Source organism: Calonectris borealis, chromosome 5 (genome assembly GCF_964195595.1).
Source record: "Calonectris borealis chromosome 5, bCalBor7.hap1.2, whole genome shotgun sequence".
NCBI lineage: Eukaryota > Metazoa > Chordata > Aves > Procellariiformes > Procellariidae > Calonectris > Calonectris borealis.
In genome coordinates this window covers 20,591,501-20,729,745 of record NC_134316.1, presented here as the reverse complement: position 1 = coordinate 20,729,745, position 138,245 = coordinate 20,591,501, and the positions used below count along the sequence as shown (strand labels likewise).

Below are 138,245 nucleotides of genomic sequence, written 5' to 3'. Positions count from 1 at the left end.
CTAGGGTACCAAATGAAACCATGTTTTAGAAATTCAGCCATGAATCAGACTGTGGGAATACCAGTATAAGTTAATTATGCATGAGCTAAATTCACTGGCAAAAACCCCATTAATCCATTGAATACCTAATTAAGGAATCAATAATGCTTTTTTAATACATAAGTATGAAATCTACATCTAGAGTCTTAAAAATAGAAGTAAATATCCACATTTCAGAACTTGAGTTACAATAGCACTAACTAATAATGACATGACTCCATCATCCCCTTCTCCTACGGACTTGTTCCCCACTGTCTTTTCATTAGTCTCATTTCAACAGACCACATGAAGAAATTTCTATCATTAAGGTGGCTAATCTATAATCAGCTTTCATTGTTGAGAAATTTTCTTGATATTCTCAGATATGAGAGGCAACAAGGAAAGTATTAAATGTATTTATTTGCTTGGAAATGTTTTCATAGATATGCAAGCAACAAGGTACTCAAAGGATTAGATGAGCTATACCTAATTAAAAGTTCTCTGAGCTGTTGACCATGGAGCTTGATGCAAGATCCACAAAAAATCTTTCCTGCTCCCTCAGGAGTTAGCGTGTCGTTGCTTGCTTATCCTCTAAGTACAGCTTGCCAAGGAAGCACAGCTACAAGGACAGCCAGGCTGCTGTGGGATGGACACGTGGACAGCACTGCACACGCAGCTGAAAAATTTCCTAGGGTGAGTAGTGAGGACATTCACAGGAAGCTTTGGAAAGGCTTAATAGCTGCCATTTCTGAGGGTTCTTCATCTGTTGACACATCAGTGACATCTGCCACTGACCTGTTCTGCTTCCACACTGTGACTTCAGATAGCGGGTTGTGACAGCACTTCTCTGAGCCGTGACAAAACTTGTCCTTTGATGACAGGAGAGAACATGGGTAGCAAAGATGGAAGACGTGTTGGCTCTAGCTCTAGATCCCATTGCTGGTACTGAATACTCAGCCTACAGTTTTTGTCAGAGGGTCTCAGAGCACCACCAGAAACACACAGAAATTTCCAGAATTGGTTTGTATGCGTGTAGTCTGTTACCACGCTTATCTAAAGCTTTCTTTAATTAAAGTTACCAAAGTCTTCTGATAATAAAAAAACTTGAAACTCATTATTTCCCTTAGCCAGTACAATAAACAAGAGAAAGAGGAGGCAATCATCCAGTTATAACCCCTAGTTCAGTACCCCACACATTTGTGTATCCTCAGATTGTTTTAATGCATCTGCTCCTTGGGGGTATTTGTATTTTCTGTAAAGCGTGCCATTGCTTTAAAAATGCACACATTATTTTGGTTTATTCTTTTGTCATTCCTACCCGCAGACTAAACCCGTTTTCACGTTATCAGATAAAGTAAGGAAATCAAGAATTAAAACAAGGAAATGGCGGCGTTTTGAGTTCTTCTATTTATACTTCCCTTTCAAGAACCTTGAAAAATGTCCTTCATCCTTCCCTTTTGCAGTCGAGGAATAATAATTTGTGCCAGAGCTGAACGCAGGGAGGATGCATGCTCTCGCCTCAATTAGTATTGACATTGTCGTGGTCTGTAGTTGTGAACAATGCCAACAACGCTTATCAGCATCAAAAATAGAACTAATCAATAACGGGCCAGGAGGACTAGCAATACGTTCAGCTTCTGGGAATATAAATCCTTGGCAAGAAAACACGATTTCAGCTTCAGACTCTGTAACTGCAAGACTCTTTGAAGTGTTGGAACCAGGTTTAGTTTTTAATCTCAGAATATATTATGGTAATGTGCTCAATAGCTCCCACCACGGCAATTATTAATATTATTGTTGTTGTTATTATCATTATCATTTCCCACTAACACAATCTTTTTTTCAAGAACAAGTGGTTGTATAATTAACCAAAAGAAAAACAGACATCCCAATCATTTTCACTCTATGCCATTCAAGACAGAATGAGAAAATATGTGCCAGAAAGTTTTGTCGATAAGGAAGGTATCTGAAATTCCTGATCTTGTGGGATCATGATCAAATGAAACAGATACTAAAGGAGCGTACAGGCCTGATCCTGTGCCGAACTGTTGGTTTATGTAATTAGTATTAGCAGTAGCTGTACTTGCCATTCATACTAAGCCACATACAGGACTTTTGATTAAGGTAGAGGCTTATCTGCTAGGCCAGAGTCACTATGCCCACACTCTCCCCTCTCCTATCATGCTGTCATTCTGGGATGTTGTTTTGCTCTTTTCTTGTATTGGGCATCTCTTCTCCTTGAGGACGCACTGCACGCGGTCAGCAGAGGAGCAGCATGCGTGCAGGTATACATGCGCAGGCACCTAAGACTGCTGGAAAGTGGCTTTGCAGAGAATCACCATAGCCAAGAAAATTCCCTTTCTTGAATTACGGGAAACCATGACAAGATAGATCCTGTATCGCGTGGCCACCCCTACCTAACTGGTATTATGTCATCTTAAATACAGGTCACCAGCACAGTCTCTATTTTCTAATGAATATAAAAACATAGATTTTAATGGCCATTCTTTCCCAAATACCCATTTTTCTTCTATATTCATTGTTGGCGAACTGCTGCTGCCAATAGCATTTGCACTACCAGTGTCTGCACCAGACGGTAAAAAAAGGCTACGGCTGTGCTGGTCGGTCACCACATGTGGATATAAACCTTCTACAGCAAAGATATAAATAAGATCAGAGTCTGAATACAGTGCAGCAAGTAGTCCAATTATATACGTGTTATATATGTCATGCTAATATCAAGTATTATAGAAAACTGATGCCAAGCAGACAATACAGAGCTCTGAAAATAACCTCTTTGTCCTGAGATAATTGTATTTCTTCCTTGCTATCAGCCATTTGTGGAAAAGTATTAAGTTTAGGATGAGGTGCTAAACCACGAAGATTCTTATAAAGAAGGTATTGAAGAAGTCTTCATCTGAGCACAGAAGGGGAGAACCCCATTGTCTTCAACCTAGCTTTCATTTTTCTATTTAGGGCACTTGAGAATTCACATTAAAAGTTGCAGCTATTAGAAATTATGTGTGTGTAGTGACCTTTAACTATAGCGTGCACCAACTCAATAAATTAATTCAGCTAAGTGTAAAAATAAAATTGTGTTTCCCCTGGGTATGGCAACCGTGCTTGCCTTGCAGGGATTCATCTATCTGTAATAACGCTCTGTTCAAAGCTGCATATGAATGTATTATCTTTTAAAAAAAAACAACAGCACATTCTTATTCTAAAAAGGCCTTAACTCCCTTAGTGATGGCTGTATCTTGTGAACAAATAGCAGGGTGCCCGATCAAGCCAATTGAAGACATAAATTATTGGATGAGAGGAAATCAATATTTTATTAGACGCACAAGGCTTACTATGATGAACCTTGCAGACATGTGCCTTTCTGTTTATAGGTAAATCATTAGATTTCCTAAAATAGACAAGGCTGCTAGACAGCTGATTTCTTCAGCTTAGGGTGATGGGGATTATAATATAGACATAAAGGAAGAAGGTACAGAATGGGAAATGCAGCTATAAAAATCCTCTTGAAGGGAAAGGAGAAGGAGGGAGGTACAAATTGTGACTATACAACCAACATGCATCTGCCTCTTGTTTTCAGAGCTTCTCTTGAACCTTTTACTACCGTTGGCAGTGTGCAAAGTTATTAAATATAGCCTATTTTACAATGCTATTTTTCATTACAAGCTGATTCTGAGTGGTTCTGAGCATCTGAGACTCCAGTTGAAGTCCGTTTGCCAAGATCCTGAGAGGTCCTCGAAATCCTGTTAAGTCATTAATTATAGCTTATTCAGAAGCTTTCAAGAGCAGGATCCAAGGCACCATGGTGCTAACGGGAACGGAGGCTGCTGAGCTCCCGGCAGACGCTTGAGACCTCGCAGAAGCGGGCTCTTGCTGCCTGCACTGAGGAAGCGCAACATGTGAGCTCCTTCTGTGCACGTTAGGGAGAGAGCTGTCAAACGTCCACAAGCCCTGTGCCAAACTTAGGCCTTTTAAATCATAGCGTACCCTTGGGCCCCAACGCAGGCTTCTGCGGACATCCTTTGGGCGCAGGTATCTTTTTGGCATATTTCAAATATATTTCTCTCTTCCCTCAAGCTGTCTCTTTGCCGGTAAATGTGGTGGTGAAGAAGTAACCTCACAGGGTTCCAGAAGGCTGTCGAAATGACCGTTCACATATTTGTTCTGCCAAACCCCACTATTGATTAAAATATACTTGATGAATTCTGATCGTTCCCACCTCCAGATCAAATGAACTACAAGAAAATGTAGTTCCAAGTGGAAAGACTCAGTTAAGTGGGCTTGCTGGAAACTTACACCATTACCCAGAACTGAATTTTGTCTGACACCCCCTGCAGAGGGTACATCGGGAATATTCCCTTCTCAAACCCAGACTTAGTGCAATTTGTCAATTGAACAGAAATCAGGTTAGAGAAATGATTAATGATAACTGTGGTAAGGTATATTACTTATTTCTCTTTCTCATCATCTTGTCTCAGCTTGTAAATGTTTTTTTTCATGGAGCAACTTCCTTCCTGAAATCAGTATCAGTGCACAAAAGGCGTAAGCTAGCTCCTGTCAGACTGCGAGGAAAGATTCCTAGTGACTTTGGTCTAGGCTGATCTGGGCTACATCCAATTTCACAGAATGAGTAGCCCTTGTGATATTATTAATGGCAAGTTCAAATTTTAAATAAAAAGTAGTATTTAATCAGTGTGATTCACTTTTCCAAAACAGTGTCATTGCTAAAGGTTTCATTTGGTTAGGCTGCTTTCTTGGAGTATCTCAAGTATTACTACATTGTTTTGAAAACACTGTACTGCAAATCTAACCTTCATCTTTAGCACTACCAAGAGCTGCCTTCTTCATGCAAATTCTGGCATTCCTGTACTAATCACCTTTTCAGTCAATGATATGGTACAGTAGATTCTGCCGTCAATGTGCTCGTCACCTCACTGTCACTGCAGAATGATGTTTTTGACTAGTAACTGTGGGCATCTGGGAAGCCCTATCAGTCAATCCAAAATAAACCTAGACACCAACAGCAGTCATACCTGAACACGTTATGTAGTTTGTCACTCTGGCATACTATCCTGGAAGTAAAATACTGCCCTTGGCTATTCCTGTGCAGCTGCGCTGCCAGTGCTCAGGCCAGGATACGCGGCGCTGTGAGCACGCCTGCCTTCTCAGCTGAATTATTTTGGTAATCGCCGGTGATTGCTCATGCCACATTGCAGGCTGTTCCTGCTGGCAAGAAATTAGTCCCACTGCTCTGCCCCAGTGTAAACCAGTATGTGCGACATGAACCACACCCAGATCCATCTGCTCGGATCCATCTTTTTCCATCTGCCACCATGCTCTATACTATCCGTAGGACACTGCCTCAGAATTATGAATCATCCTCTCTAGGCTCTCGATATCCTACTGTAACAGATGGCCATAACATATATTCCATAATAACCATTCTGGACATAGCTGCCCTTTGTTATATTAATGAATTAATAAGAAAAGAGCCAACTAGCTGACATTACTAAATTACTGACCTTTCAGGTAAAAAAGGCTAAAGTCTAAGTCTGCATTAGTAACGCAGGAGAAGGCATACCTGTGAAATAATGCATTTCCTCTTGGTTTGACTGGAAATCAATACGTGAGGTATAATCCAAATCTTTGTTAGTACCACTAACTATGGCAGAGTAATTCCTAGAGAGAGCAAGTCTAAGGAGCAACGCTAAGGCTAAGTAAATGGGATGTTCAACAGCTATGACATTTTGGCAATACACCAGTGAACAGAGAGATTTTGATTTATTAGTAGCGAAGCACAGATGAGCCCACAATAGGAGAGAAGCATCTCTCTGCTGCTTGTAATGTATGATAAGATCTTAACTGCGTGTCAAGTTTTAAAAGATGTGAATTGCTTTCTGCTGCACAGTCTAAATTTCACAAAAATTATCCAGGGGCTAGAAAACCATATTGCATGTCACAAGGATTCAATATATTTGATTACCCAAAAAGAAAGCTGAGGAGTAATTTGATCACTTCCTTATGCATTTAGACATTGAAAACATGTGTGTGACAGGAGGCAGCTTCTCTGCCTGGCTAGCCAGAAAGGCATCGCAGGACCGAGTGGCTTAGAAGGTGCAGTTTGACAGTCACCTATGAAAAAGGCCAAGTCTCCTTGTGACAGAGGTGTTTAAACATTGGTAAGTCCCTAGGCAGCAGCACCGTCACTTGAAGTCTCTAAAATGATGCAAGGTGGTTTCAAAAAATCTATAATCCTTTTCTTCCAATAAATATTCTGCGTACAAAGCTGCAAACTAGATAAGCAGGATAGGCTGTGCTGGCCCCTGAGTTGGTGAATCCTTGCCACTTATCCTGAATGCAAGCAGAGATTTTGTAGGGTAGCTGTAGGAGCTAAAGCTGTCCCTTCTCCTGCACAGCTAGCACTGGAGTGTGTTTTATCTGCTCTGTGCAACGTGAAGGGGAGAATGGGCTGTGCCTTGGAGAAGTTTCATTCCTGCTGCTCCCTCAGTATCGCAGCCACGGCCACTACTGCTGAAATTCAGTAACTCAATACCAAGGACAGGAAAAAAAAGAAAAAAGAACATGAGGCTCAGTATGTGCAATGAGTGATCTATAACTACCGCTACTTATAATAGGAGATAGCAGGAAAAACAGATTATTTTAGAGCTACAGGGTATTTTTTGTAATACGTTATAGGCTAACATCCAGGGGGGCTGAGGCATTTCAGAATCAAAGAGCACAGGGGGTCTCCAGGCCTCTCACTCATTCTCTGAGTTTCCATTTGTCTGGCAGTACTGGCAGCTGCTGGTTCCACTTGGACTATCAGGTTTTCTCTTAGACTGGTGGTTTCCACTGGATGTGAGGAGTGGGATGTATGCTGGTATCCAGATAGGTGCCCTGAATGTGGCAAATAGTTTCCAGTTCTGTTGAGGATAAACATTTCTTCATTGGTGATGGGATTTTTCCCATCAACACTCCACAACTTTCAAAGGAACGAGTTACCATATATTTACGTGGTAGTGTATATAACACTTTAGTGCTGAAAGTGGCAAAGCCAGTCTGCATTTTACATAAGCAAATGATTTTTGAAGACACTTGCCCATCTAACTTCAGAGGACATAGGACATTGCCAAACCCACAGCTTCCTTGCCTTATATATATTGATGGCATCTCCATAAGAATCTACATTCTTAGGTCCTTGCTTCCATGCAAATACAAAGCCAACTTCTCTGAATATTGAAAACCAGGACTAAAATGTGCTTTTGTACGATGGCTGTGATAAGACCTAAAGTCAATTAATTTATTATTCTTGATAAGTGACAGAATTCATTCTCATAATTTAACAGATTTTATCTAAACCTTTTATTTTGTTTTCTGTAATCTCTTATTTGCTTTCAATTCCAGAGTGGCTAATTAAGATTTATAAGCAAATCCAGAAATCAGACAAATTCAGCAGAATTAACTGATATAACAATCATAATGCATATTTTTATAATTCAGCTTTCTAGTTATGAATATCCCTTAGACTGTAATTCCAGGCTACAAAAAAAGCGCTTGCCCTACATTTATTTAAGATTTGTACTAATGGCTCTAAGCACTGTATCATAATTAATGGCAATAATAATTAGATCCATGATAATAAAGGAATCACTTCTGCAGCAGTTTATGCTGTTCCTTCACCTGTAAAGATCTTTTCTTCTTTTACAATGCTGAAGGGAGGGCTCTGAATCTCCCCATGCTTTGCCATTGCTGGCAATTAGCAGCGCTTGCTGATTAAGCAAACCCAAGACACAGCTTTTGGCTGAGCTGTCAGAGAAAGTCTGCCTTGTGGCAGGAACCTAGCTAGTAAGGGACTTTCTTTGTTTTGAGATTGCTCTTGATGGCACACTGGCACAGAGAAAGACCTACCTTTTGTAAAGATACTTCGACATCATATTAGCAAAGGGACATATGCTGGCAAGACAACATCTCTCCTTGTATTCAAAGCACTTTCTCCTCATAATTCATCTATTAGAACACAGAAAGAAGCAGCAGATTACTATGACTGATATACTGAAGGAGAAGAAAAAACTGTCTTTGCCACTATTTCCATTACATGCAGTCTCCATTCTTTAAACATATTGCACATGTGCAGGTGGTAGGAGATAATTGATCTTCATTGAGTTTCTAGGTAATAGCTTTCAAAGTTTCCCTGGAGACAGCACTATCATGATGGATTCATTCACTGAACAACCATGAGACACCCAACATGTTTCAATTAAAAAAAATTCCTCCCTCAACCTGCAGTTCTTCATTCCTCTTGAAAAATCCAATGCAATAGCTTTTCACAGAAATAATGTAGTTTCATACACATACACCTGTATGCACACATCCATCCAACACTTGATTCAAGACCACTATTAGTTAAACTATGCTGGACATTAAAGAAGTATAAGAGCCAGTTTCAGACTTGCTGTAATGAGATGTAAATTCAGATCCTGTTTATTCATGCTCTGAATTTGTCTTGAGTACTTCAAGGTTTAGTACTAGTTATTTGTAGGACTAATTTGGAGACATCCCACTAATGGAAAAGTGTGTTAATGATTGTTATATCTTACTATATTTAGGTTTATAGAAGGAAAAAATATAGTTGATATTAACCTTAAAATGTCCAAAGGGACAGAGTTGTTTTAAAGTTGTGATGTGGAGGCCAAAAAAGTATTAGCACAGAAATATGTAATTCTAAGGGAGCTGAGGACAAAGGCACCCCAGCAGCATGTGTGAAATTCAGCTGCAGTTTGAAGACAACACTCATAGCAACAAACATTACAAGACACTGTTACAAGTTTAAAAAGGAACTTCAGTCTGACAAGAAATGATGTTACTATTTCCGTACATCCAGATTGACAGACACGAGCCATGTTCAGCTTTTTTTGCCCTATAGACTCCAACATGAATGGATCAAAATACTTTATGAAAAACAATTAAACTGTCACTTCCATGAAGTAGATCTTATCCACTATAGACAGACAGATTAAGATTTCAGAACTGGAAAGACTGGGAACCAGAGCCATTTGGGGTACCTTGTTCATTATCCACATTCAGAAATTCGGTCCGTGACTCAGATAGATAGACTCGCCCGGATGCTCTCAGGCAGTGGCAGAGCATGGAGACCCCCCTCCAGGCTCAACGCTGCTGTAACCTCCACAGTTGCAGAGCTGTCTCCCTATACCCTCGAAGAGGCAGTGAATTGGTTACGGGTCTGTTGCAAAGTTTGTACAAAATCTGTAAACAAAATCAAAGCTGACTATTCTGAAAAGGGAATAATTGCCAGATTGAATTGGAAAGCAGATTGTTATAATTAATTCACTTGGATGACACTTCAGACTCTATGAGCATGACACAATGACTCTTCATTCAGGAACATGGATGAGACTGTGTCTTCCAATTCTTTATCTATTCCACCATAATTGAGCATGAATTATATGCACTGAAAGCAAATGTCACCCAAACTAATGCCATTAAGAATGAACGAACATCTATCTGTGTAGCTGAACTGTTGCTGAACCTGCAGACTTATGCAATTCTTGTCACTAAGAAGCCCATCAGCAGTGTATAATGACATGCAAATGAGTAAGAATTGTTCTGAATGAGAAATAGTAGACAAAAAAAGCACTACGTATCAAAATATATGTCTAGAAAGCTCTTCTATTTCTGGTGGGCGTTCTCAGCCAGATCGTTATGCAAGTCACTTCACGTACCTGTGCCTCTCTCCTTACTCCCTTCTTTTTCGGTTTAGGCAAATAATTCTCACCTCTAACTTAACAAAATACATATACTTAGCTTATGTTCTGGTAATTATTAGATAATAATGCCTACTGAGGTGAACAAGACTAACTTAAAAATGATAGATTGGTCAAAATGAATCTTTACATTTTTATATCAATGGAAGAAAACAATAGCAGCTAGCAAGACTCCCTGTTCTGCCTGTCCCTCCTTGCCTGGAACAAATATTTAAAGACCTCAAAATGCTGCACAGAATGAATTCATCATTTCCATTTTGAAGAAGGAGAAACTTAGGACACACTAAACAATTCATGTAAAGTCATATGGTCAATCATATATTTCAATAATTTTGTTCAAGCATCATATGCTTTTTAATTTCTAACTCTCAGCCCTGTACACAGCCCCATGGATTATATTGCCATTTAATCCACAATGATGCTTGTACACACTCCCTTTTGTATCCACTCATATCCATACACAAAAGTATATTTATACTTCATTTTCTTCCTCTGCCATGTGTGCATACAGATAATACTTAGGATTGGCCAGAAAACTACAATTTCATCATGTGAAACATTTTGAACTTTTGACTATATAGACAGAAAAATATTCATAACCCTAAAAGCTCCTGACTATTTTTAATTAAATATTGAAATGTGGAGTTACAGTAATGTTACTATATAACCTAGCCAACAAAAACAACTATGAAAAATCCTTCCAAACCCTTTTAAACCTTTACTACTTATCCTCCTTATCAATAGATGTTGATTATTAATTTTAACTAAAAAAGTGAAAGGGAAAGTGCAGAGCCAAGGCAGCCTGCTATCAGCCTCTTTACATTAATGGCTTGGAAGATACTGTTAGTATGCTCATACCCCTTTGCTGAAGAATCAAATTATTTCAGCTTTCACACAGACAGCATTCAAGTAAATTACTGGAGGTGCCCTTTACCACTTGGTGCATCGCCAATTACCAAATGCTATTACTTTCAAATACAATGAAATGTTTTGGTACCACAAGGTTAAAGAGAAAACCTATTTGGAATGAATGAAAGGGCAGAAAATGTCACATTCAGAAACAGAAAGACAGATTGAATAGTTACAGCAGAAGTTGGAGGTCCAAAGCGTAGATGAGCTGGTTTCCCCATGTATTGGGTTTGCGTGGCAAGGTTTTGGGGGGGGGGGGCGGTGCAGGGGTGGCTTCTGTGAGAACCTGCTAGAAGCTTCCCCTATGTCCGATATAGCCAATGCCAGCCGGCTCCAAGACGGACCCACCGCTGGGCAAGGCTGAGCCCATCAGCGATGCTGGTGGTGCCTCTGTGATAATATATTTAAGAAGGGGAAAAAGACCTGCGCAACTGCAGCAGAAGAGAGGAGTGGGAAAATGTGAGAGAAACAACCCTGCAGACACCAAGGTCAGTGAAGAAGGAGGGGAGGAGGTGCTCCAGGCGCCAGAGCAGAGATTCCCCTGCAGCCCGTGGTGAAGACCATGGTGAGGCAGGCTGTGCCCCTGGAGGGGGAGCTCACGGAGGTCCACGGTGGAGCAGATATCCACCTGCAGCCCATGGAGGACCCCACACCGGAGCAGGTGGATGCCCGAAGGAGGCTGTGACCCCGTGGGAAGCCCGCGCTGCAGCAGGCTCCTGGCAGGACCTGTGGCCCCATGGAGAGAGGAGCCCACGCTGGAGCAGGTTGCTGGCAGGACTTGTGACCCCGTGGGGGACCCATGCTGGAGCAGTCTGTTCCTGAAGGACTGCACCCCGTGGAGAGGACCCACTCTGGAGTAGTTAGTGAAGAACAGCAGCCTGTGGGAAGGACTCATGTTGGAGAATTTCGTGCAGGACTGTCTCCCGTGGGAGGGATCCCACGTTGGAGCAGGGGAAGAGCGTGAGGAGTCCTCCCCCTGAGGAGGAAGAGCGGCAGAGACAACGTGTGATGAACTGACCACAACGCCCATTCCCCGTCCCCCTGCGCCACTGGAGGGGAGGAGGTAGAGAATTCAGGAATTCGGGAGTAAGGGAGAGGTGGGGGGAAGGTGTTTTAAGATTTGGTTTTTATTTTCTCATTATCCTACTCTGATTTGATTGGTAATAAATTAAACTAATTTCCCCAAGTCGAGCCTATTTTGCCCGTGACGGTAATTGGTGAATGATCTCCCTGTCCTTATTTCGACCTACAAGTATTTCGTTATATTTTCTCTCCCCTGTCCAGCTGAGGAGGGGAGTGATAGAGCGGCTTTGATGGGCACCTGGCGTCCAGCCAGGGCCAACCCACCACACCACAGTAAGATTTCTGGCTGTGGATTAAATGAGATATTCACCCGAGATTCAGGAGAATCTGCACAGTAAAGGATTTTGAAGTATATGCTAAATGCTTTATGCAGGATCCGGTGAAGGAGACAAAAGGTTAAGTATTTACTTTTATGTGACATTGTGTTTAAAACATGTCAGAGAAAAAAACTTTTAGTAGAAAGTGCTGTGCTTGTCAGGTCAGCCTTTCCATATCTAAATAATGCCCTTTAAATGTATGGATATTATTGGTTTGGGGATTTGGGTTTTTTTGGTGAAACAACTACGGCATGTCAGATTTACAGATTTACGTTCAAATACTGCAATCTGTAGGTAAGAATTACCTTTGAGGAGAAGTTTGCCTTCTGTTACTTCATGTTTCCTTATTATCAAAGGCATTTTGCAATCTAAACTGAAATAATTTCAGATTAAAAGCAGTAAAAAAGTCTGGAGTCCAGTTTCCATGAAAAAGCTTGAAGTATAGATGTAAGTCTGGAGCACACAACTGAATCTACTACAAAATGGCCACTGTCTTCAACAGAATGAAATTATTACCTGTATAGAAAATACTGGTGGTTATGCAGGTATACGCAATTGCATATCAAATCCAAGAAACTCCACTGACATCAGAAGAGGCTTTCCAAATATGTTCTCCATGATCCGTCCACAATTGTGAGTAACCACTAACAAAATAAAGGTAGCAAGCACGTAGGCAGAAATCAACTGTCCAAATTATTAAAAATAAGTAAACCAGGATATTTTATTTCTCTCCACCCACAAAACTTGGCTCTGTAGAACAGCTATAGATTTTATCTTTTGTTGTTGTTGTTGTCATTTTAGCTGTACTAGTGCCTATTCCCCAGCACTCCCATCCATTTGTCATTTCATTTTCCTCCAGCTAGTGATTTATGCTTTCCCTTCTGGCTAATAGTGTCTGATTTCAATTACTTCACTTCCTTGGAAGTCCAGTTCCTACAATGAATTGAGAAATTGCCGTTCTCTCCACTGGGCACTTTATTTTAACACAGCTTCCCCTATATCATGGCATCTCAGAAAGGCTTATGCCTGCTGTCTAAAATTGCCTTAGCTGTACATTTCACCATTCACATTCCCTTTTCTGTTTGTTTTCTCCTTTTCAGACTCCTGAAAACCCTTTAAAAACTCTGCTTTCAAAAACAGCTTTCTGTGACACATGAACATGTGAAAGCCTTTCCAAGACAATTAAAAAGATACTGGGACAGTAGAAATGTAAGACCAGAAGAGAACATATGAAATGACTGCACAGTGGGAGGCGCAGAAACATCCATGCAGTACCTATTCCCCCTTACTCCCACACACCATAAGACATCTCCCCAAATCCCTCTAAGAACCTTAAACCTTTAATAAAATACCCACAGGCACAACCCCAAAAAAAGATGGAGAAAGCAGGTGAACGCAAGGACGTTGTTAATGCTCCAGGTCCTTTCCTTAGCAGGGAAACTGTAAGACAAAAGAGATCCAAGGCTGTGATCCCATCCTACACAGCCATGGAGGAAACCATGAAGACGTGAAGCATAGACTGGCCAGCTACAGCCATTCTGAGCTGGAGCATTCACACCAAGCTCCAGCCACAAGAAGGGTTTTTCAATCAGTTTCTTTTTCAGGTTCACATTATATTTCTAATTGTGTGTGTGAAATGTACTAATTAGAAAACTTCATCAGCTTATGCACAGTATCATATAAAGTCTAATTACCCTGCAGGCAGTGCTGGGCATTATTTATCCCTGTCAGCGCTGAAGGTGTATTTTATTAATATACAGTTAAATAGGAGTCTCCCCCAGAATAAAATTCTATCCCTTGGCATATATCTGGAAAACCTGTGACCCATGTTGGGAAGTGCTCTGTATTCAGGCGAATTTACTTGACTGAAGTACTATGTTCAAGCAATGCCACGGTGCTACTTACCCACAATGCAAACAATTCACAAGGCTGCTTTCATTCAGAAGTAGTTCAGCTTGCAGAAATGATGAAGGTAAGCTGACTTTGCATGCTTGAAGTCCTTCACTATCCATTCCCCAGTTTCTCCCTGAATGACAGCTTTTCCACCAAGTGACACAACTGGCTCTGAAAGAGTATTTCAGCACGGAGAAACAGATAGAAATGTGGAGACATGGTAGCTGAGGGATCTGCATCAGGGGTATTCAAAGAAGAATGACGTGAGGCCAGTCCAACCCTTCTCTCTAGTTAAACATGTAATGAGGGTATATCTTATCAAGTAAATCCTGCTTACTAATACATCACTTACCACAGCAAGCTAAGAGCTTATTTTTTAAGCCTGGTACCCATGGCCGTGGCTCTCACAGCTGAAGAAGAGAGAGTCAAGGAAAGTATTCAATGGCATGAGTGAGTAAAGGAGTGGAAAAAGATTAATATATGAAAGATCTGGGATGAGTCTCAGTTTCAAACACACTAACAAGTCTGACATATGTGCCATCATCTGAGCTGACTGACAGCGCTCTCAGTGGCCAGTCTGCCAAGCTTTGAAAAAACTGAAACAAAAGTATTGCCTTGTATAAGACCACCAGATGTATAGGTAAAAAGGGTTAAAACAGGAGACAAACATTTCAAAAGGCCAATAATTTGTGCTCCTAAATCCTTTATATGCTTTTGACAATCTATCTTCCCCAAAAAACATTTCACATTTCTAGACGCCGGTTTATGTATGTCTATAGGTTTGCTAAAACTTTTAAGGGTGTAGGAGCAGCTAATGTTTTGAAAGTGGAACTGAAGGAAAATAAAATTAAAAATAAAATTATTAACATCATCCCTGCCTTTCTAGATGGAAGAAGAGAGAAAGCCAGTGCAATGCAAACTGTGCATGTCGGAATTTCTCTCTCCCCGTGTACTGTAACCAAAGCTACTTGTGCAGAAGGCTGGGCTTCATCCCTCTCATACAGAAGTCGGTGCCTATTGTGGTTAATTATCTACACACTAAAGATAGGCTCTACCTGATTAGGACTGAAGTCCAGAATCAAGCAGAAAGTGAAGACTGTCAGTGAGATGCAGAGCTGTTATTAAGGGCTCCTGAGCTGCCCGCTATACCTCTAATCCCCCGCTGCCATTACCAGCCACTCCTCCTTCCCCAGTGATGTAAATCAGGAATACTCTCCTGAAATCAGGGAAACAGCAGGAGAGTTAAGGCTGGAGTAAGGGCACGGAGAATCAGACCTGTCTTTCAAAAAGCTGTTCTGGAGAGACAGCAACCCTGAACTGCAGCAGGTAAGGTGATAAAGTACAAAACCTTCAACGACAGTAGAGGGAACAAAGGAAACCACAGACAAAGCACGTTTCTCTTTGTGTAAAATTGCCAATTTTTTAAACTTGCCCTTATATGAAAAAGATCTTTTGAAGTTTGAATTTTTTAAAAAAAAAAGTGAAAAAGAGAGCAGCATTTTTGGCTTTTACCAAAGCCAGTTATTTGCTCCAACTGGATTTTACGTTGTTTCAAAGTCTCCTCTACAAAACAATTCAAAAGGATGGGGAAAGCATCTGTAAGTGAACCAGAGCTTTGAACCAAAAATCAAAACCAGAAGATATAACAGTTTCCTTACATAGACAGCAATCATTAAAAGGAAATGAGAGTTTGATTACAGGAAGACAGCCGATTATAGTTTTACTCAGAGTTAATTTTTTCAAAGAATAAGAACTTGTCCTGTTTGCTAGATCAAAAAAGAGACATCCTGTAATACATCTTTTCTGTAGCTATTCAAAACCTGAAATCCATTGGAGCCAGTGAGAATTCAAGAAGAAAGGAGTTCAGTATAAATCTCTGAGTCTTTTCTTTCCATGCTCCCTGTTGATATTGCTGGTCATTATATATAATAATTCTCTCTAACCTTTGCATAGTTTTTAAACAATTTCAGTATTTTTAATAGGGGAGAGAAATCATTGTGCATGGGGAAACGTCTCTTTAAGTAAGCAGGAAAAAAAATGCACCTAGCTAGCTGTCGGAGAGACCATGGGTCGGAGTGGGAGTGCGTTCCCGGAGTAATGATGAATCCCAATATGGGTATGATCATTCCCCGTTTATTTCAAAATATTACACTACTTTTATAAGCCAGGTACATTAACATGCACACTTACAAATCCTCTATTGGTTACCGTCAGCAAGCATACGAATCCCAATATACACAGATTGGTCAAGAGCAGGTGTCCACGCGAACGCTTCCTGCACCTGCATTCCGTTACGTAATCTGCTGATAATTACATTCCTCAATCTGTTTTCCCTATTCTACTATCACTTCAGGGACTCGGAAACTACAATTGCTCTTTAGCTTGCCTTATACTATTACCAACAAATCTTCAGTGCTTGGAATGTTCATAGAATATCTATTATTTAATAAAAATCCTTCCACAGCTAGCCATCAGTTAGTCGATGGGAATATAATCTGTAATTGTTGCACAGAAATTCTAATAATTTCCCTTGTTTCTTTCCATCCTTTATGAGAAGAGCAGCTGAACAATCTGACAAGCCCTGAGTGTATTAACTGATGGCCTTGGAAGCCAAGGATCTAGTGGCTATGGTGCAGAAAGCTGGGACCATTAGGCCTTATTTTTGTACTGTATCACATACATAAACCTCCTATGGCCAGATCACTTCAGCTCCCTGTGCATTTATTTATACATTAATTATGGGAGCAAAATAGGAGTAAAATATCTCACAAGGGTGCATTGAAACTTAATTCATCGGTGTTTACAAAAGCATTTAAGACATGCAGATGCAAGCTTATACATTAAGTGTATAAATAGTTATTATTTTCATAACCATTTGCAAGGACTGATTTCCCACTGCCCCTTCTATTACGCTTGTATTTCAGCTGCTTTGCAAATGGTCCTCAGCAGATGCAGTCTCAGCCTGGTTGCCTGGTTCCCACGCGTGCCAGGAGAGACACTTAAATACTGGACATTTTTCCATGGCCACTAGGAGCAGTCCTTTTCTTGATGCATCATATTACTGCCATGGAGCTAGATGTTTAATGTTATTATTGTAATCTTTCTGCCAACCACTGATTGACGGCAACAAGGGTTGGGTTCAAATTTAAAGGGATCACTAATAAAATGCCAGCTGGAGCATCTGCTCGGAAACCCAGGGAAAACAAAAATCAATTTTCTGCCTTGACTTTCTCTTAGGCAAGCGAATCAATTGGCTTAACAATATTATCTTAAAGGGAGGAGAGAAAGCAAAAAAAATAAAGGAGATAAAGAGAGCAATGACATCTAATTCCTGAAGTACAACAATATCAAGCAACCCTTCCTGCCGAGGCAGACGTTTGCCCAGCCCAGTGCTTTCCCGCTGCAGCAACACTGCAACTCCAGCCAGCTATATCCACAGCTCTTTTCTTTCTGCAGCTCTCATAGGTGTGGAGAGCTCAGGGTAAAGGCATTTTTGGGCACCCACGTTAGGACTGCATTCTACTCTGCCCATCTCCCAGGGCAAGTGCAGGCTCAAGGCAGCTTTAGCTCACTACAACGGAGAGTCCACTCTCCATGTCCTACTATTTTCACAACCTTTGTGCTAAAATAGCTAATAAAAATGCCTAAATCTATTCTTACTCGGTAAAATGTCATAATTTGCAGGGTGGGGGGAGATCTTGGTATATATTTGTCTGCTAGTGAGTTGCATATCACCCCATGCCCCAGCAGTTAATACATTCAGTTAAAGAGAGAGCAAATGATGGACAGAGACAGGTATACATAATCCTTCCTCAGATTTTTTTATCTGCCTTAACTTGGTTTTGAATCTGTCCTGAGGTCATTGGCTCTTTTCTCATTCTTCCACACATTCTCATAAAATGCCACAGCAGCCAAAATAATATGATCAAGCTTATTCCATATGGTACCCCAAGAATTAGTTGGGCCTGATTCCTGGTCCATCATGGGTCAAGCTGCATTTGAACCAGTGAACTGGAAGTCAAAGGCTTGTTTTCTAGGCATTAATAGTCTTTTGAATCATCCACCTCCTGGTTTATCATGGGAAATAATTATTCATTGTCACTATAATTGTTCTGATCCATAATCAAGGAAAAGCAATCCTGGCAGATGGCTGGGACTGTCTAGGTACAGATAAACACAAGATTATGAAACTCCCTGTGCTGTAACCTTTAGTATTATAAAAGGATTATTCAAAACGGTATAATACTCCAATTAATAAGAAAATGGGACTCACCTAAGTGTTAACTGCTGCCAAAAGAATACGTTAAAGATATTGAAGAGCTCAAACATTCTGAAATTATTGAGAAATACTATGCCTTTCTGGACCAGTATTCTTCAGAATAAAAAGGCTAAGGGATCATTTCCTAACAAAGCAAAAATTCATCAAGAAAAAGACAGTGTTTGAACAAAGCCTGTCTGGTGCTAGTAGGAGCCTTTTTGGTGTTTAGAATTGTGTTTTGTACATGCGCTAACGCTTTTTAGGGGTCTTATTTGCCTTTCTAGAGAGTAGCCAGAAGACATCTAGTCAAGCTTAACTACAATAATCCGTAATTTAAGTCTGAGGCAGAAAACCACCAATAAAAATTACTGAAGACCCAGTTTCCATCAAAAGAAAAATCTCATTTGTGAGTTGTTGAAATTCCAGCCTATTTTTTCATTTCTCTACGAAGCGGCATTTGTGCTTAATATGCCTAGGTTTGGTTTGTGGTTGATCTTTAGGCATAAAAAGTCTGATTTTCACAAGTGTCCAGAACTCCAGCTGGGCTCCAACAGAGGTGCAGTATTCATCCTTCTTAGAAAACAAGCACTTACTTGAATGAATTGTGTGTCATCGCTTCTGTAATTTCTGCATTCTGAATAATCTAACCTTCGCGGTTAAACCCTGACGCCCTGAAGGTTGCACCAACATGTTATTGGAAAGGTAATTTACCCCAGATTAGGGAAAAAAGGTCTTCTATTTCACCTGTGACCCTTCCGTCACAACATGTTAGCGCCGGCTGTGCAGGGTAAGTAATTGTGCGGGGCTGGGGGCTGAGCAGGCGACTCGCAGCTGCTCCAGACCCCAGCCCGTGCTGATGGGCAGGGGCATGCCTGATTTCACATAAGCAAAAAAGCCTCGGCACATTTAGTGTTTTAGCTTTCTTCCTCCCATTGTGCTGAAAATCTGTATCCTTAATTTTCTGTTTCTGTTGAACAGTTATAAAGCAGGCGGGTGAAACAGGCAGGAAATCCGATACCCTTTTAACACACTCCATTGGAAACTCGCAGGCTGGTGTTTCAGATCTGAATTATATAATGAAATTAAATGGTAAGAACAAAATAGCAGCTTTAAACGCAGCAAAACACAAAGAAAATTATGTTTATGTGACCACTTCTTTTCTCCACAATGCTATCACTGACTGGGAGGTGGATAATATGCTCAAATATTACAGTGACAAACATGAGAGGAAACCTATACAGGATGGAAAAAATGAACCATAGTGCTCCCAAAAATATGCAGCTCCTCCCAGTGCAATAGAAGGTTTTATAGACTATGAGAGATGTGTGACGGGATCTCAGTCCACCTTCTAGGAGACCAAATATCCTCATGACAGAGCCTATGGATCATTCAGAACTATTAGGACCAAGATGAAAGAAAGAACTTTTCATTACTGCAAGTATTTCTTCTGCTTTAAGAGTAAGGCCAGTGGAAGAAAGCAGATGTCTGTGCTGTTCACCATGTTTACCAGTATCTGTGCTGCCGGTACTACCAGTAGCCGGTAGTAGAACTAGTATTAGGTCTCAGGTCTGTTGACTTCTGTGTCACCTTCCAAGAAGGCCATCTAAAAAATTTTCCGGATATAAATGCTCACACAGATCTCCTTGCTCACTTCCCAAGGGCTGAACACTTGCAGCTCTCACTGAAACCAAGCCTTCACTAGTCAATATTCCTATTTGGATGAATTTTAGCCTTAATCTAATTGTATATCACTTCCCAGTTTTGCATCTCAAAGATGTTGCACTTTGCAAAATGGAGACCTTGAGGAACTTTCAGCTGTTTTAAAAGGCACACGCTTTGGGTTGTAAGAAATATAGAATTATTGAAATAATTATAGTTACATTGATTTGACATATCTGCTTAGACCAAACAATAAAATTCACTCTTCAGTTTCACCCATGCTTAAGGACTGTTTTCACGAAAATTCAATAAACATGAAATTGATACTATTTTGCAGAAGCATTATGAAGTGGGAAGATGGAAATTTCATCCAAAAGCTACTTTCATGGTAAATGTTTCTCCCAGCTCTCCTTTCAGAAAACCAATGCATTGCTAAAAAGGTGTCTCAGGGGACCAAAGAAAGTGGTGTATTTTATTCCTCTTAAAAATAGGGGGGGGAAAAACTCTATAGAATGTTGATACTTATGCATTCAAGCATTTTTGCAGAATCATTCTTACTGCTTCTTAGCCCAGTGACTTCCCATATCCCTTACATTTATTTTCATCTTAAGCAATTTGTAAATAATAATGCTGTGGTTACTAATAATGCCATGAAAACAATTACTGGTTTGGTAATCTATAGAGGAATCTGCAAATCTGATTATCTAACAAATGAAATTCTTTAGAAAAGTCATTTGATAGGTTTTTCAGCTAGGTTTAACCTAAACCCACATCTTTTCCTCTCTTACAGAAAGAGAACTTTAAACATTTTTCTTCTTTTATTCTGAAGTGACATCTTCAGAAGGTACCTAGCTCATATCATATACCTTTAAAGTCTTGACCTCATGCCTGTTAAAGTTAATACATGTCTTACTACTGATTTCAATAACATTTACCCTCATTAATAGTCTATAATGATTGTTACTAACTAATTTTTCACCGGTTCGTTTAAAATCGTAAAGCATAAAGTGGGATGTTGCTAAAAATATCATTAAATGCAAAATAAACTTGATTTCCCTACTACTACTACTACCACCAAAATGCCCCCTGTAAACTAGCAGTCATTACACACAAATCATTCAGACATTCATCACCATTTATCACATTCATTGCCCTTGAACAGAGACAGAGAGAGGGAGAGACAAGGTGATGTCTATGATGATCTTTAGGCTTTCTGCAAATTCCCTGCTTCCAACACTTAAATAATTGAGCTCTGTGTCCCAGACCTCATGAAAATCTCCCATTAAAGTCCATTGGATATTTTGCCATGGACGTGAAATACTATCTGGAACTGTAGGTGAGGACGCTGTTGTTCATTAATCTTCGACAGAGGCGCTGACGTCGCTGGGAAATTTGCTATCAAATTCAAGTGGACAGCTTCGCCCCAATCGTTTCATAAAGCTCCTTGCAGAAGTAGGGCCTATTACAGCTTAACAAGAGTAATTTACATGCAACTAATTTGTAACCATGTGGCAAACTATATTCTAGTATATCAGACACTTCCTCCCTTAACAGGATTTTCCCCTCGATTTAAATAGAGGCAAATTGAATATTTCATTAACTTTTTTTTTTAATGACTGCTATTTTTAGGCAAAGAAAACTAAATTTTAGTCTATGGAGCCCAGACAATTGAGTCATCTGACAATTTCAGGAGAAAAAACTGCTGAAATAATGCTATGCTGCAGATTATTCAGCTGAGTGCTTATGTATTTGCAGGTGTCAGGACCACAGAATGTATAACGCAGCATTCAGATTTAAGGATTATTCTTGCCTTTAAAACATTCCTGTAAGAGGGCTTATTGTCTGTTTACTACCAGGAGTCTGCCTATGAGTAGCGCCCGTTTCCATCTTCCTTTAAACCTGTCTTGCTGGCTCCTTGTGCTGGCAGAAGGCAAACATGAATGAAGATAAGAAGGGGGCAGGAAAAACACTGATCAGTGATGGGAATTTTCATAGGAAAAAATAATTACTTGCATGTATCTACCAAAAATATATTTCTGCTCTTGCTTACGCTACTCAGTTCCCTGTCATCTGAGCTTTAAATTAAAAACATTTCAGCTTTGCCTGATGTATTTTACCATAGACAAACACTCAGTCACCATGACAACCATGTTACTTATTGTAATGCTTTTAACTTTTAGTGATGGGCAGGGAAAGCTTCGTTTGCCTTCTACAATTTATTTAATCCTTCTGCTATTCAGTTTTGCAGCCAGTGAATCAAATTGTTGGGGCCATTTTCATTTTAGTGATGGGCAGGGAAAGCTTCGTTTGCCTCCTCCAACTCCACTGCAACGACTCCGGTTCTACTAGAAATTAAATTCCATCCTTTGTTTTCAATGTGCAAGAAAAAAGCAAAAATATTACAAGGTAGGACACATACCGTAGGTGCTAGATACCTCTTTTGTTATTCTATATGAATAGCCTCGATGCTCCAGCTTTAAGCAGTACTCTGGTGCCGTGGCTGTGATTCAGAGGCAGCTCGCATGGTGAGCAGCATTGGGATGGGTCGCTGTTTGATGGAGCTCCAAGAAACACCTACACGCTGCAGGAAACAGTGAGTCAGATGTCAGCAGCTTCCCCTCTAAAATGCCACAAAACAAATGCCTTAGTATGGTGCAAGGGTGATGGATTAAAAGTTAAGTTAAAGCTGGAGCTGTTATAGCCATTGCAGCCTAAGGTTATACCCTGCCTGTACCGTAAGCTGTTATATAGCATTTGGCTCAGCAAGAGGTTACTTCTAGCTGGTGATGACTCTAAAGGCTTTTGGCCGATGGGGATCCCCGCTGGGGGTATTGTGCGGGCAGGGTGTGCTTGGGTGTCTTGGTGTGACATGGTTAGGTACTAGCCTGTGTGTCATCACCACATAGCACAGGAGGGAAACAAGACTTCAGGATTTTAAACTTGAGGTTTATGAAGCTCTGCTGGTGGTGGGCCGCACCATTCCCAATGTATAAGGTGATACTGAGGTATGAGGGCCTTGGTTTTGACCAAAGATTGTTTCACTTAACATCTCTTGCATTTTTTCACACAAACATGGCTGTACCTATGGACATGCCTGTCTCCTGCATAAGCAGAAATAACAAGCTCAATGCCTGGAGCACGCTCCGACTCTAATGACTATGTTATTCCTCGAATTCCTCCTTGCAGTCTCAAACAGTTGTCTCCTTGCTCACAGCCTAGCTGGTGTTGGGCCGTGTGGCTGTTCATCCTAACTCCAAACCATCTAAAAATGAGTCCAGCATGAAACTCAGTTGCAGGGTTTTGAGAGACCACATTTCGCAGCATCCCCTGCCATTACAGATGTGGAAGAACCATCCAGTTTGATTTCTGTCATGACCTTCATAGACTCCAAAAGCGAGGGTGGCAAGAAATAATATTCATCCATCTGAGAGAAATGGAGGCCCTGATTTCAAGGGTCTTTGACACGGAGGGTCTAGGAGGATCTGGGCCCCGTCCTTCACACGTTTCTGCTCACAGAGCATGCACACTGCAGCTGTGTTTACTGTAATGATTTTCTTGTGATCACTGAGGCAGAACATTTCCCCGCTCTACTGTAGGTAGGATGAGAGAAGGGAAAAGAAAAGATCATGTTTGAGTGTTTGCATCAAATAATCTAGCTCTGTTTTAATTTGCTGGTTTACGTATACCTTGCTGTTAACTAGAGACTTTTTGGTGATGAACACTGCTTTGGACAGGCTGCAGTCTTGACCTCTAGTAGCGTTTGTAATGTGTGAAAAGATCACTATTAGCCCAAGTATTCTTCAAGGAAATATTTCGTATATTGCTGCTTTTGCTTGCACTCTGTGGCAAGCTACACTATAAATCTCATGTTACGTACATGAGGACAGAACATGTCTCCTGTAACTAACCTCCCACACTCGGCTGCTTATTTATTGCATTACACATAAATTGCAGCCTGAGAATTATCCCGTGAGGAAACTCACGAATCTAATAATTAACAGTCCAAGACTTTGCAATCTGTCAGTCAACAATTCAGAAAAAGTGGAACTCCTCAAATTATTATTCGGTGAAAATCCTGTTCCCTCCATTGCATACAGGAACTTCTTAGCGTCACACAGCTTGAATGGAGCAGTAGCCATTTTTACTTCTGGTCCCCCCTACACAGACTCTTCTCATGCACTCGTTCATGAGATATCTCTGTAAGCCAGTCTCAAAATGGCTGCAGGGAAAATGTTTCTTCAATCTTAATGGTTTTGCTGTAAGACTGTACAAAATTAATTTGGAGGTGACAGTGGGAGGGGTAGATCAGAGCTAAAACAGAAAAAGCAACACAGAAAAAAAATATGTAAGTGCCTAATCTTTGTAGATAGAAAAGTAATTCTTTTTCTACTGGTCTCTTCCATCAAGAAAAGAGGTTTAATAAAAAGACCTATAACCAAAAGAAAAGCTTTTACAGGATCACCCAGCCACTGGCTGTGCTTTGTTTTCTGTGGTGAGAACACGCATGAACAGTTTAATGTGCCTGTCACAGACTATTTGTGTTTAATGTACCTTTGAAACATACTGCACGATTCATTCATAAAGTCAACACATTCATGTGGACTTTCTTCTGGGTCTTTTATTACCTGAATCTGGTACATCTTGTCTAAACACAAATGTTGTGTGACACTTCCATTTAGAACTGAAGGTGAAACTCCTCTTTGCTTTGCCAAACTCGCCTTGCAGTTCTGCCTTAAAATAAACATAGCTTTCAGTTCATTGCCTTCTGACTTCAGGCAAGTATACTTCCCGATTTCAAGATACTGGACTTCATGGATTCAAGACATTGGTTTTGGTTTTGCTCTCCATGGAATGCCTGCTATATCAAGTTGTGCAGTAGCAGCCAGTAAAGGGATTTCCTGCATGCTTACTGTTCTTTAATGACCTTTAATTCTCTTAAGATTAATTTCCATCAGAATACTGCCCTGCCTCATGGACCATGCCATTAGGACTGTTCATCTCAACCATTCTGTCCACAGTTCAGTCTCTGAACACCAAGAGAGCAGCAAATCTGCAAAGTATCATACAAAAAATGGAGAAAGACAAAAGCATCTCACACTCTCATTGAGGAAAAAATGAAATTATGGAAGCCACAACTCAGGTTTGGTGAAGTGAGCAAAGGGACAAACTGCTTTTTCAATATACCCATTTGTAGATCAAAAAGTATCTCAGTTTCCCTTGGATAGATTCTTGAGTTCTCCAATTGCCCAGCACCCAGGAGGTTCTTAAGTGACTACCTTTGAGCTGGCAGAAGCAGGCATGTACAGGCTGTTTCCACAGTGGTCTTCTATAAAAGAAATTCTCACAATAAGCTTCTTATTAATCAACATTTCGTTATCTCAGAAGTCATACAGAATTGTCATCATTCTAGACACCAGATGGATTACTGATGACAGGGGATGTGAGTGGGCAGGATGGGGACAAAACAGCTAGAATAAAACAGAATGAACTTTGCAAGCCAGACGTATTTGGCAACTGTACATTTGTGGTTTTAATATTTGTTAGGAACACAGTTCAGCCTTCTACTAAATGTTGGCAGTTTGGTATGTGGAGTATCATAACAGCTTTAGTCATGACCCAACTGCTTTAGTCATGCACCAAGTTTAGATTCATGACTTCTGTTGCTCATTTTGTTTTTCTTTGACAGCAATGTAAAGAAGGTATATAGCCCCAAAGATATCCTTCTCCTCTCACTGCCTCTATAGTTTCCTTTGTAAGGAAAGTCCAAGAACTGTTGTGATTCATCAGGTGTTGAGTACTTTGTGTGTGTGTGTCCTTCAAATCATTGTTACATTTACACTTGACAGGGAATTAGGTGGTATAAGGTTGGCTATTGGTTGTAGGTCCTCCTATGTTACCGGAATCCTCATCTGCTGAATCCTCTATTGACCAGCATCATTACCAGTAGTAGTTCTCTTCCTCTGTACAAGTTAGATAACAATCCATTGTCTGCCATGTATTTTTGCGCCTTAGGAAGTCATCAACGTGATTCCAGTTCTCTCTCTGAGAGTACAAGCAAGAAACCGGTTTGGTTGGGCAATCAAAGCCGGACAAGGATTCCACTAAATCAAAGATGCCACCCCTGCATGATGTTGAAAAGCAGAAACAGGTTAACTCTGATCATATTTGCCCTAATGTGCAGAAGAATTACAATAATGCAAGCAGAGAATTTCAGGACAAAGCTTACTTTTATGTCAGTATTTTAGAGAAGGAAAGTGAAAGGAAGGAAGGGAAAAGAAGGGAAGAAAAAAGAAAAATAAGAGAAAAGCTTTGGTCTTATATTATTCATCGAAAGTAGGTGAATAAATGTCTCAGTATAAAGCTGTATATTGCAAAACTGAATTATTCAAAACAAAAAACAAGCGCTTTGTGGGAACAGTTCACGGAGGGAGTGTTTGATTTTATTAAAAAGGCATTAATGATAATGACTTCAGACATCACACAGCCTTCAGACCAGAATAAAGTAGTAAAATAGTCACCTAGTAAATTAAGAGATAGCTTGATTTAATAACAAAGTATCAATACAATACATAATTGACAGTGAAGTGTGTGGACAAGATATACATTCAGCTGATTTTGAGAAAAGATGACCTTCCAAACTCAAGCCGGTCAGGAAATGTCAACAAACTCTGGGTTTCATGCCCCCCGCCCCCAGCCCCACCACCATTTTCAGACTGAATCCAGCTGTGCAAAGTGTGCTTAAAACAGTAAAGTGGCTTTTTTGGAATTTGGTTGCCCCTGCTACCAATTGTTTTGGATTCATTGTTTTTGTGGTAAACCTACAATTGAGGCAATTGTGACAATGCAAAATGCTGTATCTGCAGGGCAGGTACCTGGCATTGAGCATGACCTACCTCATCCAGAAGTTTTCTGTCTGTGTCACTGCATGCTAGAGTGGAAAAGAGGGTCCTTTCAATGGATGCTGACAGACCGTCTCCAAAACCAAAACTTTCTAGAGGAGAGACTGGACTCAGTCAAAGTTCAGGCAGCTACTCATGGATGAAAGAAATTACTTCCCAGGAAGATATCTGCCATACCTCCTAGAAGGAAAGGTGGGGTAGAAGTTGAGGAGTTGCTCACCATGGGGCCTCCTGGTTCACACAGGCCCCTGAGATGGGCCCCTCCATCACTGTGAGAGGCTGTACCCATCTGCCAGCAGTGGCTGCAGTGCAGCGGGGAGACAACCTCGGAGTGGACATCTTTGATAGCCCGTTTTATCAGGTCTGTTGGAGAGAGTCAGACAGCAACCAGCTTCATTCAAAGCAGGCAAATGAGGCATGTCCAAGTCCCAGGAAGGGCACACAGTTAGAAATGCAAGGTTGAGTGGAACAAGCAGCACTAGAATGAACGGTGGATACAGCACTTGTGCACAGCTTGCAAACTCAAGTCCAGGCACAGGCAGCATTTGCTAAGGCAGTGTAGATACAGCTTCCAACACCATCTAGAGTTCACAGAGTACCCAACCCAAGTTATTTTTATTCTACATCAATTTCATTCTACATTGGCATTACAGTTTTTCAAAGCTGCAATTTTATGATTCATCTTGATGGAATGTTGTAATAGCAAATCTTTTAAATTAGTACAGTTTGTTTGCACTAAAAAAGTGGGAACAGTCGTGTGAAGGAACCTACCAGCACAGTATGGGATTTTTCCTACATTCATGCCAATTCAAACAGATGTGTCAGTCCTGTGCTACCATTAACATTTTAAGTGACAGAAGATATCATTTGCTGACATACAGAGAATATATAATTTAACAGCTGGCTAGTAAAAGAAACAGCTCACTGAAGAACATGTTGAAAGTAAACTGCTAACAAATACATTTGGAAGCGTACAGTAGTATATTAACTCATTTACGTGATCCAGAGGGAACTATGATTTGCCATAATGAGATACCTTTGGGTTTTTTGTTTGTTTTAATTTACCTGGCACACTACTGCAATCAAATGGCATTAAGGAGGACTTCAGAATATAAATTCCTGGCCAATTAAATGATGTTTAAATCATGCACTTAACCACACATTTATCAAAGTTCTGTCTGCAGTGCCCCAGCCCTGCAAGCTGGCAAGACAAAACAGTACTCCCTCTCATATGGTTTCTGCTGGGAGACTTTGAATACAATAATTAGGGGTTGGGGGGAGGCATGGAAATTGGTGCTATAATGAAATCCACCAATTTATTTTGAGACGAGAAACGAAGATCATTCATTAAATTTTTTACACTGAGGAATAACTTCATGGAAATAGCTATTCCATTTGCAGTGTTTTGCATTAGAAAGTCAGCATTTACCCTCAGATACTTCACTACACCTAAAGGAGCTGCTGTCAGGTACTGTAAGGGCAGAGGAGCATATGATATAGGTAAGCATATTTTTATATTCTGGATAGCTGGAAAAAGTTGCTGTAGTATTTACTTCTGCAAAGTATTAAGAATGTATGCTTACATTGAAAAATTGTAAACATACAAAACCCCTCTGTTCAGCAATGTACAGATCCTTAAGTACTGTTGAAAGACTTTCATACACATTATTGCTTTCCTACTTTGAACACTACATGTGTTCTCCAGCAGTAAGCCAGGCCCCACCTTACTGAAAGAGCAAATACACCCTGTCAATACAAACCAGCTTTGGTACTGAAGAGGGAAGTCCTCAATGGACAACCAAAATTAAACATTATTTCCTGCTGCAAATGCAGAATACTCATTAAAATCATGGCTGAGTATTGCTGTAATTCACAGCCAGCCAGAGCAGAACAGCATGATGTACCTGAGGTAGCCACTGACACCAGAAACATTGATCATTTCTCGATGATCTTTCACCCAAAAATTATAAGAGTGAGCTTGTGGGCACTTCCCGTTTCCCCTATTTACATATCATGGAAACACCTGCAATTCAAATGAAAATTTTACTAATATATTTTTCCTGTGTTCAATCTATGTTTAAGAATCTGCCCATGTCAGCTGGTATTTCTAAATCTTAATGACATTTTCTAACACAGTTCCATTCATAAGGATTAACAGCAAAGTATCTTACAAGCATGTTACAGACACGAGCAGTAAGTTACCAGTTAGAGGCAGGTATTTAGAAAGAATTATAAACAACAATAAGCAATGTATTGGATTTCATAAGCTATCTCGATATGAAATGTCACTAAAATCTCCTCGATCTTTTCTCTTTTTCTGCTAGCTATAGATATTTAGGAATATTCTGCTGTCTTTCCTTCATTTCCTTCTGGTTGTCACAGAATTAAATCCTTCAAACAAAAGCAGCATGACTTGTAAAACAGTGATTATTATTCACAAGAATATTGTCCCCTCACACAGTATGTATCCATTTTTTTTATGTGTAAATGGGGAGTTTTTGAAGTTTGAACATCACTGTAGAAAGACAGGAACCTAAGTATCTCTAAATGTGCTGTCAGTGTCAAGTTGGCCCTTGCAGAAGTATATGCACACGTTCAAACCAACAGCAAACCTATAAAATCAGGCTTGCCAGTGCTCTCCAGGCAGAGCTCTGAAGGGTGAGGTAGTGAATAGCCATGCTGTACACATCTGCCATGTCATTACTGCGGCCTGCTGAAATAGCTGTCTTTTGATGGGGTTAGAACAAGCCAGAAAAGCTGAAACGTAGGAGAAAATGTCAGAAGCCTTCATTAAAAAGCTAAACACAAAGAAGACTGCATGTAAAAATGGCACTAATAAAAAATGAGATTCAAATATGTTCAGCATCAGAGGACATTTGCAATCACTGCTGTGCTACAAAATACATGGCTCAGGTTCATCTCGCTTTGAAACGCAGCTTCTCTTGTGTTTGCAAATTTTATTGCTCACACAGCAGACTCTGTTGATCTGAAGAAACCAGAAAGCATCTTGGAATAAGTGGTCATAGCAAAAGAAAGCTGTCACATGGAAGCAATCATCAAAAAAAGATTTTAAGATGCATTTTCTTTTCTCCTTTCCTGTACAGTCTCAGCTAAAGTTACAACCATGACAAGAAAGCAGGGGGAAGAGATAGCAGTATCTGTTTTCAGAAAAAGCTGCAAATCTGGAATCCTTTGTTCAGAGAAAGAGAAAATTTAGGAACAAGCTAAGCATCACTGCAGTATTTATTATCAAACCATCCATCTGAAACATGGAGCTCTGTTATAAAATACTGCAGAGAAATGGTGTTACTGAGGGAACAACAGTGACCAGACTGTCACTGTTCAGTGATGGATGGGGAATGCAGCTCAGGAAGCTGTCAAAGAGCTACCTATTGCCATAGACAACTACTTGCTTCTTTTATCTGACAGATGAATTATTTTTCAAAAGAAATTAGGGCAAAAAGGACCCTTGAAATACATACTGTGCATTTTTTTAAACTGTTAGTTTTACCTAATTCTAGAATTGTTTTTATCAACAGAACAAACTGTTGGTTTAGGATTGCAACTGAAACAGCCTGGTAAAATGTGTCTCCACAATCCACAAAGATCAATGTTAATAGGGCTGAGAAACTTCATTTTTCATCTGCTGCTTCTGGCTAGGAGAAAAGAAAAATCAGGTAAGAAACATCATAACCTTCCTTTATATCAAACTTCCATTAAAGTCACTGTTACCTGCCAGGAGATATTCAAGACTATTACACTGACATTTATCTTTAATGTTTTCTACATTTCTGACATTGTTCCAGCCCTTTTTTTGTTCATATTTTTTCAGTTGTAGTCAGATGCTCCTTCTCAGCTAGAGCTCTGAATTGAAAACTGCTGACTACATATGTGAGCAACATTAGATGAGAATGTAGTTCTAAATAAATTCATATCTCATTGTGTGCATACAAATTATAAGACACATGCCCATTTTAGGATTGATATATACAGGCACAAATAAACAGACAACCCAGTTGAGTACTACACTTTGGAGAGCGGAAGATCCTTTATTTCCAGTCTTATGGAGAGTAAGAATTCTCTGTTTCTGCTTCCAACCCAGACGAAAAAGGCAGCTCTGTGAGCTGAAGGCTGTTTAAAATTTGACTGTCTGGATTGTTTGGCAGAAAACCTGAGCTTTGGGAAAATGCAGCCCTGTATTTATCTTTTAATTTCATGGGGTTTTAAAATATTTGCCATAAGACGGTAGTATTCCTTATCGATCTTAAGGGGGCTTTTTTAGCCTCTTTAGGTGTTGACTTAGATGCATCTGAAATAGTTTCTAAAGGATAAAAATTAGCATTGCTTGTTAAACAGCCTCCGATCACTCAGACTTGTTTGAACAACCTTGCCTGCTACACTTGTGCTCAATTTGGGACCTTGATGACAGAAAGCCAGCAAGTGGCGGTGGGTGGAGAAAGAAGATAAGTAACCTTCTCCTTTACCCAGTGAAGTGGTTGTGCTGGACAGCCTATCCTTCCTGGCAACTAAATGCAAAAAATCTTAGGACAGGAAGCAACAGATCCTGTTCTCAGAAATAAAGCAATTTGTGACCTAAGCAGAGGGGATTTCACTACCCTCTGTGGTAGTTTTTAGCTGCCTCCCTCTCTGCTTCCTGGTCAGACAAAAATATCTATAGTTTCTGTAGTCCCCTTCTAAATCAACCTTGTGTCAGCACACTGATGGTCTGGAGCTGAGCTGAGATTAATGTTTCTTCTCCATTCTGCAACAATATCCCTCTCTTCCACTGGGGAGGACACACAAGCCATTTTTTCTGGGTTGTGAACAAGACAACATCATATGAGAAGTGGAGAAGAAAGGAGTTTATGTAAAGAGCAATGGGGTATGATCTCCACTTCTTTTTTTTTGGGGGGGAAAGAAATTATACAAGCAACAAAGAACAAACTTTTTGAAGAAGGGAGAAAGAATCAGCATCCTACTTCTAGAAACTTTCCTTTCAAAGGTGAGCAAAAGAGGCTTCATGGAAAAAGACGACATGTATCCATAAAAACTACACAAACATCAGAGGCAGTTTTCAAGAACTGGTGGTGTAACATCTTAAGACAGAGACTCCTTTACCATATCACCTCAAAATATAAATTTAATATGGTGCTTTTGGTAGAGCTAAAAAGCCATACATGACACAGGAGTATTAGCAAGGTCATTGCAGGAGTGTCTATACAATGCAGTTCCTGTTGGTTGAGTTAAACAAGAGTAACCTGTATTTGAGCTCTTACGTCATACCAAAACTGGCTGTACCTGTTTGCCCTAAGCTTGTACATTTATGAAAATGTCAGCCACAGTAACAAATCTGTGGCTTTGTGGGTATGCCAGGAACACGTGCTCGTAACAGGACTTTTCAAATGAATCTTTAGAATGCAGTTCAGCTGGACTTGAGCTAAGGGTAGCATATTCCCACAGTCACTCATGTCGAATTAAGTTTCCCAAGGTCATTTTAATTTAAATTTTATATGACTACAGTTTAAGTACTATGGATCCACTTCCTGGGAATTAACTACCAGCTTAGATGAATGGACAAATCATTATCTCCACAAAATAATTAATTCCCCCCAAAATCTCCTTTTCCTGGTCATTATTAAAAGCAGAATACATGCCCATCAAATAAATATAGAAATGAATCACCATTCAGGAAAGCCTTGGGGAGTGAGGTTTTTTGTTTGTTTTTTGACTGTGGTCTTTCAAGCACTTGTTTCATAAGAATTTGGTCGAAATTGTTGTTAGTTGTGCAATGTAATGATCATCTATGCAACCACTTGATGAAATTGGGGGGGAATGATACCAAGGCCTGACTTTGGACACATCTACATACACATTAATCCACAAAAATGTCATAAATTGGTTTTAATGTAATTTATTACATACATAAGAAATATTAGTTCTGCATATATCTGTTCCTGCTGGCAGCCCAATCCCTATTTGGGCCTGAGGAATAGGTTGGAAGAAGGGTGGGCAGGAGTAGGCTGCCTCCATCAAGGAAATATATTTCTGCCCACTTCCCCAAGGGCTCTTCAGATCTGGTTTGTACATCAGAAGTTTTACCGAGAGCACAGGACTAGCAATCACACCCAGACTGATGCCCTCTTAGGCTACCATGTGCTACATACAAATCTACTTGAGGAGCATCACGGGGAAGTCTACAACATATTCCACCAAACAGCACAAGCCACTTCCCAAAACCTTCAACAAAATTAAGATCTGTGGTAAAGACCAAATAAATCACAGCTATGATGTGCCACAGGAAATGAAAAGGAGACATCAATGCCACAGCTGATGCCACAGATCTCTGATTAAGTTGTTGCTGTTATGAGTCAAGCTGTGTCTTGAAGTCCCCAAGCACCAAAAGTCACAAAGCACACATGTGGTTCTCAGGTCAGAAAGTGCTCTGGGAGAAGTTCACACAAAGGAACTGACTCTAGAAAATAACAATAACTTCCATCACGTATTTTTTTCCCCATCAGTCAGATTCATCATCTATGGCACAACTTAAATGCTTTTCCTCCTTTAAACATTATTCTCCTTCCATCACCCCATCTTGTCCCTCAAAAATACTCACAACAACTTGTTCTAACCTTCTCTCTGGCTAATTAGGCTAAACAAACCAGGGTTTGCTTCAAATATCAGGTTCCCCAAATCCTCCTAGTGAGCTTACTGCATCTATGCTAATTTAAATCCCTTTTTGACAGCAATATACAGTATTCCAAATCAAAGCTTACTAAATGGTAAAAGCAGGTTCACATCAGCTAAAATTCCTTTTCAGAGGTGAACCAACTGAACATTTCTTAATCATCATGCAGTCAACCCATCCACCCAGACTTTTCTCCTATTCTTCAAATTGGCAAGTCCACGGTTCAGAGCAAAAATTGTTCTTCTTAGTGTACTAAGTGCACGATCTGGCATTTTATGCAGGTGAGCTCCAGTTAAAACTCCATCTAATTCTGCTTATACAGGAACTTGGTCCTTCTTTTGAGGCCAAAACCTCCCTACTTTGTTTCTTTCTTCCATTGACCAGCATGGTTCTAGACAAATCATATACCTATCAAAATTTATCATTCTTGGTCCACCTGTTTTTCTTTTTTAAAGTAATCATTCTGGAAGTCTAAGCATCTCTTTTATAAGAACCTTGTCCATTTGGCTCTGGAACGCCAAAGACTATTGGGATGTAGTATTTCATTCTGGGGAGATGGACTCAAGTTCAAGGCTTTCCAGGGAAAAGCAATGGGTAATGCGTTTCCGAAAGTTCGGTATTCCCTCCAAAGAGGAAGCACTGGGGGTATCTTGCCCTAGCCATGTTCTTCCCCTCAAGAAGCATTACAAGAAAGCCTAGCATGAGTCAATCCTTCTTCTCCCTACCCCTTTGTCTAACCACTGTAGTGGTTAGTCACATGTTTTTACTGTGAGTTTAGTGCAATTTTTCTTGTGCTTTGGTTTCAGTAGGCTGGCAGTTTGCATGCATTATTATGAAATAGCATTTGGTGCTCCTTAGTTGAGACTGAAGCTGGATAAATTTCATCTGCACTTCTACCCCATTAGTTCTCCAATCCAGAGAATAATGAGGCTGAACTTGCCACTGAAAGGCTCTCAGGTGAATACAGTGTAACAAACGACAATGTAAATTAGAAGTGATTCCGTAGCAGTGAGCCTGGGAGGGTCCTTAGCTTCCTGCTTCTTGCTTTTTTAACCTATTAAGATTTAAAAGTAGCGTGGAAGGGGTGTTATTTGCTTCACCTCCACCTTCCAACTGAAGGACCCTTGATGGTGGGAGAAGAAATGAAAAGCAAGGGATGGGCAAATACTTTTAGGCTTTGCAGATTAATAAAACATAGAATGGCCTCTCATTCTGCAAACTCTCCAAGGTAATGTTCAGACTTGGGAAACCCAAAAGATATTTGGTAGATCTCAGTAAATTTTTTAGTTTAATTACCAAATCTCAGTTTGGTAATTTTTAGGTGACAGGTAAAAAGAAGATATCCTTGCATTGGAAGGACTCAACATCAAAACATGAAGAAAAAACAGCTGAATTGTCCTGTCTGCCTTCCAGTAATTGAAGAAGACTTCAGGGCTATTATGAACAAATTGTTATGGGAAGACTTGTGTTGGTCTGTTTGATTTTCCTGCATCATGACATAGATTTACAGTTCTCACAACCTATGAAATTTATGTTTCCCAGCATAGACCCAGCTTGGTATAGATCAGATACCTTCTTGCCTAAACAGACTATGCCTGTAATGTGAAGAGATGCTCTGGATAGTATCAGCAGAAAAGAAAGCTCTGGGGTCTGCACTTATTCTCCACCTGCTCTACACTTTTGGCAGAAATTAGGAGTCCAGGTCACAGGCTAGTGCTTTGTGCAGCACTTATCTAGCAAAGTGCTGCTCCTAATACAAATAGTAAGTAGGAAATGCTACAGGGTACGTAGCACTGACAGACTTTTAAAAGTCTCTTTTTTGGGGGGGCTGCTTTATAAATTAAGGCTTAATAAGACTCTCAACTAAAGCTTCATCATCTTCTTTTGACCTGAGAGGAAGGGAAATGTTCACAAGCAAGAGGAAGCACTAGAAGTGAACTTTTCACCTACATGTTAGAGAGGATTCCTGAATGAGATCTGACTAGCTTAGGTAACCACAGATACAAAAATAAGCCTGAAGGTTAGAACTAGTTTGCATATCAACACTCTGATAATTTAGTTACACCCACTTATATCTGTAATGATGAAGCTCTCCATTAGTGGTCAGGTAATAAAGATGGGCCGTGCCCAGGCACAGCATTCCTGTGGCCCTGGACTCACAGTCGGTCATGCTGAGGCTCCTGCCCTTGCTACCTCTCAACTTAGCAAGCCCAACAGCTTGGGTGAAGTTCAGCACTGGTGGCCTGGACATATATTATCATTTCTCAATGTTGTAAAGCTTATAAGGATTCCAGCATGAAGGTGCTTATCTTCATATGTTAAGTGTGTACGTGATACTACCTTAAGCATTTCTTTAATGCAATATTGGTTTTACAGTGTTTCAATTTGCCATTTTCAATGATTAACATTTTCCATAAATTTCTCATAAAATCAGTTCTATGGGAAACTTGGAAGGAAAAGGGACATTGATTCCTTTCGTTTTGGTCCCCAGCTCATATCTGGGATCAGCACAGTATTTCAACTTTTACAAACAGAAGTGGGTTAATAACTGCCTGGGGACTAGGAAAAAGAAGTCAAGATCTTTAAAGCAGCTGTTTAGCAGTCATGAAACAAAAAAACCCTTGAATGTCACAGCTATGAACATGAATCTGAAACTATAGGCCCATAAATTCTGTTGGGCAGGTTATGTGAAGAAAATGGGTGATATGTAGGTAACTTCAAGCACAAAAGATTTTTTCTTAATTGGTTTAAACTACAACCAAATACAAATAGTATTTCCTTGCTTGTAATGGTCATATTCAAGCAGAAGTCATCTGCCCTCGATTGAATTTTTAAGATTGTTTCGGTACACAGATTTCCTCCATAATGGTTCCCTCTGCTAATACAGCAAGAGTTTATTGTATTTCCACAGTTCTCTTGGGAGAAGTTTGGAGGTTTTTTTCTTTTATATACAGCTGTACCTACTTCTAATAACTTGCAAAACAGCTAAACTCTAGTTACACTGGAGTCACGTGAGTTTCCCCAGATTGCATCATTGGCTCTCCTGGGAGAAGTCTCAAATAGCTCTATGCAAAATAAATTGCTGTTTACAATGAGTTTCTGTATTTCATAAAAAATGAAATCTTATTTTCTGTTTATGCAAAAATCTCACTTGCATGAAAAAGGTGGAGATTAACTGTGTTTAGCAGTCACAGGATTAACGATTTTCCTTAAAGGCATCTATATTCCTAATTGTATTTTGAAACATAAAAAATATGATGGGAGTTTTCTCTCCCAAATCCAAATATTCATCATGTTTTGAAAAGTCCATTTATTATATATTGGGAGTTTTTGCATTTCAGCCATCAGACCTGTCTAAACTCCAGTTGCAATATTATCTCCATTTTCAGAAGAGGTGCTCATGACTTTTCTCCATCACCTCCACGTCCAGGGACGATGAACATGCCAGTATTTACCATTTCAAAGAGACCAGCCTTTTATCTCTCTAGTGCCCACAGCACTAGAACTCGAATCCCTCGCAGCTTCTAATCTCGTGCGCACGGGTCATTGCAGAACACAGTTATGAAATCGCCAGCTCCTCTGGAAAAAACACGCAACCAAAAACACCCACACCTTACAGTATGAGTCCTTTGTGCTGTAATATCTTCTCAGATGTCACCTTTTCAATCACAGTATAACTGTCTTGCAGCCTTACCGGCTTTGTCCCTCCCCACTTACCCACCCTAACCCACGTACACCCTAACCCACCCTAACCTACCCTCCTTCCTGCCACCGCTGCCAGCTCACAGGTCTCTCGGATTTCCCACACCCAAATGCCCTTTCTACTCCGCACCACCCATACACAGAAAACACTTGAGGACTGTGATAAAAGGGCCCCTGAATGTTTTGAGGAGGGAAAAAAACAGTGAAAAGAGAGCAGGGAAAGAAATGTCTTTAATTCACCCAAGAGGAGCAAAGAAGCAATGAGCTGATCCTGCCCCGACCTCTTTCCTTCCCCTGGACCAGCCGGCAGCCCTGTGCACCTCCGCAGGGGCGGAAAGGAGGGCAGCTGGTGCTGTCAGAGCTAAATACTGTGTAAGCAAAGGAAGGCCTCCTCCTGCCCGCCCCAGAGGAAGCGCCAGCGCCGTGCGCTCGCAGCCGAGCAGGGAGGTGCGTGGGCTGCAGAGGAAGCGTGGCCTCAGCCTGCCCTTCCCAGCCCTGTGTCAGTGCAGCGAGCCCGGCTCCCTGAGGTCAGGCAGCCCTGCCCTCCTCCGCTGTTTGCACGTGAGAGCAACGTAGTGGGCTGGAATGGTGTGCTCAGGCCTACTGCGGCCATCCCTGGCCGCACGCTCTGGTTTTGGAGAGCACGCGGGGGAGCTGCCTGGTATGACACTTCACCATAGCTGGCGAGGGGCAGCCTGCCGAGCCAGCCTTGATGGGATGTGACTTCTCAGGCAGCGGGTCCCGATCGGGACACCTGCCTTTAGGTGTCTACTAAAGGAGTACTAAACACGTTATGGCCATTGGATACTCAGCAAGCACAAGCCACGAGCAATTCATATCACCGAGACCTAAGTAGACACCTACTGACTTCTCACCTCAGTACTCCCCGTAGCGAGGAACATGAGCTGGGTGTCTAAACTGTCACCTGATAAAGGCTTCTAATCGCAGATGTCCCAAACTTGAAATTAATCCCCCACCTCACTTCCCCATCTTACGCTTTTATACCGTCCCGCTCCTTGTAGTATCTTGCTATTCATAACACCCCGATGGAAGTCAGAGGCATGAAAAAGTAAAGTAAACAAAGTTGTGACAAGGCAAGGAATTGCACCCAGATTTACCCAGTGCCATGGTTAATGCACGGCTCTGTCATTCGGCCACTGCAAGCTTTCCAGGCTGGAGTCTGCTCAGAGCAGGCAGCTCCTTCAGAGTTTGGGCAAGACCTAACATAAACAATAAAACCAGAACTTTTAGATATTTATGACAGTCCAGAGCAATGGAGGTTGAGATTTCAAGTGCATTTTATGTTTTTGATATTATCTGGCTTTAGATGGAGTCACAAGCAGAGAGAGCATCTCACAGGGAAGACAAATTCCACAGAGCAGCGTATTTGTCTGCTCTCATCATTTGTTTCACTTCCCAAGAAACAAGCTGTACCTAACCCTGATAAAATTTTGGCTGAGGAAAAAGAAATATCTGTACTAAAATTGATCCCATAGGTCATTATAATAGAGAATAAGGGAATGTATCTTCATAGCAAGCTTGTGCAAGACACATGGAAATTTAGGCCTGCCTGAGCATGTCTACACGCACGGCTGCAGATGCGCGGCAGCAGGGATATGTACCCTGCTGCTCTCACCTTGTAGCACGGGTAACAAGAGCGGGGACAATGCAGCCACATGCACTCCCACACAGCTTTGCAAGCCAAGCAGAGGGCAGATTTCCAGGGTTGGAGTTGTTCTCCTTCTTAGCACCAATCAGCTGATATACCAATCAGTGTATATATATACACACTATATATAGTGTATATACTTAGTCTTCTGGATCTGTAACAGCCCCCTCTTTCTAGGTCTGCTCCTATTTACTTGTGCTAGCTATCGTGAAGCTCCAGGGATGCCTAGCTGTCCTGAAATTGCTTCTGCCATATTTTTTTAGCACTAAAAGGTTCACCATCACTGTGTTACCTTCCAAAGTTCCAGCTCCTGCTATTTGCGGCATCAGAGTCAAAATGTTTCTTCGTTAAATCTAGCAAGGAACTAATTTATTTTAAATTGTTTTCTATTGTATTTTACGCTTCTGCCTTGAGCCATCTGGATGATAAGTAGTAATATAAATGATTGCTTCAATTATTAACGCTGGTGACCTTTGCTAAAATGCAGCAAGGAGGAGAAAAGTATAGTCAGGCTGCTTTGCTAATAGTAATAATCAGCCAGGAGGTCTTAGTGGGAAAGAGAAAACGTGGAGCTGTATTCTCTGGTAGTTTGAACAGGGAGGTGGAGGAGAAGCAGCAAGCAGGAGGAGGAGGATTTGGTGCATGTTCCACTCCTACCTCTGTATCTCATGGTACTGTCATGTAAAATGTAACAGGGAGTTTAGTGAGACATGAAGCCGAGATAGGCACCTGGTCTGGCCCAGCACAACAATATTCTTACTTGGTATGGAGAGCTAAAGCACATTTCTAAAATGCTCTATGATCCTCAAATAGACAACTAGCTTCCCAGTAGTGTTCTGCAGTATTTCTTTTTCTTGGCTTGAACCTCTGAGGACTGCATCCCATTACTAACCACTTGGGTCTTGCCAAGCTTGTTTCAAGTGTTTGGATTTATCATGATGCCCATGCAAGGGACTGAATAGGTAAGTGATCTTCTGCCCCTGCGGACGATGGCCTTAGATTGTGCGATGTGCAGTGCTCTCTCTTTTCTTCTTTTGATTGCAAACTCCATGCTGAGTGGCAGGTGGGGGAGCTAGTGCAGAGGAGAGAACAGCAGGTTTCCCTCCCATATCCACCTACATTCACTCCACTTTGGGGGTGAATGCTGTAGCTCTGTCTTAATCTCAGTCAGAGAACAGCCTGAAAAACACCAGACAGTGAAGATTAGCAAAATAAGAGCCCATTATGGCAAGCTGCTCAGGCAGAGAAGCTGCTCAGCTCCTTGGAGAACTTTGTAATTTACCATCTAGTTGTCCTCCAGTCCTCAGTCAACTTCAGCCACGTGGTTTCCCCAGGGGCTATCACAGTGATTAATGCTGATTTTCTCAAGTGGAGACATTGCTGTAGTGTTATCACTCAGTGGATGAAGTCCCGAATGGCTGGAGCAGGAGTGGCTTGGGTGAGATCCATGCACTTGCCCTGAGCAGTACGGTGAAGGCACAGCTTTGCGTCCCTGTGCATGGAGCTCTGGAAGCTCACAGAGCAATGTGAGACTACTGGGATTTTCAACCTGTCTCCAAAGACTTTTGGTACAGAATTTAGGTGCCAGGCTAGCAGTGTACTGGCTGCAATACAGAAAAGAGGTTAATTAGTTTTTTTACTGAAGTGTGAAAAATCTCTCTTCTTCTGTTGAGATGCACTGGTTTTGTTGCTACCAGTGACATCGCTGCTGTAAATAGCTGTGCTGGAAACAGTTTAGTCCAGGGCACTTAAGCCTCTTACCAGCCACACTAGAGCCATCTCACATGCTCAGTTCCTTCCCCTGGCTCGTCCGCTTCTCTAGCGCACAGCTCTTCCTAACCCAGAGGGTGGGGAGAGCCGCTTCATGGCCACTCCCCCCTTCCTCTCCGAACTGAATGAGGAGCACCTTGACTAGACTGGAGTGTATCAGATCGACCATCCAAGATGACCCAGGCACAGTGACTTCGGGGAGAGCAAATACAACAGCACACCCCAGCTGGCGTGGATGCTCTGTGCTGCTGCAGTGGGTCTGAGACACTTGGTAGTAGTTGGATCTCCTCAGCTGAACATTGTGGGTCAGATTTCCCAGAGAGTTTTTATTAATTCAGTCTTCATAGTTTTTAGCAGGCAAAGCATGCGACTTGATTTGAAGTGCTAACCCTGCTCCCCCGGTGTTAGTTATCTTCTTTGATGGGGCAGCTTAAACTGCACCAGTCCCTTTGACTGTGGGGTAAATACTCGATAGATGCTTATCACTCGCAGGTCAGTCTGCTCTCTGAAGGACTCTACTAAATGCCTGAGAAAGACTTTCACTCCTCTCCTGGAGTAGAAAACCTTGTCAATATTGCCTTGTGATACTTAGGCTCTTCCTCTCCCATGGGCTTGTGAATTAAAGAGGTGATGACTGTCAGCAGCACAACAGGTTTTACCCATGAGGATGCCCACAAGCATGTCCTGGCAGTACTCTCCCACCTTCTAACCCCAGCAGGGTCTCTGACCACGCACGAGTCTGGTGATCAGTGACCTTCCCTGGGAGCAGGTGCCAGCTCTCCCCAGCTGCACTTTATGCAGCTCCAGGCACTGCAATTAGCTGTGATGTAATTAGGAGTGAGGAGCAGAACATACTTTGCAGAAATGGTTTGGGAGCCTGAGGCAAAAGGCTCCATCAGCTGGTGGGCTAACTAATTTAGAAATCCTTAAATAAGTGATGCTGAGCTCTAGCAAGGCTTCAGATGATCAGAGAAGGAATTTTATCTCTGTCTCATCTGAGAAAACAAATCACGAAGGGAGGTAATAAGAAGTTCCCAGTGGCTTCTTTTAAAACAAGTATATCATGAACAACATGAAATAACATCAAAAGCTTGTGTATAAAAATCCACACAATCTGACACATGTTGACTAGAGGCTTTCTTCTAATAACAGGATAATGGAAAAGCTATATTAAAAGGAGGTAAGTATTCTAAAAGGTAAGACCCAAGGAACAATGGCTTCGTTGCTGTGCTTCTGATGAGTCCAGACAGTGACTGCAGTTTTCCCCACACTGAAAAAAGAGGTGTCTTTCAGCAACTAGAAGAGCATCTCATATCCTCTCCCTCTTCATTGTGGTAGTCATGAGGACATAGCATGGAAAGGGCAGCTGGGGACGGCCTGCGGTAAGGAGGAGCTGCCACCCCAAGAAGAGGCAGAGGAGGAACACCGAGCAGGCACCACATGGCATGGCACAGCAGCCACCCAGGACCACTCTTGCCAAGGATTGGCAATAAAGCCCAGAACCACCCCAGCACATGCAAGGACATATTCATGGAAAAAAGATCATCTCATATTGGTGATTAGATTCTGCTTTCCTACCATCTGCTAGTTGTGTATTTACTGTACAGTGAAAACTGAAATGTATTAGAATACGTAAACAAAAGACCAAGCCATATGGTTTCCAATAGCGCTTTGAATTATCTGCAGGCTCATCAGGAATCACTCAACCACCTAGATGAACACTGAGACCTCAAGGAGCCAGTGACACTTCTGCAGAGACAATTTTGTCTCTCTCTTCCTTTCCTGTGGGTCCCTTGAGCTTTGAAGAAAGCCAGCATTTACTTCTTCAGCGTTGGGCAATCTCACGCTTCAGAGCCACAGCTGACCACCACTACGGAGCAGAGGGAGTATCAGGCAGCCACGTACAGCACTAAGCAATGGAGGGCGGAGCAGGTTTGTCATCTCCTTGCTCGCCTAAAACCACTTTATCACAAAGCATCCCGCAGGCACAATAGCATTGCCACAAAGGACAGCTGTCCCAGGTGGTATGCTGGAGTCCACGTTCAAATGGGAGAGCTCAGCCCTCTCTCCTGGCTTCTTACTACCTTCAGACCTCAGTTTCTGGATACTTTGGTCCCCGTGACAGACAGTCAGCACCTGCCAGGCACAGTGACAGTACATCCCTCTGGATGAAACAGCACAAGCCCTTTTTGAAGTTAATCTTCAGTAAAAATGTATGAAGTCCCAGGAGGGGGAGGGAGACAGGCAGCCTTGTGTGTCTGGTTGGAAGAGGCAGACATGAACACTTCTAAATGACATATTTGAATTTGGCTCCTTTCATTAACCAAAGGCCTTTCTTGTCTTTATACCTGTTTAGGAGACAACAGAAAGGAGGTATTGTTGTCAAGCCATTCTGCGGCAGGTAGGAATCCACATTAATCACTCCATACTGGCTGCTGACGATCTGAGGAAAAAAAGGGCACATCCCACTTTGAACTAGCGTGACAGTTAGAAGCCAGTTGTAAATTAATGCAGATAACCTCAGAACACTATGGCTGGCTAACACGAACATGGTGAATGACTTGCAAAATGAAAAAAGAAAAGAAAAACGTGATCAATAATTCAGAAGATTTCCTGAATGAGATGCAGTTTGCTCCAAACCCTCAGCTATCATCTATTCTCTTTCTGCTTACCACTTGCTGAAGCAAGTTAAACATATTTTGCTTCCCTTTGATGCATATAGAAACAGATAATCTCATTGAAATGGCATGGCATGATAACATGTATTGATGATATTGGACATGCGCAGCCCTATTTTATTTATGTATTACAATTAGCAAGGATCCTCAGAGACATATTGCCATACTGAAATGAAGTCCCCATCCTTATCCAAGACACAACACTGTATACTTATACTGGTATGTAAATCCAGCAGTGTAAGTTTGGATTTACACACCTAGGAGTACAGGAGTCTTTACACAGTACTCCTTGTACTTCTTCTTGAAAAGAAGAAAATTTGTTTCAAATATTCTATATGTAGCAAAGGCTAGCAACTGTTTTGCTTTTCCCTCAGTCCTTATCCATTAACCCCACAGGAATATTTCCTGAAACTTAATTAAAAATCCATATTTAAATTTCTCATTTTGAAATATGTGTTTTCCTATCACCATTCCTACTTCTAAACTCTTCCGTGAAATGAGTACGGTGCTGTCAGCAGAAGCAATAAGAAAGACCTGTGAATGTGGACCTTGGAGAGAGCTACCTCGTTGGTAGGATTTTTCCCCAGTGACTGCAGGACCTGTTCTAGCCCATGCTATGCAAGAATGTGCCCTCTTCCCAGTTTAAATTAATCTGACTCCTAACATAACCCTGAAACTAAGCAAAGCTGCTGTGGTTCTCCTTTGGCCTTAATACCTGTCTTCATCTCTGCATGTTTCAGTTCATTGGCAGTAAAAGGTGTTGAGTCAAAAAACACTGCAGCTGGAGAGAAAACGCACAGGTACTAGTGGTCCCAACTTCATTGCTAAATCCCTGAAGATTTGGTGAATCATTAGTCACACCAAGGACAGGAAGCATCTGAAAAATCCTGTTTCTTCAGATGTTTAGATGTCCTGCTTCGGGTCCCAGAGAGACCTCACTGCTCTAGGGGGAAATGTAGAGATGAAGATTCATCTGGAAGTAGATGCATCTGCCAATTTTTTCCCACAAAACACAAGGAGGATGGGTGTGTATTCAGGGCTTCGCTGCTTACAGAGCTAATCTCAGCTATGGGATATATCTGGAAGGAATTTTATCCCTCATCCTTCCCATTTTCCAGAAAAGAAATATCCTGTCCACTCAGTTTTCTAGAATGGGGCTCTTTCAATTGCTGTTTTTGTATAGTATAAACTAAATATTGTCTGGGTCAGCAAATGGAAGCATAACTCTCTGATCTAAGGATAAGGCCCACATGAGGCAGCAGGGAGTTACAGGTCCCCACTCCTGACCAGTCCCTGTTCCTGACAAGCGTCACACTGGCTCTGCCATGCTCAGTCGTCAGCTAAACATGAAAATGCAATGCATAAAGAGGTCTTTGCAAACACTGCTTCAGTGTCTTTGCAATTTATGGCTGTAAATCAGAAGATTTCCTGATGGGACTGAAGGCTGAATTTCCATTTCTCTGTTCCTTTTTTGCTTACAGAGGTCCACAAATCCCTACACTAAACTTAAGCAACTTATATAAGAAGTAAAATTTCAAAGAGATTTACTCCCCTGCTTCCTCCGTGTTGTTCATAAATGATTGAAATGTCCTTTGATAATACTATGCCCAAGCCATTTCCTCAGTTTGAAATTGAACCGAACATTTACTGTATAGAAATTTCTGACTGGAACATAAATCAGAACTCTTTGGCAAAGCCTTCTGTTCCATGATTAATAGTCTGCTGGATTCAGAAATAAAGGTTTTCAAAACACAGTGTGTTGGAGCTGGGCAAAAATTGAATTCTTTTTTAATTTCAAATCCTTTAAGTTACAATACCTGTAATAGACCTTGAAAAGTTATAGGGTGAGCCTTAAATTTTTCTCCTTGCAATTTTACAGGTGATGTGTGTGTCCTGGTTTCGACTGGGATAGTCCTGATTTTCTCCCTAGTAGCTGGTATAGTGCTGTGTTTTGGATTTAGTATGAGAATAACCTTGATAACACACTGATGTTTTAGTTGTTGCTAAGTAGTGTTTACATAGTCAAGGACTTTTCAGCTTCCCATGCTCTGCCAGGTGCACACGAAGCTGGGAGGGAGCACAGCCAGGACAGCTGACCCAGCTGGCCAGCGGGGTATTCCATACCATATGACGTCATGCTCAGTATATAAAAGCTGGGGGAAGAAGAAGGAAGGGGGGGACGCTCAGAGTGATGGCGTTTGTCTTCCCAAGTAATGGTTACGTGTGATGGAGCCCTGCTGTCCTGGCGATGGCTGAACGCCTGTCTGCCGATGGGAAGCAGTAAATGAATTCTTTGTTTTGCTTTGCTTGCGTGTGCAGTTTTTGTTTTACCTGTTAAACTGTCTTTATCTCAACCCATGTGTTTTCTCACTTTTACTCTTCCGATTCTCTCCCCCATCCCACCGGGAGGGAGTGAGCGAGCGGCTGGGTGGGGCTGAGTTGCCGGCTGGGGTTAAACCACAACAGTGTGACATGTTCTACCCTCTTCATTTTAGAGAACGAGATTTTTGCACCTAGAAAGGACTAAATCAATGCATAAGTGACTCGATCTCAAAAGCAGCCGATAAACATTAGGCTGATAGTGTGGTTCTGCTCTGACAAGTTGCTATATAAAACTGGTAATTGAACTTGACCACTTTGTATTCAAAGCCATAGCAAAGCAGTGCCAAAACTAAATACCTTCTGCTTCTTATTCCTGTTAGGTCAGCACAATTAATGTGGCCAAGTGAGAGGGAACTGGACTCAGTTTTTTTCTGTATTTTACTCGAACCTCACTGAGTTCAATGGAGTGGCTCAGCCATCACAGGAGTTTCAGCTCGAAGAGATAACAGCCTCTTAAGGCTAATAGAGCTTTAAAAAACAGACCTTCACTATGGCTATTGAAGTAAAGAAATAACTCTGCGTGATGCTCCAGATCAAAGACTTCAAGATCCCAGTCTGCAACAGCCATGTAAAAGCAATATTTTCTACAGGGTCACCAGAGGACGAACTGGGGCATTTTTATGGTAATTAAGAAGAAAAAAGAAAACAAGGCACACAACAAAAGCAGAACTAATCACAGCCCATAAAAGAAGAGATGCACTAAAGAAAAAACACAGATTGTCACTATATTTAGAAAGTATTGCGTACGGATAGAAGGAAATACAATGAAGTATAAACAAGTGTGGTCAAGCAGTAGATTTCCAGTTTCAAAGCAAAATGTTGCAGTACTACTTAAAGTTTTTACTGCAGATTACAGAAGTGCAAACCAAATCCAGTTCTCACTGAGATCTGTGATTGGAATTGATTTGGAAGAGAAAGATACCTTCCACAGGATCTCGATACAATTTTTTTGTTCCTTTGTAGAATGAAACAGCAGAAAAGCTATTGGGTTAAGTCCATCTGAGCTTATCAAATAACTACAGTAAAGGGAGAAAAAGAAAAGGAGACTGCTGCTCAAAGTAAAGCTATTGCCATAAGGGTGTATGGTAATAAAGGAGGTCTCTGGGAACGATGAAGATGGCTAGGTCTAGTCGATAAGAAGGGCTTTCAGGAGAGCTTTGAATATCAAGCTTAGAAGGAGGTGTACTGCCCAGAAAGTTCCAGGCATAAGTTATACTGTGTATAAAAGGACAGCATTGGAGATAAACATGAGGGTCCCCACTTCCTGCAGGATTGTTCCATAAGCATTTCCTCAGGGCAGGAGAGCAGCAGCAGAAGAAATACTGGAGTGCACTGAAAAGCCCACTCCCTGGCTCCAGAGTCACTGACCAGGTTGGCTTAGGAAGGCACTTCTCATACCCTGCTGTAAACCTTTCTTCTGCCAGAAGCTCATGTTCTTTCCCACTTGCCAGGGAACTGACCATGAGAAATCAAGGTCTTACATCAAAACCACTTTCACTCTGCATTGGTAACATCTGATATTTGCAAAGACTTAGGAGAAGAAAAAAAAAAAAGAAAGAGTACTGCAACAAATATTGCACTTGGCAGGACAAAAGAGAAACAGTGTTGGCACAAAAGAGACTGGACACTTGTATAGTATGACTCTTTGGGGAAGGGACCTATTTCAGGACCTCTCTTGCTAACTACGCAGTTGCTTCTCAGTTACTTCACTGGTTCTACGAGCCTTTGCAGGACACAAACAGGTAGTCACGAAAAGATGGAAGTGGTAACAGAGGTGGAGACAGAATGTTAAGAAATGTGAGGGCTCAGTGCATTGACCGTGTGGGAGGGAGTTCAACAGGCAGTTCCAAAACCGAGCCATCATTTCTACCTTCAACCAAAGAGTAACTCAAAATCCACGAGCAACTTGTGAAACATTTTTGGAATTTAAAAAAAAAAAAAAAGTCATGCTGCTTTCTAGTTGCAAAGCCAAAAAGAACGTTCAGCTTGAAGAGAGAGGAGCACAAACTGTGCCATTTCTGAAGCTGATCTTCATGGCTGCATGTAGATGCTCACTTTAATGTCTTTTTAGAAATCTGAAACCCCATGACTTCCTGAATATTTCAACTGGAATGTTGGCCTTTTTTTTAATGGAGCTTTTGATTAACTAGCAAACATGATGGGTTTGTGGAGCTTTTTGCATTCCATTAATAATGCACTATCTACTCAAATTTAAGATATTACACAAGGATTTAAATTGAACTGCATGCACAAAACATTTTCTGAGACATCCATGGTCGTATCTATGTATGTGTCACTTTTCATCATGCAGCTTGAAAACAAAGCAGCAGTATGCAATACAGCCAGGGCACAAAAAGGCTGGATATTCATAATACATCACCAAAAGTTCACTCTCATTCCAGGGAAATATTTGCATCGTGCTACTGTTTTTCAAGTGAGAGAGCAAAGCAATTTTTTGTAAACTCTTTATGCTGCATTTCCTTCTTACAGATGGGTTAGCATCTTCAGGCACTGATATTCCCCTTGTCCCGTTGCTCTGACATGGGTCAAAATGCTCAGACCTTTTTATCTGAAGTTCTTCTTGGAACTTGGAAAGAACTTCAGGACAAATCCAGTAACTCTCTTCGGCATCTAAAAGGTTGGTGCTATAATATCTAACATTTTTGATGCCTAACCTAAAACTAGCTTCCGTGTAGAATGAAGGAAAGGGTGAGTCTCAAATCTCATTCCTCAAGCATTTTGCTCAGAATTTCATGAAAACACTTGTGTCCTTTCAGGATGTGATATGGAGACGTTTCTCCTTCCTTCCATATGAAAAGTGCCCTGATTTAAGGAACAGAAGAAAGCTTACTCTTAAAAGCAGGAAAAGATTGTATTGGAAGTATTGCTCCTCACCCTTAAGGAAGAGAAGGAGCCACTATAAGGAGATAGAGGACTTGAGAAAATTAGAAATGGAAGAGAAAGGAACATGGCACAGTTTTCTCCAAAGTTTCAAGAGAGATGCATTTTATTTGGGCCACATGATAGTCCTAGGGATGAATCTGCACCATGCAGTAAAGAGGACTATTGTCTTCAAAATCTCTGGTGCAGAAGCTACAAGAGGTCTCCCAGTTTAGGAATTAAATGCCACGATAGAAATCTGGATTCTTTCTTTTATCTCTGCTTGGAAATGCTGAACAAGTCACACAACCAGGATTTTCTAAGGTGATCAGAATCTCTTTCATCCTCATTTTCCGGACACTTACCTCTGAGGCTGATTTGCTAAACAGCTGGATCCTTATATCCCAAAGTCTGAAGTGCTACATAACATTAGAGTAGAATCTCAGGTTCTCAACTCCTCAGACTGAACCCATAGCATTAATGGAAAGACACTCTGTGCTTCATCCTCCCCTCTGTTAAGAGTGGAGGAATATCGCTGCTCTGTAGCACCATAAAAGAGCCGTTAATTCTTGTGAATCATCCCAGATACACTAGTGATGAATGCTACCAAGAAGCCCATGAGAAACTATCAGTCTACAGCGCATGGGTGGAACAGTTTGCAGTAAATAAGACCAGGGTTTAGACAGTGAACAAGAAGCAAAAGGTAAAATACTCGATAACTGAGCACAGCACAGAACACACAGCACGAGACAGAAACCCCATGACAAGTATGTGATGACATAAATCAAAGATTGTCTCATAAAGGAGACATAAGAGGAATTAAGGTGCATGGACATTCTTAATTCTGGCATTTCCTGGTTTTGCGAGTGCCTGACTACAAATTTAACAATTAATTTAAAAAAAAAAAAAAAAGACAAGAATAGTACGTGGAATACTATCAAAGTTTAATCTAACAGTTTATTTATAGGGAAAGTTGTGCCTGCAAGAAAGTCATGGTATAATCAAGAGAGGAAGGCTGGCCTGCTACTAGAGCACATAGTAGCGAGCCAGAATTAAAACCCTGGCTCGGACACAGCTTTCTATGTAACCTCATAATTAATTTCCTATGCAGTAAAGTGGGAATAATGGTATTTCCTAGGTATTTGTGACAAGAATTAATTTTTACTTCCTGGCACATGAGATCTGGCAAGGAAGTGTTCCATTGAAAAAAATATAAAAAAACCAAAATGTAAATAAATATTAATCATCATGTCATAAACAACACTACGATTTGTCCTACACTACTTCTTTTCCCATCTTCTTAGTGTTTCATGGAAATTCTGTGACTATTAAAATAGAATGCAGTACATTAAATATGAAGCTGAAACAAGTACCTCAAGGAAAAGTACCTCTGCCCAGAGCTGAAGTGAATAATCAGGTGGAATTTACTATGCTACCAAAATAATTTAAATTATTAAGATTTCATATGTACCCTTACCTTAGCATTGGCTGCTCACATGAAGATTGGGTCATTACCTTAAACTCCTATTGGGAAAAGACTACGTTTCCCAAACATTAATTTGTCTTTTCTAGTGATTTTGTTAAATGAGAGCAGGCTTCAGAGCTGCTCAGAGATTTGGTGTACAACAGGAAAGAAGCAGCCTTCTCCTATTTGAACCATATATGCCTCCTGCTGGCTAAACCATTTGACTCTTCTCATTTGGGTTGACAAACCAAATTCAGTTGAATAATATGTTGATTTATTTAATCTGGAGGGAAAAAAAAAAAAAGAAAAAAGATGAAGTGTTTTTTCACTTTGTAAGCCAAATTTTTCTCATTTGAAGTAATAGATGGTTCCTTTAACTTTCAGGGGAAAGTTCATTTTAAATGGAAATGTGACATTTTGGTTCAGGTTGAAAAGGTATGTAATGCAAATTGAATTTGGCTGGAGTTTTTTACTGCTTTTGTATTTCACTGAGAAGATAATACTTCATCTTGGTTTGACCCCCAAATTATTTTTTTGTCTTCCAGAGATTACCTTTGAACTGAAAGATCAGTAATTCTGAGCTCCAGTTTTACCAAGACTTCACCTCTTTCCCAATCTGTTCTTAGCCCGGGGACTGAGGTTTTCCATAGTATTTTGCTAGCCTTGTGCAATTTTGCACCTAATGCTTGATCAAACCCTTGTTTAAAGTCTGATCCAAACATAGTATCCCTTAATCCAATCCACTCCCATTTTCCTTTCCTAAAATTGGAAAAAAAAAAAACACCACACCAACAACCCAAAAAAAAAACCCCCAAAAAACCTTGTTGTTTAGCAAAGTTTACCTCTCTGGAAAACTATTCCTAGCACCTCTCAAGATATAATAGAATTTTTGTTACAATGAAAAAAAACGGTAAGACTTTGGTCGTTATGGTCATTAAAATACTCAGAAACAAAGTGAGTATTTCTGCTTTCGAAATGGACCAGAGATGCCAAATGCGGCCCCCCAACACAGTAGAAGAAGAAACCCCACATCTGTCTACTCTGAACTATTTCTCATGTAATGTTGGCACTGCAGTGTCCTAACACCCGCCTGTTTCACAGCCGATAACATGTTCAAATCTTTGCCTAGCCAAGGGACACTGACGTATCCGAGTTTACTGCTTAACAGGTTGACATTTCAACCAATGTTTTCTGACCTTCTGCACTCCGGATACATATTGATTGCGACACAAGCTATTAACCATCACTTTAATGGACACGAAAACCTCCTCCAAAGAGTCTGCAGGTGCTCTCTACAAGCCTGTTTTCCTTTCCAAAGCTCACAGGGCTGTTAAACAAAGCTCTGTTTCTGGGTCCATAAGCACCTTAGGTCTCCTTGTAATTCTTAGTACAAACTGACCAGTAAACTGACTAAATAACTGAGCAACACCAGCGCACATAGAGGAAAAGACTTAACTGTTTTCTCTTATTGAGCTACATTTTTGGACGTATAACAATATATTTCTTTGAAACCTTTTTCAGCCCCTGAAGGCATCCCCAGTGTACTCATTTCCACATAATCTGGATGCTCAATGGGATTTCACTATACATGTTAATAACAGATAAGTCTGTCTAGACCAATATGCAGAGATCCACACAGTGGCTGAGGTGGTCATTGCTTAAAACAAGCAGCCTCAGGACCACGAACATGATAGTCACCATCATATTTGTAGAAAGTACCTCAGTTTTCTTGGCCTTCGCAGCTTCCTCTCACACATGGAAAAACATACATCAGCAACTACCTTGCAGAGAGCTTAGATTAAACTTACTGTAGGTGGGCCCCTCGCTAGGGGTGCTGATGAGGAGCGGACAAGCAGGAGTAGGAAACCCAGGGAGGGATGCGTGACTGATGGTGGGCAAGAGAAATTGCCAAGCACAGCCTGAACCTGTCTTGCTGTTGCATTAAATTGGCTTGTTTGGGCTGCCAAATAAGAGCTAATGAGATCAGATTGCTTCATGCAAGATAGCAAGTGGGCATGGCTAATTTATTAGTGCTCAGCCTAAGTGAGGGAGGTGCAATCTCCAGAGGGGAAACCATCTATTTTAATAGATCAGAGCAGACTTAGCAAGGCAGGAAACTTAAGTGATGAAAAGCAGAAATGAAATTATTCATTTAAAGCTCTTGTTAAGCTGTGAAAGATAAAGTAACTTCCTGCTAAAAAGGAATTCATATTTGCAGGGTGAAATAGTAAAAATTTTATTTTCCGGTTTATTTTAAGACAAGTCTAGACTTCAGGGGGATTCCTCCTTTTTTCCTTCTCATGAAAAATCTAGTGATACACCTTCCCTCAAACAGCAAGACTCTGCTATTTGTTATAAATCATTCTCAGCAGGCGGCTGTGCAGAAGGGATTCAAGGGAAAAAGGTGACAATTGCAGCCTATAAGGGGTTTTTTGTTGTTATTTTGTTTGGGTTTTTTTAACCTGGCAAGCTATGTTTAGTTTATCAAATTGAGCTACATCAGAATGAGAAATGGAAATAAAACAATATAATTGGCTTCACAGCACAGCATGCATTCCCCTCAAGGTGGACCTGCTCTCGGAAAGAGTCTGGCCTGAACAGTTGAGTAGGCTGTTGACTTTGAGACCCCCCCAGTTGGAGGATTAAACAGTTCAGTGTAAATCTGACAGCACAACTTGTATCCTTCTGCACCTAAGGCTCACTGGAAATCTTGTTATTACTCAGACGGTGCTTATTGCCCTTGTAACAAAACACACAGTCGTTGTTTATTTGTGCTTAATCCCTCAAAAGCCTGCTGCTGTATTCACACTGTGGAGGAGCATCACTTAGCCTGGCTCCAACCTCTCAACCCACTTTAACAGATGTGACAATGATTGCCAGAGCTCTTGTTTTTCCTGCTGCAACACCTTAAAGTCGTCCCCAGGTCTGTAATGTGACATCATAAAAATGACCTTGTGAGGTTCCTGTCTGTCTTTAATGACTCTGCAGAACAGCCTCAGTTTACGTGCTGTTTTGTTTCTTTTTCAATCCTTGCATTCCCAGCTTGTGCTCTGGAACATGCTGGGTACTTTCTTTCCCACAAACTCTCATAGGAAGAAGAGATTTGCAGGCCGAACTCTGTCCTTTGTGGAATTCTCTCTTTCTGCCCAGATATTCATGCAAGGGGAAGCAATTAACCTGCAGTTGTTAGATCTGTACGTAGCGCATACAAGGGATTAATAGCCAGCTGACTTTCTCCTTGTTGGATTATCTCTGAAAGGTTAATAAGAGCAAAATGCAGTGTGCATGTCTTTATTTTCATTGATGCCACCTGCAAAAGCATGAAATGCACAGAAGTGCAGATATGTTCAGTGACATAGCGGGAAAAGGTTTTGGTCTGGGGATTTTTATTGGTTTTTTGTTTTTCTTTTTTTTTCCCCAGGAATTACAATATTTGTGTTTTTCCTGCTTTCGGTTGAACATGAAAGTCAATTGACCATCTCAAGAAATATTCAGATTGCTACTAAAAAGTAGGACTATGTTGCTCATTTTACACTCTTCTTTTTTTAAAGTGATTCTCATGGTTCTAAATGAGAGAGGAGGACTGCAGTGTTGGACCCCCACCAATTAACCTATCATCTGGCACATTGCGGTTCAGTTTAATAGAGTGGACATCATAAACAAGTTCTTCATGTGCGCGACCAGGACCAACATGCGCTGCAACATAATACAGCCTTATTTTACTGCTTTACTCTTCCTAGTCATATAATAATACTTAGAAGGAAATAGTAGCACAGGTCCATTTAGCTAACAGCTTCAAGTCAAACCTATGGTGTCCATCCATCCTGTTTAGATTAGGTTCAGTAAAGACGTTTTCCCAAAAGAGAGCAGGGGGCTCTGCCCGAGAAATGGTGCCATCAGGATAGCACCACCAAGAAAAACATCAGCACCTTGTGCCAGAAGGGAAGAAAGGGATGACCCAGAGGCAGTCTCCTACAGTGGGGAAAGTCTTTAGTGTCCTCCGTGGAAATGAGCTAAAGCTGTGCCAGAAAGCAGCTTGACACCTGCCAGCCCAAGCAATGTGCTGTGAAATCTGTGTGGGATCCTCCTTCCTGCACTATTCAGTTTTAGTATGTTAGTTCCAAATTTATTATTTCTTAATGCAACTTTAATCTTTTTTCTACCATGTAACAATTTGTTTCAAAAATAGTTGGTGTTATGCAAAACAGCAGACTGTACTGAGAAAATCACGTCTCGGCAAGAATCTTGGTGCAACCCTTAGCATCCTGCATACAGATTTTAGAGCAGAAAAAAAGTATTTCACAACTTGTCACACATCCACCCTCTTGCTTGTTTTTTTTCATTGTCTTTCTCAATCACAATTACTTGGGTCAGCTAGCTCAATAAATCAGCTTGCTGTAGGACTCTCAAAACAAAGTAGCCTTCTATATATCCCAGGCAATAGGTCACAAAGTCAGAGCAGATAGCTGTAGCTAGATAAGGTCATGCCCTGGAAATGGAAATCAAGTGAACAAGCAGAATGAGAATGTGCATAAACTAGAAAATGCAAATAACCATTTTTGCAAGAAAAAACAAGAGTGATACAGAGTAGCTAAAGCAGGTCCGATTAAGAGACACATACTCATAGGAGAAGAGAGATAATTTGGAAATAGGGGGTGGGCTTTGGAGAAATATGTCTTGACTTGCACATTTAATACACAACAAGTAGCAAGAACCAGTACGGACTGTGTAGCATAAACAGCATATAAAGAGTAGCACAAAAACAGGGGAGATTTTTTTGCTTGTGGAGAAGAATTCTGGAATCGGGAGTTTCGGATAGGACTTTGGCAATGCTATAAAACCATAAACAAAAAAGGGGGAGATGTGGAGAAGAATTAAGAGGTGGCCTAATGAGTACCAGCTGATTCAAGAACAGAAACAGGTGAAGGGAATTGTGAGCAGACATGTGATCGTTGCCGGAAGGAAGATATAAGAGAGGCAACGGAGAGAGACGGGCTGCCCTGCCCTGCCCAAGGCTGTGCATGTATGCTGCAACATTTGCTCAGTCCAGAGAAGGCTTTTTTCTTTTTTTTTCCTCAAAGTCAATAGAAGGCTCAGCCATGAGGTCTCTATATACACTATACAGAAGTCGCAACCATGTTTGCAGGAATTTTTTGTCACCCCCATTTGCTGAAAAAAGGAACCATAGTTCAAGAGTTTGCACCCTCTGTGAGTGCACCATGACTGGCTTGTGTTGCAGTTTCCCAAGTTGATGGAAAAACAAGGCAGCAGGGGAAACTCAGACCTCACATAGGCGGTAGTCAACACAAAGACACCAAAAAAGCTGCAAAAAGACAAAAGAATTCACAGTAAAAGACAACCCCAACCTTGTCTGTGCTTCCCAAGCTCAAAAAGCTTCACCTCCTCCCTCCTCTCGGCATTAATAACTTCTTCCAGATATCTTGGCAAATAATTTCGATGGAAGGAGACTAGGACAGAGAGGTGGAACTTCCTTGAAGCTCTGCTTCTTCCTTCCCTTCTGACTGGTCACCAGATGCAGAAACATGGCTCAATATGAGTAGAGGTATGGCTGGAAGCTTGTGCCTCCCATTTGAAACCAGCCCAGCACCACTGCTTCCCAAATTAGAGACCCAGAAAACACTGCACTCTGGATTGTCAACCACACAGAAAAGGTAGGAGGGGCAAAAACAAGCACAAAGATCCGCAACAGTGAAATTACCAGCAATGCACTGTTTTCCACAGGGATACACAAAAGGGAAGATTAGTTACAGCTCCTCTGCTCTTGCTGGATGATAGGACAACAGAGAGAGAAAAAAACAACAGGAAAATCATTTTCATCATCCAGAAGGTCTTTGTTGCAAATTTTTTTTTCCATCTTTGTAAAACATTACATCATAAAATAAAGACAATAGCAGCAAAACTTATCAAGATGGTACAAGCACATTCTGCTCTGTACCCTGGTAATGACATTTATGAAATTGTCCCTTTTCTGAAAATGCCTTTCTAAAGCACCATAAAGTCTTACAGAGAGAGAGAATGAGGGACACATACAAGAGAGTAGATAGAACATCCTTGCGAGTGGATTAACTGATTGCTTATACTACAATTTGAAGTCGATCAGGAAAAATAGTAGATCAGCATCCCACTGAAATGCTTCCCCAAATCTTAAGAAAGTTCTTTTTCAAATGCAAGGCTGAAAATTACTAATAATGGTTTCTCAGCCCTGTCCACAAGGTCCAGATCAAATTCTGTTAGAACTTGGAAAAAATTCAGCCTAAAACTACATTGAAACACTGGCCTGAATAAATTTAAATTGTTGGGAAGCTCTGATCCAGATATAAATCCTGCCTTTTTCTAGTTATAGCTACTGCATTACTCCAGGATCTGAGAAACTGCTAAATGGTAGGCTGAAAGCTGGTATGTTTGGCTTACATCTCACAATAGGCACCGTGAGCTTTCTCTTTAAGCACCCAGCTCTCACAAGGAAAAAAGAGTGTGTGGGTGGAATATATTTGGGAAACTAAAGTATTTTCTCTCACATGCCAAATATCACCTGCCTGTGATTTGCTCTCAAGGAGTTCAGCCAAGGGAAGCAGATCCTATTTGCCTCAAAAGGCCACCTGCTAGAGAAATGTCCGCTTTCCCCCGAAAGCAGCAGCACTGGTATTTCCTGGTGATAAGACTCAGCTTAGGTGTGACCTGGAACCAGAGATGAGGGAGCACAGAAGTCCACGTCTACTTGCATGGAGGGGGGGCGCATCACCACTAAATCTGCGTGCAAGAACCGATTACATGTGCCGTGTGAAGGGTGGGCATGTGCACGTGTTCGCATGGAGGCTTTTTTCAGCCAGTCCCTGAGAACTCACCAGTGTTGTGGATAAGACCAGCCTTTAGAGTGACCTTCTCAACCCAGCATGATCCGGCTCACAGAGCATGTGCTGGCTACATCAGGACGCTCCCAAATTAGCTTTCACAACAACTTCCTCAAGGGAAAAAATACGGTCCAGCTCAGTGATGGTATTAAGGAGAGTAACTGCTACTGGTAGTAAAGGAGGTGGGGACCTCAGGAAGAATTAGACAACCTAAAAGAATTTTCAGATCTGCATTTTTTTGCCGATATATTTCAGGCAACCATTTTCATTCATTAATCTACAAGCCTTTCTTTGAGTTTCATAGATTTCTGTTGATTTGCTTTGTGTTTTCATTGATATTTAATTGCCTAGGGAACTGTTTCTGAAGCTGGGCTTATTTGTATTTAGTATTGATATAATACCATCCCAGCAAGTGTAAATGGCACTGTAGAGATGAGTTAAACCAGCAGGTCTTTGCTCTAAAAAGCTTAAAAATAACAGGCTAGCTCCACTTTACTGCACTGACCTGATGGGGGCAGATTTTGGCCTTAGATTAGACAAAACATAGTTCAAAACAAACAAATGTACAGGAAGTTCAAAAAACAAATGTACAGGAAGGACTGAAGCAGTTCCCAGTCACCTATCAAATTCCTATCTGTTGAGTAGAAGACTTCTTGTTCTAGGTTACTATGCAACATAACATAAAGCTTGGTCTTTGCCTGTTATTTATTTTTAGTGGATGATGGGAAAAGTGAGACTAGCAGACATCATGCAACCTGACAACACAAATAAGCCCCTGAGAAAACCAAAGCCCATGTACAGCATAAACACAAATTCTTCAGAAAAATGCAGGTTTTTTAAGGACAGGGTTTTTAACACTCTGAGCTCACAGACATACTTTCATTTATTGTGGGTTAGAAAATTTTGCAAAAAGTCTCTGGCGTAGCCCATTAATGGCTTTGGAAGAAGCAGACTTGTACTAGAGACATCATAAAGCCAAACAAGCAGAAGCTCAGATGATTTATAATTTCACAGCAACAACCAAAATCAGATTTCAAGAATATAAATCACTGGGGGTTTTATTTACTATTATTTCTAATAACATTTATTAGAAATAATGTTCCCTATTAAAGGATAATGGAATTCACAGACTGCAACAAGGATGAAGTTACAAATCTTTTCAAAACCACTCATGCAAAATCTGCACAAGTTCAGTGATGGTTAATGACTCAGGAGGATCCCCAAAGGAGCATGCCAGAATTCTCCTGCACAAGACAGTAGAAAGTGGGACTGCAGAGCTGAAAGCTGTAGGAAAACAGAAGCTGAGTCGTCCTCTATGTGTGAGGACTGGCGCTATAGAAAATCCATGTTTCCTTTATTCTTTCAGGTCCCAATTCCCATGTCAAGTCTTGTTGTGCTCAGGGCAGGATCTGAGAGTTAAAGTCAGTAAGTCACCCTTTTGTTTGACTTTTTATTTTCAGGCTGCTGTGGAAGGGTGTGATTTAGAGCAAGGAGTTTTGGATATGGTTCAGACTACCTTTTGCTAAAACTTTCAATAATGGTGGAACAGCCTCACTAGAAATAACATCACAAGTTTTTTGTAAGTATTATTAAATGCCAAAGGATGAGAATTTTAGCCATAAAAACACTTGATGTTTGAACTGAGATTCTCTCCCAAGCTGTTGCATATAACTAAAACCAAGGGATGGCCTTTACAAGGAGAGAAGCAATTTAAGACCTTAAAATGACATTTTAGTTGTGAGACATTTCTGTCTGGCCCCCTATGCAATACACCATTTGCACTTCCTGTATTATAATAAAAATCATGTATATTGAGGTATATAATAGGCAATCATATAGGAGAAAATATTTACTCCAGTAGCTGACTGGCAGCTTTCTCAGCAAGTTTCACAGACACAGAAATGGAGAGGAATGAAAGAGAGCGTTTTGCTTTCATGTAAAAGGTCATCAAATGCTCTGTTCAGTATCTCACTGGGAATTTATTCAGCATCATCCTTTGTCCCTGAAACTACCATATCCCAAACCAGGAGCTGCTGAAGACACAGCTGACAAAATGTCAGCCAGGGACTCCTGCATGGCACGGCCAGGCAGAAACTAGAGTGAGACACACACACCATCAGCTAGAATCTGGACAGGGGATAGCCTGAGAACTCAGAAAGTTTAGAGATTAAAAATATGCCAATATTTCATTGTCCGTCTATCCCACCAGAGCAAACAGTTCTGAATTTGGCCACCAAACTTTGCCTCCTCAGTCACTTTGTCCATGCTGACCTGTTTTCCATGATTTGCCCACTGTCCAACTCCCTGCTCACACAGACAAGTCCTACAAGACAAGACACTTGCTTTCCCTGACCCTCATGAGCAGAAATGCTCTGGCTATGACTAAGCCTTGTATTTCACATATAGGAAATGCATCTCCCATATCCTTACAGCTGCCTGTGCATCTGTGCAGGACTTTTCCATTACAGGCAAGCACTTCTTGCAAGAAGAACTCAGGAGGAACAAATAACACTGCATGCATGATGCTGGTTTTGGCATTTGGTAACCAAGGAGAATTGTTAGCACACTGTATGTATTGCATGCTTTCAGAGTCAGATGAGATGCTTTTGTGTGCCTGATCCTTCGTACAAGCAAAGCGCAGGACAGTGTAACCAGGCATTACTTTAATTCCCAGGACCCAAATCGCATGTCTGAGCACTTCTGGACCTTTTCCAGAATTCAAATGCAAATCTAAATTGTAGCTTTCGCTCCTAACTTCCCACCAGGCCACAGTAAAACCCCAGATCTGAGCAACATAAAACCTTAGTACATCCAGGTATGCTTCATCCATCCTGGCTCTACAGAATTAGCACAACAGGATTCACTGTATGTCTGAGTGAGACTTCAGAAGATTTGCTCACGTGTGGCCCTCGAGGCTGACCTTCATCCCAGACCTGCCCAAAACCAGGAGCCACAGGAGGGCTAAAGGACTCCCATGCTTGAACAGACCTGCATCTTGCTGGTGTCTGCCTGCTGGTGGCCTGAGGAGGACGGGATCTGCCGTCTGCGTCATCGTGAAGCCGAGCACAGGGCTGCGTGGCACAAAAGCCTCCAGGAGCCACAGCAGCTCCTGACTCAGATGAAACCTTCCCTGGGGACTGGGCCTACTGCCCTGCCTCCAGTAAACTAAAGCCAGAGCGCAGCCCTGCACCTTAAGAGATTCATTGGTGAACTAAGCAGAATTCAATTTGTGTTGGATCTTATTGAGTTAAAGGAATCCCAAATGACCTGAAATGTTTCAAACATTGGTTTTTCATCCTTAATTTTCAGACAGATAACGGAATTAGAAAGATGATATGGTATTTCAAGTGAAGTGAACCAGCAGACAGAACACACTAAGAACTTCTTTCCTCCTCTGCACTAGTGGAATTTGGCTCACTCCTGCAAATCATGCAGAGTCAATTAGATATGCAAATATGCATACTCAAAATTTGCATTTGCATTGCCATGCTTCTATTCATAGCCATGGCAATCATGTATTCTGGTGACCACTTAGATTTTGAGTTGGCTCATTGTGCATAAAATCTCAGAAACTATCACAGAAAATGAAGCGTGCATTTTTGTGTATGTAGACATGGGCATGCAATTCCAAAAGTCTGTGTCTGTATGACCTGCGAGTGTCTGTATGTTTGACAAGCTTGTGAGACTCAGTATGTCTCTGCCATCTACATCCATGCTTACTTTACTTATAAGCCTACCGTTTGAATTGCAGGAATATTTAGGATTTTGTGAAGGCGCAGGGAAAGCATTGCTGGTGCAATCGTGTATCTCATTTCCAGCATGCAAAATCTTCTGTCTGCGATGGCAAACACAGTAGCCCACAGGCTGAGGCTACAAAAATCTGTTTTTCAATTCCCATTAATTATTTTGCAGCCTTTTCTTGGAGTATTTACTGTGAAGTCTAGGGACATTTGTATTTCTTATATCCATATGTCCAGACACCACAAAAGATTTTTTAAAAATGCCCACAGTTTGTTACATTTCACTTTAGTCTAGAAATGCAGAGCGCTCATGTTTAGATTTTATCAAGAAAAAAGATAGCAAATGTCAAACAAAGATAGTACCTGAAAGGAAATAAAACAAATAATTCAAAATTGTTTAAAAAGTTACAAAATATGACAGCATTAATGGCACTTAAAGCTATAAGCACTTAAAAGATTACCACCATATTTTTCTCAACTTCCTTTCCTAAATTTCTTTTTTCCTTTTTTTTTCTGAGATTATGACTGCAGCTTATGCCTAAACCCAAACCCAGCAAAAGGGGCAGAGAGCCCTGAGATTCTATGGTTGCCCTGGCCCTCATTTGAATAGCGTATATGCTCTTATGTCTATTTTTAAAAATTCAGGTTCAGCTACAGAGAACAGCAGTTTGCTGACATGCAAAAGCTATAGCTTTCCTTCTGTCTTCATAGTCTTACAGCATTAAAATTGAAGGTTTTTTTTTCAGTGGTAGAAAGTGTGAATGAGAAATTCTTTTATAAAAAACGGTTGGCCCACTGTTTTATACACCTAGCCAAATATCATTAAATTAATGTTTCTCTTCTTTTAAACAACATAGCAGGAGATGTTGCATTTTCTTCATATGCACTTTCTTGCTGTGACTTTACATTGAATATTTCCTACATGAGAAAAAAAACACATTTTTTTGTCACTGGTTAAGATAAATACCCACTGAGTTTCTTTCCTTTTTTTTTTTTTAATGAAAAGAGCAATCCGACCCTTAAATATGTCTGTGTTGATTTTTCAAACCAGGACCCAGATGGTGGCTGTGTCCATGGACATTCTTTTGGAGTTTAGAAAGATAATGCATCTGATTCAAAAATGGAAAAAAAAAAAATTCTAGCTTGGATCACGTGCCAAAACGTAAACTAAGCCTTACTGAAAGTTTCTAGTTCACTCCAATCATTTCTCCTCTTTTTAATCACCAGGGGAAGGCTTTATGGATGCATATTCCATTACAAAGATACACTCTTTTTCATCCCTTTCAAAGGCTCTTCTTACATAGCTGCCCTTTGTCTAATATTATGCCATGGTAGGAGCACTCTGGTGATATTGCCATGGTTCAATCTCTTCCTTTGTGTCTTGCCCTGGTAATCTTATACAGGCTGAAATTTCCATGTGTGTAGCTTTCTGTTGCCATTCTGCAGTGCTGTGTTCCTGATTTGTTTTGGCAGAGCAAGCTTGAGTCTTTATGGCACAGTGAAATATTCTTCAATGCTATATAATTCAGACTGAATAAGGAGTCTGTATAAGGCACGTGTCTCAATATATATATGTATATAAAACCACTAACATTGTTAATTCAAGTCAAGCATCTTTTACATTTAATTTCTGTCTTCAAGTAATGCTTTGTTTTCATGTTCCCTTTCTTTGGTTTCATTGGGGATCACTCCGTTCTCCAGGTCCGAGTGCTGCTGGATGCAGTTGGTCAGGACTGCAGTGCTAGAAGAGTTCTCAGAATTACACATCTTCTCTGTCTCCTCTTCCTTTTTTTCTTCATCCAAGGAGTAGTTTCGGAAGGTCTCATAAATTTTACGCACATCCTCAGGGATGGGCTTTTTGAGGTCTTTGTTTTTCCTTTTGGTCATCTTAGCAGACGATCCAAACTTGTTAATGATGTTGTCCTCGGATGCCCCCTGCCCATGCTTGTTGAGCTGATCTGACCCTTTAAGGCGCAGGTTGTTAGGCCTGTTGTTGATGCTTTCCTGAGATGAGGCCTTGAAGCGTCCTGTTTCCAAGGCAGTAAAGACAGAGCGCTTCTCTGGAGAGAGCATGTCTAAGGAGTGGGCTCGCTGGTCCAGGCCCAGGCGCCTGCGCTCCATGCTCCGGATGGTGGCTGCCCGCTGAAGTTTGTCATGGATCTCCACGCTGAGCCTCCTCCGTGTCTCTCTGAACTCAGCCGTCACGTTCGCTTTCCACTCCGCCGCGTGGGCTTTTATTTCTCCAACCTTTACAACAACAAGAAAGAGAAATGAATAAAAAAAAAATAAAAAGCACCATGAAGTGACAGTCTTTCCTACGGAACAGCAGCACAAGCACTTTGTTCTCTGGCATAAAATCAGAGACCAGTCTCAGCTCCAGTGCATCTATCTGGACCCAAACTTCAGCAGCAAAGTGGTTATACTAGGCAAGCTCTAAATACACCAACTAGTGGCTAGCTAATGGTTTATGTGGCATACAACTTGTCTGCCTGTTTCACATTTTGCCATCCCCCACGTTTTATAGCTGTGTTACATGATGGGAGGTGTTCATGCTAATCCCTCCTTGGTTAAGAACAAAATTCCTGACTTATAATGTCAGCAGTAGATGGTCAGGAGTGGGCTAAATTAATCACATATAATTATACCAATATGCTTCAGAACAGCACAACAACCAATGTAGCAATATAGTAATATATTTTCCTGTATTACTCATGGATAGAGCTGTTCAGTCCCACGGAAGGTTCTGTTCAGCGCCACAGAGCCACAGAGCAATTAATGTTGGAAATACCTATTAGATAATTTCAAGTGGACCTCTGACTGATTCAGTCCAAGGTTCATTCTCAGGGACAAATGTAGCTGTCTTTAATGGAGGTTTCCATTGCATAACTGTCCAAATACCACCCTCTCAAGCCAGCTGGAGGAGTTTTCAACACATATTCTGTGTGGGCACCATGAGCATGTCCAAATGTCTCACTGTTTTGTTCTGTTTTACTCCTTTGCACCTGAGAGCAGAATCATGGCTAAGAATAAAGCACCTACGTGGCTGCTGTATTGAATAAATATTTCTTCCAAAATGAGAAAAAAGAAGATAAATGACCAAGCAATATCTCAGTCAACACAGGCCTTTTCCAAAGTTCAGTTAAAGGAGAACAGATTCAGGAGTACAATGTCTGCAGGAGCCCACCAAGATCAACGGTTTGCTTGGGCTGCTGTAACCAGAACTCAGTTTCTGCATTCAGTGATCCACAAGGAAGTCATCTTTGGTTCTTCAGGCCAGATGAGCACGTGTCTACTTAGAACTGTATTACTTGTGGCAGCAGGCATCTCGCATCCACCATGAGAGATCAGATTCCCACCTGTAGGTGCCTGCTGATGATCAACGTGACAGCCATGCTCTCTGTGAAACCTCCTTTATTAATGGAGATGCACAGGGGATGCACCAGGCCTCAGGTTGCGCAGATGCCTTCATAAATGACAGCACTACCCCTCTGCCAGACTTCGTCTATGCCTACTCTTTGGCTAACCCTGCCAGGTTAGCTTTGCTAGTAACGCAGGAGTAGGTTGCCTTAAAAATTGAAATTATATTATTAACGTCCTCCAGAATAGGCTTCAGCTCTAAAGTCATGGCAGTTGCCTTCTATTTTCCACCCTTATTTGAGTGAAGCATTAGCAATACTGATTTGAATCACAGAGGACATGTTCTGAGGGAATTTAATCATGTTCTCCCTGATGCTGACTACGCAGTTTCTTCAATTTTTAATAATATGGTACTCAGTAAGGGGCCTGAATCTAAACCTTTATTCAGAACCATATTCCTTGGCATAGAGACAGGTGGGAAAACTCAATATAAAACCCTGGTTTAAAGGCAGATTCCTGTTTCATAATGAAGAGAACCAACTAGTGTCTTCAAAACCCATGCATCTCCAATTTTTAAACAGAGAACACTGAAATTTTTATCACAATTTTGTAGCCAGTTTCAGAGTGAAGGCTGGCCTCTCTTATTCCATAATTGCAATCCTACTGATGTGTTCAGTGTATTTGGTAGTACTGATAGAGGTTAATAACCTAGGTTGCTTCAGTTGCTTTTTTTTCTCCCTTTGTGAAGGAGCTAAAGATCAGAGATAACTGGAAACCAAAGGCAGCCATTGGAGAAAACCATAAGGAATATTGAGCATTGGTCGTGCAGAGGAGCATCCTTCTTTAAACAAGCAGGAATCAGGCACTTAAATAACTCTTACAAAACGACAAACCACTGAGAAATTACTAGTCATACCTCTTCTTTTGTCTTCTTGGACAGGACTCTTAACCAGTCTCCAATCATACTCAGGACAGCAGCAAAATAGGCAAGGCCAACAAGGATCCAGAACCACACTAAAGGTTTATACCACTCCCGGTAATGGATGTCAGCATTTCCTCCTGAAATAAGCATATACTTTTGCATAGGAATCATGAGATGCCAAAACTATGACAAAATATTTGCAATTCTGAGAAATTCCTGAAAGTATTTCTTGACTCTTGCCAACACCACTGTAGTTCTAATTATAGACAAGAGGCCTGTCAGATGGGAGGAACACAGTCTGTTCTTAATTTAAGACTCTTCAAAATTACCTATTGTTCTGCTACTATGTGACCTGCCAGAGCATCTAGTAAACACTTTTCTTTATATTGCTCATACTCTGAAGCAAGTCTGAAATTCCTGCTTTGATAGTACTTGCAACAGCATGAACACATTTCCAAGAAAAAAGTTTAATACAGCTAGTCTTCCTTATTCTGAACTGCCTGTAGCCTGGTAGTTGAGAAACTTTACAGTTCAACCTCCTCAGGTTATAGAGTTTCCAGATTTTTTTGGTTTTAGCTACAGGATTGAGACATCTATGTGCAGGAGAAAAAAATGTAGCTTTGTCTTCCCCTCCAAATCAGGGGAAGCCAACAGGAAGGAAGGACAGGAAGCCAACCGTGCATCAGCCCTGATAATAAGGATATACTGTCTACTTGGGTATCAGTTATAGGGGTGCATTCTCTGACCAGTGACTTGAGAGGAGATACGGATCAAATGAAGCAAGAAATACCCTTCATGGTCTTCATGCAAGTCTCAGGATGAGCTGGTAAAACAAGTATGTGAGATATTTGGCAAATCTAATGGACTACGAAGAGTCTAAAATCAGTGCAGCAGCAGCCAGGCTGCTGCCTACCACAGAATAGAATAAACTTTTCCAAAAGAAAGCAACCACAACCTCACTTTTGAGACCCCCAGTCCTATCACAATGCTATGTGCACTGCAAGAATGAGAGCCAGTGAGAGGCAGGCATAGCCCTGAGCTGAAGAGAGCCAGGCGGCAAAGAGTCTGCACAGCCCCATGGGCACAGCCATATCTCCCAATGCGGGTGAACAAACACCACCTTGGTGGTACCTGTGTAAATCTCTGCCTGAAGAACAAGCCTACCAGGGGACTCGGGCAGACGATTGCATATTTCCTAGACTCCAGCCTTGGTTAGAAAAGAGCGAGACACCAACCTGTACCTCTGCATGACTACAGAGAATTTTCCCTCATTAAAATCACCAGACAACACAGTTCAGCATTTCCCTCTGAGCTTTTTGCAATCTGAGATATTCCCATGACTCTTTAATTTTATCCGGACTCAGTATGAGTGTATGTACGGTGTTCAAACATCCCCATGGAAGACCAGACATTTGAGAAATGCAGAGACCCAAATATTGGTTTTGATGTTAATCTCTCCCCATAGACTGCATGAATCACTCTCTTTTTTCCAGTCTTTAAGAGTGTGAAACAATGGGAGGTGGGGGCTGCTGTTGCTATGGTACAACGAGGCTCTTCTGATCTTACATGTCCCTGAGGAAGCTTGCTATGAAACAGATTGTCTAGGTCTACCTTACGGGGTAATCAGGCGACTGAGAAAGTATGAGACCACTTTTTTCAGCCTATCAGATATTCTATTTTTCAGGCTCCATCCACAATTGTATCTCCAACAGTAGCACAAAAACTTTCCCAGTTTGCCAAGAGCTGGGACACGTTCTAAGTGGAATAAATCAGCACAGCTCCATTGATGCTGTTTTACCCAATACGATGTAGAATTTTTGATTTGATTTTGAAGGGACAGAGATATTGAGAGATTAAAGTGACAGAAAATAAAAGTGACAGAAAATTTGTCTCAAAACCAGCAATAAAACCCAAATCTCCTGGTGATCACCTGCCTTAAACTCTTATCATGAGATAGCCTCTGAAGTTTTCTCATGCAGGATCCTCCATTTGATTTTTGAAAAATCCTGGTTGTTAGTAGCCACCCAGCTGTGGATTATATTCTCCTAATCATGTTGGATATAGAAGAATTTAATTTAATATTCAGAGCTTTTTTACTATTATATTATTAAAGAAAACAATACCAAAGTGTGATATGCTTAAGAAAAATATTGTGAATTATATTTATTTCACACTGTGATACCACAAAGACAGAATATCAGTGAGCTTCTCTTCACATTTAAGTGGTTAAAATGAACCAAACTCATACAATCACTTCTGTATGTGAATGCTCGTAAAACACTTCTTTATATCTAGTGCTCTCTTTATTCAGTGCCTTTTTTTCCTCAATAATTTATGTCTACTATACCACTATATCATAAAAAAGGAGGATTAGAGTCTTCTCTACAAAAAGACTTATCTGCAGCTCTTCAGCAAAGAAAACTTTATATATCCCTGTAGTTTCATTTGATGTTTTTAACTCATTCATATTTCACTGATTTATAGGAAGTAACAAAACAGTAGCATAATATGGCTGTTTGTAACACAGGCATCTTAATGACTTTAATTAGGACCACTAACAGGAATGAGGATTAGATGTCATGCACTAATGGGAAAAAAAATTCCACTTATTTCAACCACCTTTTCGTTAGCAAAGCAGTTGTGTGGAAAAAAAAAATCTCTCATCTCTCCAGCCAACAGTCTTGAGTCCCTCTTTGGAAATTGATAAGGATGGATATTTATAGTTCCTGCTAGTACTGTATTAATCTTGGAGAGTATCCTCCTAGCACTGAGATGCATACCCCATTAGTTCTTCTCTTCCTACATGAGTTTTCCTTAACAGGGCAACTGCAATGTCAAAATTTCTGCCACGGTTTGAGAAAAAAATGCAGTTTCTGAAATGCTGCAGCTCCTGTAGTAGCAGCCCACTACTGCATCCGACCAGAGATTTCTCCAGCCCTATGGCTCAGCCCTACTTTGTAAAAGCTTCATCCATTCATCATTTTAGCTACTTGCTTCTGCAATCAGCCTCAGATTGAGCCCTAATGGACAAATCTTGAATTCAATGGGAAAGTCATTTGACTTGTGCATAATTCATTGCACAATAAAGGGTAATCAGGACTTCCCAGGCTCCCGTTATCTACATTGCTGGAAGCTTGCAATCTGCAGATGGCAAGGCACATGGATCTTAAATCAACCTGGTGTCCTATTGCACAGTAACCCCAACAGAAAAACCTGGCATCATTTCACTGGAATATAATACATTGTGAAAATCCTCCTCTCTACACCAGAAAACAAATCCTAAGAGCCAAGGCCCTTGTGCACACCACCTAGGCTCGAAGCTGCTCACCTGCTACAAAGTCACCGAAGCCAACAGTAGTCAGAGTGACAACCACAAAGTAGATGGACTCCAAGGCTGTCCATCCCTCGATGTGTTTGAAGATAACTGCAGGAATGGTCACAAAGACAATGCAGCCTGCCAGGATGAAGAGGATGGTAGAGATCACACGGATCTTTGTTTGACTCACTTGCTTTTTCTAGAAAAAGGAAATAACAACAACAACAACAAAATTTAGTGGATTTCTGGGACTGTATACCTTGTGAACAGACGACTGATTGTGCTGGTGTCACCTGGTATGTCTCTTTCTGCCTTTTGTAAGCTTATTAGGTGGAATACAGCCCTCCCTCCCCAGAGCCCTGCCCAGGTAATACTGAACCTCTATGTCTGGCCCCAGAAAATTGTGATTCCCATTTTCCATGCATTAGGCAGTTACTAACCTACCAGAAACACAGCCTGGAAAAACAGTCCTGAGCTTCAGAAACGCTCCAGTATAGTCCAGTTCAGGTTCAATGTGTAAGAAAAAGTGCATATTCGCACCTCCATACACGTATATGTACACCCACATTGCCTCACCAGCACCAAGCATTCAACAAGCAAGTCCAAGACTGGAAACCTGAAATTTTATGTAGAAACAATTCATGCTTTGCGTTTTCTAGACTCAGGATTTCCAGCTTTCATTCACAAATATGAAGGTTAAATATCCTTTTCAAAAATAGATAGCTATATTATCGGTTTACTCCAGAAATAAAGAATTTATGTCAAATACCAAACAACCTGAGATAAAAGTACCTACGTAAATCCACACTGGAAAGCCTTTGAACAAAGAGTATGTGTGTACTGGCTGCTATAAACCGAATACAAATATGAGCAGTGTAATTGCAACATTTTACACTCCTAGAACATATAAACTCTCAATTTATTTAATATAAACTTAGATTTTGTTTCTAGTAATATTGATGCAAGCCTGGATTAACACAACTGACTCTGACAGATTTATTTCAGATTTTCTCTACTGTAAATAAATTCAAAATTCAACAGAGTTGCACGAGAAACCTGGAAATTACTAGAAATCTTACTGTGGATTAATCACAGTGGCAATGTAAATTCTGTATTTATCCTGGAAAAGGAATGTGGAGGTCACTGTAAGTCACATATTTCCAAATTAGTTTTCCAAATCAAGCATCTCCCTTAACCCAGAAATGAGATCTCATTTCAGATTAGGACATTGCTTAGACAGGAAATAAGGTCTCAGAAGTTATCTTTATAATATACGGAAGGGATATTGCCTGAACCAGTTAATTTCTAACCAGCTTATGAGCAGTACTACTGCTTCCACTAAAGCACGAACATTTCTTTTAGAGTTGCAATGTCAGACCCTCATTAGGCATTCATCTGATCTGGGATGCTCTGCATTTAGAACCCAGGTAGCAGCATAAATATGCTATGTTTCATAAATACTTTTAGTTCTGAAACTGTTTGAGATTATCCCTACACTTAATTTTTTTCTTTTTGTGTGTGCACATTGTTTTCTGTGTCTGGCTGAACAGAAATAGTTAAATAGGATTAGTAATATAATGCCGTAAATAAGATTAATCAAATACAAGACATGGAAAAAAACTGCTACTGAAGTATTGAGAAAAACAATACAAGGATATAAAATCTGACCTGAATTCTTATTTCCTCTTTTTCTGGAGATTCATTCTGAGCAATTTGCTAAAATACTAAAGGATGATCTAGCTTCTTTAAGAGGTATGGACACACATTCACAATGGCAGGATTTCAGACTTACTGTATGTGTGGTGAAGGGAAAGCAACTGATCACATGGATGTTACATGGTGTCTTAGATTGGCACACTTGCTTTTTATCGTGGAGGATGAGAATTTAACCAAGTTGTTGTTTATTTACTAGTTTGGCCAAGGTGACTTGTTCACTTCTACTAAATGCTTCAGTTTCCTGATATGTAAAAATGAAATGGCAGACACCTTGCTACAGTAGAAGTTAGGAAGCACATGCAGTGCTGTATAGTACTGGGAATCCTTGGACAAAAAGTACTTCGGAGCTGCCAAGCATTACTAGTAAAGCAAAGTTATGCATAGTAATCCTTCCTCCAGTCCCCATATAGCAACATTAAAATGCATTTCAATATGCGTCAGGATTGTCTTGTCTCATGGTAAAAACAGGAGTGGAAAGAATAGCCTGCAAATCAATACCAAATGTTCAGGACATCACTTGTTCATGAGTGATAAATTCAGCCGAAGGTGTTTTATTTTTAAAGTAAAAATGGTAGCAATGTTAATGAGAGGATCTGCAGAAAGGCCTGACTCGTGGTTATTGTGCACCTCAGTCACTCGCACAAAAGTGGAGCAGCTGAGGGTCTATTTTTTTCTTACTCTTCCACTGGTACAAATGAAGTCAGAAAGCAATGGTGAATCAAGCACAGCATTTTTAGAGCTACTGAAAAGAGTACAAAAGCAAGAGTCAGAAGTAGAATTACTTAATGGACACCACCACATGAAATTCAGGATACAGGTGAAAAGGAGGGTCTTTTTACAGTTAGACGTGTATTCAGAGGACATTCACAGTAGAGTATAACTGCTATAGATCCAAAAAATGCTAAGGCATAAATGTCATTATTCATGGAATATGTACATCGTAGTAATCACACATTACAAAAAGGTTGGTTTGCATGGGGTTTTTTGTAGATTAAGTTGGCCTTGCTATTTTACTACAAAGAACAAACATCATTTTATGCTGCCCAGCATCTCAGGAATAAGGAAACGCAGCCTTTACGTTCCAGTTTTGGCACAGTTGTATCAAGACGAGACTAGATTAGCCTAAGCCACTGCAGTATTACACCGTACCAACTCATTATCAAAAGAAATAAATATATATGTAACTCTCTCTCTATATATATAACACTAAAGATTGAGAAATCTGAAAAGGTTCATACAAACTTCTATTTTAAATAGTATTTGCCATCTGGAGCCAAACACTGGCAAATAGCTGAGCAACTCCAGCCAGGCTAACACATCCTCCGAGCCCATTTTGTGGCATAAATACAGAATTTTCTATAGGTGTCAAAATGAAACAGTAAGAGAGGCCTTTCTTCAGGAAAAGTAGTTCATCTCATAGCAGTTTAAGTAAAATGAAAACACTTCTAAAAGAGATGTTTTCTACTTCTTTTTTTTTTTAGTTTTGTTTTACCAACAAGTCCTCTCCACATTGATGAAGCAGATAATTTGTAAGACATTCATCAAATATAAATAAATTAGTGCCTGCTAATGAGAGAGACTTCAATTTAAATCCACCTAGAGCTAATTTGGAAAAGATTAAAGGAGGAATCTAAGAAGAAAAGAACAGAGAGTTTTCTGTGATATAACCACCTATGAGAGGTCACTTCCATTCTATCATCATACTAATGAAGGTGCTGATTTCACTCTTAAGGTGGCTAAGTGCTAACCAGACAACATCACTGACATCATCTTGCTCATATTAATTCAAACAACCTACTGTCAACCTGTTCTAGTGCCAAGAGGGGTGAGGACAGACATTCTCATGAAAACACCCTTATCAGTGTAATTCAGTTCTTATGCATCTTTTCCATCAACAATTGTGACCTTGCTTTTTCCTTATTTTCTATTACATACATCTTATCCGTTTTGGTCTTACCCAATAATTTCAGGAGTTAAAAGAACTCCCTTTTTTTTTTTTCTTTTCTCTCTCTCTGGTCCTACAGATCAAAGCTGATGATCTGGATTCTTTTACGGCTCCTGCCCTTTTCAGGTGAATTAACTCAGGCACAATTCTTCTGACCTGACTGTTGACAACAAAAGGACCAAACAAGGTTCTTAAGGTCCCAAGCTGGGACCACAGGGATGATACATATTCCTTCAAAAAGGGAGCAGGAGACATTAAGTATGGCATCAAAAGATGCTACAGCCATTTATCAGATTAGACTAAATGCTAAATATATGGAACATATATATTTGCATGAACAGCATATTTCAAATATGCTTATTCCAAGATTTTGTAGTGTCACCTCCCATTTCACAGAAACTCCCCCAATATACAGTACTACTCAACCAAAAATAGCACTGAAATATTTGCTGCTTCACAGTGAGCTCAGATGGTTCCTCCATCTTCCAAACATTTTCTTTTCTGAATTCCTGACAAATACCCCCAAGACTCCAAGCAAGTTGTTTACCTTTTTGGCTAGATGACCAATGTCATATTTTTAGTGCTAGTATGATGTGCCTGCATGGAACATGCCATTCTCATCTCTCCACAAGGCTCTGCATTTTGGAGCACTCCTCCAAAGAAAATACATTTCTTTAACATTTCTTTTGTCCCCTTCACCTGCTGTTAACTTTATGCCTTCTCCCATGCTGCCAACTATTCTTGGAACAGATTGTCTCTGCCCATGCACTAATTCAATAGCTTGTCTTCTAAATCACTTTCTCCAGGTCAAAATATTTTAACAAGAGGAAAGCCAGTCTTTGTACTCAAAGCATAAAACAGAATATCACATATATAAGTTCTATTTTTTTCTCTGCCACAAACATTTGTCCTTAGTCAAAACATTTTTGCTAGGTTACTGTAGACAGTGCAGATAGATAGTCATAGGTTCACACTGCTTGCCTTTCAGCTCAGTCAAATGCAAGCCAGCCCTGGTCCAGAGCCTGGCACATACCTCAGTAAGGTGCAATGCCCATCTCAACAGGCTGTATGGAAAGACTGGCACAGCACTGGGCTCAAAGAGCTCCCTGGTGATCAGCAGTATGGTCGCATCACCCTCACTGCTGCCTATACCTGTCACTGTGGATTTCTTTCTAACTTGTCCTAGCTCCTTCACATTCAAAATGAGACTGAAATGAAATGTATTTTAAATATCACTGGTTTAGAGATAACATCTAAGAACAATATAACAATCTTTTGTTCTTCTGTGTTCTCTGAACACAGCTGGTTCCAGCCAGCTCCAACAGACCCACCGCAGGACACTGCTGAGCCCCTCAGACAAGATGGTGTCACCTGTGGGAAAGCGTATTTAAGAAAGGGCAGAAGTGCTGTACAGGCAGAGGAGGAGGGAATAGAGGAGGGAATGAGGGAATAACAAGGTTAGGGGAGTGGGAGGTGCTCCATGGCAGAGCAGGTTCTTCCCTGGAGGGACTGCAGCCCATGGAAGACCAGTGAAGGACCAGATGAAAAGAGTTGAGAAAGAAGGAGCAGCAGAGAGAAACCACAGTGTCCTGACCCCAACCCCTGTGCCACTCGCTGCTGCACTGGTGATAACATGGGTGGAGGAGAGGTGTCTGGAGTGAAGTGAGCCTGGGAGTGAAGCTGAGGCTGGAAAAGGAGGAGGAAGGCATTTTGAATGTTTGTCTTTTTTTGTTTCCAAACACCCAACTCAGTAATTAAATATTTATGCTAATCGGCAATAAATTAAGTTAAATTCCACATGTCAAGTATGTTTTGCCCGTGACAGTACTTGGTAAGTGATTTTGCTGTCTTTATTTTGACCCGTGAGTTTTCTCACTCTTGTTCTTCCTATTTTCTCCACATCCCACTGCAGGGAGAGGAGTGAGCCAGAGGCTGTGTGAGTGCTTGCTGCCAGCCGGGGCCTACTTACCACATCAATGAAGAAAGCATAGCAGCAGAATTCTAAATAATATATTTTAAAATATACACAACATTTCAGACACCTCCGTGGGTTAAGAACAGTGGTTTGAACCATTCCACTAGAGATGGGCTTCCCCTACTGTCTAACCAGCTCTCTTCATGCTTCAGTGCTATTTTAATTCTCATGTTTTATAAAGAATGCTGCTATTGCTGCCCAAGAAGATGCAAAATCCATCCCCTATTTCTTAACTGTAGCAAGTACCATAGAGGAGACAGATAGAAAAAGCTGTAAGCACTCACATTTGTTACTAAGCTTGGGAGAGACAATCCTGAACACATACAGGGTACAGGTCAGAGTAAAGAAGGATTTTTTTTACATTGCTGTTTTTCCCCTTAAAACCACATTTCTGCGGGGTGTTTGTCTAGACCCAGATGGAATATGCAGCAAGATTTTCACAGAGCAGCAGCTTTCTCTAATGTTATTTTTGTAAATCTCTAGGAACGGATCTTGCTGCAGTCATAATGTGAGTACTGATACTGTGTTATGAAAACAGAGAAACACTGGCTCAGAAATTTTCTAGGCTTGATATACCCCTTTCCAGTCTTCTTCCTCTCTCTAGATAGCACACATAGGGCTTTCTGATATGCACCAACTAATTTTTGCACGTTGCTTATTATGCTATTGAAGAAACAAAAATAACAATAATGAGTCCAAACCTCTGTTCTGGCTGAACTGTACTCAGCCCAAGAAAAAATAAATGTTGAATAAGAGGGCCCCATGTGTATATATATGCTTTTCTCAGACACTGGAGCAGACAAAGGACAACAGAGGTTCATGGCACAGATTAAGCAATTTCAAAGGATGCTTGCAATTTGAATGTATTCTTCCGAATTTGGAATGTATTCTTCCTTCCTTCCTTCCTTCAACTCCCTTCTGAGTTACACTTATATACCCCTCTCCCAAGGAGTGCAAGAATGGGTTAATAATGGTTGTTCCACATCACTTCCTTGTACCTGAATGGATTTTACCTTGCTATTGCTGGCAACCCTGATTTTGATCAGTGTTGAGTCAATGCTTTCATCTTGTTCATCAGTGCAATTCAGGGGAAAAAATAAAATGCAGTTATGATGGTGCAAAGAAAAGCGCCACATAGCAGGAAGACTAGACTTATGAGTATATGTTCAGCACCTAATTAAGAAATGCACTGAGACAGAGAAAGACAATTAGTGTAGCTAGATCAATGAGAGATCTAGTTATCTATTGCATGACATGGCCACTTTCAAAGACTTAGAAAGAAAAAGAAAATTGAACTCCATGTTAGAAATATCTCCTCTTAGCAGGGTAGAGAAATTCAATATTCCTTTTTTTAGCTCTATTTGGGCTTTCATTTTTTGTTCTGTTATTTTTTTGTTTTGTTTTCTTCCTCTACAGCAGAATAAAGCATCCAGATTCCCTCATACTGTTGAGTTTTCAGAACATTTCCCTAGTGATTAGGAATGTAACATCAGCATTCGTAAGGCTAGAGTGGATACTTTGTTGGAATAGATATTGAAAGGTTAAACAGTGACCTTTTAGAACAGGGAGCAGATCTTGGCTAGACTTCTATCTGTTTCTAGACTGGAGTTTTCAGTTTCTGCTTAGTTTGGAATAACTGGCTAAGCAGCCTTCCCTTGCCCTTCTCAGGTACAATAGCATACACCATTCTCTGCAAGAAATTCTTGCAGAAGCCTCCAAATTTATTTACCATGATATTTCTTATAGATATTAACAGTATAAAGACTGCAATATTGCAGTCTTTCTAGAGAAAAACACTATTTGTGACTAGCCAAGTAACCAAAGAGCGTTCTCTCAGGTAACTAGACCACAGGGAGTGAATTTTACTCTAGGTGGGATACAAATCCCAGAAGAGTGGAAGGAAAGTAAAAGGAGGAAGACAGAGTAGCTCCCCCCGGGCAAAAACGTGGAAAGAGTGGAAAATGTCTCACCCCTAGAAGTGTACCTCCATGCCACAACTCTCCCCCTGGTCCTCCCAGCCTTCTCCAACATTTTGCAGGATCTGTGACTGCTTACCTGCAAAGGTAAAAGGAGGGCAGGGAGCACCTTCAAAAGGAAAGCTCTGGCATAGGGTGAAGGGTACATCAAATACTTTGTCCCATGGCTCAAAACAGTTCTTACTGCCACAATGACACGTGTATGTGCCAAGGGAAAATATGAACATGTAAATTACATTAGAGTGGTTAATACGATAGCTTGACAGTCTGAAAGGTGAAGGTTGAATATGTAAAGCAACATAACACTAAATTCGCCACCTCCATCCAGCTTGTTCGTAACCTTGAAGTAGTATCTCTTAAGTGAAAAAGCAGCACAGTCCTCATGCCTGGGACGAGGTACCATGTACAGATACCCTCATGAAGTAATTTCTATCTATTGCCTTTCAAGATCCATCACCACCCTCACAGTCTCTGATGCTTCTCCCAAGGTTGCCCGCAGGAGTTTTGGAGGATATTCTGAAGAACGCTAACTAGAATGGCTCTATGTATTTTTGGGGAGAGAGGGGGGATCAACAATCATTGTATTATGAGTGATTTTGTGTTGCAGTTGCATTTCTGTTTTGCTTTTCCTTTACTGCCTATATTGCAAACTTAAACAATCTTGAGGTTAGGATTTTCTTTAAGATATAAATCAGGTTTTCAGAGATGGCAACACCTGCATCAAACCCCTGGCACATAGGATTTGGTATTTCAGCACTGCACTGTCAGGAACATAGAGAAGTTTCCACAGCAATATGACCAAAACTTAAGGCAAAAACAAAAGGAGGGTATTCACTATTAGTGCTTAGGAAAGAGTTTAACTTTCAAGCTGATGGTTGAAAAGTTCACATGTTCTTTGGCATTAATCAGCAGCTTCCACTAAAGTATCTTATTTTTTAAGCTTCATACAGAGTACCTAAGAAACCCTAGCTGCTCAGTAAATTCTTAATCATGCTTTCAGCTCCTGTTTGTCTTGTATTTCATGAGAGACTCACGGGGTTTATTTCCAGTGCACTTTACTGCAATTAAATGTTATGTGACTAATACCAATTTTAGCAGGAGGCAGGCAGGTATAGTTTTAATCTTTAGAATAGTGGTTCCTGAACATTTCAAACCGTGAAGAAGGACCATTTAACTCAATTCCTTAATAAGAAAATTGGGATTCAGGTTCTGCATAGAAATGCAACTCCTTGCCACTGCTTATACTGAGATAATTCTGAGTAACCTGGTTTCAAACCAAATGAGAGGTGGCAAAGATTGGGCTTTGATATAGAGAAAGAAATAGTAGTCATGTTTTTTCACCATAGAAAACAGAAAAGAAACAGCAGGCACAAAAGCTGGCAAAAGGACAGATATCATATTCTAGAGATAATCTCTGATGTACATAAAAAATAGCCACAGTACATTCAAATTAACAGTGGAAGAAAACCCCTTCCTGAAAACTTACTTCATCATTATTGTTTTTATGACAAATTATCATCCATGGATCGATCCATCATCCATAGAAGGCTTTGGAAACCCTTCTATTCAGTGTCAATTGCCAAATACTCTCTTACCTTGCACTTAAATCAGTTTTTTAGCCACTAATTGCCTACCACACCTGTCTTCGGTTTATTAATTAATTCTGTGTAAGCATTCAAACAAGTGCTAAAATATTAGGCACCCTACAAAAAAAGCTAAAGTAGATGAAGAAAAACCCTGAAGATAACAGAGGGTCTTGGGTTCACATACTACAGTTGCTTCAGTCTATCCACAGTCAGAAAGCAATGTAATGAAAATTGCTTCCCAAATGAAAAATGAACTATTACAATTTACTGCAATACAGATAGATACATGAACAGTGATAAATAAAAGCCTTTGTATTAATCATGGATTCTGACTAGTTTTTGTACAATATTCTATTTTCAAGAGCTGTAGAATATTATGAGCACTGCAGTTCAGTGACAAGAGTATGACCCCAGTAGGAAGAATTACGGAAGGTTTGAGCCTCTAATAATTTTAAATAATGAAAAGAAAAATAATGAGAAGATATTAAAAGGTCTCACATAAGCAGGCAAAACAGTACAAGATTTCCTCTGAAGTGCCCTGTAGTCAACAGCTACACTGTGCAGTGCCTAACACTCACAGAAAGAGGTGTTACAGTAATACCAGTGATGATTACTTTAGGGGATGGACTTCAATGCATATTGGGTTTCAGTTTTGGTACATTGGAGCTGACTTGAGATTTTCAGATAACACTATACTCTGGATTTAAGCTAGTTTTAAAGCCTGGCTTTAGAATAGTCTTTCCTCCTCTGTTTATACTATCATATTTTTAGCGAGACTGATTTGATTCTACAATTGGAGCAATTATTATCTCTTCCTGGTGTTGACATGTTCTCCCTTCTTAGAGCTGCTGCCTTCTCTTTCTAGCAACCCCAGGAACACACTTTCAACTATCACCAGTTCAACATCTCCTGGGGCTCTCTTTAGAGGTAGACTCACTTCAAGATCTTCATGATGCTTTCTTTGAAGTTGCCTCAGGCTGATGCTATACTTCTTGCAAGCCCTTACAGGCCTAACAGACATTGTTGATAAAACCAAAATGTTTAAAAGATCTTTCAGAGATGTCAAGATCTGAATTTAACTGTTCAGGTTAGTATTAACCCTTAAATTATATGCCAGTTTGCAAGAGGTTATTAACTTGCAGGATTAAACAAAGGTGTGCTCCACAGCCAGCCGACATAAGCTTTAGACTCTGAACTTATACTCAGCAACAGTGGATAAGAATAAATCAGCAAAAGGTTTGCTGCCCTTAAGTTACTTTCCCTGAAGCAGATTAGCTGTAAGCATCACTAACTGAATTAAATACCCAGTTAGAGGAAATAGAATGCCAAAAGCTGGGATCCATTGATTTCATCATTAATTTTTAGTATTAGCATACTATCTCAGCATTGGGCAGAAAAAGATACTTTCCTGCAGCTCAAATATAATGGAAGGGGAAAGTGATCCAAAGAGTAAAATCAAGATATTCAAGACCACACCACAAGCCAGTGCTTGAACCCAAAATAGAATTCAGAGACAGATTTGGCTCTGGTGGATGAAGAGTCACTACATGTAATGAAGTCACAGCCCACACCATTAGTTGTTTAGTTCACCCATAGGATTATCATTTGCCTGTATCTTCTATTGGCACTGGAGCATAAGGACTACTAAAGCAGGTGATGATCAAAAGCAAAAATAAAACTTCCTGCTATCTTTCCATCACCGTAATTAAAGCACCTATTAGAAACATAAAAAAAGATGGGGTCTCCAGTATCTCAAGGAGAAAAGTATTTCAGAGACAGACATTGTAAATTTACCACTCCTGCCTTTCATCCTCCCGTTCAACTTTGTAAGAATCTACAGTCACACTTCTGCCATTGCTAGACATACTACAGTGAAGTGTCCAGATGGCCCTGGGTCTGGACTGCTTTACATCGAAGAAAAGCAATTAGAACAACTCTTGTTAAGAAGGTTATTGAAGTAGACCAGGCAGGAAGGAGCAGAGAGAGGAATGCATTCATAGAGTACAGAGAGACTAACAGTCCTCTTTGTAACAGATGTGTTACTGATGAACTACAGGAGAATGCACCCAAAGTTTTCCAACCTGGAGCACACATCTTGACAATGAAGTACTGGATTTCAGGAGTGCTTGTGCATTTTGACTTAAACAGTTGTCAGACAATATTTTTTGAAAGGATTGAAACATGCTTCCTCACCGTGCCCTATTGTTTTCTGCGTAATGAAACTCCTTTTCAAGAGGATGGAGGGAGGAGTGCACCCATCAGAAGTGGTTCACAACCCACTCCAATGTGGTGGGATACACTGTTCGAATTTCCATATGCTTAAAAAGTCATTGTGCTGAAGTCTTATTTTCCTGATGAGAGCACATCAGCCTTAAATTGCTAGAGACAAATGATTCTGAAAAGTCTAACATCTCAGCATTGACTGTGTTTTTAAAGACAGTTACTTTTGGTCTAAATAAAGTCTGATGAGGAAGACAAGCTGAAATAAACAGAGGCAGAGCATTTGCTGACTGTGGTGCGTCCATGCTCAGTTTGCTAGCTGCTGTATATTGCTCTTCCAAGCTGCTCTTTCTGCCGAGCTCTTTGTATAGAGCCTACACAATTGATGCAATTTCTGGATTCTTACAGACCTGCATTCCTTAATTTCACTTTTATCATCAGCTAATTTACAAAAAGCATGTCTTAGATTTAAAACAGAGAAACTGAAAATGAAATTAAAATACTCACCAGATTCGTAAGGCATTATGTATTGCTGGCAAGCACTAGAGTGTATCTAGGTTTTTTATTATTCTTACGTTGTAAAGTCCATTTTTAGCCAAATATGCTTTATGAGAATTATGAAGGATAACATATTGCCTGCAGATCTCTTCTGTTAGTATTTGTCTATGCATGTATCCATAAACTTAGTGTTAACTAATTGCAAAATTCAGATCTGGGTCTAGGTTTTGTTTTAAATCACCCCTAAATTTCAGGATGCTCAGATTTGAAATGTACATTCAGGTGCATACCTACTTGAAATAAACACTACATAAGTATCTACCTACATAAACCAATCCTTCGTTGACCTACAAGCACCCTTTTTTAACCTTGCTCAGGGAACTGTGACTCTCAGATGGACCTTTAAGGTGTTACAGGCAAAAGAACAGATAGTGAGCTGAGATTGTTTACATCCATTTGTTCTGGGTTTGTAAATCAGTGCTCTAAAACACTTCTTTTTATCTGTACAAGCTCTCACCACACAGATTATTTTTTTCCTGAGCAAGTTATTCTACTGTATGGGGAGCAAAACAGAAGCACCTTCAAAGAACCAAATTCCCAACTAGTGAGAGAGGCACAGAATTACAGGAATCAAATGAAAAATGTTTCAAGTCAGCATACTCTATGCTCTGCAATAGTGTTTCTCCCCAAAGCTACATCAGCTTTGGTCTTTCTGTAACAAGGTGATCTTGTGTATGAGGAAAGCAGTTGCATTATTTCTTCCTCCAAGTTTTCCTGCAGGTAACCTACCAAGTTCATATGAAACATTACTTTTGCTGGTGAAATTCTGGGAATTATGAGGGAAAATTTCCTCTGCCATAGAATCACAGAATCATTTAGGTTGGAAAAGATCTTTAAGATCATCAAGTCCAACCATTAACCTAGCACTGCCAAGTCCACCACTAAACCATGTCCCTAAGCGCCACATCTACACATCTTTTAAATACCTCCAGGGATGGTGACTCAACCACTTCCCTGGGCAGCCTGTTCCAATGTTTGACAACCCTTTCAGTGAAGAAATTTTTCCTAATATCCAATCTAAACCTCCCCTGGTGCAACTTGAGGCCATTTCCCCTTGTCCTGTCGCTTGTTACATGGGAGAAGAGACCAACACCCACCTCGCCACAACCTCCTTTCAGGTGGTTGTAGAGAGCGATAAGGTCTCCCCTCAGCCTCCTCTTCTTCAAGCTAAACAGCTCCTCATAGGCCTTGTGCTCCAGGCCCTTCACCAGCTTCATTGTCCTTCTCTGGATACGCTCCAGCACCTCCATGTCCTTCTTGTAGTGAGGGGCCCAAAACTGAACACAGGATTTGAGGTGCGGCCTCACCAGTGCCGAGTACAGGGGCACGATCACCTCCCTGCTCCTGCTGGCCACACTATTTCTGATACAGACCAGGATGCCATTGGCCTTCTTGGCCACCTGGGTGTAGCGAATAAGGACACAGACTCCGTCTGAGAGGGCATGAAGATGAAGATGAAAAATCCCTTTATTATACAGCACAAGTGCCTTTTTATACCTCACATCATGCCACGTATGCACTTCAAAGAATTCCCTAGTACATCCCCTAAGCAAAGGTCATCTCGACACTCTTCCGCTAATTTCCTTATCTTTGTCACGCCCTCAGAACCGTGAACTGCCACCTCTTATCTCCCTTTTTCCCATGGCTTCTTTCACTTCCCATCTTCCCATGGCTTCTTGTTTACCAACGCTATGATACTGCTTGTACTCTCAGACATTGATTCCTCCACACCTGGGCACACTGCCGGCTCATGTTCAGCCGGCTGTCAACCAGCACCCCCAGGTCCTTTTCCTCTGGGCAGCTTTCCAGCCACTCTTCCCCAAGCCTGTAGCGTTGCCTGGGGTTGTTGTGGCCGAAGTGCAGGACCCGGCACTTGGCCTTGTTGAACCTCATACAATTGGCCTCAGCCCATCGATCCAGCCTGTCCAGGTCCCTCTGCAGAACCTTTCAACCCTCAAGCAGATCAACACTCCCACCCAACTTGGTGTGGTCTGCAAACTGACTGAGGGAGCACTCGATCCCCTCGTCCAGATCATTGATAAAGATACCAAACAGAACTGGCCCTAATACTGAGCCCTGAGGAACACCACTTGTGACTGGCCGACAACTGGAGTGAACTCCATTCATCACCACTCTCTGGGCCAAGCCAACCAGCCAGTTCTTTACCCAGCGAAGAGTACGCCCGTCCAAGCCATAAGCAGCCAGTTTCACCAGAAGAATGCTGTGGGAAACGGTGTCAAAGGCTTTACTAAAGTCTAGGTAGACAACATCCACAGTCTTTCCCTCATCCACTAAGTGGGTCACCTTGTCATAGGAGGAGATCAGGTTAGTCAAGCAGGACCTGCCTTTCATAAACCCATGCTGACTGGGCCTGATCACCTGGTTGTCCTGTATGTGCCACGTGATGGCGCTCAAGATGATCTGCTCCATAAGCTTCCCCGGCACTGAGGTCAGACCTATAGTTCCCCAGATCCTCCTTCTGGCCCTTCTTGTAGATGGGCGTCACATTTGCTAACCTCCAGTCAACTGGGACCTCCCCCGTTAGCCAGGACTGCTGATAAAGGATTGAAGGTGGCTTGGTGAGCACTTCTGCCAGCTCCCTCAGTACCCTTGGGTGGATCCCATCCGGCCCCATAGACCTGTGTGTGTCTAAGTGGTGTAGCAGGTTGCTAACCATTTCCCTTTGGATTATGGGGGCTTCATTCTGCTCCCCATCCCCGTCTTCCAGCGCAGGGGGCTGGGTACCCAGAGAACAACTGGTCTTACTATTAAAGCCTGAGGCAAAGAAGGCATTAAGTACCTCAGCCTTTTCTTCATCTTTTGTCACTATGTTTCCCCCCGCATCCAAAAAAGGATGGAGATTCTCCTTAGTCCTCCTTTTGTTGCTAATGTACTTATAGAAACATTTTTATTGTCTTTTACAGTGCCAGATTAAGTTCTAGTTGGGCTTTGGCCCTTCTAATTTTCTCCCTGCATAACCCCATGACATCGTTGTAGTCCTCCTGAGCAAGTGGCCGTTTGCTCCTACTTTCCCATTCTTCTAGCAGTGTCTTCACATCAGCTTCACTTAATTTCTATCAGCCCTAACCACTTCTTCCAACCTCTCAGCCACATTTCGTCTTTAATTTCCATCTAGCTTCTTCCCTCCAAAACTTTCTGCTTCACAACCAACCTGCCATTTGCTACCATCACATCCTTTTCTCTGCCTACATATTTTCCTGTTCATTTAAAAACAGTTTACAAATAAGTGTTTCCACAGAGTCTTAGTACACTGAGGCCCTGTTCCTGGCTGGCTTCTATAGTATCAAAGTGCTAATAACCAAAACAGCATGTAATTAGATCTACTGTCTTTACTGCAACAATAAGAAATTCTTACTGGATTATGAAAATGTAGGATTCCTTTCTGGTGACTGATTTTTTATATTTCTCAGCCATTTTGTTTTGGTGGAAATGACCCAGGAAATTGTTGGGCTAAGCTCTGAACACTGAAAATTCAGCTCATAAATCTTGTATCACTTTGGAATAACACTGTGTATGTGCATCAGCAGGTTGAATTTCACACCCCGTCCTGACAGCTCTGTCCAGAGACAGGATGCCAGCAGATGGCAGATTGATCATTCCACTGGACCGTTCCCCTGTGGAAGTTCTTGAGTGAATTTAAAAAAAAAAAAAAAGGTAGCTTTTTTCCTTACAGAAAATCACAATGAATAACACTGTATTAAAAAAGAAAAGATAGGGTGTTAATATCCTCAGTGGGTTTTTACCGGCTGATGTAATAACACACTGATGCTGGCTAGTAATGAAATGTAATAAAACAAAGTAAAAGAGATTGTGTTGATTTTTGGTATATTTTGATTAGATGTCAGGAAGTGGAGAAGAAACTTTTCCATCAGTCTTCCATTAACTTAATCTGCTCAGAAATGCAGGTGTCAGGCCATATATTCAGAACTACAGATAGGATCTTACTAGCTAACGTATCACTTAGGTTACAATACATTTATCTATTAACCATGTCCCAGATTTTGAATTCAGTAACTAAAGTGCAAATCCAGAATTATTTCACTGGTTTGCCTAAGCAGTGATCTGGATTTGAATTTCTGGCTTTGGGAACAATCTCATCTGAAAGTTTGATTCAGCTGCCAAAAATGAGAAGAATTGATGCTCATATGGGGCTGGAAGAGAAAGCACGGGGTGGGGGCTGCCTGGCAGGAAGCAGACGGGGTCCCTGGGTATGGCATTACCCTAGGGAAGAAGAGGTAAAGGTGGTTCTTCAAGGAAACCTCAAACAACTTCTTTGAACAGCAAACTTTGCTGAAAAATCACTCACCAGTCCCGCACTGGTGTCAGGTATAATGCTACAGGTTCGAGCCAAGGGAAAGAAGAGGAGGAGAGAGAGGAAGGGGAGAGATAATAGAGCAAATGGACGGACACAGAGGAGACAAAGAAAGAAGACTGTATTTTTCAGTGTTCCTGCCCTGCACAGTTACTCTTTTGTACAAAGTTTCTTCCCCAGGATCTGTTTTCCATTCATTTTCAGATAAGGAATTTGTAAAGACAATTCCTGTCACTTGTACAGTAACAAAAGAGATCAGAGAAGCTAAAAATCTCTAAAAGGAAGTTGAATCTCTAAGAGAAAGAGTAGCTAGGGTGGATCTGATGTATTCAGAAAGACAAACAACAAAGTTTAGGAAAGGTATTGCTTTGGCAGTAGCTAAAAGAAAGCTTTCCACCAGCTCAGTGGGACTTCTCTTACTCCTGCCCCAGCCCCATCTCCCAACTAAGAACTACTTTTCCTAGGACTGTTTCAAGTTTAAGGTAATGCCTACTGCTGTCTTTCAGAAAAAGAAAAAAAAGGTGTATATCATTTTCGTAACACTTACATGTCTCTTAAATCTAGAGCAAACCATTTCTCAAGAGGTCAATGGGCAAACGGGTTCTCTAAGCTGAAAACCTGAAAGACAGGTAGCAGATGTGTCTGTTCTGACACGTCCCCGGTTCAGTGAAGCGTGAGTTGTTTAGAGTGTCCTTGTTTCAGCTGGGATAGAGTTAATTTTCTTCCTAGTTGCTGGTATAGTGCTGTGTTTTGGATTTAGTACGAGAATAATGTTGATAACACACTGATGTTTTAGTTGTTGCTAAGTAGTGTTTACATAGGTCAAGGACTTTTCAGCTTCCCATGCTCTGCCAGGTGCACAAGAAGCTGGGAGGGAGCACAGCCAGGACAGGTGACCCAACTGGCCAGCGGGGTATTCCATACCATATGACGTCATGCTCAGTATATAAGCTGGGGGGTGTTGGCTGGGGAGCAGTGACCGCTGCTCGGGAACTGGCTGGGCATTGGTCGGCAGGTGGTGAGCAATTGCATTGTGCATCACTTATTTTGTATATTCTATCATCATTAGTAGTAGTAGCAGTAGTATTTTCCCTTCTCTTTGTGTTCTATTAAACTGTCTTTATCTCAACCCATGAATTTTACTTTTTTTCCAATTCAAGCAGCTGTGTGGTGTTTGGCTGCCTGCCGGGTTAAACCACAACACAGAGGCATTGCGTTTCTGCACAAAGTAGTGTATTTTCTTGAGACATGAGCTTCAGGGATGCAGCCTTGCCACCATCCATGTCTCTGGCTGCTCGCTCACATCCCTGTACTGCAATTCACACCCTACCTACCAGCTGTGTTGCCAGACCTGTCCTCAGTGCCATGCTGTAAGCCAGAGGGGTGAAAGCAGTAACCAAGTCCAGGAACTGCTCACGGTGGCTTCACCTTAGAAGCCAGAAAATCCTGGAGTGCTCTCAGAAATACCTTGTGCCCAGTCTGAATGCCTGCATCTATACTGAACTGCAAGATGATCTGTCAGGTTATGCTTGTCCCACCCACTTCCAGTGAGAATCTAAACACTCGTTACAAGGTTTGAATAAAGGCTATCTGAATTTAGCCTATATTTAACTCATGATAATGACAGCTGCTGCATTCTGTAACTGCACTCTGCCTATGGAGTGCTTTCCTTTCTATCTTTAGATGCTTGCAGTCTCTGTGTGTACAGAGCAAGCCAAGAGAATGGGGTTTGTTCTGTTTATTATAGAAACAGTCTCAGGTCATTCATAAGATCCCTCAAATATGTAAGATAATAATACTACTTTTATGGTTTTATGTCACCTTGAAATGCATATTTCATTTCTGTAGTGTCTGGAAAGCTTTGCCAGGTGAAAATTATTTATACGAATTATCAACTTTTTAATTAGATTTCCAGTGTGTACATCATTTTCTTAGATGGGCTAGGAGAACCGATTCATCACTGAACCCCGATATTGAACGCTTGTGACCAGTGCATAGAGTAAATCTGGTGACCCTGAACATATCCATTTTCTGGGGAATCACACTTGTATGCATGTGAGAAGAGACTAGTAGCCAGGTTCTGCCCCAGATTATTGAAGATGGGACATATAGGAATAATCAGTAGCTGAGTAGGCAGGGCTTGCACGGGGGATGCTTTGGTTTACGTCTCTGACCTGGTTGATATTTATTTACTTGTACCAAACACGATTACTCCAGTAGGACAGATGGCATAGACTAGCCAATGCGTGGTGTTTGGGATACCTCCTTGTATCCCAGGCAGCATCACTCTGCCAGTGCCTCCGTTTCCTAAAATGGTTCAGGAAAAGTTCCTGTTTTTACAAAGCATTATTTTGCAATGAACTACTTCCAGCCAACCTAGTCACAAATGAATAGTTGTTTTCCTGGTTACCTACACACCAAAACAGTGGCAACATTTTGGATTACAAGTTGAGCAGTGGCATGTGTCCAGCTCTTCTGCTGAAATATTCTGTCAATACTGTGGGGGTAGTGTGTATCTGCTAAAAGCAGATCTCTTTCCCCCTTTATGGAGTTCAAATTGTTCTTCAAATTCTCACAGAGTGCGTGGGCTGATCACCGCAATAGCTAAATGTGGCATTCTTAGCCTCTAATTTGTGCTGCTAATTAATGTAGATTTGGTGGGGCTCCGAACAGGTCGTGTCAGAGGAAGCAGAAGTGCACTAGCACAACTCCTCTGGGAGGAATCCTCCTTTCATCTTTCCAGCTATGCTAGGGGATACCCGGGGCAAGCTGTCCCTTGTGTGGCATGGGCTCCATGCTCACAGTTACACTGTTGGATGGAGCAAGAGACCTGTTAAGGAAACGCATTGGGTGAAAAGACTGTTGTGCCGACAGAGAAACCTTCCTCTCCTTCCCACCTGCCAGCGTATGCATACTGCCTCTTACCTAGCTTCAAAAATGATCCTAACCAGAATGCAAGATCAAGTTGCCTTCAAATCCCATCCACCTGTACAGACGATGACACAGTTGCAAGGATTTCAGGAACTCTTGGCTGCCCTGACACCAGTCGCGTAATATCCCTAAGGGTGAAGGGGATAAACAGAGGCAACTGGAGACACACAGAAGCAGAGTGTTGAGGCCTATGCACATGGAAACTTGATATAATGTCCAGGACACATGCAACGTTTCTTCCCATTCTCTTCCCCAAGGGTACAAGCTACACTGTCCCAAATTGCTCCTGAGGACGCACTAGAAGGCAAATAACACAGGTAGCTAGTGAATGCCATCTTAGAGACTCAGCTGAAGGCCTGTGAGGGCAGATGTAGCTCCGATTTTCATTTCTGTTAAGTGCTTTTCAAAATGGGATGATTAGAACTGCATGTGATATTCATGGTGCAAGTGCACCATGGACTTGTGCAGTGGTAAAATGGTCTTTTGGTTTTCAACTCCTTTGCTGACACTCTTTTTTCCCTTTTTAACTGCTGCTCAGTTTTGCAGTGTTATTTTCAGACAACCATCCATTGTAATCTCAGATCCCTTTTGGAGTAGTGAAATTTGATGCTATCCCTGTATGAATATATCAGGATTTCTTTCCTCAGACTTAAGAAATATGCATTATTTTGTATCACTAACACTGGATTCCATTTATCATCTTATCATCCTTTTGCAGCTTCCATTTTAGCTATCCTGAAACATCTAGAGACATAATTTGCAGACACTGTCACCTGCGTATTCTTCTTGTCTGAACCATTCCAGGCCAGCTCTGTTAAAACTGTAAGATCCCAGCAAGGACTCCCGTGGAATCACATCAATAATGCTACCATCTATTCCTAATCTCCATTTACCCTTTAAACATGTACTGATGTGCGAGACCTTCTCACTTACCTCATCACAGCTTCATTTCCTTATAGCCTTTGATGAGAAAACTTGTCAAAGGCTTTCTAGAAATTCAATTTGTTGTATCACCAGATCATTGATACACACTCAGTGACCCCTCAGCTAGCTCCAAAAGATTTGTGAGGCACACCACCCAACATTTTATTATGCTTTTCGGTATCTTTTTAGCCTATGTTTGTTCCTTTTAGTTTCCTCCTAACTATTCTCCTAATTTTTATGTCCTCTCTTTAAAGGTTGTAGCGGGTTGCTTTATGCCCACAAACATGCTGAATTTGAGTTCCTTATGGAGACAGTTACAAAGTAAGAAACAAGAGTTACACATTGAACTAAATTTTGTTCACTGCCCAGGATTAAATCAAGAACTGTTACTCCACTTGTGGATTCATCTGATTAGGTTCAATTTATGGACCATTTATGGAGCCTAACAATGTAAACACAATGTGATAATAAATTACATAATTACTAAAATTATAATGATTATTATATTCTGCATTAGCTAACAATATAAAGTATATATTATGTATAATATATTAACGATCATATGTAATATGTCAAATGTTATGTAAATAATCATATAAAGTGAAACCACTGATATTAAGACTAGTTACTAAGATGCATGTAAATTGTAAACTGTATCAGGAATATTTCAAATAGCTGAATCTCATTACTAGGAATTTGTAGGAAGTTATGTATAACCCCGTCCACCAAATCACAAAAGAACAGATATAATGGATTTATGAAAATCAAAATAAAAGGTATAAACATACATCTTGGCTAAACAAGGGGACTACAGATCTCTAAATTGCTTTGGAAGCTGACAAAATACCAAGAAAGAAAAGAAATTGTTTAGGTAGTTAGATAGTTAAGTGCATTAAAGGAAAGGAAGGAGTACTTTGAATACCAAAAGAACTCCCATTATGTGCCAAAGGGCTATATTCTGTATGAAACATTAGTATCAGCATTCATCTGTGAATCTTAAAATACTTCAAGTAGAGCATGTATTATTTTATTCATAAACTATCATGCTGACAGTTTAATGGTTTTGTCCACGTCACCCAGAAAGCCAATACTACAGCTGACAATTAATCAAAGATTTTCTGACTCTCAATTCACATCATGATTTCGAGATTGTAGTTTTTCCTGGGCAGAAGCAGGCTGGAAGGTTCAGAGATTCCTTTGAAGTGAAGCAGGTATAATAAGAAGCTAGTTAAAAAAGAAATTAGGGATCTTAGCTATTTCTGTTTTTGCAGGCCCAATATGAGCCACCTTTCAATAACCTTGTTTTCCTTTCATGAAAATGTAGCCCATTTGCAAGTGCTCTCCAGTCAGGATGTACATGCTTACTCACCCATAATCATTAGTCACCTTTTCCATGTTTAGCCTGAGAGATACTCCTTACGGCTGGTCTGGGACACTTCACAGTAATTTAATCAGAAGGGCAATTGCTCATACTCCAGTCTAATACTCAATTACTTCCTTTCAAAAACAGTTACAAGTAATTTGCTCTCATCTGTGGGAATGTTTTAGAAATAGATGCCTATTAAACTAACCAGCTTGGACAGCTTCTCATCCACTCCGTCCCTGAAAAGACTTACCTCCAGCTACGCCGCCTCCAAGGGAAGCATCACACAGGTCACTTCTAGAAGTTCTGCTTGAAAGAGAGAATCCCTGAAGTGAACCATCGGCAAATTAGCAAAGCAGCATTTGCCAGGTCTGCGGCACTGCTTGCGAAAGAATTGCTTACAGTGAGACAGACTCAAAAATAGAGGGTACTGGCAACATGAAGGAAAATTACATATGAGAAAGTCTATACAGAAATCTAGTATAGGATGTATCCATGGTAGGCAGGGCAGGTAAATACCACGAAGACGATTCCAGTCAGTGGCATTATGCCAGTTTTTGCAGCTGCAGATCTACTCCAACGCATCTGTCCTCTTGCAGTGAAAGCATATCACTCAGTCGTCTCTCTTCTCAAGTTCACATTCACTCCAGTAACCCTGCTTTTCAAGTCTTTTAGGCTTTATTAGTAACACGGCCAGGACCTACTCTGCATCCCTGTTCCTCCAGAAGTTACACTAACCTTCTCTCTGTTTTCAGTGAATGGACGTACATGTCCAAAGCAACCTGTGGTGTTTTGAAGGCTGTTTTACAACCAGTCCTTGTAAGGAACCTAGCTTAGAAGATATGTTTCCCAGAGATAGCCTCAAGAAGGAAATTCAGAGCCTGATCTATAACCCCTGCATCACCATCTAGAGAAGTCTATTTCTCTCCACTGACTACAGAGGCCCCTAAGGATGTTAAGTATTACCTCAAATAGTCATGTAAATATTTCGTGGTGCTCAACATGTAAAAAGGACTCCAGGTAATAGCAATAGCATTAAAAGCAAGTTATACAACGCAAGCAAAAAACTGATAGTGAACTTACTCTGAAAACTTTTTCCACCCTTGCGATACCCTTCCCAAAGATGGTTCCAAGTTGGTCTCCAATCCCAGCCAGCAAGAAGCCAAACAGTGGAATCCCAAAGATGGCATACAAGATGCAGAAAACCTTGCCTCCAACAGTGCTTGGGGCAATGTTCCCGTACCCTGAGGAGAAAAACAATTGTCAGACTTTCAGAACTTACACATGGCTTTTTAGAAAAACTAATGGGTTTAGAAAAACTATGTTTCTGCAGGCATACCTTTGTTCCACATGTAATTCCTATTTACAGACTTTCCATGGCATGATGTCATTTCCCAGGCGAGCTACCCGCTGTGATTTAGTTTTTCTTGTAGCCTCAGTTACCCATATTTTCTATAGATTCAGGTCCTATCTAAAGTTGTTGTTTGATTAATTAATCTAGTTTGACTTATCATGGCACAAAAATCCCTCCATGCTGGCCTGGTGCCTGCGCACTGCTGCTCCTCTTGGGCTGTGCCAAAGACTTCCTGACGGGAGTGTGATTCACCTGACAAGGCTCATTTTCAGTAGTTAGCTCATAATTTCCTCAGCCCCTCATCACACTGACTAGTTACACTGAGGCCTCCAAACTGTACCCACACTATGCGAATATGCCCTTGAACTCTTTATTCAGTTCCCCTTTCAATTTCACAATAAAGAGCCTAACATTTGTATTTCATGAGGTTTTTCAATAGCTTTTAACAAGGAAGTTTTTAAGCCTTCCCTCTGAAGATCCTACTCCATTTATATTTAAAAATCATTGTTGATGCTGTAATAAAGGTGCATACATGCCCTCCTTCCATCCTCTGTTAGGGTAACCTGGGGCTGTTGGAAAAATTACAGATTCTGACCAAGACATAATTAGCCAGCTGCATATCCTGAGTCAAAACTCTCATTTTGACCCAAACATGTTTGAATCATAGAATCATAGAATCATACAAGTTGGAAAAGACCTCTAAGATCATCATGTCCAACCGTCAACCCAACACACCATGTCCACTAAACCATGTCCCTAAGGGCCTCATCTACACGTCTTTTAAATACCTCCAGGGATGGTGACTCCACCACTTCCCTGGGCAGCCTGTTCCAAGGCCTGATCACTCTTTCAGTAAAGAAATTTCTCCTAATGTCCAATCTAAACCTCCCTTGGCGCAACTTGAGGCCATTTCCTCTCGTCCTATCGCTTGTTACTTGGCAGAAGAGACCAACACCCACCTCGCTACAACCTCCTTTCAGGCAGTTGTAGAGCGCGATGAGGTCTCCCCTCAGCCTCCTCTTCTCCAGGCTAAACAGTCCCAGTTCCCTCAGCCGCTCCTCATAGGCCTTGTGCTCCAGGCCCTTCACCAGCTTCGTTGCCCTTCTCTGGACACGCTCCAGCACCTCCATGTCCTTCTTGTAGTGAGGGGCCCAGAACTGAACACAGGATTCGAGGTGCGGCCTCACCAGTGCCGAGTACAGGGGCACAATCACCTCCCTGCTCCTGCTGGCCACACTATTTCTGATACAGGCCAGGATGCCATTGGCCTTCTTGGCCACCTGAACACACTGCCAGCTCATGTTCAGCCGGCTGTCAACCAGCACCCCCAGGTCCTTTTCCTCTGGGCACATTTGGTTTCAATGTTTCAAGGTTCCCCAGCCTTGTAACTCTAGATGAAATATTGGGAACATTCGATACTGGCAGAAAGGCAGCTCTCCACCTGTCCTATGCAGTAAACTACATGTAGTCATCACAGTTTGTTCAGGTACTTCTTCCCTTCCCCACACCACCCATGCGAATTTAACCTTAGGAATCTATGTAGAGCATTATGACTCCAGTAGCCATGGTATTTGTTAAAATGTTAATGTTAAAGAGAAAAAACAAGAATTGTGGCAGTAATATTTGCACCTTTTTATTTAAGATCAGGTATCTTTATTGAAATGTTATAGAGAGTTATTCTGACTATACATAATTATTTGTATATTAAAAATTATTACACAATCACAAATCACTGATGAAATAAAAGTGGAAACACAGAGCATCCAGAGAGATGGAGATCTAAGAGAGTGTCTGCTACATCTACAGCAATTCCTCCTGATTCTTGGGAATTAAGGCGGGGCTCCCAGGTCCTAATCCTGTTAGGTTTGTGACACTGGCACTGGATATATCTCTCTGCCATGGGATGGTGAAAGGACTATGCTGACACACAACACTGCCTCCCCCGCAACCCACAGTCCTTTTCATGGCTGCATCCATGATCCCAGTTTTCTCCTAAAAGTCCAAGAAAATCCAGGCTCCACAGGCCAGTAGATTGAGGCTGGCCAGGTATTCTGGTGAGTGTCTGCCTAAGAGGAGCCCTAACAGGGCTCTGGTAGATAAAATAAAATCATTTTCATGCCCAGACACAATACGTAGACTTTATGCAGCCTATAAAAATCTCATTCATGGAGAATTTAAAGCAAATATGGGCAAAAATCCAAGCTCTATTCAATAAGTTATTTAAATAGCAGATGTCAATGAATATGCCTACATAAACTATGCCTACATAGTGGCATTTATTTTAATGAATAATTTAAAAGCTTGTCACTTAGGTCTATTGAGTAAACAAATATTAAGGGAGGGTTTTCTTACATTTGATTCAGACATGTTTTCTTTCTCGCCGCCTGCTGGTTTTATGCTACCGTTAAAAATACATGGTAGTGTAGCTTAGTATATAGAGGAACACAGGGAGGAGCGCACTCTATACAATCACTCTTTCACCCTCACTCTGACAACAAAGAAAAGGCAGAGCCAAAGGCACAGATTCCACTGTTTGAGATGATCACCACAGCAAGTCTTGTAATTGCTACAGGATTTTTTTTGTTGTATTACCTGAACTTGCAGAATTCAGTCAGATTCTCACACTTTAATGAAGGGTTATGTGATTGTCAGATTATTTGTCTATACAGTCACCAGTGTGTGCATCACGGTTGTAATACGGAGAAGCACTTTATCCAATATTTAAATCAGAAGAAAACCCAAAGGCAATGCAAATAAAAAGCAACAATTTGCCAGTGATTTCCAAATAATCAGATCTCTTGACCTCTAACCATGACTGAAATCAAGCTTAGAATTATAAAAACACTGTATAATTGTCAGCAGATTAACTTTATCATCAATGTTATCAGTTTATCATTTTTTTCAGACCATCTTTCAAAATCCCAGCTGCTTGAACAATCTTCAAGAGAGGAACTGGCTCACAGAGGAGAGGATAAAAACACTAGCATATCTAAGGCCAGCATTCAGAGATCAAGAGACTAAATACACTGGAAACAATGTATAGGGGGGACAGATGATAAGGGCCTGAATAATGAACTTACTAAAATTAGTAGTTCAAGAAAAGTAAATGGAGCAGTTCAGTATACCCTTCATCTGATACAGATGTGTCAATATTTCAAGGCCAAGAATTCTAGAATGGAAAAAAAATGTTGTTTTATTTACACAATGTACAATTGGTGGAATTCCTTCCAATTATTAGTATGAAAGTGAGGAAGGATTTTAAAAAGGATGTGATACTTATGTGAATACATTTCCAGTTACAAGGAGTAGGGTATGAGAAGAATTACTTATATCAGACTTCAGAGCATAAGCCGAAATTAATTGATGTACTTAGGAAGAAAGCTACCCTTATGGGTAAATTCATCTATAATATTAAAATCCAAATTCCCAACAACCATAGAATAGTTATTTCATTGGGTACCGGTTCTTGATCTTTTTAGTGAAAATTAAGACCTTCTGCATCTACATCAAGAAGAGGGTTATAAAGCCTTAGCTACATCAGTGCTACTTGTTTTCAGTTCAGCATTGCTGAACTGCTGCCTAATTGTGTAAACAGCTTCTAATATTTACCCAGAGGCTCAATGCCTTTGACACATATCAGAGGCATGCCTTCTGAGAACTGAGAGAAATACAGTTCAGCCACTTTATTTCTTTGTGATCTTCCTTCCTCAAATTTATTTCATTATCCAGGTCTCAGTGTGACTATGTATTTTAAAAGATAAACAATAAACATACCTATTGTTGTGATGACTGTTCCAGCAAAGAAAAAGGCACTTCCGAGGTCCCAATGACTGCTGTTGTTAGAGGAATTTCCTATGGGACTGACTCCTGCATTATCAGCATCAATAGCGTGCTGCAAAGAAAGAGACAACAAAACAGCCTTATGCATGCCTTATTGTATCCTACGCAAGTCAGTATAGGCTCCAAACGGAAATTTCTAGGACCATGGGAATAGCTTAGATTTAAACTTTTTAATACTTGCTCAAAGTATAGTAGCATCCTCTGTACACAAGAGCCGAATATATGACTGAACTAAATAGCTATTAAGGTGGAAGAAAGATACAATGCATAGACAAATGACAAAAGATACAAAGCAACTGAGAAGTAGAGGACCAACACCACAAAGAGATCCATAAATATTGCTCTTGTAGCAATAACTGCCAAAGGAAAAATTCCCCAATGGGAACAGCTGATGTTAGAAGCAGCAAGAAGGGTGGTAAATACAAATAATGTTCCTGAAGTCAACTGAAGCTGGTCAGCCAAGGATTTTAATTCCCAGACAATCAATAATTGATTAAGTTATTTATATTTTATGCTAACTAAAGAAAAAATAGGATATATATATCCCATTTGAAATGAACAAATAGGATAGCTATGGAAACATCATGAAACAACTTTGTGATCAGCTAGGAGTTCCCAGTTGCCACACTGGACAATATCGCACATCCACAACTATAGGATGGTACAGAGACTCCCAGCTAGTGCTTGAATGAACTAAATCCAGAACAGAAGCTGAGGTAGTTATACTGCTTCCAGGTCACAGTCCTATGTCTCACACAGCACTGAATCAAACCAGGCCGACATATCAGCCTGCTGAATGTTTGCTTGGGAATTTCTAAAAATGCACCATATTCTATCATGGGGACATACACATTTGCCTTTCATTGCAGCTTCACAGTCCAAAGGAAGATAGAGCTAAATACATCAGCCTCTGGGCTGGTTTTGGCTGGGATAGAGTTAATTTTCTGCATAGTAGCTAGTATGGGGCTGTGTTTTGGATTTGTGCTGAAAATAGTGTTGATAACACAGGGATATTTTAGCTATTGCTGAGCAGTGCTTACACAGAGTCAAGGCCTTTTCTGTTCCTCACTCCACCCCACCAGCGAGGAAGCTGGGGGTGCACAAGAGGTTGGGAGGTGACACAGCCGGGACAGCTGACCCCAACTGACCAAAGGGATGTCCCACACCATATGATATCATGCTCAGCACATAAAGCTGGGGGAAGAAGGAAGCGGGGACATTCAGAGTTATGGTGTTTTGTCTTCCCAAGTAACCATTACACATGATGGAGCCCTGCTGTTCTGGAGACGGCTGAACACCTGCCTGCCGATGGGAAGTAGTGAATTAATTCCTTGTTCTGCTTTGCTTGTGTGTGCGGCTTTTGCTTTACCTATTAAACTGTCTTTATCTCAATCTACAAGTTTTCTCACTTTTACTATTCCGATTCTCTCTGCCATTCCACCGGCAGGGAGTGAGCGAGTGGCTGTGTGGTGCTTACTTGCCAGCTGGGGTTAAACCACGACAGCCTCCAAAGGACAGAAATAAATCTCTCATCAGCATCTGGCACATTCAGTTGAATTGCTCTAAGTTCACTTTTGAGATGCCCTCTGGTACATATTCTCTAGTTGCTTGTAGATCTCATGCAATGTATTGCCCGTCACAGAGAAATTCAGACCTCACTCTGGAACAGCAGCTAAAACTACTGCCTTTCAAAGTAAACCTCTCCTTCCCAAATGTTCCCAAATGAGATTAATTTCCATAAATCCAATGCAAAGGAACCAAGCTTCTCTCTTTCTGCCTCTTACCATTTCCAGGTCTGGCTTTCTCCCATTCTGTTCCAACCTCACTTCCTGTTGCTGTTATCATGCTACTCACGCTGCTGCCAGATCTTCCCCTTCTCTCTCACTCTGATATTTGCTCCTCCTCCTAGATATTGCTACCAGCCTTTAGCCTTTGTTATTTCACTGAACTTATTGCCGGACTCAACAGAAGAGGCAAAATGCTGCCTCTTACATCCTGTCTTTCTGTGACTTCATTCAACACAGAATTCCCACCTATCAATACAAGTTTGTTTTGACTTTTCTTATTCCATTTCTTTAACCACTTCTCTTTTCCCTCTGACTTATGATCTATGAATTGTCACTCTGATTTTTTATTTGACCTTTTCCTATAGAGTCCATGTGCAAAGCAAGGTTAACCATTCTATTTTACCATTGCCCCACTTCTCATCTGTTCATGTCTACGATTTCTCTCCTGATCTTTTCTATAACCTCATATTCTCTTGTGCTTTTAGCACTGACTTTTAAATACATCCATTTAACACCTCTTCTATCCCTAGCTTTCATGATGCACTTTTCTCCTCATTCACGTCTTCCCTCTGATGGCTCATTTATCACATTTTTTCTTTTCTTCCCCTTCCATTTTGCACTTTCCCTCACTCATTTTTTGCCTGTATTTCCAACTGACTTCATTGTCACAAAGTTCTTCTACCACATTTTTTTCCTTGGGCTAGTTTCAGCTAATCTGCTCTCCAGTTTTTAGTTATTCATCACATTGCCCCACAAAAAGGGAAAGGAGTGGGAGAAGAGGCACATGAACAAGAAGAGAGGCCAGGTATATCTAAAGAGATCAGTACGGGACAGCCTTTTCTAACAGTAGAGCTGCTACATGCCAGGCTAAGCTGATTGCGAAATTACAGCATGAGCAAGCTCCAGACTGAACTGGTTGCATTTCATGTGGGCAGAAAGCCAGAGTTCCTCAGCACCTGTCCATACCTCAAGAAACAGGGATATAGAGAAAGGAAGTGTTTAGGACCAAACCCTTTGAAAGGGCTTCTGTACCAATTGCTGGCATATTGCAGGTGGTGTGAAAGCAGAGATCGTTTGTTTGTTTACCCAGAAGAGCATAAATCAGCATAACAGACAGGTTGCCTGTTTAAATAGGCCATGACACACTGTCAGCTACCCCAGCATGTTACTTCTGCCAAGGAATGCGGCTTGCCTTCCCCTTGAGTGTGTGAATGTCAGTGAGCTAATTACAACACTTTAATCACATTTGAGTTTACACAGTTTAGCAAGTCTGTTAGGGCCAAGCACTAATCCCTGAAGTGAAGGAGCGTCCTGTTGCCTTAGGTAGCTTTGAGCTTCTCAGGCTCCCTTCTCATCCAGAACAAATTCATTTTTTCTTTAAAGCTTGACTGACATCATTAATTTATAAATATCCAACTATCCCAATGCTATCTCTTAGTATTTTGCATACAGCAATGGAGGACAGAAAGGGAGCAGTAAGAGGAGAGCAGCCCTGCAGCTAGCAGCACTTAAATATGCAATTTCAGGTCATGCGATGAGTAAAGGATGCCTTACTACCACCACCACAAGTCCACCTACACAGAAGTATCCTGCTAGATGAAGACTGGCACAAAAATCAAACAAGGACACTATCACTGGCAAGACTCTCCCAGTTCACACAGACCATGAAATTTTACTACAGTTTCCCATCTGTGAAACTTCAGATAGGCTTTGCAGCATGACCTGAAGAGCTGCATTCTCAGGTTATCTTGGAGTAGGGAAAGAACCAAGTTCCAGAGTGCTAACCGCTCTGTTGGCAAACCTTCCACATTTAAGACATTTTAAACTAGTAGTTTCAGGTATTTTTCAGGTATTTTGAGGAGACCTTATTGCAGCCTTTCAGTACTTAAAGGGGGCTTATAAGAAAGATGGGAACAGACTTTCTAGCAGGGCCTGTTGCAACAGGACAAGGGGGAATGGTTTTAAACTACAAGAGGGTAGATTTAGACTAGATAGAAGGAAGACTTTTTTTACAATGAGGGTGGTGAAACACTGGCACAGGTTGCCCAGAGAGGTGGTAGATGCCCCATCCCTGGAAACATTCAAGGTCAGGTTGGATGGGGCTCTGAGCAACCTGATCTTGTTGAAGATGTCCCTGCTTACTGGAGGGGGGTTGAACTAGATGACCTTTAAAGGTCCCTTCGAACCCAAACTATTCTATGATTGTATGATTCTATGATTTTTAAATTGAAGTATCATCAAAAGTAACAGGTCATCAAAGTACCCATAGCTGTTTCACACTTACTCCTTTCCTGATCCCTTCTTTCTTCTCAAGAGGAGTTACATGCACAGCGCACAACAGCCTTCACTAATGTATTAGGTACCTTGATCACTAATTAAGACAATTATATCAAGAAAAAGTCTAGAGTTATGCCCATAGGCAACAAGATAGCTGGGAGCTAGTGCAGCTGATGAGGAGACAGGAACCAAACAGACTGTTTCTGGTTTCTCTGGGAAGAAAGGCTTTTGTCTGGTTCACTTGTTCATGTTTCTTTAATTTCTCCAGTAAGATCCCGATCATGAAGAAGACAAATCTTTTCCAAGGACAAGCATAATACCCTTCTTGAGTGCTGAGCTACTCAAAGGATGTACCCTATATGTAACCAAGGATAGGAATTTGATAAGAAACGAAAAGAAAATTCTTGTCATCTTTTTTCTTGTTCCATTAATTCCTTTCCACAGATCATGCTAATCCAATAATGATTATCTCCCTCTACAATTCTTTTCCAAGCAGATTCCTATCAAGCATACAATAAGTTGTTTTAATTGCCTTTCATGCTCTGATGTTTCTCTATTACGATTATTAGGATGCTTCTCATTAGCAAGCAGCTTTTAAAGACTAATTCCTTAATAAATTTTCTCTATACTCTCTACCTCTCTACTTACTCTCACCACCCTTCATACAATGATTAGGGGTTCCTCATTATAAATTCCCATTTATTCCCTTTTCTACAACAGCATTTTCGAAGGTCCAAGGCCAGCAATTTTTGTTCAGGTATAATCAAAAGTAATAAGCTTTGAAAGCCCATCCTTTAAATATTTCTGCCTATCCCATAAAGGTCTCTAGGTGACAATCAGCCAGACAGTGATCTACCTACACTTACAGTAACTTGATTGTCATGCATGCACTGTGTCTGAAGGCAGACCTACAACATTCAACAAGGGACATGCACAGAGATCTAAGTTCAAAGGGCTTAGCTTCCCGCAAACTTCTTAGCTAAGTTCTGCAAGCAACATAGCTACAGGACAGCTGCAGACTTCTGCAGCATCCTAGGCTCAGTCTGTCTCCTATACAACTGGAGTATCTCTGGACTGAAGTTACAAACTAGGGTGCCTGCACCAACTTAGACAGGACCCAAGAGATCTGAATTCTTTTTTCATATCCTTTTAGGGGGAATAAGGTAAAATAAAGATCAGGGGCAGAAGGGAAGTTGGGACATATAGAAGACAACCTCCAGAGGCACAGGCAGAAGGTTCAATAATCAGATATTTACCATTGTTTTTCTTCACAGTTCAAATAGTTTTTTCCTGTCTTCAGCAAAAGGCAAGTCCTCCCCATAGTTAACTCAAAATACTTTTTTTTTTCTGCTCCATCTAGAGCTTTCTTCCAGCACATGAAAGCCATCCAAGTTCTTTTCATTTTACAAAAAACAAGCTGTCTTATGACACTAGTGAACCTGTCAAGCAGCTGAAAATTGAAACATCTTTACAGGATGTTCCCTTTCTTGCTTACATTCAGGGCAAAAGTAGTTCAGAACACTAATCAAAAGTGCCTATCCAAAATATGAACTCTCACTAACATAATTAGCCAGTAAAGCCTGACTAGCTTATTTCCAGCTCTGCTTCCTTTTCAGCTTACAGGCTAACTCTAATGAGTTGCTGTAATCATTAGTAGACATTGATAATATGACTTAGTTCCCAGGTGGATGACATTTTTTTTAATACTATAATCCCTCACACTCCTAAATTAAACCCTGAAGGAAAAGGCAGAAGAAAGCAGTCCACCAATAACCTAAGTAACTTCTTACAGTAGCAAGCCACTCTATCTTATGTCATTGTACAGGGTTCATTATGAAAGCAGGGCTCATTACAAAAGTTTTTACTCATACACGGTGTACAGGCTACATAAAAGCAGAATATGAATACCCTTATCAGGTCCTTAGGAATTACTTTGCCAAAACACATGGATGGTCTTCCTGCCTGCTTCTCCTAATGATAGATAACATCTGATCTTTCTGAGAGGCATAACCTGCCCATTATACACTCTAAGTGTGCGTTATTACAAAGCCAAGATGACTTCTTTTTGACCCCAGCTACTAATAAGCTTATGCTATGACATATAAGAACAAAAAAAAAGTTTTGCAATATGTTAGCATGTGTAAACTACCAATGTTGTTATTTTTCTTTTCAACTGTATGTCCAGCCACTTGAGTCCTGTTGCCTTCTGCTATTTGTTCAAACGGGTAAACAATACAGCTAAATGTACTCGAAGCACCTGAAGTTTCATTGTCTTTTAGCATATTCTAGGTTTCACTTCTCTCTAACTCTGAAAACTCCAGTGTTGAAGTAAAGCACACAATTTTGTCATTTTCTTATTCTGGTATTCACTACTGTACCAAGTTGTAGATCACATAAGGCATTAAATAATGAACTTGCTTCACTGCAAGAAATGTCTTCAGAAGCAGAAATAGGCTTTAAAAATGTACAGTTAAGAACTTCCACTTCAGGTGACTTTGGACAATATAGACTGCACTGTGAAATACTTGCTATTGTTAAGAAAAAATTAGCTGTCATTGTGTTAGTATTATTATCATAGAATCATAGAATAGAATCATAGAATAGTTTGGGTTGGAAGGGACCTTTAAAGGTCATGTAGTCCAACCCCCCTGCCGTAGGCAGGAACATCTTCAACAAGATCAGGTTGCTCAGAGCCCCGTCCAACTTGACCTTGAATGTTTCCAGGGATGGGGCATCTACCACCTCTCTGGGCAACCTGTGCCAGTGTTTCACCACCCTCATTGTAAAAAATGTCTTCCTTCTACCTAGTCTAAATCTACCCTCTTGTAGTTTAAAACCATTACTCCTTGTCCTGTCGCAACAGGCCTTGCTAAAAAGTTTGTCCCCATCTTTCTTATAAGTCCCCTTTAAGTACTGATAGGCCACAATAAGGTCTCCCCAAAGACTTCTCTTCTCCAGGCTGAACAACCTCAACTCTCTCAGCCTTTCTTCATCCCCCTGATCATCTTCGTGGCCCTCCTCTGGACTCGCTCCAACAGGTCTATGTCCTCCTTATGTTGGGGGCCTCAGAGCTGGACGCAGGACTCCAGGTGGGGTCTCACCAGAGCAGAGTAGGGAGGGAGAATCACCTCCCTCGACCCGCTGGCCACGCTTCTTTTGATGCAGCCCAGGGTACGGTTGGCTTTCTGGGCTGCAAGCGCACATTGCCAGCTCATATTCAGCTTTTTGTCCACCAGTACCCCCAAGTCCTTCTTGGCAGGGCTGCTCTCAGTCCCTTCATCCCCCAGCCTGTATTGATACCAAGGGTTGCCCCAACTCAGGTGACAGACCTGAATGAAAACCCAAGAGAAAAATACAAATTTAAAATACTTTGAATCTTCCTAGGGATTTGCACTGCTTTCATCACTTTATTTCTTCTGAAGTTTATGAATGAACTTCACAGTCTGAACTCAGCAATTCACATTTGTGCTACCAGTGCTAATATTTGCAATGGGTTATTGGAGATCAAGTAGGAAAGGATGTCTCATCCACACTAAATTTTAACAGCTTCCTCATACAGTGTCGTACATCTTCCTTATAGGTTTTCCAAAGGAGAATCCTTTGAAAGATTGACATTTAGGCAAAGGGATAAATTCTTCCATCGTTAGCCTTGTAAAGATCATGACACTCCTTTCCTCTTCTCCTTAAAAGATTGTTCCAGAGCCATGCCCCCAGTAGAAGGATACAAGCCAGTTCTAAGGTCTCTCTTTTTGTATTTTTTCAATATTCTCCAAAGTACAGAGGTGAATCAACACCGTCATTCTGGAGAGTATGATCTGTGTTCATCTAAAGGCTTTCAGGTAGTCAAATAACATTAATTATAAATAGCTCCCTTAGCGGTAGGCAGGTGCTGACTGCACACAGTACAGCAGCCAGGACCTATGGAGGTTGCCACATCAGTCTGGAATCACAGTTGTAAAGGCAGATGCAGCATTTGGTGCAATGCAGAAATGCATTGTGCCAGCCAGGGAGATGTCACTTTTGAGATCATCGACATGAAGGCATGAAAACACAACGCTAACCCCCTGACATTATCTTCAAGCAGTGGTTCACTGTTCTTCTGGGCAGGTCAGTTACAATCAGAGTTTTCTGTATCAGCATACCCAACTACATCCCTGGAGCCAGTTTCACTCCCAGACATACAGAAGAATCCAAAAGAACTTGTTCTTTATTGACAAATCTGTTTCAGTATTTCACATCACTTGGCCTTAAGACATTCACATGCTAAGCTGCTAAACCCATTTAATTTACCTTTGCAAAATGATTTCTAGTTACCCAGTGTAATGCCTGAGGACATACTGAAATCTCAGGAGATGATAAGATTTGTTCAGAATATCTGCCTTCTAATGTAGGCAGTATGCCTATTTTTTATTTTAGCATCACCACTTTTGAGATGAAAGAAGGAAAAATATTGTGTAAAATAAAGAATTAAAACTGGTACATAGCTTAGGCTAGAGAATAGGGGCTATTTAGAAATCTTTGTACTGCAGTCGGTATGCAGGAGTCTACCAACCTGTTGAGGTGCTTTGCTTGTTGCACCTATTATGTGCTCTGCTTTCTGCTAGAAAAGAAAGCATTTTGCATATCTTTTAATAGTGACATTCCCATCAAGGGAATATAAAATTCTTGCTTTTAGTATTTTTTAAAAATCCTTTAATCAGCCAGCACACATTATACCTAAAGAGTTGAAGGAAGTACAGATCTCTGTAACACTGCCATGAGAAACACATCTGAACCAGTATCCCACAACAGAATTCACCCTGCCAATCAAACATGTTCACCTGTCTTTTGCAGACAGATGAAGGATGTGATCCAAGCCAGCCCTGATGCAAAAGCTGTATAGTCACATCAGCACCATACCGCTTCCTGCTGAAGCAGGTTTGGCTTCTTAGTTCAGTACCAGGCTGCCCAAAGGTACAGGTACACAGCTGCTGACTCCGAACTGACCTGTCTTCTGTGAACATAGAGCACAAGCAGGGAGAACCCACATCCATTTGCAAAGAAACAGAAAGAATTTGTTTTGCCTGGGAGAAGCAGATCATTGCTGTCTACGCATATGGGCAAGGGACAGGAATCAATCAAGCAATGGCACGTTGTCTTGGAGGACCAACTACAAGGTAACTGAGTAAGTTTAGGCTGAAAAGTAGGAGAATGCTTCTTCCATCACAGCAATGAGATACTGAAACAGCTTCTTAAAAGAAATACTAAGCTTATAAATTTGATTCACTTATAGAAAGGGTTTTATAACACAGTTGGGGGAGCGGACACAAGAATCCAGGGGATAGCTCTGTGTTCTTTCAAACAGCCTGAAATCACAACAGAGCTCGGTGCAACACCCCAGAGGCAAACCCATTTGCTCTTGGAAGGCTCAGACACAAATTCAAGTCTGAAATATGAGGCTGAAGTTCACCTTTGGAATATATTCCTTAGGTATCTCACATTTCTTATCTAATCTCTATTTTCTCCAGGCTAACTAATGGGTTTCTATATGGGTTCCTAGAAGATACTCCACTGAAGTCTTGTAAGATCCATAATACTTTCCTCGTCTAGAGTTTTAATCAATGAAAAATAACTCTATCCTTGATAAACCTTTGTTGCATGTTATTCCATTTTCCACTTATCCCTACATACTTGATATTTATTTCCTTCAAAATTGATCCTAAAGCTTTGCATACTAGACCAGACTAAAAATTCTGTAGTTCTTAAATGCCAATTATGTTCTATTTTTAGTTGTATACTTCATCATCATTCATCTACCTAAAATTCACAATAGTAAACCTGTAAATTAATATACCAGTAAGTTCAGAATTATTGGCTGAATATTTATTTCAAAATTCCCACCTATGATTTTCTGTTTGCTTTCCTGGTTTCTGTGTTTAATTTTGGAGGAAGAATTAAGAACTTAATATCATTTGAAAATTTACAGAGATGATGGGCAAATGTCTTGCAAATCTGTCACCTCTCACAAAAATTTCTTCCAGATATTAAGTTCTGATTTTCTTTGCACACATTTTTCATTATTCTAGTGAATATACTATTCTATTTACAATAGTTTCTCTTTCCCAGATTAAAATGACTGGGAAAGAGCCTGCTCTTCACACTGCCCATTGAGAGGGCTCTGTGAACAATTTTGTTCCCCACCGACTCAGCTGTTCAATGAACCTAACTCTTTATCCCAACTTCCAAGAAATACTGTCTTCTTCACGTGCCTACCTGAATCAGCGTCTCCAGCTCTAGCTGGGTTACACAAATGTGCTCCCGAAGAAAGTCAGCCTTCTCTAGCGCAATTGTGTTCTTCTGCCTGCTCTCAAAGGGCTGCTCCAGGGCACGGAAGACGAGTCCTCCCGTCACCAGGTAAACTACCACCACGACAAAGATCGCCACCACTGTTTTCCACTTCATGACTGTCTGCAGGCCTTGAGAAGGGGCTTCCATGGTAGCAATGACAGTGGCTCGGGAGGAAACGGAGAGTCGTGGAGCTGGGTAATGCCCGTTAATTTTGGGGTCAGGTTCACAAGCTGGCACTGGTGAGGGAACAGCCACTGAAACACAAAGTAAAAATATTCATATACAACTTTCCTAAATACCATTTTCAAGACTCTCGCATAAACCATGTTATTCACATCGATGTGATACTTCTCATCTTGAAGACTCCATGGGTGTTTTGTCCATACACAAGCTACCTCAAGGGTTTGCTTCACCCATTACCTCTAGAACTGGAGAGGCCAGTTGCATACACAAAAATTTCAGAAGGATACAGAAAACCATTTATCCAATAAGAACATGAAAATTTTGACTAGTTAGGATATAAATTACACAAGGTGGTGTTTGGTGAGGGACCCTGGCTGTGATTTATGTCCTTAAATCATAATACTAATTCTATTGGTAGTGCTAGGAAATTGAACTGTTAATGATCAGTGATCACTACCTGGCCTGGTACTGACAGAAACAGACAATGCTTTGCAAACCACAATGCTGTTTGGCTCGCCAACATAAGGAGGCCCATAATATTTACATGGATTCACAAAACCATCACTTCTGAAAATGTTCTTCAAGCCTGGAAGCTTCACAAATTTTAGCATAAATTGTTCTTCAGCCAAAGCATACTAGATATCTGAGGTCAAAGTCACTCACACGCCAAGCACAATGATGGACCTCCCAGCTTGGGACTGAGACGCTGTATAGCCCACGTGACCTTAGCAGTACATCAGACCTAACAAGCCCTGACTTCCAGCCAGACTTATTAGCCCGACCACTGTGTCAAGCTACCAAGGCATCCGAATCAAAGCTGGCTCACCTCCAAATAATTCAGATGTCTCAGCATCACACTTCCCCACTCTCTGTTGCCAGTATTAGCAATGGCAGGATGAGGCCGGGTTCCTCAGCACCCACTGGTATAATGGTACCACATGCAGGCTTTAAAGATGCTGGACTCATTTTAAACCAAATCCCTCCTGTAATCTTACCATGGTGCAGCTGTCACTGGCCTGTAATTTCTTTGAAGCCAGATTGATTTATTTCATACCAGACCTCAATTAGATTACAGTTAAAATACAGTCACTTTAGCTGCATTCTCTGAACTTATTCCCAAAGTGTCTCTGCTGTTTTTCTCAGAAATTAAAGCAGAAGGATTTACTCTGATCAGAGTGGCACCGTAAACTGATTCTATACAATTCGAACATACAACATGATTACACCTTGAGTTTGAAGTGGGCTACAACTCTTTCCCAACAGAAACCATTTTATGATACTGAATAATTTAAGAACTCAGCTGTTTCCTACAGTCACATTTTCCTAGAAGCGATACATCTCTGAAGCATTACATTGAGGACAGAGCTTCCAGCTTACTTGCTAACCAATAAATTACAGAAATCTACAGTTGCTTTACACTTACAGTTAATATTTCTCTTCATTTGTGACTTGGAGGCTCCAGTACTAAATAGATTAGAAAGGATCCACGATCAGATGAAGAGCTTCTGTGGTTGATCCCCTTTATGTGTATCTCAGTTTTGCAACACCCTGTGGCACAGCTGCTCAGTTTGACCATCAAAAGGTCATTATGGTTCCCAACACTTATCAGCCAGAACGGAATGACATCAAGCTTAAAAGGATACTTTCTCTTACCTCCACATATATTTCACGTAAGTTCTAAGAACTTGAAGTGACAATAGGGAGAAGAGTGACAGTATTAGAAAGAAGTCACATTTTTTGTAAAAGAGATCAATTATTTCATTCTCTAAATCTCCTGAAAGGAAAGGATTATTGTAATAGATACAGTGAGTTTCAGCTGGAAATATCAGAAAAGTGTTCAGAAGAAACGTAAAATAGGGAGGTTGTGTGAAGCAGTTAGAACCTGCCTTCCTCTATAGGCAAATATTGAGTATTCCCAGAAGTGGCTCAGCTGATGTAAATCAGTATAACATAACTTCCATGGATTCCATGAATTCAATCAATTTACATTAGTTAAAGCCCATAACTACTGCGTATATTGTGAATCAACATAAAATCTGCAAGCCTGAGGGCTGATTTTGCACACTTGAGATTACTCAGCAAAATAGTCTCAGGATCTGAGACTCACATGGTGAGAAGAGATCTGAATTCCTATGACAGAAACAGCATGCTACAATTTTTTGAAACAGCTATCCACCTTACCATGACTGGCATAGTCCAGTGTAGGCTGGGTGAGCCTTTCAGTGCGGAGAGATACCTGACTTTGATATCTCACAAATGATAAGTCAAGAGGAAGGAAGTCAAGAGCTGGTAAAGTTAAAACAGCTTTTGTGAGTTTTCTTTTCCTCTCTGCTAGTATAAATGTTGTTTCTTATTCAAATCATATTTCTGGCAAAGTGTTAATAATAGCTTTACAGTAAAATCATGGCCTGTTTGATTCTGTCTTCAAATGAAAATGTGTTGTACTGATTTAAGAACAAGATGGGAAGTTCAGGGTAAGGAACGTAAGATGTTCTCATAAATATCGTGTCACTTAAACAGCTCAATGGATCACTGTGCTCAGCTTGCTTATCTCTAAAATAAAAGATAACTCTTTTCCTAAGAAGAATTGTGTTGAGTCTTTCATTTTCTGCTATTAGTAATAGCTACCCTAAGTGTACGTAGAAATGTTGATCCTAAAGTATTTTATATGATGTAAATTAATACACAGGAAGACGCTACTAAAGCAGCTAGTTGAGCAACTGATGTATTAACAGAGATGGTCTTGCAGAAGGCACAACTGCAGTCAATACCCCAGAGATGTTTCAGGGTAGATTTTAAGCAGCAGTTAGGTATTGGAAAACCAGTGTAGATACTCCATCTAGCAGCTATCCCACTCTTTATGACAAGGGAGTGGGGTTAGTGACTTCAGCACATGGTAAGAGGTCAGAAGTCCTGACTTCTAATTGGAACTCTGCCTCCATGAACCTGTGCTCTCAGAAAAGTGCTACCATTCACCTTTAAACCATGGTTTCACCAACTAGAAAAAGATAAAATAGTGCTTACTTTTCTAACACGAGTGTCCTGTAAGAATCCATGTCTGTACAATTTTTGAACAAACATATGAACATAAAAGCTATATAAACTTCCAGAAGTTTAACAAGTAGTTTTACTAAAATCAAATGATGGACAATGTGCAGAGGTATACAGACAGTTTAAGAAAATGAAGGACTACATAAATTCTTGGATTTGTAGCGATAGTTTAGACTATAGTTTAGGACAAACAAAGAGCAAAAGAGAAGAGGATATGTTTACAATAAGTGCAGAACAATCCCTGCTTTATTTATCCATGCTTTTTCAAAACAAGCTGCTGTCAGAACTGGCTTTTCCCAGAACCAAGTCTCATCCATGTGTGCTTGTTAAATCATTCCAAAGAAGACTTAATCTGCCTCACTGAAAGCAGTGATGAATCTCCATTCACATGCATGCACTAAATTAGTAGACAGGTAACCTCAAAGGAACAGCTACCCTCAAAGCAACACACCAGTGTTTCGACACAGGCCTTACCCCAGTAAAAGGATGCCAGTGGGGAAAGAAAGGTGAGTTCCTGATTGTTTGGATAAGCTTCAAAGTAAAGCAACTGAAGATATTGATGTTACAAGTCAAATTAAAATGTTAGGATCTGTACACTTGTTCACCTCAGAGAGTACCGCACAACCTACTTGGTGTACTGACAAACAGGACAGCCAGGCCTCCCATTGATATGTGAGGAGCTTAAGTACCTGAGATTTCTGCTAACATTGATGAGAATTAAGGAATCAAAACTCTCACTCACTAACCATCAAGAAGACTGGGGCAAAGCTTGACCCAAAGCAGTTGGCAGTTGGACTAGATGACCGTTGTAGGTTCCTTCCAACTGAAATATTCTATTCCAAAGCAAAACACTGTAATGTAAAACATCGGAGCTATTGAAACAATGCGCCATAAGACATTGTTTCAGGTTAAAAATTGTCCTTTATTACTGCAGGTATGCTTTGCTTTAGGAGACTGATGTTTCTAAGAACAGGTTAGACTAATTGCTGCGAGAAATATTTAGGTATAGTTGGCCCTGCCCTACAGCAGCAGGGTGAGCTAGACAACCTAGATAATGTTACGACTCTGTGAAAAGAGTTCTAATTTAAAGGGAAAATCTCCAGACAGAGAGGTTCAAAGTACAGCCACCTCAGAAGGACGGCTTCAAATAAGAGCAGAAATGCTGAGAGGATATTCAGCTGGCTTTTGACTACGAAAACGATAAGCATGGCTTTGCCACACTGACCGATATCCTGGCAACTATCTTACCCAATATGCCAGCCACATAGGAGATACTGAAGAAACTCGGTTTCAGAGGAGAGTTTCTCAACTAGTTTAAACCATATACAATTTTTTCAATTAACATACCCTCCTCTGTGGTATTGCTGTCACAATTTTTATCTGCGAAAAAATGTAAGTCAGGTTTAATGGAGTGTCTTATTTAGTACTTTATTTTCTTCCACGTTCCTGTGTTACATGAGCACACAGGAATGTATGTACCTTTTAATGAGAGTATAATAGAGTATTCTTGACACATCTGATGCAAGTCTGGCTTTCACCGGATTCAGCACAGAATTAGATTGAGGGCATATATACTTACGCATTCATAAACCCAGCCGCTGGCTTTAAGTTTAATACATGAGTTGATCAAAAATGAAACTGGACATTTTATCTCCCATTTTAGTGGGTCCATCCAAGGAAGACAACAAAGTACTTTCAGCTCAAGTAAAAAGGTTCTTCGACGTGCATCTGAAAGTAAGTACCAGTACGTTTCCCCCAAATCCTCATAATATGATGGGAGGTTTTTTTAAAGAAAGGAAATTATGCTTTCTTCAAACATTTACAGAGTCAAGCACTCAAAATTTCCCACGGAGTCTTCCTTATCTTTGTCTTAAAACTAGAAGTTTAGTTCGAATTATAAAGTAACCTTATGATGTAGTCCAGTTTCACTGTGAAAATTCATGAGCAAATCATCCTCCCTACAGCTTTCACAAGATCCTACATTGGGTTATCAGCACTTGTACATCCTTCCTGTAGCACTACTTAATAAGCCAGCATTCCCTCCTGAAGTAATTTAGAAATACAGTATTTTGTCAAGTGTATGAAGTTGCAGAACAGAGACCTGGAGCACCAAGACTTGGAAATGTCTGTGAGGTGCTAGCCGAGTCCACTACAGCTTCCCTGAACTGGCCACTAAAAGTAGGTGGATCTACCTTCTCTAAAATGGATCGTAAAGGACTGGGGGGTGAAGGGACTTGACTGACCATAACTGTTTTAGCATCCTAGCAGGAGCCTCATTTATTTCGTTTTCACTGGACAGAGTATTCTAGTTGTTTGGGTTCCCTCCCACCCCTCTTTTGAAATGGCCACACACTGAAGTTTACATCAAAAGGCTTCCTGATTGAACCGTGTGAAAAGCAGGAAAATGAGCAGCCCACCAGTGGGTAACACATGATCTTGCACTTCAAGGCTCTGGCTCATCTCCAACCAGAAATTCCTGGGGGATATGGGTATCTAGCATTTGCTTCCAATCTCACAACCTTCCCACAGACTCCCCAAAGTGATTTCAGTTACTGGCTGCTTGGGTTAAGATAGCAGGGCTGTGCCTGGAAGTCAGAGCAAGGATAAGAGGTATGTTAGAGGAAGAGCTGATGCAATCAGTGTATTAAGCTATCATCAGCTATATGAACTTCTCATTAATATGTCACAAACAGAAAATGCATGCAGGTTTATGGATGAAGGAGATTTGTATGTCCAACAGGAAGCGGGTGGTTGCTATATGCATGACGGAAGTAATGAAACGTGGAAGTTTCTGTCCATGTGTAACAAAAAAATCATTAAGCCATTAAAATTTTTCATTATGAGGACATGGCTAATCATTTCCACCACCTGCTTTGCTTGCTATTCCAGCCCCCTCCCCCCCCCCCATTCTTCATCTCTGTCTGTTGTAGTTTTTTAGCAGGTTTTGCAAAGTAGAGAGCATCCATTTAACCAACTCAATGAGCGTTAGATTTTTACACACTGGGCACTCAAAAATCTGATGCTGGTTTGGAAAGTCTGTTTTTAGAGCAAAAATCCCAGTAGACAATGACTGTGTCTGCCTTTGTGTTTGTGCAGCATCTTTGTGTGATGTGGGATAATTAATAGGTGACATTTCAGCTGTGATCAAGAAATGGGAGACAAAATCCTGCCTGCAGGCTACGATTACATATGGGGCAGAATACTAGCATCCCTGTGGCTGTTGTTCTGGATTGAGGCATAATAATAAGCACCGCTGTCTAGGGACCACAGGATCCATACAGCCATGGATCAAGAAAACTGCTCTCAGCGCTGACATGTTTTACATTGGTTTGGCCCCGGTCCCTCTGCATATCCCCAAGGTGTTCAACCACACGACTTGAGCAGTGAAAGCCACCACGAGCCTGCCACACACGGGGAATTTCACCCTACTGTTTGTACAGCATTTTGCTGCAAACTGCCATTGAAGTGAGAAGCATTACTAGTACATTTACTGTTCGTGAAAGCAAAGCTTGATGTATTGTTTGTTTGGAAAATGCACAGAGTGCCTCCGAGCATATAGCTTTTCACTGCAGCAGTACCCCACTGGTTAAATCTAACACTGTTTTTCCTGAAGTGGATTCTCTAATGCAGTATTAGCACTGCTGACTTCAGCAACATCTCAGCAGTCTGCTGCAAATGCAGTCACCAGTGGCAAGGCATTCAACAAAGTACGGAGAGAGAGACAGGTAAAGGCAGAAAGGGCAACATACATTAAACCAAAAAGATTGAATGCGCTGTTAGAAAGAAAGTAGCACTGATTGCTCCCAATTGCTCCTTTCCCAGAGTGGGGCGGGGAGAAGAGAGGAGCATGTTAGGTTACAAAACAGCATAAGGAATAAAGTTACTGTTTGCTGCTTCCTATTACAGGATAATGCTAGTGAAATAGAGTACAAGTTCATATATTGAGTTCTCTCTGTTGGTGGGGAGAGAAATGTCAGTAATATGTACCAGAGGGAATTACATCTAACCATTGCTTTGCCATCCCTGGCAGTAGTTTTGGGGAAAATGTCAAATAAAAAGGCTTCTGCAATTTTTGTATCATTTGTCATATTCCCAGCTAGTGCTCGAAATTATGATTTTCAGCAAGTTTCCAAAAAAATCTACATAATTCTGCTTCATCAGTTATAATTGAAACATACTAATTAATAGCTCTTGGAATACCCCAACTGCTTGATTGATTTGGAACGTAGCTGTTATGAGAAAACAAAAAACCCACCACTGTTTTATAATGTGGCTTTCGTTCTTCTTCATTAGAAAACTATAGTTCAGGCAAAAATAAAAAAATCTTAAACAGCCTAAATTGGAACATGGTAGAAATTAAGAAATCACTGTGGTCTGAGTTAAGGTCTCTCCTGTAGAAAGAGCTTCCCAACTACGAGAGTCTTCATGGAGTGGTGATGCTGGTGCACTGGAGATCAGAAGAACTAAGGGGAACTTAAGCCTCTTCTCTGTTCCTGGAGAGCTTCTTTAGTGGCAGACAAGAAACAGCTATGCAGTAAGTCATCAGAATGAATCTTGCCTTCCACTGTCACTCCTATTTGATAGCAGTTTCTTCCAAAGGACAAATCTTGTGGGAATCTTCTCCAATTTCTACTGTCCGTACTACCAGAGTATCGCTGCTTCCATTTAGTTGTGCAGCAAGTGCCTGACTGAAACCAAGTACCTGGCTATCTCGTCTCCAGGACAGTGTATTTGGTTTAGGTGGCAAGGTGTTGGTAGCGGGGTGGTATGGTGGTGGTCTCAATGGGAGAAGGCAAGGGGCTGCCCCATGCCGGACACAGCCAGTTCCTGCTGACTCCAACGGACCCACCGCAGGACACAGCTGAGCCCATCAGTGAAGCTGGCAGCACCTCTATGAAAGCATAGCTGAGAAAGGGAAAAATGTTGTGCAGGCAGTGAGGAATGAGGAAAAAAAGTGTGAGAAACAATCCTGAAGACACCAAGGTCAGTGAAGGAGAAAGAGGTGCTCCAGGAGCTGTAGGAGATATTCTCCTGCAGCCTGTGTGATATTTGGAAGAAACCACAGTGGAGCAGGTATATCCCTGCAGCCCATGGAGAGGACTAGACCAGAGCAGATATCCCCACTGCAGCACGTGGAGGACCCCAGACCAGAGCAGGTTGATGTTTCGTGAAGGACTCCTGCCCAGGGAGAGACCATGCTGGAGCAGGTTTATCCTAAAGGACTGCAGCAAATAAGGACCCATGCTGGAGCAAGTGTGTGTGAGGAGGAAGGTGCAGCCTAGAGGAACTGTTATGAACTCACCACACACCCCCATTCCCCATCTCCCCTGCACCATGTGGGGTGGGGAGGAGGAAGAGGAGTCAGGAATGAAGGAGTGAAGTTGGGCATAGGAAAAAAATAAAGGAGGGGGGAGGTATTTTAATCTTTGTCTTTGTTTCTCACTGTCCAAATCTATTTTAATTGGCAATAAATTAAATTAATTTTCCCCAACTCTGGTTTGCCCATGATGGTAATTACTAAGTGATCTCCCTGTCTTTATCTCGACGCACAAACTTTTCCATTTTATTTTCTCCCCCTCTCCTGTTGAGGAGGAGTGAGAGAGTGGCTGGGTGGGCATCTGGCAGCCAGCCAAGGTCAACCCACCACAGACAGTTTGCACAGGGGCAATAAAGGTGAGGACAGAACTCACACTGTATTGTTCAGCACTGTTTTTCCTCTGAATCTCACCAGTCACGGAGTGCATATAGATTTTGGTGAAAAAGTCATCAGTCCATTACAATCATGCCCTGAGAATATCGATGTATAGATCAGGACTTAAACTACAGTGATGAACATGACTTAGCTACAGAGAGAGCAAGCAGCCTTTCAACAATAATGCCTTTTTGTCATTCTCTAGTGGAGTTGGGTCAATATAGAACAAAAACATTCATTTGTTTTGTTGAGTGGATTTGATTTTTTCACTTTTTATGATCTTTCATTCTCATTTTTCCTTCCCACACATAAGCATTTTATTTCACTCATTTTCTATACACATTTAAGAAAATGGATGTGAGCAGCATACATTTTCACATAAAGCTAAATGTCAAATTCGTTAAATATTTCATGCTGGCAGGAAGTACATACACTTTTAACTGATCAAAGAAAAGTAGCAATACAATATGATATCTCTGACTGACAATTTTAAAAAACATAAGAAAAACACAATCTACTTGTAGATGTTAAATGGCTAGAAATTGGGTGCTGGGTAAACTTGACTGGTTGGATTACTTATTAATCTAGTTGTGATTAGTTTAACAAGTGTGTAAAAGATTAAAAGGTCTATGCAATTACCATTCCCCCGAGCTATGTCATGTCCCTTTTTGTTTTGAACGGATTTTGTGAGGCTGTTGAAAGACTCTCTGGTATTCTATCATTTCACTTTAGCAATTCTGAACCTAGTCTCCCTAAAGAGATAGAAAAGAAGTATGTGCAAGCTAATTTAATTTTAGCCAAGAAAGTATAGTGAGAGAGAGAGGAGGGTCTGAATACCATTTTTATACTTATTGTATTTCTGAAAGGCACTGCCATTTCTAATTGTAAATTCTTTAAATGGCAGTTCAAGCATCCATCTCACAAGGAGCTTTCAAAGCAGGGAAAGGAAAATCTCACAATGGCTGCTTAGGAAAATGAAGTCTGCAGGACTAAAATCTCAGTACCCTTAACCATATAAAAACCAGAAAATCTCACTGTGTCAACAAATCCAATCCTAAATCAGTTTTTGTATATGTCGTTATTAATATTTACATATTATAATTATTTATTTCATAGAGAATAAACTCTTCAGAACAGGGGCCCTAACATCAGCAGTGTTTAGAACAGGAGTGCCTTGAATATATTACAAACAGCAATAACTACCATATATCACTGTCTTTCAAATCATTCTGGAAAAAATGCTGGGCAACAATAATTTTCCTTAATCTTTCATGTGAATAATTCAAAAGTGTTTTTAGGCTCCTTCTTGCAGACTGATCCAACTTTCAAGATGATTTGCACAGAAATCAGGTACAAGCCAAGAAAAGCTGGGTAGCTTTGTTAGTATAGTGCTGAGCTTCTGTTTATAGTCCTAGCCACTTAGCAGGACATATTTGGTTCAAAACAGTGCTGTACCAGATAGGTTCAAGTTCACGAGCTTCCTTGGGCTGGCCTAGCTCAGACAGCAGCGTTCAACTCTCGCTGAATACAACTGTGTAGGTATAGCGTAGACAAAAAAGAAATTGCTTAACCAAGATCAGACAACAAATTACAAGGCTGGAGTAGAAATCCACTCTCGTGCTCCCAGACTTGTGTGTTTTAAGACCTATCCAAAAGGACCCACTCTTACTTTGGACATCTGTACTTTATTTCTTTAATTTTATGTCCATTTTTGGCTTCTGCACAACCTTTCATATGACTGCATATAGTTAACAACCAGTGAAGATGAAGATATGTTTTTCTTTCTTCAGGCTAATAGAAAAGGGAAGAAAACTCTGAATGGCACAGAAAAGGCTTTTCTATTCAACATCTCTCTCCACTTCACTTATCACCAAAATATTGAACGGTGACTGAATACTGACATGCTTTATTGTAACTGAGTGTTAAGAGCACAGGAATATATAAGGAGAGAATGAGTTAACAAACTACAGGAGGCAAACACTGGATCTGTATTTAAAGAATATGGGAAATATCAGTCTCTTCCTTCAATCAGTTTTGACTATTTTTTATCTTGGTTTGAACCACAGTAAATCAAACTCCACCACATATTCACATGTCATTTGTCCATGACACAAAATGATTATCAATGCAGTCATCTTTTCAACATCCCACTTTGATTTTCATTGCAACTTTCTGAAGCATTATCTTAACATAAATGAAAATGCTGTTTGGACTAAATGTAAAAATGTGAACTGTAGTCTCACAAACGAAAATAAGACACTGACTAACTAAAGACAGTGATGAATTCTTCCCTAGATCCCTTAAGAATAGGGCAAGAAATAATTGATTAATCTGTACCAAGGAAGTAGGGGATTATATATTAGGAAAAAGTCTAGCTACAAGGATAGCTAAGCATGGGAACAGCCACTGAGATATTGAAATCCCCTTCATTGGAAGTATCTAAGAACAGGGCATAAAACCATCTGCCAGAAATCATTTAGGTCAGTGTTTTCAATCTGTGCCCTGCATACCCCTATGGACTCAAGAAAAAAAGCTATCAGTGAAGGTAACAAAGAAAAACAGTCTAATGTTGTAGGCTTGTATTCATCATCCAGGATCTGTAAACAAACTGGTGACATGTTAAGGGTCTTAAAAAAAAAAAAAATTAAAAATCATTCATCTTGATATTCTAGTCCCGACTCACAGCAGGAAAACAGTCTTGAAATCCTTTCTCTCCCCTTCTGTGTAAGATAGTCAAACACATCTCAACATTCCTCTTTGCATCAGTTGTGCCAAGTCTGTAATAATCTTTCATGATTATCTAAATATCTCAAAGCATTTCACAAATAATAGATAAACCCCTGTGACACTGAGGAAAAACAATACTGTATGTGTTCACAGTTTGTCTCATGTAAACACTGTCACAGAGATGTTAGCAAATTAATTAAATTCAAGAGTAATTTCAAAAGTTGATTAAAACAAGGTCTTTATCATACATGCATCAAGCAGGTACAATGGTTTGTCATCAACGTATTAGCAAATCTTCAAGTTCTTTTAGGGGACATGCATTTTTCCACTATATATGACAAAATGCTGGTCTGTCTATTGCAAGATTATTGGACAGCCATAAATCAGACTCCTTTCTTTTGTTGGTTATAAAGGAAAAATATGATACCCACAAGCTGTGTAAGCTGCTCTTGCTGATTATTTACAAGAACTTCCAAATTCTGACCCAGCCTCTCTGCTGTCAGAACCGCAGTCAGAGCCTGCCCACAAACCTAAAATGGACTGCCCAAGAGTTACTCTCTTGCAAACACAGCTTAGAGCTCCTGCCTACTGAGGCTATGCAAATGGCAGGGAAACAACAGGAAGCCCAAGGCTGGCTTGCGCAGCTACCAGCCAGAACTTACCCACTGACATTAAAAAAATCTCTGCAAAAGTCACGGTCATGGGATGCTGGGATACTTTCCCCTCCCTTCTCCCTCTCCCAGGCACTGCACTTTTCTAAGGCACACATGACAGCTCACTGGTCAAAAGAATGGATGTGCTAAGGCAGGACATAAACTCCAGGAACAGCTGAAAGCATCTTCGTTTTTTTTCTTTCTGGTTTGGCTTCAGGACAGCAGTCCTCGGGGGGTTCCTAGCTAACGCTTATTGGCATTAACATGGAGATGCACTGCTACTGACACCATTTGTAGCACTACTTACAGAGCTGTCAAGTCCAGTCGAATACTTGAGGGAGATTTGTCTTGTGCTGGAGTGAGAATGTACACTGCTGGAGGGCAGTTCGAATTTTGTTTCCCTTGCTTTGCTTCCTCTCTCCCCGACCTCTCTTCCACCCTGCCCTCCTCCAAATCCATCCATCTGCTCTTGTCCCTCACTTGTCTCCAACCATGCTGGCAGCGTGGGAGGCAGCATACCCGTAACTCCCTGCTCAGTTCTTCTCAGCACTTGGCACTCAGCTACCCTCCCCGTTGCCTCTGACACTTGAGCCCAGAGCAAGGAGCCAAGCACATGTTCACATGTAACGGGACTCATCAATGAACTTCAGGTATTGGAAAATGGGAAATAGAGTAGAAGAGTATTACAGTGAGGAGCAGGAAGAGTTGAGGGGAGATTAGAAGTGATTGACAGGGGCAAGTCCCAAATAAGGAGCCCTCCTGCTTCAAGATTGGTGACTGTGTTTGTTCCAACACACTCACTGGCAGCAGTGCTATCATGAGGTTTATGAAGCTATTTATAGAGAAACTGCATACAGAGAAACCCAACAGAAATTCTCACCTTTCCCTTTCTAAAATAAGACTAAAATCAATAGATCACTGTTAAAACCTGTTTCCCTAGCATTAGATCAGTATTTCTTGCTCTTGCTAAAATTGGGAGTTCTAGTTCATGCAGTTCTCCACTCTGTCAAGAGCCAAATAGGAAGCAAGTGCTTTTGGCTCAAGATCTTGGGGTATAGAGATGACTTCGTGAAAAAGAGTTCCTGTCAGAAAAGATGAACATACTATTGTTTTTCCTTATTAGGTAATATATAGAAAAACTGCTTTCTTGTCAGTATGTCACAAGCCTCAAGTACAAGCACCAAGTAATAAATAGCTGCTCTCTGGTGCTCTGCAGACTTCACGCTTCGATGAACAACAGACAGGTTGAAGCAGTAATGCTGCTGCTTATCTATAACCTTCTTTTTAAAGACTAATAAAAAAAATTCCATTGCACCATGACATGCCGTTGGATGAAATGAGTTCATTACTTTTCTTCACCAGGAAGTGTCCCAGAATTCCAGTAACATTTAGGAAGAGTCTGAATCTTGCACTACAGGAGTTCAAGGTGTTCTGCTTCAAAGTGCTCACAGGATAATGTAGGGTCAGCGTTTTAGCTGGTGTCCTTCTGCTAGAGCAGCTGGACTGGGATCTTCCAAATATCCTATCTCAAGCATTCACAACAGAAATTTAGCCAATGGTCTCATGGTCAGACCAACCAGTGAAGGAAACCCAAGTCTTGCAACTTAGCATAAGAAGGCCTGTGTACAAAGGGAAGAACACTCTTATTGACAGAAACCTAGTCGTAAAACAAGCAAGTGGAGGAGACAAACAACAAAGCAAAGATTCATGCTGGTTTTCCTAGCAGGAAGCTATCTAATGTACATTTGAAATGTGATTGATGCTGGCTGTCTGCCAGGGATACAGCCTAACAGCGGAGTGAAGGAATCTCTTGATCACCTCAGTCATGCGAAGGGGACTTTAGCAGCACCACTGACTACAGTATAGATTGGAACTGTGAGACGCCAATACATCACTCAGCTGGGGCAGTACAATATCTCCTGCAGGACTCTCTTAGGTTAATAGCCAAGGAACAGATCTTTCACATATGAGTAAGGCCAGAAAAACACATGCAATATAACCTCTAACCCCAGAATAAGAACAGTGTCAGCACTAATTGTTCCCTTCAAAGATTTCTTGGGGCATCCTTATGGATGTATCTGCACGTTACTGACCATATCTAAAGAGCTCATACTGATGCTCCTCTGTAAAAACAAGAAGTAAGAATTTCTGCATCAGTCTAGTGGTGTCTTCCCCAACCTGGCTAATGATTGGAATCTACAGAAAAATATTTTGAATTCAGGCAAATCTCATTAATGATCCACCACTTCAATTAAGTGATAATTTCTCAAATTTTCTGGGCAACAGCAATAAAAGTGGATCCTTCATCATGTGGTAATGATCAGAAATCTTGTAAGAAGCATATCAGTCGGGCTATTTTTTAGTTCACTGGAGCTATACTACTTGCATATCCTGAGGATCCAGTCTATTTAGCAGTCTTAACTTCCTATACACAGTAACAGTCTTAGTTAAAGTGAACGAAGGCTTTTCAGTACTTTGAAAACCTGTTCTGGAACAGGACAAAAAATACATATAATATAAGATCGCTATTACAAAATTAGCTTGTGCAGAAAAGCTCTTTCACAAGGAAGAGAAAGTTGCTGTTGAAATGCACATGTTCAGCATAGCCAATTTTATTTGCCCTTATTCTACATTTTTTATAACATACACATTTTTCTTTTACACTTTTGGTGTGTAAGTTGCACCAGTAATGTTGCCACAGTCAGAATGATTTACCTGTCCGGTCTGCATGTAAGACAATTACTAGAAAGTGACTGTGAGTCAAAGAGAGCTCAGGTAAGCAAAAGTAAGTAGGTTAAAGAGACTTCAGACCCATTATGCTGCTCACGGCGGTGTATAATAAACAGAATAGATGAACAGTGTCACTGGGAGGCTGGTTGGGCACACAGAGCTCCAGATCAATGCCAGGCTGATTCTGGCTGCGCAAATCTGGCTTGGAGTTTGCTATATAGTATATAATTTAGGGTATCTTATATGATAAGGAGTCTGTCAGTACAACAACTGAATTACACAAGACTTTTCTTATCTCATGCTCAGCTTCTATTCAGATAATATTGTAGAAATACAGTTGTAATTTGAACTATGATAAAACTTTACAGTTACACAAGGATGGCATCTGCTGATATGGTATGGCTTCTAACACCTCGCAGTACTTCACAGTGTTGCCATACTGAATCACTGACATGTAGCTACATGCATTCACAGATCAGACTTAAGAAAGAGATAGTTGTGGCCCTCTAATCAGTTTTGCCCACAATTAAGCTTCACCTAAGCAAAAGTATGCCTGCACAGTGTATAGCAGGTGGACATGAACTCATTCTCCTGTGCTCAGGGCTGGTGAAAACAAATCACTGCTAATAATGCCAAGCTCAAAGTATTTTATAACTTTCAGCAGAGGTGCACTAACCATAATGGTGTAACTTCTTGTAAGCCCAAAGCATGCACAAATTGAGAATGAGTCCACCAGGAAAAAGTAGTGTATACCTGCCCTAAATCCTCGTAGTGAGAAGCTACCCAAAGCCATTTGAGCTGAAGTTCAAAGTATGAGCAGGAACAACGCTTGTCTCATTTCTTTCCTTTGCTGTAACTCGGAATACATCCCAGCAGAGTCAATACATATGTCGTCAAATTGGTCAGTGCAGCCTGGAGAGTGATTATGCTGACTGTAAACCAGACATCAACTGAAAGTTCTTCAGGCTCCATGAACCATATTTGACTATATCTCCCCTAACCATAGCAGGTTCTTAGAAACTTAGAATTTCTCTGCATTACAGATACCTACCTATATTTAGGTGTTTTATTCTCCAACTAAGTCACACTCAAATGGCGTAATTCAGTTGCCCATCCGTATCATATAGTACCAAGTGAGAGGTCCTATGATATCCTAATTGGCCTTAAGCTGTTGCTCCAGGAGGGCAGAGGTCTCTCTTAGGTCCATTATCGTATATATCAGGCCTATGCAAATGTCTCAGCTACCTTACAGTCCCTTAAATGGCAGCAGATGCCTATTTTTAGAAAACTGAATCTTAACAAATAATGTCTGGTAGCAATCAGAAATTCAGGTCGCAAGGTTATATGTCAGTATATCATTGTAACCCAGTAATGAACTCTGCTTCTCATGAAGGCAAATTAGTATGGTGGCTATAGCATCATGAAGAGGTGGCTCTGGTGTTGTTTCTGTAGCTGTCATGATTGCTGCTACCCAACTCTGCACGACCCTTTCTTGTGCAATCCAAACTTAGCAGTCTTAACATTTAAGTAATCACTGATGGATCTGAGTTAACCCAGAGGAATGTCTTTGAGATGTGTGAGCGGCTTCCTTCATTTCAGCTGGGATTTTCTGCAGTACCATTTCTTTTATAATTCTTTCATCATTGAGGTTTTTCACACATAGTAGCTAGTGACTGCCTTTTGTTTCTTTAAAATGAAAAGCTGAGATTTGAGAGGATAAAAGCCCTGGATAAGCTGCCAGTATGTATTTGCTCTTTTCAAATCATGCCAGTACTATTATACTACGGTACCGAGTAAGAGAGAAATAATTCAAGCACCCTTTAACAGCATATCACTGAATCTGAAGAATCTCAGTGGCACAAGTTTAAGGTGCCAAAATCCAAAATCTTCATCCAATAAAGTCAGTAACATGTTGTTTTTTCTTCCTAGGGAAGAAAAGATGAGTCAGTCCTGCTGAGATATGAACATATGGCTCTAACAAATCTAGGTACTCAAAGCCTGATCCTTAAAGCACTGTGATGATCCTGTAGGATAGTGATACCAAAATAACTTGTATTGCTTTGTAAGAAGACGATTTTTTGGGTGTTAACTTTTGTTATCCCCTACTAGTTAAACAGTCTATTGTCTTCAGCAAACAACGGTCACAGAGTCATGCGTAATCTATGGGTTATCAGAAATGAATAGAACTGAAGCAATTTAAAGATCTATTGAATGCATCTCTTTGGGGGCAGAATTAAAGAACAAACGGAAGAAACATAAGCATGTTTCTCCAATGAAGGACAAGCCAAATAAACAGATCATCATCTATTAAAGATACTTACTTCATCAGATGAAGATATTTTGTAATATGTCCATAAGCTTATTTATATTATGCTTTAGTTTTCCTCACAGAGGAGGACCCTGATACATGCCTGAGGAACCAATAGAGAACATAAAAATACTTCATTTTTTTTTAAATATGCCCTAGGTTATGTGCTTACTTCTAAAAGGTAGAAAGAACATCATGTGCTTGAAAACAGTGAATTCTATTTGGAGGCAGCCAAATTTGTCTTTATGTCCACCCATTTTTTTTTCAGACCATTTTCAGCCTTACCACAGGTACACTCTTTTCATTCTGCATTTTCTGCACCTCTGGCAGCAGATCTGACCCTGTCACACTTTGGGTCCATTCTTTTGTAATCTACATTACCTGAAGCAGCTTTCCTTTGTCTCTCCTTGTTAAGTCTTTATTGCTTTTCAAATGTCCTCTAAAATTTCAAATAGCAAACTCAAACAAAATGCTGGACCTAACTATGTCTGGACTTCTAAAAAAAATTGAACCCACACCCAGACTTTGCAGCTGATCACTACGCCTATTCAGGACTCCAGATCCTAAGTGCAACAAGTTTCAAGCACTTTCATATATTTTATATGTCATGCCCCTTGTCACAACTCCAGCTTTCAGCAGGATGTTCCCCTTCCATTTGAAAAAACAGAAAAATAAAATGAAGCCAGGCTCATGTATTTTCTTCCACCTTTTTTTTTCCCTCTATACAGGTTTTGATAACAGATTCTATCACCTTACTGGCTTGCTTTTCCACTTCCAACACCGAGATATACCCACACTGAATTTCCACTCTAACCTCAAAATCTTACCAGTGATCTCCTATGCTTGTATTTTGGGACATCTGAATAACACATAATAATACACGCATTTGGGACATTTTGCCAATAATAAGATTTGTAATAGCATAACAATTGTACTAGCAGTTAAAGAAAAAGATGAAATCTGAATTCTTGGTCTCAGCATTCCCAGACCAAGGAAATATCCCCTAAATTCTGTAGTTCATTAACACAGTAAGAGATTCATAGTTCACTTTTGAAATACTATTTTGTTTAAATAATCTGAGTTAATGTTTGATTGTAACTGTGAAAAGCAGCCCAGAAATTATGTTGGGAGAATAATAAGGGTCCATGGACTAAAAAGGATTGGTACTACCACCCTGAAGTACAAGGGTATATGATATGTGCTGTTCTCACTTGTTGTTTTATCTCATTGGGGTAACTAGTGAGAACTGTATGGCATGTTATTTATGAAAGTCAGTGGGTTCATCTTAGAGCACATTTTCCATTATAGTTAAAATGTTTTTCATATACATGCTTTATAGACAAACAATAGAAGTATAACCAATGTTTCAGGAACTAGAATATGAGCAGCCTCTGTCTGACAAAGGCCAGGTCCCAGGATGTTTTCAATTTCTTACAGAAAACAAAAAACAGAGGCATTCCATAAAAAAGGTAGTATTTAGCCTTTTGCTGAATGTCACTTCTTTTACATAAAAAACCTATAAAAACCAGTCAACTGTTCAGCATTTATATTCTCTGCTTTGGCTTTTGCTATTACACTGAGATTATTGCAAAATAAAGGTTAGGCATTACTATGACACTGAATTCTGTAATACTCTACCTGTTGAATACCAGTGTGTTTGTTATCGCTTTCTTACCTTGACTTCCTCATTGTTCCCTCCCCATTTCACTCCAGGTACTTACCCTATTTACAACACAACATCTAGGGCCCCTGATCTCCCAGTGATTCCAGGCACTCCTTTACTTTTAACTCAGTAAAGCCTGCGGGGACAACACAGTTCTGATACTTTTAAAATGAAGAATCTCATGTCGCTCGCACTGAAGTGAGTGGTAAAATTCCTAGCTCTGGATTAAATCAAGAGAGTAAGAACTAAACTGTATCACCATGTGTATGCACTCTTCTGTCTGAAGCTGATACAGTCCACACGCTAGCTACATAAAACTACATAAACACCAAAAGCTGAACCAAAACCTACCCAATTACAACTGATATCATATATCTTTCTCCCAAAAGCAAACTCCATCACTTTAGGTAGCATCAGTTTTCAAGAGTTGCCCAAGGGACTTTCCAGTCCAAAAGCCTATTAATGGATTACTCTTGTACATACGTGGCAAAAAATAGCATTGGTATTCTTCACAAAAATAGTAATTCTGTCTTAACATCTCCCACTGCTGACAATTCTACTGCTCTCTCTGTCTTAGACTTAGAGCTTCATATTGCCTTTGATTCTTTTCATTCTTTTCTACCTTGACTGTAGTTCAGTCTTTCCTCACTATTACTAAGAAAGCTGGTGTCCAGTCTTTCACTCTGTCACTTTCTTATTATTAATTTTACTTTTCTGAATCCTTAGTTTTTCCATTTCCAGGGCATCTTAAAAACAACAATGATGAAACTAATAGCGCTCTGCTGTCTTTCTTCCTCTCCTGCTAATTCAGTCATATCTTCCTATCTCTTACCACAATAAGGTCCACAGTATTCATCTGCCTCCCCTGCAGGCTCCACGTAACCTTTAGTAAAATTCTGATTTCTTCATTCTCTTTTATTTGTTTTCCAAACTCTTCAAATTTTCCACCTTACTGTATTTGGCACTATTGCGCCTACCATGCACCGCCCGGAATGTCCTCCTGTTTATCCAATTCCTATTCTCCTTCAAATCTCTCTTTAAAATAAACTCCTTACAGTTGTTCTGCAACCCATGCTTATTAGGCACAGCAGAGTCCTGGTCTCTCAGTAGCCAATACGATTGGTCAGTAGCCAATACAATTTTGTAATATAAGTAGCACATGGTCAGTACCTGCTGACCATGGGTCATTTGCTGGGATCAGAGCTACTTTTTTACACATTATAGCTTTCCATAGCAGTCTTCTTACACTGAGCTACTAAGAACTGACTTACTAGTGCAGAATGATATTGTCTAGCTCACAGTTGCACTCCACTTCTTTTCATATATCTTCTTGAAAACAGAGGACAGAAATGAACACCCTCATTCTACTCATCTATGCCTTTATAATCAAGTTTGCCTTCTGCATTGGTCTCTTTGAACAAAAGGACAGAAAAAGCAGGAACTGCAGCAGTTTGTAACACTCTGCAGACAGTGTCCGTTTAATTTATACTGAGTAGCTGATGCTGAAGATTTTTCCAACAAACAGTCATCAAGGGGTGATCCAGTCCTGATACCTGCATGAAGGCATTTGAGACTCAGCTCAGTTGTCCACATATAGGTGTCCAGTGCTGTTGAGGTGTCTCAGGTGAAGTGAGAAATCGCATGGCGGTGACACAGGACCTATGGAAGGCTTGAGCCCCTCTGGAGCGGCAGCTGGGGAATATCAAAGGTCTCTAGATACTTCTAATGGGAAACTCAATTGAGTCTTTAGTGTCTGTAAAGAAGCACGAGTAATACTAGTTTCCTCTAGTTGTAAAGTGCAGAGACAACCTTATTTCTTAATTGATGTGATCTGTGTAACCTTATTTCTTAATTGATGTGATCTGTGTATGATGACAGACTGTTTTGCTCCCTCCTAATTGTTTTAGCATTTGATTGCAATACATACGCTCTTCTTTCAATAGCAGATCTTAGATTGCTCTAAACAAGTTAATTCTATTTCACAACACCCTTGTGCATTACGGAAGTATTAATATTCCCGTTTTGCAGTCAAGGAAAAAGGGAGGAAAAGAAAGGGTAAGTGGCTTAATGAAGGTTAAACAGTAAGTCAGTGGCAAAAGCTGAGGAAACTCCAGACTCTCAACCACAGCTTGAATTCCCCACAGACCACTTACTCCCACGCTAAACGTAAGGATGATAATAAATGCATGATTTTAGGGTTCCAAACTGCAGAAAGCCATCCTACACAAATGATGTCTTTGTGAAAGGATGCGGGAATTTGCATCAAAACTTCAGAGTTCAAAAAGGTCAGTGTAGAGATAAACACGTACCTGGAAATTCAAAAGCTTTGACAATCCATATCACTGTGATGACAGCAAAAAACTGCAGGCACAAAGGATGGAACAAGACTGAACTGAACTCCATTATCTGCCTATTAAAAGCATCACCAAGATAGACACTCTTCCCTTGGAAAAGACATCTCACTATCACCCTGCAAGACAGTCATGTTTGGGGATAATTTCTGAGCATATTGGAAACGGTCTCATCTACCCTTCTTTTCTGCAAAGAAACAGCAATTTTAAGCAGATAATTCATAGGGGAAAAAAATGATATTGCTGTAACATCCAGATGTCTCAGTCAGGATGAGGGACCCATTGTGCTTTAGGTACTGTGTAAAAATATATGTGCAAAGAGATTATAAGCCAATTTAAGCACAGACAACAGGTGGGTGTAACAAACAGCAGGAGGAAGGCAGGAAAGAGGAGAGATGAGAACAATAATTACAACAATTAACGTCTTCATATGCTGCTATAAACCAAATCGTATATTCTGAAAAGTATAGATGGGAAGTTGTATGAGGTATGAAACTAAAATCTGATCTTTCACTAATTTCAGTTATTATTGCTTTGCCTGAATTGCACCAAATGGGAGAAACAAAAATCAGTGATAGGCAGATAAAATGTTTTATGATTGTGTATATCCAGGCTGATTCCACCAGTAACACAAATGGCAGGCTTGTGTTTTAAAATGTAAGGCCAGGTAGTGTGAGATCCTGTACCCCTACTCAACGTGTCCAACTCTCCCTAAAACATTCTTGAGGTGCCTGCTTGAGTCTTTTACTCATTTCTTACCCCATTCACTCACTGTAAATGAATAGTATGTTTTTTAATCTATTTATATGAGATTCTAGGACATATTGCACATTGGATTGTTAGGGACAAGTCCCAATGACTTTTGGGATGGAGTTTGATCTATTTGTTAATGGGATTATATAATTTGATTGCCTGGAATAGGAGGGGACTTCACTGGAGGAATCTGGACCTTATATACTTCCAGGTTTATGAAATATTTGCTTTATCTAGAAGACAGGGGAACACACAGATATACTCTATACCCAAGACAAGTGAAGATACTACATAAAAGCACAGTTCAGTCTCCATGCCCTGTTTGTTCCAGTTTAATGGCTGCGAAATCAGCTTCCCATTAGCTGTCTGTCAGACACCATCCCTCATGTCAATTCTATTCTTTTAAACCTGTTCTCTCCACAAAGTCTTTCTATGGTATATTGATCTTTGCTGATGTGAACTGAGAATACCAGTTTTATGCCAGATGAAAGCTACCAGCAGACTCTAATTTATTTATCTATGTAAATATTTATAGTTCAGTCAGCATTATGGAGTTTGAGCGTTAATTCATTTGAATTACTATCATTCTGACCGGGGTTCAAACCAGCAACATCATCAGTCCCAAGCCAGCCATAGCTCCACAACAAGGGCCCTGGCCTTTAGAAATGTGTATAGTTTCTAGAAAATATTGCCTGGAATAATCAGATCTAAACAATTTTTTAGATACCATTGCTCTCACTTACATCATTGGACTGCTAGCTTGCTTGCCAGGAACACCAGTTGATATATTTCAAGTACTGTTAGCACAAGTTAGCACAATTCCTACTAGACAAAACTGTGGAAACTGCACGTTCTCTGTCTGACGACCAGAACAGGGCACGATCATACAATATGCACTGAAATGAGCCTGGTGTTTGTGTGTGAACATTAACTGGACATGAGCTCTGCTTTTAATGCTTAGGACTCTTTGTATCCTTGCACCACCAGCTTTCTACATGTTGATCTTTGTATCTGAGAAAAGATACTTCAGTTCTTAACTCCAAGGATATCACACAGGATGCAAAACATACCATTATTCTTCACATGCACATGCAGAGAACAGACTACATGTGTGACTATAAATCAAATTCATTTTAGGGCTCTAAGTGATTTTGTGTAGATCTTTGCTAACATTTATATCTACATAAATATATTTTTGTTTCAAAAAGAATGGAACTCTGATCTACCTTGCCTTCTACCTACTAGAATCACTAATTCTTCAGTGGGACTTTGTAAGTACAATGTCATTGCACTGTTCCTCTATTGGTTGAAGGATTGGGCCTTAGACAATTTTCCCTTACCAATTTGCCTTTTTCCATTCCACCAAAATTTATCTACTTCCTGAGTCCCTTGGAGAATTAGAAATTAACATTTTTTGCTTCCTTCCTGGCTATACATTAGCATCCTTGCTGCCTGGCTAACAAAGTCAATACGCTGAGGGGAAATAACAGGTAGGATTCTGCAGTCCTTAGCAGGGATTCAGCTTGGCAGAGAGGAAATCTGCTGGGTTTGAGGTCTTTTACCTGTTATGGTACTCTACAGTTTTGGACACATTAGTAAATTGTGACCAACCACCTGTTGGATCCATATGCTTTAAAGCTGATTGCCAAGCAAAGGAGCTGCATACAGAATGCCATCAGTTCAGCCTCCTGTGTGCCTTGTCAGGGGAAGGGAGGAAAGGGCTTTTTGCATTAAAAGGCATTTTGCAAGACATAAAATGAATTAAAATGAAGCAACAGCAAACACGCATTCAGAAAAGCACCTGGGAAGAGCAATTTTTCACCACACAGAATTTTGACCCTAGGATAAAGAATATACCATTATTAAAATAATCAAACTTCTGTTAGCGCTACTATCCATGTGTTCATTGGGAGGCTGAGGGCGGATGAGGCTGATGTGTCAATTTCAAACTTCACCTAATTAAGAATGTAGTAAGGCTTAAACTAAAGCTTAATTGTGTATACTATTCAAACAGCTCATCAGATCTGCTCAGCAGAAAGATGTCTGTTTTGCTGTATTCCTTCTACACCAGGAGAAACTGTTTCTAACGTTTCATTTTGTAGACGTGAGGGCACGGAGGACGACAGACAAATTGACCACTAAAACCAAACCTGTGGAATAAAGATGAATAATCAAAGCCCGTGCTATCACTTCATACTTCCTGCAAGCACTGCTGTACAGCGACTGGCTGCCAGCAGTTCTGCTGCAAACCTGAGCATATGGCTTCAAGTTGCTCTGCTCCTGTACTGATGCACAGAAATATGACACAACAGTATACAAATTACCAGTAGGTTTTTTTCAGTCACTCCTTCTGTAGGTTGCACATGAACCTCCTCCCCGTGCCAGGAAAGAAGAGCATTTCATTATGGTTTATTTTAAAACACCACTTGGATCATTTTATTGAAAACCACTGCACTGGCGTAAATCTCCTTCCACCATCACACACACTCCCCAAGACAGACTCCAAACCTAACTATAGAGTTAATCAAACTATCCACTTGGGCTGATCAATTGTTAACAGGACAGAGTAAAGAGTCTAAAGGTCCCTTTGGGCTCCATTATTTAACGTGTCTTTTTATACCATCCACACTATGAGTTATATTGCAGCAGCATTTTGCTCCAGTTGCTTGCCAACAAACATTTGCCATCAAGGAGCTCTGAGCAAGCAGTCACATCTGTGTCCACTCCTGTACCACCCATCCAGCAGAGACAATGATCACTAGAAACAACAAAGGAGCCACAGATAAAACAAACAATGCTGTGAGCCAGAGATCACTGCTATCCCAGACAAGTTTGTCATGGAAATACTCAAGAAAAAGGGAGGGGAGGGGAGGAAAGAGAGATATCAAATATAGAACTCTAAAACTTAGACCTTGAAGAGGTTTTACCCATGCACCTACCCAACCCCACATCTGAAGAGCATTTTCTAACACACTGCTAGGATTGAGCAAGAAAGACTGAGCAGTGCACAAGGGAAACAGACAAGCATCCAACGTCTCCTCCCATTTGGAGTCAAATAGTCTCCTACGAGTCACTAGTCACAAGGAATAATAATAATTGTTGTTATTATTATAGTAATGATAGTAATAGAGAATCACCAACCTTGAGGATCCCAGTTGACCTGTTTTCTTGGAGTCTCGATTGGAAATTTCATCGCTTCCTTTTTGCACAGGGAGGAAAAAGAATTAAATAAATTCCCAACCTTCCTGTCTCAATGCTGCAGTCAAACAAATTAATTTCAAATTATAGGGAGCCTGCGCTGTTTGACTGAGGAGAACTGGTGGTTGCCAAGGAAAGAAATACACAAATAAATCAAAGAAGGTGGGGAGAGGCGGGGAGGGGAGTGGAGTGGAGGGGTTTGTACCAGCGAGGTGAGGAGGGGTGCAGGCACCCCAGCAGAGAGAGGGGGAGAAGGGATGGAGTGAGGACCGGAGAGGATCTGAGGGGTAGCGGGAACGAAGCAGGCTGAGATGGGCAGCGGGTCCAGGGTGCTGCTGGCTCCTGGGAGGCTCCCGGGGAGGCTCCCGCAGCTGGCTCGCCCAGTCCACCTGCAGATGTCAGGGTGGCGGGGTCCACGCTGCAGCCCGGCCCCTCTGCTGCGCCCACCTGAGGGGGCACCCGGGCTGGCGAGCCCGCAGGCTTGCAAGGATCCGGGAGTCACCCAGCCCCCCCACACCCCCAGGGACACCTCCCACACACACACACACTCTCTAGTCTCAGCCACCCCCAAAAATGAGCCCACCTCAGTTCAGCCCCGGGCACTAGAGGGGTAACAAAAGTCAGCCATGGGGGGTGAGCCGCAGCAGCATGGCTGGGGCGAGGCTGGGGACCACCTCGGCTGAATGCAGCAGCAGCCTGGCTTGCCGAGGAGAGCCGGAGCAGGAAGAGAAGGAGGAGGAGGAGGAGGAGGAGGGAGCCACCCTATAGCTTTGGAGGGAATTCACGGACTCCTCTCTGCACTGGCTTAAAAAGGGGGTGGGGAGAGGAAGCGAGGGGAAGAGGCTGCGAGTCCCTTTGTAAGAGGCGATGGCGGGGTGCCCTAGGGAGGGGGCAGGCTCCGGCTGGTACTTACTGGGTATCCTTCCCTGGAGGAGGATGCAGGCTTGTTTGGCGGAGTTTGCAGCCGGAGACACTCTCGACTAAGCTACGAGCAGCAGTAGCGGCGGTGGCAGCACATGGCAGGAGTACGACAGCATCCAGAGCCTCTGCAGCGCAGGGGGAGGGGAAAGGCAGGGGATCGTCCGAGCCCCCGCAGGCCCTGGGGGACCAGGACCGGGCACCCCGAAAGCCAGGGGACTCCTGCTCCCCCTTCTGTCCCCGCTCCTCTCCGCGCTGTGGACAGGGATAGACACCTGGCGTCAAGAAAAAGGCTGGCACGGCAGAGCTGAAAGATGTGGCCAGGCTACGGGGAGGGGGCAGGAGGGCTGGAAGGGAGGCTGGAGGCCTCTCGGAGCCCCCCTGAGCTCTCAGGAGGGCTTCGGGGAAATGGAGGACACTTGGCTTTACCTTGTGCAATTACCAGACGCTCGCTGCTTTCCAAGCCTGCATTCTCCCTCCTCTCCCGCCTGCTCCAGGCTTTCCCTCAAACCCAAAACAGGCTGGTAACACCAGAAAGGTCTCCAGTTCCAGTTACAATATGTGCCCCAGCTCCCCTCCCTTAGCCAGGAAAACAAAACCCCAGCCCCTCTGGGGGCCTGAAGGAAGATTGTGCGAGGTTAACCCTGTCCTGCCTGCTCTCTTCCACAGTGGAAATCAACTCCTTGTGTGAAAGGGATTGTTGGCTGGGGATGGTTTGGGGAAGAGATTCACAAATTCACGTGGGTCAGAGACAGAATCAGTCCTGAGGTCCATAGCCAGGACCATCTGAATTTTCAGGAAACATGGTTGTGATCTAAACTTGGTGCCTGAGACATTTTGTTCCCTGCTTTTTGCCCCATACTTCTTTTTGCTCTGTCTTGCCTTCCTATCTGTTGCTTAGATGTTAGTTAACCTTGTAAGACGAAAGGCAGAAATTTGTCCTGGTGAAAAAAAAGCAGTCTGAAATGCGTGGCTCTCCTCAGGAAACTCTGTGGAGGCTGGCACACTCTTTTCGTATCCACATTCAGAAGCTAAATGAATACACACATCCATGCTTGTCCCCAGTCTTTGTTCAACACTAAACAGGAAGGGGAAATCAGTATTTGTGAATCCACACCTTCATTTGGTGGTGGTGTGCAAGGTCCTGTAAAGCAGTATGTAGTTTGGAGGAACTAGATGGAAGTAGTGCAGCAAGTTTTCTTGGGGGGAGGTGCAGGGTGTCTCTCCTTTCCCTAATCCAAGCACCCCTGTGGCTCTTGTTTTGTGCTGTACAGAAGGCGGGAGAGGCTGCTCTAAGGGAGGACATGGAGAGAATGATAATGAGCCTGCTCAGTCAGACTTGAATTTGAGATGATTGCAATGATGACATCAGGAGCACAAGGTATTTCCTTTGCAAGCAAACCATGATGCATTCTGAACAGGTTTCGGGATTCCTGTTGACGTTACTTCTGCAAACTGAATGGAAACAAAAGTGAGGGTAGGCTTTGTTAATTGTGCTGTGTGATCACTTGAATGATGATTGGGAAATCTTTTCATTATTCTAATAACCAAAAAGGCTTCAAAGAAGGCTTCTGAACCCCCCAAAAGATCACTTATCAAATATGTATCTGTAAAGAACTACTTATACACACAAATATATCATCTATATATGCATGTATATAACTTTTCCTTAGCATTCAAAACAGTTTCCAGTTTACTGGCATCTTCCTTGTACATTACTGGGAAGAACTAACATATAGACATATATTACCCAATTCTGATTTGGAGCTCAGTCACCCTAACCCAAGCACTACTTTGTCTTTGTGCCATAACTATCAGCAGTTAACTGATGAGGTGGGTATTGTGCCACAGGCATCTGTCCACTGAGAACTCACCTAAGATCACCAAATTCAAACAGGCTACTGAAAGGCCAACAGCATTAAATTCCTGCTAACCCATGCAGGAAGTCTCTAGTCTAGAGGTGAAAACTTCAGGTAGTTCATTACCAGAAACAGATCCTGACTGTTACTGTCTAAAGAAGAGGAATTTTCATGCGGCCATATGAATCCTTTATTATTAAACTGACCTTATAGAGACATCTCATATTTTTTTGACTTACGGTAACACTAAGTAGATAATAATAACACAATACCATATTCCTGTTTCTTGTATCCTCTTAACGTTCCCATATTACAAAAAAGTGTCTGTAAGCTCTACATAAACGTTTGCTCTAGCTATATGGTTTAAAAACCTTGTGGCAAATCAATTGTGATCTGTCAAGTACATAAATGCATGACATCATGTAATTGTTTTGCAATTTTTTACCATGTTATGATCATGGAAATCTTGCTCAATTATTTCGATGCCTCAGACCTGCAGTTTTATCTAGCGAGCCAATTTATTCCCAAAGTAACTCATTTAAAATCAATGGGGTTACTCCAGAGATGGATTTGGCACAATGAGCGCATCTTTCACTGACAGCACAGCTGTTGCATAGAAACGTAACTATTATCTTATGCAAATAAAAGGCCTTTCACCCCTCAGTGATGTCGAATTCTCATGATAGGGAGAACTGGTGCCTTGAAGCTATAGTGTTTCAAGCTGTTACTCTGTCAACTTTTATAAGCTAAGGGGATTCAATAATGTTTAATATTTAAATGAAAGACCACGAAGACAAAAAAAAAAATATAGCATGATCAATCTACTTTAGTACCTGCACAAGAATTTTCAGGACTCAACTTTATATAAGTAGTTTATCAAACTGGTCTGCCTTTTCATTTAGGGCTCATTATTCAGATGTCCTTAATGTCCTCAGAGTTGGTGTTAGTTGAGAATCAGTGCCTCACAGGACTGGGCCTGACAGTCACAACACAACAGACAAGAGTCTTTCTATTACAAGCAATCTCATTGAAAGAAAAATAAAATGCCCCTTTACTGTTCATTAGTAATATGGCATGAGTGATTTAGAAGCTGTTCTGATGTAACTTGAAGAAAGCCATTGCAGAACAGATGAATAAATAGTTCTTATACCTACTTAAATACAGTGAGCAGGAATGGAAAAATGCATCAATAGTAGATAGAAATAATCTGTAACTTGTACGTTCCATTTCTTGGATGCACTGAAGACATGTGACATGGTTAGATGGAAGTCTAGACAGTCTTTGTGTCATCACCTTGCAATATGCTCATTTGTGTATATAACTATTCAGTTTATGGTTATTTGAAACTATATGGTTGTTTGAAATCTGGTGTTTCTGATTGTGAAGATCATTCTTCATTCAGTTTATTGCCACAGGATTGCTGTTATTTACACTCAGACCAAGATAGCCAGAGAATAACCCAAGTGAAGTGCATCCTGTTCTTTATATACTATTGACCCATCCTTCAGCAGTATGAATTTGGACAGGATCCAGTGCAGAATCCTTTTATAACACCTTTATTGTCTAGGAAGCCTTCTGTCTAGGAGGACATTTAAAGCCTTCTCTCTAGGATAACCTGAAGATCTTTTTTTCAGATGGTTTTCAGAAGCTTTAGTGTAGTTAGGAATCAAGAAGTTAGCTAAGAATCAGGACTACTAGGTACTGTGCAAGGAAAAGCAACTTACTATTTTTATTGTCTTCTACTGCATGCAATTTCTTAGCACTTTTTAAGTCGTAGCATGCAGTGCTGTGTCTTCATTCATTCAGGGATGAATCCACAGAACAGAAAATTTACTTATTGGCACAAATGGTTTCAATGAACCTGAGGTTTCAATGAGTCTACCTGAGGCAGATACACCTTTGGTATCTTCTCAGATCTGACCTGTTTGAGTTACGACAGCCTGTCTGCAGGTTCCTTTGGCCAGTGACACTAAACAGGATACACTATGGATCCTGCCTCTCATATCCTAACCCATCATTCATATCCTCTGACCCACTTTAAGCATCCACCCTCTAAATGCCAGAACAGGAGAGGGGGTACCTGGTTCACAGTTTGTAATCATCTTCTTCATCCTCAGTTCTTTTCTGGTAACCATTCCTCATTAGCCAGACTCCAGCTTTCAGACACCTGTTATATCAATCCCTTTGTATGGCCAGCAAGGACTACAGTGGAGTAGTTACCTCACATTTTTATTCTATCTGAAAAAGTACAGTATATGCACATTATTCGTGTAGTAGTATAATGTAGCACTTTTTTTTCAGTAAAAGATCTACCATGTAAAAAAGTATTAACTCAAGCTGCATAGTATTGAGTCTTTGTCTGAACCCACTTACATCTGTTTCACATTAGTTTAATTTGACTTCAGTACAATTACTCCCGAATCATAGTCATGGGAGAATTACAATCTGGCTCTTAGTTTTTCCATTATGCCCCTGAAGAATCCTCATAACATCAAAGGCTGATACCTGACAAAAATAGCAAGCCTGATTAATAAAAACAAGCCACCAAATTCATTTTATAGAGGTACTGTTCTCTTCCCTCACGTCATTTTTTTAAGATTTCTTACTAGCTAGATACATGATGCTTTACCTTAGCAGGTTGATAACTTTCCTCCATATTAAACAGGAAATTTGGGGGTTAGCTTTCGGAGATACGTATGTTTCTTTGACATTCACACCACTAACGAAAGGAAGGATTCACGCAGAAGTCAGCCCAGCCTGCTGACGGCTTTCAGGACCCTGGACAGTTTCGAGCTGGCGGGCAGCCCCCTGCTACCCGGCTGGCCATTTACCCACCGCTCTCACTGGCACCGGGGTCTGGTTGTACGGGCGAAACAAGAGGTGCAAGAAAACACGGATATGAGCCTCGCCGGTGCATGAGCTTCCTGGCCCCGTGTGAGAGTTCGGCCTGCCAAGGCAATGCAGTGTCAATGCAGTGACAACGCAGACTTTGTAGAAAGAACGTAGCAGCAGGCACAGAGGAAGAATATCACACAAAATATCAGGAGAGGGAAAATGAGGGGCAGCGGATCAAGGGCAGTCAGTATCAGGAACACTCTGACAGAAGTATGGGCAACTATGCTAGTGACGAGGTAAACAGGGAACGCGAAAACCCCAAAGCCTCTGATACGAATGAAGGAGTGAAGAATAGATGGCCTTGACATGAAAAGGGTAAGGATAAATGGGTGGGACACAGACTCTTTAGCTTGCAGGCAGAATGGGGGATAAATGAGTGGAAGTGTTTAATGCACTACAGAAATATATTAAATCACACCTGAGCATACAGGAGTCATTCAAGGAGTAGTATAAAATTGCACTACTTGAGTAGATCAAGGAAAATAGAGCCAAATAGTGTGGTTTTATGTATATGCTTGTTGCTCTAATGTTTTTTGTTTAATGCCTCCAGGTGTAAGAAATACACTCACAAAGCTTTGTACTTAGAACACCCAGGGATCTTCGGCAAGACTTCATATTATTTTCTGTATTGCTGCATAGCCTGACTATTTCCTTCTTAATCTGCAGGACTAGTTCAGCTACATGGAAGAATGCTTATCCTGTACTCTGACCTTACTTTCCGCAGACATGACAGCAGCCTTATCAGCCAGCAGGGCAGGGTCAGGGGCCATACACGCCAAAGACGTTAATGCTGGTTACAGAAGCATTGTCTTACCACCCATTCTACTGAAAACTTTCATCATTTCTTAGAATCAAGTATGCCACTAACTGCAGCTGTTCCTTTCAGTGTTTTTCAATGCAGTATATCGTCTCAGCAGCCTATTAAATGCAAGGATTAATGCAGCTATAGAATAGTTAAAGTAGGGAGGAACAGTCTGCACAGACACCATTCACTGTGACCAGTCCTCCTATAGCTTTCAGTCGTGCCTATTTCTTTTCTGCTCTGAACAGCAGGGGAAGAAAGAAGCTATACTGAGCATTTAAGGGCTGACTACAACTCTTGCATTAATCATCATCACTTTTACAGTACTTAGAAGAGCTTTACTACTTTCTAAATTAGGTAACATGTTTCTCACATGGCTCGAGTAGTAAGAAGCTGTTCCCAAAACATGAAAGCAATGGTATTTAGTATGGAGCTGTGGAATAAGGAATGAGATGAGGCTTCCTATTCAGTTTCACTCCCAGCACTCTCCCCCACCTTCCCTCAACTTTGTAGCCCAGGACATGTATCTTTTGAGCCACACAGATGTAGAACTTCTGCAACCAGTAGTTTAGCCATTATTTGAAAGGCTAATGCTCTGAATTGCCTGGGTCTCTGTATCTGCACACCACTGGCACCTTCAGTGCTGGATGTCTCGGAGGAAAATGACTTTGAAATAGGATGATATTTAAAGCAAAATTGAATTATTCTGTTGTAGGAAGAGTGGGGGCTATGTTCTGAATATAAATTAGAAAACATTAATATTAATTATAGGAACAGTGTGCCAGGCACTATAATAACAATCAGGAAAACAGCTCATGACTCCATGTCTTAATATACTAGCAAGGAAAAAGCTATTCCTGCATTTCTGAAGAAGCGTAGCCTAACACTAGGTGCATCCCAATTTGAGTTTCTACACAAATTGTACACTCACATACATATATAGTCATGAACAAGAAACACAAATACAAACCCGTGAATGGAATCTAGTGGACTTGGTAAAACAGAAAGCAATTAAAAGACTAGATTCATCCTAGTATATAACATCACCTTCTACAACAACTACCCTAATGAACATA

At 40.9% G+C, this 138,245-nt stretch overlaps 1 protein-coding gene across 1 annotated transcript; it reads right to left on the bottom strand.

Moving 5' to 3' along the window:
• Nucleotides 1-61,152: 61,152 nt before the first annotated feature.
• KCNK10 (potassium two pore domain channel subfamily K member 10) lies at nt 61,153-130,690 on the bottom strand. Its single transcript, XM_075152495.1, has 7 exons — nt 130,639-130,690; nt 105,312-105,640; nt 94,930-95,047; nt 90,885-91,045; nt 68,287-68,473; nt 64,953-65,095; nt 61,153-62,926 (listed from the first exon to the last, which is right to left on the bottom strand). Exons 1-7 carry the CDS (start codon nt 130,688-130,690, stop codon nt 62,303-62,305), a joined length of 1,614 nt encoding a protein of 537 aa, XP_075008596.1. The 3' UTR covers nt 61,153-62,302.
• Between the last annotated feature and the right edge of the window lie 7,555 nt (nt 130,691-138,245).

Excerpts from the sequence above, each read along its gene's own strand:
- KCNK10 (XM_075152495.1), bottom strand. The coding sequence starts at position 130,690 with ATGAAATTTCCAATCGAGACTCCAAGAAAACAGGTCAACTGGGATCCT. Across the intron at positions 95,048-105,311 it reads AGCTGGAGACGCTGATTCAG|CACGCTATTGATGCTGATAA; the intron begins GTAGGCACGTGA and ends CTTTCTTTGCAG. Across the intron at positions 91,046-94,929 it reads AACAGTCATCACAACAATAG|GGTACGGGAACATTGCCCCA; the intron begins GTATGTTTATTG and ends TTTTCTCCTCAG.